Source organism: Nomia melanderi, chromosome 2, assembly GCF_051020985.1.
Source record: "Nomia melanderi isolate GNS246 chromosome 2, iyNomMela1, whole genome shotgun sequence".
Taxonomy (NCBI): domain Eukaryota; kingdom Metazoa; phylum Arthropoda; class Insecta; order Hymenoptera; family Halictidae; genus Nomia; species Nomia melanderi.
Genome location: NC_135000.1, coordinates 14773431 through 14876456, shown reverse-complemented (window position 1 = coordinate 14876456; position 103026 = coordinate 14773431). Strand labels below are relative to the sequence as shown.

Below are 103026 nucleotides of genomic sequence, written 5' to 3'. Positions count from 1 at the left end.
ACCTACTCATGTGATAAATTCTTATAAATCATTCATATTAACCTTTGTGTTTAGTTGTTGTTGTTAATATTAGTTAGTTATTGTAAATATAAACTGATTAATCACTTGAACCGTAACACATATATCACTGCATGTTTCAGCGTGTAATGGGGAGTTTACAATTAGTAGATCTAACGTTTTCAGGATCAAAGTTATCCCAACGATTCGCTGGTACGGCAGCTGGTTTCATCAGGAGTCAAAAACACGCTGATATTGGTGTAAATCTAAAAAAACGCTCTATATGTATATTGACCCCTGATGAACTCAGCTGCAATGACAGCGAAACGTTGAAGCGACTTTCCTATTAGATACGGCTTACTCTCAAAAGCCTCGTATAACTATTCTCTTCGGAAAACATTTCCTTTGTGATACGTGAAAAATAGACCAAGCTACCACTTTTTATGAATAAAATTGGAATAAAATAGGAAGTTTATGCAATTTCAAATAAATAAATTGCAAATTATTGCGGATCAGATTCCAAAATCGACATAAATTAGAAAACTGTTTTCTTTGTAAAGAACTTCAGTATTACATTCAAAATGATATAAAAATTCTATGAATTATTAATAGTGTAGCACATAAATTTTATATTTTATTCCATACACTATCGGAAGTTGTAATTTATATTTTGTTATACATGTTTTGCATTAACAAAAAGTAAATAATTTGTTACTACAAATTTCTGTTTATCAATAGTCTACAATACAAGTCAGTTAAATTATTAATTGTGTGAAAGTAGCAGGAAAATATGTAGATCAAATAATATAAGTAAACTGGCTTTTATCTTTTGATGATTGAGTGTTAACAATACAATGTATGAACATACAATTCCTACTGAAAATAATCTTAATTAAAATAAACTTAATAAACTTAATTAAATACTTTATTTATAGCGACATCTCCTCCAGCCAAAAGGATGAATGGTTTGTGTAGGTGAGTGAATATAAATATTCATAATGACAGTTTTCCAATGAACAATCTATTCCATTCCAGTAAATAATTAATGATTACTATTATTTTAAGTTTCTTATCTCATTCAACCCAGATATTAAATTCATACATCATATTGCATAAAAACAGTTTATAATCTCACTGAGAAATTTCTTTCTTATTTCATACATTCGTACGCATAATAATACGAAGATTCGTATCATTATCTGCGTTTAAACAAGCTCTCTTACAGTTCACTATAAATTGCAAAATTTTAAATGTCTAAAATTAAATTTAAAAAAAACATGCTATATTCTGTTTTTACAAATGAAATATAAGAATTAAAAAATGTTCTTATATTTATATTGTATTTTATTCATATTTCATAGACCATTTTTTACAAAAATATTTCCGCAATCCAATAAAACAGACAATTCTAACATTAACTTATAATTTCGACACACTTAGATCATCATCCAAATTCAACCACCTTCGCTTGCATGCCTAAAACATCATATCCCCTTTCCATCAATATTCTAATCCTCATCAAAATATCTACTCCTTTCTTACTCAACAAATCTAAAAAAAAAATCCTTCTCCCTTCAACCTTCACAATATCCGTAAAAGAATCCTTCGATTTCAAAACCTATTATTCCGGCGCAGTCACAAGCACATTGATTGTCAGCCCGCGACCGCTGGGCATTAGCTTTCCGAAGTAAAACCTCGCAAAGGCAGCACTCGAGAATGAAAGAGCAGGAGAGAGTAAAAGAATGAGAGAATGGAAAAGCGAAGGAGAGTAAGAGGTTAAAAAATGAGGAGAATGAGAGAGTGAGAAAGTGTAGAGTGAGAGACAGAAAATGAAGGGAATGAGAGAGTGAGAAAGTGTAGAGTGAAAGACAGAAAGTGGAGGGAATGAGAGAGTGAGAAAGTATAGAGTGAGAGAGAAACAGCGTGCATGAGAGGGTGGACAAGCCGCAATTGACCGTGTTCGTTATTGCGTTTGACAGAGGCAGGCCTGGACCAGAGCCCGCAGGGTGAATTGGAGCGGTGGTGCCCTCACCGCCTCCCCTTCCCTACCCCGGACGGACGTGACGACGCCATGCGTCGCTTCGTTCCTATTGACATTGGTCGCGTGTTACCAACGAACAACTTTGTGCCGCGGTTTAAAGCGTGCAACGCGATTCCCCAGCCGCCGTTTTACCTCCGCGAGAAACCAGCGGATCCAGCAAACGGTCCAAGAAAACGGACTGCACCGAGGACTGTTCGAATCTCCTCCAGACAGGAGCAAGAAGAAGGTCCTCCGACTCTCCGCTCGCCGGGTAACGCCGTTTATCACGTAGGTCAGCCGCAAACATCGGTCGAGGATCACCGGGAAAGTTGAGCTCGTCGATCGAGTCTGCAAAACCCCAGGGTTCTCCCGATGCTCAAAATTCTCCCCGTAACACTGTCCCCGAAACCCCCGTGAATTCTCGCTTGCGTAAACTTCGATTCGCGTTATCCAATCGCATGCGACACGGTTCCGTTTGCACGAAACATTCTTATAGAGAATATGACACGAATGTTTATATGCGGCGTGAATGTTTACATCCGCTCAGTTTCAGAACATGCGTTACCTATTGTCGGTATTCCGTGTCTGAACAGATAACGTGAACGCCAAACGTTTTCGTTTGAACGGAACCAGGCAGTGACCGTTTCGCATTTGATCGAATCATACAAATCGATCTTAAGTCCAGTCGGATGATGACGTGATGCTAACGGGGATCGGACAGTGGAACGGAAAACCGGGCAGCGCTGACGTGAACGCCGCGCGTGGACACGTGATCCGACGGGTAATTGAACGAAATTTCGTTTTCAACGTGGATATACATATATACATATATTCGTGTGTGTACGCGGCTTGTCTAGGAAACGCGTGTTTATCGCGTGTTGGCCTCGCGTTAAGGCAGAGAGAACAGGAACCGCGCGCAGAAAAGAGTCATCGATGCACACACGCCGCGCACGCCGCGGCGCGGCGGATCGACCGGAATTTCGGTCTCCTGTAACACGCGCAGATAATGATTCTTTTTTTTCGGTGGTGTGTGATCTGACCGGGTGAATCGAGCGTCTCGTCGGGAGGATTTCTGTGAAACGATTTTGCCGGGATTGGCTATACTTTTTCGAGGAAAAATTTTCAGCGTATTGTTATTTGAATTTTTATGTATAAAATTGGAGACCGTTACTCAAGGTTAAAAGATAAGAAATTAATGTTTAATTGAAATACTTTTAGTTGTGATACTTAATCTTGTAACAGCAACGTAATGATATTGTATTTTTCTTGTTACAATAACGGGCTTTAGAAATTTTTAATACAATTCGTAATGTATGAGTTACTAAAAATAACAATCATTTATTTAATTTTTAATCAACATTATTACTATGATAAAAGAATTATTAAATAATATAGTTACATGTTTCAATCTCTTTTAAAAGATACGTTTAAAACTTGATAATACCTGACACTATCAGAGAAATTATTTATAACCGTGTCTAAAACCTGACAATTTTATATCAAATTGTCTGTATAATTATTACGAATTATATTAGGCTAACCTGAGTCAATTCACCACATAGACTTTAAAATATTCTTATAGCAATAACTTTCTATTAAAGTTTCATCGAAATTAAGAAACGTCATTTTAATATATTCCCTTGTTACATAAATTGATTTTCTCGTTAGAGAAACTTGGACAAACTTGGACTACGGTATGGTTAACTAGAGCACAGATAATGGTCCCATTATTAATACAATGCCAAAACTATTAGCGACTGTCCTATTTAAAAACCTTTCTCTCTTCAAACGATTTGTCAAAGGTTTAACCTCGATTCTAATCAATTTTATACTGTTTCTTACTAACTTCATACTCAATCATCATTTGCACTAGATCATTCAGTATAGACATATTGAAAATGAAAAGTCTATTTCTAATTTCATTTCACTCCAAATTTCTTCATCATATTCTGTATTTTATCGTTCACAAATACAAAATAGAATAAAAAAATTAAAAAAACTTAATTTATAAGTAACAAATAAGTTACAAAATTTATAACGTTGCTTGAGAATTCTACATTTTCAATTACCTTTTTAAAACCCGTTAATCGCAAAATAAATTGAAAATAATATCGACATTTTAAAGAAACTATAATTCAAATTGCATATATTGACTCCAAAAACGAATATTAATGGTAATAGAATACTTCGATTTGCACGATATAAACCAATATTCATCTTGATCAAATCTAAAGCGAGATTACCTTTATAAAATTCAATATTTTCTATGTCCAAAGATGAAACATCTACTATAAAAGAAAATAAAGATTCTCATCGACAAGCGGCACACAAAAACGCTTGCCATATACAGTGCAGTATACCGTAACAGAATCTATAGTCAATTTCCGTTGAACAAGATAGCCGAAGGTCCAGTCAAGGTATAACATATGCGAAAACCGTAAGAGTCCGTATCGAAGGTTCCCTGCTCGCGCGACGCAGAGTGTAAAAAAGAAAAGTGAATTACATCGACGCTATTGATCGAGGAAATGCTGAAACGTTTCACAGAAAATCATTACCGTGGGACACATGTATGCATGTGGGTGCAGTTACGTGTATGCGCGATGTGTCGTAGGGTATGAATAAGTAACCTGCGTTGATGCCTGATTGTCGCAGGACAAAAAGGGAAGGAAAATCGGGAAAAGATCGCAAGCAGAGACCGTCGCTCGAATTATTATAGAGGGCTATGGATACGAGGTAAAGAGAAATTAATAAAAATCCTGTGTGCTGGCGTTTCACTCTACGAAGCGGCGAAACTGAACGAAAAATAATAAGAGCGGAAATCACGCTAAAAGGACTGATAGGTGATTACCGCTTAAGATTTATTGTTCCCTCGCGAAGCCTGAACAGGTTTTGCAATGATTATTCCAGTCATTTAGCATTTTCGCTGCGACGCTCCATTACTTTCGCGATGTCGATTAATCTCGAAGATGATTGCCTAGTTCCTACGGTATTTCTAGCTTCCCCCATAGATAAACATAATAACGACTACGTAAGGATCGGGACATCGCGCGAAACATGTTTACAAGACTGTTAGCACTTCTTTCTGGTTGTAATATTTTTTATATGAACGGAACCAATTTCACGGGTAGCAGATATTTAAATACAGTGAACATTGGATAATTTAGGCTACATCGTCATCCTCATCATATCCTCATCAGGTTCCTTTTAACACACCATAGCGATGGACGACCGACCGTGGTTGAAGGGTGTAATATGATCACTATTGTCGAACTCGACCATTTTAACATCCTTCTGTTTTTTATTCGCAGTCCTTTACAATATCCGAAACTTCAATCGCTTATTATATTAGCAATTATGATCATAATTCTAACATGTGTGGTATTACTTTAATCAGAGGAACAATGAACATAATGGTGAAAGTTTCTTTCATCAAAAGTGAGAAATAAAGAAGTTCGATTTTTGAGTTAAAGGTCTCAAGCTCATCAGGAGCATTTGATGTTACCGAATGTTTCGACTTTCAGTTTTTCCACGTTAAAATCTTCGTTTCTTGGCGTAAATCTACAATTGCAAACTTCTGGTCCCATTGAGTGGTTGCAATTATCCAATATTCACTGTACAGTAGACACCTGCATAACGCGTCGAAGATTTGACGTTCTTTGTGGAACGTACATGTAAAAATATGCAGAAATTTCTCGAATTTCAAAATGGGGTAAGGTTTAGTTGAACATTACACATCGTTTTCTTCGCTATTACCGAATTCTCCTGTTCTCTAATTCTTTTATTTTTCACGAAACAGAAAATAGGAGTTAATTATAATCAATCGGAACATGTTACTTTTATTATTCGTGTTACACAAGAAAAATCTCGTACAGTACGATTTCCTACAACGCGAATTCATACCACACGTAACGTATTAACCGCGATATATGGAGGTTTACTGTACTCATTGAATTCAGAAAGTGTATTATTTTCATGTGAAACGTGTTGCAAAGATGAATTCGAGATTCAAACAAATGGAAAGTCACTTCAAATTTTCGTAACATCTATTTCCAAACTTCAATAAATGTGCTTTTCGAAACAAAATAACTAATATCGAAATATTAGACCACATTAAAAACTACAAAATGAAAACTTTATCCTGCACTGATATATTATAATCTTCTCATTTTGTAGTTTTCAATGTGGTCTAATTTTTCGAATTTGGTGGAAGTGTTCGAAATTCTGAAAATAATATAAAATTCCAAATCGCGTGAACAGTGTGCAAAGTAAAATATCGAGTCAGTGGAATATGGATGGCACAGATCAGACTTTTATTACGAACATCTTAAATGCACTTACTAAAGCATTCATTCTTATAACATAATATAATCATGTATTAAGTTGACAGGAAATTGATACCAATTACGCGAAAGATTCATCGCGATCGGTGTAATATTAATAATTAAGTAGAAATCTAATTCGACATACTCCTACCATGAAAATTGAGAAACATTAATTTAGAATCGAATAGAATCTTCCCCGTGCGAATATTTCGAAACGACAATCGCTGTAGCGTATATTTAGCAAAACTACTGCCGTGTATACCTGGACGAGAATAACAACGATATCATGTAATTTCTCAATATAGTCATCCGTAATACGGAAAATGTAAGACTACCATCAAACGGAATCGCATAAAATTGAAACGTAAAATTAATTACAAAATAAGAATAAAAGATACAATATCGACTGTATCCTATTTTATAGTTGAATAGTAACGACGAATCATTTAATCGAATTAAATGAAATAAAGTGACATTTACATTCACTACGATCGAATATCATTCATTTCCATTCAAATTAAAGTCTTTATGTTGTTGCACAAGTGTAAATGAATCGCACAATTTTTTTATAGGAATACTGACGATTGGAAACAGAAATAGTAGCGACGATCCTTTGAAAAGAAATTGACGAACGATGATCGGCCAGGACTAATCTGTGAACGATAATTAACAAAACCAAACGTAACTTCGTTTATCATATTTTTTGAACTGTTTTTTATACTGTAAAAGTAACAATAATATCTTTGCACTGCCTTTTACGGGGACAATAAAGTAAACTCTCCGCGTAGTCGTGTCAGAACTGAAAATTCAAAAGATACGAACCATTGTTTCGTTGTTGGTTCTTCATTTAATTATACATTAAACTTTCAACGGAACGCAAAGGAGTGAAATGCAAGCGACAGTGAACGTACTCGAGTACATGTAACATATTTGTATCTACTACTAGCCATTCAGCTTTGTGCCGTCTCCATAGATTACAATTGCGATAAAAAGCTATATATGTATATATATATACGTATATATGTATATAGCTATAGAGATTATAGCTGCGAGAAGAACATGATAAAAAAAAAAGAAGCATGAAAGGTAAAAACGATGAGAAAAAATCTATGTGTATGTGTGCGTATGTGTCTGAGACATGAATAATTGACAAAAAGTTTTTAACTATCGACTTTAGCACGTACTCCATATCACAACCAAATATATAAGTCACCGAACAATGTGATTGTCAGTTTGTGTTTGATACAATCAATGTTGATCGACAGGAAATCGATAAAATATGAAAAAGCGAGACATTCGACATACACGTCCGCGTGAGAATATGTGTAAATTTAAAAAAAAAAAAAGATGGGATTGTTCCGGTGCATATAAATTGTACTACGAATGCTGTTTCCAGTCTATTTGTTTCATCCGTCTGATTGTATTTGATAAAAACCATAAACGAAAATATTTTTTAAAAGATCAAATTTTTAATTATTAAGAAATTCAATTCGTTACGATATTTTAAGCCTGAGTGGATTTATTTTTTTCCAATTAAAATAGCCTAACTAGGAGTAACAGGAGTTTATTAATTATTTGTTTATTGTGTTCTCTTATAATTCTCCATTCAATTAATTTTCAAATTATAAATTGTATAGAAAGTTTGCAAGACTTCAACATAACACCTGGCACAATCCTATCAAATCATATTGATGTACAGAAACTACAAAATGATAACTGCTTCTCTTTGTCAGAGTGATCCTTTTGGCCTCAATCTGTAAAGGAGATTTTGCAATTCAAGATTGTGACATGGTTCATATCTTGCACATAGGTATTTTGCACCTTATACGATTACTGTACAAATATATTGATCAGGTCATGCAAATTTTTGTAAAATAATTGAGTTGAAAACTTGACCAGGTATCAAATATGATTTAGTGTCGAGTATTTTAAACCAGGAGGGACAGATATTTATAAAATTTGATAATATAATAATATCATATCAGTAGAATAATACTGATATAATATAATTATAATATTTATAATACAGAGCACTGTAAAGATTTCATAGTTATAAACCTGATTATTTTATGAAACTTTTGACACTGAATTCTAATACATTTAGTACTATATTATAATATGTCGCTTAATGGACCATTTTGATACTGGACTAAATGATCATGTGTCAATTTATGCAATTGACATCAATGGTGCTTAATTATACTTTATTTTAATATATTTACAGATCGGGGAAAGATTGTATTACCAGGATTATAAATTAATTCATGTTTGATCAATTCTCATTTGATCATCGATGCTAGTAGAAATGCAACTCATTGCATCATACTGTAAATGTTCTGCACTACCTATGTGTAGTATGTGAGCCAAATGTGGTATCCTTGTTAGCTCTTTTATCATTATGTGCCCAATAAGACATTCATGATTAAAAACCACAAGATAATGCAAATAGATGACAATGACAGACTGATGACAGTATAAAGAGGGAAAGCTAAGAAAACGAGTGAGTATTTGAGATAGAAAAGGGAACAAGAAAATTGAAAATGATGAAGGATGGAATGGATGAATAATAATGACACATATCATTCTACTTGTGTCCATGCAACATCAAATACCTGCGTATGAGTTCTACACTTGAAGACAATTCTCTTGTCTATGTCCACTTAAAAGTTGACTTCTGTAATTTTTAATCTTGAAAGTAGTTCTTAAATATTTACTTGAGAGCGGGCACTTGAAACGTTGTGTATTCTTGAAAATGGCTCGCGCGCAACGTAGCGACATCTATTCAAAAGTAATGATTCGGAAAATTACTGTGGCATTTGTATCCATGAAGTGCTACAGTGAAAAATATCTTTGAAGTAAACTTCTCAAGTTGATGTGTAGAATGATCTGAAACAAGGGAATGCATAGTGGACAGGCAAAATATGTGAGTAAATAAATTCGCTGACGTTTAAAGCCTGCAACCGAAATTAGGCTGTGGGAATAGGTAGGAAGTTCCGTTGATGTGGATTCGGACACACGGAAGCTAGCTAAAACTGCCATGAAGGAAAATGGGCTTAAGTGATATTAGTCGGAAAGTAATCACTTCCCTAACAAATTTCTTAGGTCGACAAATTGTCGATGTTCTTTTATTTGATCTTTAAATTGATTTTTACTGCTCAAGCTATACAGTGCTTAATTATGAGCAGAAGTAGTCATTGAAACTGTATAGTTTGTTTGACTGATGTGGGCACTATCATACCCTCACCTTACATGTCAAAGTAGGTGCAAGAAACCATTTAATTTCGTGGAGAGACTCATTTGTGCATGTTTTGTTCAGCTGCACAGTTAGGTAATTACAGTCTACTTCTCACATTAGCTTCATCGGCCTTAAGTTTAAAAGTGCACAGTGGCAAGGGGAAATCCGAGAGTCATGAATGAAAGACTCCCCTTGCCCCTGTGCACTTTTAAACCTATGGCTGATGGAGTTAACGTGAGAGGCGTATAGTACATTCTGTTTTGGGTGGGATTTCATTTGTTCACCTTCTTTTTTGTTTGTTGACTCTTTAATATCTCTTATTGGCCTCAAACTAGGTCATCTAAACTATACATATCAAATGAAAACATAAAACAGTTAGTTTTGAAAAATATAACTTAGTAGATAAATTATTTGATCATGTAGTATCGTACTGTTACTCATAGAAAATTAAGAGGAAGATGCTTAAAATTCCCTCTAAAATCGGACATATTAACTTTGAAGATATATAAAATTAAGAAAAACGGTGTGTATGATTTATTTGTATTATATATGTTTTTTATCTGTTCACAATTTCACTTCAGTCTTTTATTTTTATGAAGAATTTTAATTCATTAGAAGAGAATTTATATATCATAACTAATTATGTGAAAATATATTAGGGAAGTGGTTTAGCAGCATGTTATGAAAGAATGATTTTCTGTCTGCAAGGTAAATGAAATGACATGCAGAATTTATGCTCGAGTTGTCTTCTGGACAATTTAAGCAATGTTAATTATATGCCTTCTTGATTTAATGAACTCATGAGCAGAGAAATCTAGACGTAAAGCCAAAAAATAGAACGACATTGGCTTTAATAAAAAATTTCACAGAACCATTCAGACTGTTAGCTCTTATTTTCTAAAGAGTCCTAGAAATATGAATTCATAGTAATAAAATTTTCAGTTTAGTGATATATTAACTTTAATATTATATTTAAACAAAATAAAAAGCCGAGTGTAATACGTTCTATTTTCGCGACTTTCTACTTCTCTGTGATTTAATTATACCGATGAAAATATTTAATTTATCGTCTTTAACTAACAAATTACATTTGTTATTATATCTCATAAAAATTATTTTTACTAATTACCGCGCGACGAATATCATTATGCGTTATTCTATTAAGATTTAGTAAAAGGTTCAATTTTATTATCAATTATTTGAATAAGAAAAATCAATTTATTAATCTACAAATCTAACAATAAATTTTAATTCATAGTACTTTTAAAAGAAATATAGGAACATATATAAATTTTATTTAAATATCAGGCTGATTATCAATTTGTGTAAAATTTGTAATGTTAGAAATTGCTTTGAATTCTCTTTTCTAGAATCTGCAAAATGTTTGTTTTATTATTATTCAATGACAAATCAAATTGATCTCCCTATATATTTTATACTTTTATTTACCTCGTAAAATGATTCACTCAAACATTTATATTGTATTTATCTAGAGCCAAATTGTAGGAATGGAAACAAATTCTTCCTAAATTTCGTTTATGTAATTACATAATACTCTAATATGCATCATAGATTCAGAAATCGTTAAACTATAACACTTTTGTTCGTATTAAAAATGGTACTGTATGAAGATAATGTATGTCGAATTGTTAAATAATTTTCTTGAGCTTCTTTCAAACGTTAGAAAATTATCTACTTCCAAATTAAAGAGAATAATACAATAAGCTTAATTTGAATTACATAACAGTAGACCACATGATGTAAAATGTTTTTCAAATGTATGTTTCTAAATGACAGAAGTTCTGGGTGGTGAATCTGCTATCATTTCACGGAACACCTCAGCTAAAAGCATTGAAAAGACTATGCAGCACATCTATATAAAATATATATTTAATATTAGTGAAACTTTTAAAGTACCAATATGAGAAATGTGTAAAAATCTTTAGAATAAATTAGTTGCTAGGTATCTAGATATCTTGTTATAATAATTCAACGTGTCCTTGTGGCAACTATATAAGCCGAGCGACGTCGATTCGTGAAATTCATCGATGGCTCTTTCTAAATCATTTATCAATTCCTTTCTAAATTAAAATACAAACAAGTATAATTTTTATAACTTAGAGATATTTGACATTCAGTTAGTATATGTGTTTTTTATTTAAAAATTAAGAACTACACATATACTATAATTGAGAAAGGACTTTTAGTTGTATTTCACTTCAAATTGTGACAATGCTAAAAGAATGTTCACAAATGTCTAAAGTTAGTAATTCAAGGGATTTACAATTTCACATTTTAACAATTAATTTCGGATTGAAGCAAACATTTTAACATCTTTTAAATACGCGCCACCATCTTGTGCCCCGTGTATAAACTCCGAACAACAAAATAAGGGAAACATTTATTACCTGGCCCATATGTCAAATTCGTTCACATTTTTACTAATTTTTATGCTTAAGAAATACAATAAATGTTCGTACAACTTATTTTTTTCAATCAGTGGAATAAAAAACACAATTTACATTCTTCCAAGTCGACGGAGAAATGTCTGAGTTAGTTGATAAAGATGGTTTCTGTAGCTTTGCTCTCTGCTCTAGATCAATCGGAGATCCACATAACGATCATCGGTTAGACAGGAATCTGTGCAGAGTACAGGCCGACACACACGATATGTTTTGTTACGTTTGTGTTGAGGACGTTGCACGCTATTGAATATTAATCATCGCTTGTCTGTAAAGAAGCAAAAACGCTTGATATGAAGATTATCGAGGTGCTGCACTCGACTATCATTAAATAGCGTTGGAATTAATTAACATTTAGGATAACGATAAATATTTCGAGATCATTCTTAATGTTTATCGTTAGCCTAGGAATACGACACGCGAAACTATAGGACGGAAGAAATATTTTCGGAGTGTTTAGTCCCCGAACCGTTTATACGCGCGTATTTACAAAAGAAAAAGTTTAAATAAATGTGATTATATCGGGATTGTTAAGTTAAACCAAAAGCATTAATTTAATATTACGAGTAAGAAATGGCTCTCGCACGTTTTGTGAATCGATACACTGGTTCGTGCAGTTAGTTACCTTTCTAGAAGGATATTTCCAATCTCGATCCGATTTCTCTTGACAGGCAAATTGACCAAAACTAAGTAATTCGTCGTTTTTCTTCGTAACAATAGTTCGTCGTATCGTTAGACGGACCAGTCTGTTGTTAGAATTATGTATGCATGATGAAACGAATGATGCTAGTCAAACTGAATTGAAGGAAATAATTACAAGGTGGGATAACGTTTAACACTTGTTTAATTAAAATAAAAATAAGCGGACAATAATTATCTACGTTTTGGAATGATCATTTTTGTGCCGAGGAAAATACTTATGGATAACCGAAGTCGAGAAGAACTTAACGGGTATTAAGCGTCAGGTTATTCTAACCATTGCTGTGTCATGTAAATGAAAAAAATACTATTTAAAAATTCTTAAAAATTATCAGACCGTGTTTACATTTAATTTCAAATTGTTTTTTTAAAAAGTCTAAGTATAAGTTTTGTTTAATTCACAGGAAAAATATGCATATTAATTCAGTGATCGAACTGAGTGAGTTAAACAATTTGCACGGAAAAATGAAAAAAGATCCATTTTATACATATCTGTTAAATTCTTCGCAACTTCCGATACCATGAATCGTCACCAAGCATCGTTATTTCTAATAGAAACAAGACAACAGAATCGTTCATATCACAAACCAAATCATTCCCATTAGTTGTCTCACTCTCATCCGAACAACATTGATCTTCCCGCGAGGGAAGGAAGTTGTGTCAGATATTCGCAAACTTTCGTGCAACATTCGAACACAATGGCGGATCTGAATAGCGTATACGTAAATACATAAACGTCTTACTTGAAAAAAAAATTGATTGGGCACTTCAACCGTTCGAACGTAATCATTTACCCTTCCATCACAAAATCATTTTTCCGACTTGTCTCGGAGATCGCGTCCAATTCATCACTTCTGAATGAAATTTTGAAATTCCGAACCCCGAGACAAAGGCAATTCCTTCGCCATTCTATTTCCCTATCATCGTCATTGCAAGACAGCATCGATCATCGCGAGCATCATTATATGCATAACGTGGTAACCAGTTGTTCCACGCTCGAGACCAACCGAACACGAGATTTCAGATCATTCGCGTGAAAACTGTGAGCAGACAACATTCTCGGTGTTCATTAACTAATTGTAATTGAAAAAAGACAAATAATATACACTGTTTAAAAAAGAAAAAAAAAGGATGTAACGGGGAATATATTTCTCGCGTGTACCTTAGGTATTTACTCGCGAAGTGAACGTTGTCTGACGGTAGCTTGTGTTCGCCAGATCGACGGCGTGGGTCGCGACCTAATAATAAGTAACGGGAAACAATACAATAATTTTTCATACTGTTTTTACTTTTTACTACTATGATTACGCGCGACTGTATGATGTTACTCTTATCACATATTGTATGATATATTGAACCGTGCCGCGCGTGTACGCCAATTACGCGCGCTGTCGAGCATCAGGAAAGCATAAAACGCGTACCGACGCGCATGTCACACCTTAAAGTACCATATAGTTTATACCTCTAGTCGTTGCAGAGGATTCGCTCCGTTACAGTATAATTACGATGCGTGGTAGCAAATTTTTTCTATGCACACGTGATGCGCTGTCCGTTTCACAAGAGTTGGCAGTCGAGTTTGGCATAGGGGTAACAGAGTTCGCTCGCTATGTGCTTTGTTTATAGTTTTGATTGGTTATGTGTAACCGTATCGACGAATAGCAAATTAGTATTGAAAATAAGATGAGAAAAGAAGCTTTAATGCTTTCACGGCCTGGAATATTACATTCATTCTTGGCTTTTGGGTGAGAGCCGTGTCCAGTAGGAATTTATTCCCAACGTTTCGCCAACATTGTAGTTGGCTTCATCAGGGGCCTAAGGGCACACTGATACAGTATGTGCCTTTAGCCCTCTAATGAAGCCAGCTGCAGTGTTGGCGAAACGTTGGGAACAAATTCTTACTGGACACGGCTCTCACCCGAAAGCCAAAAATGAATGCGAGATGAGAAAAGATTGAAAACTGACCAATGGTGCACATTTCAGATAACTGCCAACTCTCGTGCAACGGGCGGTACTTACGTATATGTGACGGTATGCATATGTGCGTCGGTGTGACACTTGTTACGAGTAGAACAATATTAATGCACGGAAGAAACAAGACTCGTAGTTTGTTTGCTTGTAAATGTTAGACTGTTGATTTTATGCGTTCACGCCGTGTGCGAAAATGCGAGAGGTAATCGAATGAAACGTTTTTACGTTTTTAGAAATCAATTTAATTTTGTATTCCGTGGAAACGTTTGTTTTACCTTATCACTGCAGAGACACGTACTTCGTGGATAAGTTGCGATGTTAAAATTCACGGATTTGTCGTTTGTAGCAAAGTATTTAATAGGAAAAATTCGATTTCCGATTTTTCCGAATATCAGTGAAAACATGAACTCGCATGAAAATCTACAGTTTAGTCAAAACGAATCGTGACGAATATAACGCGAACGACAAGACGAAGCACGTTATTCTTCAACACTAGAACTACCGTATCCGTCAAAACGACGGGTTTTAGTTCTCTTATTTTGCAGTTGCTGATATTTTAAAAATGTTTTCAAAGTTTCAATGTCCGACATTGTTTTGAAAATAGATATTTACACCTGAATACTATAGTGAATATCCGAAGATATGGTAAAAAAACGTATTGTCACAATCTTTATACGGATTACGTATCAGTCATAATAACTATTCGGTAGTCCTAGTGTTAAGATAGAGAAAACTGATGAGCAGATTCCAGGGAAATGTCTTCTGGCACATACTCGAGGTATCTTGGAATCGAAAACCGAATTTGAACGACAAGTTTGCACTCTGTAAGTGGAAATGTCGATGTTCTTTGTAATTTCCCACGTGGAATGCTCGTATTCGTGCGACGATTTCATGAAATTTCCGTTTGAAAGATCTGTTATCGTGTCGTTAGATCGAGCCGAACATCACGAACCTGTAACGCGTAACCTGCTTTCAATGTAAATCGTTTTATAGTTTAGAAATACCGAGCAAAGTTTTTCTCCTTGCGACAAAGATGAATAACAGCGATTCTCGTTCGTTCGGAAACACGACGAGACGTTTCGAGCAAGTTATGGGATACCAAAGACTCTATTGTCTTAAAAATTTTCGACCGTTCACTCAAATCGATTTACATATCCTTCCGAACTCCGCTTACATATCAAAATAAATATCACGTTGAATGTATCGTGTTCGTACAAACTAGAAGTAACGTCGTGCCGCCGCGTGATCGGCGAACTGGAAGTGAGAACAATCTGAATTCAACGCGTCACGCGAAGAACGCAGAGATTTTGGCACGCGACAGTTTGTTGACCATCGAACCTTCTATTTGTTATGTACCCGAGTGATGTCACCGCCGAACTGGAGCGCCTACGCGTCACTGTAAATCCAGGAAAAACCGAGAAACAAGAAAAACACGAACCGAACCGTAAAAAACTTTCTGCGTTTATTTGTATTGAATACACCAATGAGTAATTTACTATTTTCGTAGTGAAATGATAGTTTCTTTCACGAAAATCTTTCGAAGTGTTGGAACATGAATATTCTTGGAAGAAAGGTATGAAATTTGATTAAGAAAATAGTGGATTATTCGTTGGTACGACTAACGTGTAATATTTAAACGCCATATCGATAACTGTCTGCGCATATCACGTATAACAATAGTCAATGGTTGGCCACGGAACTGCGACGAGAGTGGCGTGACACTCTTGTCCACGATAAATATTTCGTCGATCGATAAAATTAACAAATCCAACGTGGACCGAGAGGAGAACCTCTTCAGCGACTCTTTCTTGGATTCTCGAAGGGAGGGGCTTGGCGAGAGTTCGTTGGTCGCTTTCTCAAACTGTGAATTTAGTGTAAACGACGTTGTAATAAAGAAGATATTACGGAGATTTCCGGGTGGCCGCATCATATGTTTATCTTTGAAATGCGAAGCAATAGTTGGCTCCTTGATACGCGTGATTGACGGTCGGAATTTTGTCGGGGCGAGTCGATAGTAATAGTAATTATTGTATAACGATAGTAGTACTACGTGTGTCGAGATCGATCACGCGATCGAGCAGCCGTGACGACTACGAGCGAACTTGAAGTTTTTGAGCCGCTTGGTAATTTCAGTGCTAAAGAGAGATGAAAAAAACGAGGTAAAGAAAACTAAGAAAGAACACTAATTATACCCATAAGTATCCTATATACCTAAAACCAAAAAAAAGGTAACCAAAGCATTGTAACCTTCTAGATGCAAAGAAGAAATAGAGAAGTACCTAATCTTGTATCGTTTAGTTCGACCACTGATTTGTCCGTGTGTGTTCGTTATTGAAATATGTTTCTTTAGTAAAAAAATGCTTAAAAATCTATGCCTGAATGTTTATTATATTTCTGTGCCCCTTAAACGATTATGTAGTGCGAGATTTGTTGCATTTGAGGAGCAGCAAATTCAAATGGAGACTGGACCGATCGTGTACTAAATTGAGACGATGTTACTGTTTCAAGGTGTTAAGATTATTAATGTCTTTGCTACTGTTAAAGAATATGTCGAGTTTCTTTAGTTATATTTATAGCGTGATAAAGACTTTTTTAATTAACTTTCAGATTATTTTTATTGTTATTAAAAAGTTTTGAGGTGCTATTGGTATATTTGTAGATAACGAAAGGTAAATGTAAATATTTATTTACGATTTTCATACGACATGTTGTTCTTACAAATTTCTCACGTTATCAAGAATTCTTTATACTTAATAATATTGTATGATAATATATTTTTGAACGATGGTATTAATTATTAATGGCTAAATTGTCCACGTAAAAGCAAGCGTTATAGCACAAGATTATGAGATTGCGGTGAATCTTTCGTTTCGTCGATGCAACTTTGGTTGCATCTACTTCTGAACTCTGTTGATAATGTTGCGTGTGACTCAAAAATGAAAATCGAGCTCACCACAAAATCGAATCATAAAAATACGTTGATTGTCCAATCGATTCCTATATTTAGTTCACAATTCGATCTAAAAACTGTTGTCAACTCACTGGATAACTGTCCGACCGTAGAACCTCTCGAAACACTTTGGACGTAGGTTCATGACTCCATGGAGCCACTTTTTATTTCTACACTCCTTACATATTTTTGCAATTTCTAACTAAATGACAATGCTAATTGTTTAGTTACAATTGTTTTAATAATATTTTAACATCATTGCAATTTGAAATATACTAAAATAATTTTTCTGTACTTAATGGAGTCAGTGATTTACTAGCCGTGTATCTTATATGGTCTTTTTCAAATACATGCATGTTGGTTTGAGAATTTATTTTTAACACATTCAAGACGTAGTCCTATATCACTTAAATTCTTTAGCTGAATATCTGGAACATGATCCTACATTATTTTTAATTTTTTTGGAGGAATACCGGTAATATAGTCCTACATTATTTTACAATGTTTTAGGAAAGTGTCATACGCTTAATCCTATTATTTCAAAATTCGTAGGTAAGTATTGAAAACATAGTCTTATCATATATTTCTTATCTTTATACACATTTCAATAGTAGATTAGTTAAGGTGAAGGGTTAAAAGTTCCTGCAAAATGTTTCCTCGTAATATTCTATCGAATGATCTACCTTAAGTTCAACTTGGTTTAAAAGTATAATACTTCACTTCTTATTTGTCTAGACTCATTTATTTCAACTATATTTCGTGACAGTTATACCGATTAATATATATAAACAATTTATTCGCACGTGAAAAATGAATTTTTCTAATTATTGATATCTTGAACATACTTTTTCAAATTATTAACTACATCAAATTTCACATATAAATAGAAGATGAAAATATATTTTTTCTCTGTTGAGTAAATATATTTATTCTGATACAAATTATTTCATAACATTCTTTCATTAACTAATAATTATTCTTCTAAAACAATTTAGAAATAAGGTTTAAAAAATGTTGAAATCATCAATCTAAGGTAGCACAAGCCATTCAACGATGATAGAATAGGAAAAATTTCTTAAGAAAGGTAGGAAAACTAAAAAAGAGTAAATAAATACGTATGGTCAATAAGAGTGAATAATACAGACAAAAACGAAAAGGACTGCGATTAGTAACGACAAATACTATCTTTGTTGAACAAACATGAGTTATTCCTTATGGTATAAGAACCTATTATTAATATTATTAATTTTGGATATAGGATTTCATACTGTAATATGTGATCTAGATAAAAATAAATACCTAGAATAAAAATACCAAAGTTAAGATACTTTCTAAATGATACACAATTCCATCTGTACATCCTAAAACAATTATTCTACATCGATAAACAAAATTTGTTTTCAATTAAAATTGTCGAGTACATATATCAATTACCTATTAATAACATAGGAGCCATAATCATGAAAATGAAAATATATTCTAGATATTGAAATACAGAAGGAATGCAGTAAAATAACAATGTTCTTGATTAATTTAAAAACTATCTGTGTAACGATCGAAAATACATATACATTACACAAATATACATTAACTTTATCTAACATAAATATTATATGATTCACATTAACTAAATACTTTTCATACACGAACAACAAACATACTGTATCTTCATCCATCAGAAAATTATTAACAAAACAGACAACCCTTCCAAGCTCTACCAAGGAAAGAAATCATAAATTAAAGTGGTTAACCTACTAACAACATATTTTCCAAACGTAAGCATTCGTGACACCATAATTCGAGAATAATTAAATTGATATAACAAACACTATACAATGATACACGTCAACATTTCATGGCTCGTATTACTACAAACATTATGGCTTAATAAAACAAAAATGATTCAATAAATGAACACGAAACCGATGAACTATTGAAAAACGAAACCATAGATGACGTGTTAATTCATCATTTCCCGTTAAAAGGTTAATATCTATTATCATTTCCCCCCAAAAATCTGAAACAAGCAAGCATTAGTCACTAGACTGTTTCATTATCTCGAAATTCCTTCCCCCGAATGGGTACGAAATGGTCAAGCTTCCCGAGCTTGCCTACTGAAATTTATACCTGCCTCGACCCTTTAAAAAGATAATACAAAAATCCGTAACCTTACATCAACAGGCATTAACAGTTTCATCGGTGCACATGGCCGGCCGCGTACATCAGGTAGTCCTTCTACCTGTCAAAGCGCAAGGGTGGCGCAAGAGAGAGAAGTCGCGCGAGGGTTACCGGGTGGGGTGGACAAAGAGTCCGTAGCTCGGTGGTGGCTCGACACTTCAGTTCAGTTCGCTCGCGGCGCTCATACCGTTCGTGTTTCCCGTTGTGTGTCCCGGTTCCCTTTCGGAACGGTTCGGTCGCCACGAGACATCGTGTCTCTCGCGAGGACCTGTTTCCCGGTCGTGTATTTACGAGTGTTCGTGCGGAACGTACCTCTCGCGGAAAAAGAAAGAAAAACGAAGCAAAGGAACGAACCTACGGGCCAGGCAAAAACGGTCCACTCAACGATAGACGTCTTTGTTTACCAAAGAAGAAACCACTCGAAAATCCGCGGGATACTAAAATCACTTAACAGGGTGCAACAAGTGAACGCCGGACACGTGGAAAAATCGCACGTGGCTGAAGCGCGTTCGGGATCACTCGCGGCAATGGAACATCTAGTTGTCTCCAGCGGATAAGGGATGGAGACGTCCAACGTCGCTCGGTTTTGATGAACAATAATGAATTAAATTTTATTGAAACCTTCGTTCAGCTAGATTCGACTGTTAAGTGAGTTTCTTGTAAGATCGTTCGAACCTTTCGATCGATGATACGCGTGTGCGCATGTGCGGTACTGATCTAGCGTCCCGGTGTACTTTCGGTCGTTCGACCGGGAAAATGGAATCGGTTCGAACGACACGATCGCAGGTGACGGACACACGCGTAAAATGATCGCGCCGCCACGGGATAGAGAAGATAACAGGCGGGTAAAAGCTCGAACGGACGGTCCGTAGCATCGAAGGAAGAACGAGCCAGCGGGATCGGAGCGGAACGTCAGTGACGATAGTCGCGGCCCGAAGACTAGTTAAGAATTTCGCTTTCCCGCTTTCGATATATGACTCGCGTGTGCGTGAATGGTTCCCTTTGTTTCCCACCAACGATATCAAGAATCGCGGATATTGCTGTGAATCATGGCCGTTCGAACGCGACCACGTCTCCTCGCGTTTCAACGCCTCCTCGTTCTTCTGCTGGCCCTGTGGAATCTCAACGGCGCGCACGCCGCGCGGGGATTTAGACAGAGCATCAAGCATGGTGAGTCCTTTTGTTTGTGTACTGCGGATGTGTTTTCGCGCGGTCTAGCTGCGCGAGAACACCGGAATTTTCAATTTGTTTACTGTGCGCTGGGATGTTTGTGATTGTTTGGTGGCTGGATTTTAGCAATGCGCTACGGACTGGGGTTTTAACCCCTGTTCCTGTTGTATCGTGTTAGACTTGCGATGAATATATATTGATTATTAACATGAATTTAACGCTAGATTTAGCGAACCAGTCAGTTTGACTTATATTGAATTTTATATACGTTATTTGGTAAATGTTTTGGGTCGACTTTGATGCAATTACGCAAATGTGTATCCTAATTGTCTAATTAAATATGTATCCTTTTGAACCTTTAATTTCGAAAATTTAAATGAACGAATATTAACTTTTCTAAAGACGATAGAATAAACTGTGCAGTAAATGTCCGTAAATCTAATGTTAATATTATTGTCTGTTATCAATGTTTAACTTTTTGAGGAAATGTAGACATAGAATAAGTATCGCATTTCTTTATTTTGCTGCTAAATTATTAACGATGAAATGGTTGTATTAAGTACAATTGTGAAAGAAATTATAGGACAAGGAGTTAACTGTCTCGTGTCATTGAGATTGGAATATATATTACCGATTACAGATAGTTAATTTATTGAATTATTTATAAGTTATTTTGTTTGACATATTTAGTATTCTCCTTTATTACTAATTGATTATAGAATTTCTAAAGTAGTAAGATTTATTATATATTAATAACATTCGAAATAATACAAATTGTAACCCACGGGTTGTTCTGCATTTGAAGATTCGAAGCAGACTTTCATGAGTCCAGTTTCTTTTAGTCTATTATCTTTTAATGAGTACAGTTGACTGTGGATATTTATGTACTTATATTTTGTATATAATTCTAAGACGTAGTATAATCTCAAGTTATATAGAATTTGATGGAATTTTAGGTAATATTTCATTTGCTGAAGCTGTTGCTGCAAAAAATACAATATTACACAATTCTTGTCTCCTGAAGTTTGTTTATAAAAGTCTTGGACTTATAAACAAACAATAATAGACTTATAAAGGAAAAGTAATTGAACTTTGCACTTAGGAGTTTCATTTATGAATATCGTAGCGATTATAATTGTTTGGGGAATACTAACCCTTGTTGTATAATTAATTTACTATTAATTTTTTAGCAAAAAAATAGGTTGTATGATTATTTTAATTGTTCGCTATAGTAGTTAACTATTCACAAGTGGAAAATAGTATTTTTCTGTAATTGATGTGAACTAAAGGTATTATACTTCAGAGCACCACTTTTAAACTGGTTTTATACACTTAGAATTATATCTCGACCAATTACATTTAAAACACACGGAATTACGAAAGTTATAGAAAAGAAGTTTATTGTATTGTAGGATTATTTACGCTAGCAATGATGCCTGTACTTATCTTGTATCTTGATAGTATGAAATGAAAAATCTCGGTTGTTCAATTAATTATGTTTGGTGTAGTATAGAATCTGCTCCATAAATATGGAACGCCCTTTGTTTACAGAAATAAAGTAAATACTTTTTATTTACTAAAAATGTATGTGAAAAAATATCATATTATTTAAAACTATATCATTTAAATTATCTTATAATATTAAATTATATAATTATACACATGATCTTTTATTATAAAATTATATAAATCATTAATATGATATAAATAATATTTAAATGGACTTCGTTTAAAACTTAATAATGCTTACCAAGTAATCAGTTCTCTTTCGTTGCGCGATTATTATATTGAATCTATAGAAAAAATGCATTACACCTTCGTATCTTGTATTGAATACTCTCGCTGCGATAATTGCCGACATTGTTCTCGTTCTCGAACAATAACTCTTTTATTCGTCTTCAGCGCGAACTAGTTTTTAATGAATATCATTTCTCCCCAACGATAAGTAAGTAATTCGTTTAAATTCTTATTGATCATGTGCATATATTTTAGTGACACTTTAAATTATTTCTAATTAGAAGCTAGGATTTGGGGTCACAATATTTTGAGTATTCAATATTGTATTTATGTGAATTCATTTTTTAATTGTGTTGAATTTTATTCAAACATTCTAACGATAAGAGCAATTTAGATAACTGCACTTTATGCTTGTCTTATTACCTCGACAGAAACTTGTTTTCTCGTATACTTATTATTACATATCTTATTTTTGTGTAACACTTGATTACTTACCGTGATAGAAAATTGCCTTCTTTTTTAATTCTTTTTAATTTGATTATAATAAATAGAATAGAGAAATTCTAATAATAATTTTTAGTTGTGTGGTTTATTATGAACTATATTCATACACACCTGAACAAAAATTTAATATTTCTGTTTTAAGTATTACTAACAAACTTTCGTTTGAAACATTTTTTATGCGATAAATGGTTTACAAGTAAATTCAGACAGCACGATTGAATGACTTACCCTGTATACAGTAGGACACCGATTACCTGAACTAATTGGAAGACAAATCCGTCCGGATAAACGATCTTTCGGATAATCACTTTGGAAATACCGAAGTGAACATGTCACAAATCAATCGGAGATTGAAAAAACAGCTTTTACAATAGATGTACCGTAGAATGCCGATTATTTGAACCAATTGGGAGATAGATCCGTTCTGATTAACGTTTTTTTCAGATAATTGGATTGGAAGGGCCAAAATGAACATATTATAAATTAAACTAAAATTAAACAGTTTTTACATGTACTTTCACCCTTTTTATAGATGTTCAGTAATATTGTTTTATATAAATTAAATTTAATCGTGTACACTAAACTTACATTTAGACAAGACACTAAAATAGGACACGTGAAATAGAAAGGATACATGTTATAAAATGTAAACATTGGTAGATACCTTGTTTAATTTATAATCGTTCATTCGCATAATTGAAAGTCGTATAATCGGTGTTCGGATAAGTGATGTTAGATACTAATCAAAAGTCAGTAAGATTTGAATAAATGCAGATGAGCTAATCTTCTAGTAACGATAAAATGTTCTTTAGTAATTCAACAAGAAAATGATAATTATACTCGAAACTGAGTTCCCGAACAATCCGTCGTCTCTTGATTGATCAAATAAAATTAATTATTTGTTTCTCCCTTTTCGACTACGTATTTATTATTTTTCAAGAAACTTATCAAGTTTATTATTAGTGGATATTTCGTTTTTAATTAAAGAAATCACTTCATTTCTTTAAAAACTTCGCAAAATTAATTTTTTGCCACAGAAAGATCGACACTTTTCCATTATGTGGCGGCTATAGAACAGAATATAAACAAATCCAGACTCGATTCTTACCTTATGCCACGGTTTATTATCTTCTATACGTGTCCAGGAAAGTCATTTCGCTTACTAATAATTAGATAATAAAGATTAGTATGAATAAGGCTGTATGGTGTGAGATAGTGGTGCATTTTAATCTTATTATACCTACCTATTTCTAAATTTATTAATTCGTTTATTTACTAACGTGTACACATCGTTAAACTCAACTATAATACCAAAAGTTGAAAGGATGCATGAAACTGTAAAGAGAGTCTTTCGTGAAATTCACGCCTAATAAAGTTCTATTCTCAGTCAAAAATGACTTTTGAATTACTCAACTACGTCTGTTCCAATCATCCGCGTTCCCAAGGTGAACGGGGATGAAGTAGCAAAGATTTCAAACAGAATTTAACCAGCATAAATATTACCCCATCCTTTTGAATTCAAATTAAATATTATTCTTCTATCATCAGTTATTACCGTTTGGAGATATAGACATAAAGTATGCCTAGAATTTTCTCTAATTTTCGAAAGAATTACTAATAACCAAAGTAATCGCATCGATCATAGTTGAGAAAGAAATAATAGAGCAACCGATTAATTAGAAGACCTATGCCTCATACTTTTGGCAGACAGCGTATCTATAGGTTTAACATCATCACTAAAACTTCCGTACCTTTCAGCTTCTCCTTTCATTTAATTGAAGCCCCAAACGTCTCGCGTCCGCTCTATCAGCATCTACCTCTTTCGATCAAAACTCCCTCATCGCGCTTCGAACCCTCCGGTTCCCTTCCTAATGGTCAGACTTTAAGGTAGGCCTGGTCTGGCTCGAGTCAGACGCACACATTCCCACATGTACAAACGCACACACGTGGCGGTCGTCCTGCAAGTCTTGCTCCATTTTCGTCTACGGATGCTCAGAGTGTGGTCTTTTAAAATATTGTTGAAAATTCCGACGAATCCCGCTGGTCTCGTAAAATGCTCGTCTGCTCCAAGAATATTAAGTGTCAGGACATTCCGCACCTCCCAGCTCTTTGCTTTATATTTAGCGGCGACCGCAACGAATCAGCATAGAGTGCACCGTGAACGAACCCTTCGTACGACTCCAGCACTGTCAAAGGCATTCCCCGGGTTTATCGATTCTTTTCCGTGGTGGCGATAGGGTGCTCGTATCGGCTCTGACCGTTGTATCGATTTTGGTCATTTTCATGATTATCCCGTTGTTTTATATTTTACGTTACATGCAGTCCTTGATCAAGAAATTAGAACCACCATTGATGTCATCTTTGAGAGAATCAGCAATGCGTTAGCAGTCTGATTCTTGTCTCGTCGTGTTTTCTGATATTTATTTTGTAAACTTGATCCTTAATTTGCTTAACTTTTGATTTTAACCCTTTGTATTCTAGGATTTGATTTTCAACGTTAAACTTTGTGTAATGGATTAATATGTGAAATATTGAAATAGAATCGTTTTCCACCCCAATTTCTGTGCGATTTCTCGACGAGTTAGTCACATTATATCAAGGTGAATGCTTAAATTGAAATATAATGATTGTTAAAGATATGTATGCAAAATACATTTTTTATTTTATGTGTGCAACTATATCTACTATATTATGTGTATAATGTACACAGTAAACGCTTCTTATTCTTGTTTATTTACATTTGTTTTAACTCTGTTTTTTAAGATACAATAGTGATACAATAATAAAACAGAAATATGGAGCGATTATGGTTCGTCAAAGACTTTCAAAGGGCTTACTAATTCATTGGTACCCTACGGTAAAAACATGAAAATACATAACATTGTGATAGAAACAACTTAAATGATGCTTCATATATATTCAGAAAGTATTTGGTTATGTGACTAAGGTCACTTTCATGAAAAAATATCTTAGCCGAAAATACAGGAATCTTTTTTTACGTTTCTCATTTTTGGCAACCATAACTGAAATATATGTTCAGAAGTAATTGATATAGTACTACTTTCTTTAAATTGTAATCAAAATTACACTTATTTTAGGGCAAATTGTATTCGCAGTATAAGAGAATGAAACAAAAAAAAATGAAAGGCCAAGAAACTCAAGGAAACATAAGAAGAAAGACAAAACGGAGAACATTGAAAAAATCAATTCTTAAAATTACGTATGTTAAAATCTTTTAATTGAAATGAACTTGTACGAAATATATTAAAGTATAATGCAATTCAATGTAATAATAAAATTCTTCTTTCCATGCAATGAATCATTCGATTTTTCGTATTCCAAATGACCCATAACAAAAACAAATCTAGCAACCCAACATCCTAGAGGAAGGATAGAGCCAAAGAATATTATATAACACTTATCTAACATAAACACAATCGTGAATGCTTTTATTTTAAAGAAAAACGAAACCATATAGTCTTATGACACGACCCAGTATTTCTTAAGCGGATCGACGATCAATTTTATTATCGAAACGAATCTCGATCGCGAGAAACTTGTTACTGATACGAGCAGACTATTTTTTTTTGTCATTTCGTTTCACAAAAAAACGTGTTCGAAAGTGGCACATTTAATAGCTTAGATGTAGACGGTTAACTATCAGTGTACAAGAAACGATAAATAAGAATAACGTGCGATAATTAACATTCACCGAGGGTTGCTGGAACGCGATCCATCGATCGTACACGCCACGTTCGCAAGCCGCGCACCGATCGGATCCTCGAGATATCGAGATCCAAGCGGCACTCGTCGGCCCGCCCATGTATTGCTTCCTGCTTCTCTAATCGGGCTGATCGTTTTTCTTTACGCCCGATATTAATGCCCGGGCAACGAGAAAAATAAAACTACAACTGTAAGCCACGCGAAAAATGATCATTGTTGTTGTTGGTGTTGTTACAATTATTCACAGGCTGAGTTTCTCGAACCGTGGCACATTCGTAGCCTCTTACTGCATGAATAATGTGATTATGAGCAGACTTGAAGATGTTCATGCAAATTGCTCACTAATTTCTGTATAATATTCTATAGAAATTTATGACTGCATTTGTGGGTTTATGATGATGCTATGTTTTATGAAAAATAGAAGTAAAACATTTTTTTTGAATTTTGAACTTTGAATTTAACCTTGCTTAGAATTGTGAACATTTCGTTAATTTTTCTTCGTTATATTACTGTATTCAGATTTAACGAATTGAGAATTTTATATATTCATACAATTTTCTGCTTCAGTATAAATGAAGTTAATATGTGAAGTATGTTTAAAAAATAGATGAATTTTAGTAGTCTTCTGAGAAACTTTTAATGAGATAATGACGTAAATTATTTTTAACTGGCTTTCTTGTTTAACAGAGAATATCATGAAGTAATTAAGGATGATAATAAATTTTGTTAATAGAATACCTGATGTATATTTTATTGCAAATAAATTAAATGTGGAAAATATAGAAAAGTATTCATTGAGTATAACGTATATCCACAGTTAATAGCGTATACTATATTTAAATTTTACGTGTACGTACTTAAAAAGTTTGAAGCTGACGTTTGTAGCTCATTAGTTGCTAAACAAATATCTAGACATTAAAAGTCTAAACTTAATTTTGTAAATATCATTTTTTATTATAGTAATGCATGTATACTTATAAAACATGAAATTTATACGTTTTTAAACTTTATATTTTTTAATTACTCTTTCTTACCGTTGCTGCAATTTAGAGGTAATAATTTTTCATCTATTATAACACCTTTACTTTCGTATTTCAATATATGAAGTTTTTTCTTTCACTTACGATACATTCTTTGTATTTATCGCAAAAAGTGTGCAAGATTCTCAATTTTCAATTTTTTAAATTTTCAGTCTTTCACTTTAAATAAAATATCAAAATTATGTTATTCCGAAAGTAGACAATAAAAAACAAAAAAATACATTAACGAAACAAATTGATTATGAAAGTCAATAACTGTTTACAGTTGAAAGCATTTAGTTGGGAAATAACTGTCGAAAGTTTCAGCGCGAGTGAAAGAGAACCGCTTGAAGCGAGGACGAATCGGAACGAATCTGAAATACGAGTGAAATCACTGGTCTCCCTATAAACGCTTCTTGCGATAACAGTTTTACAACGGGATACGATTCTCTCCTCGGCTGAAAAACTGCTTTCGCAAACAGCAAGCATTCACATCGATTCGTCCGAGCGAACGATTAAATTCGCCCCTTTCGCCGAAACTTCCGACCGACGTGGAAGAGACGCGTGATTTTATTATCTCAGCCATGCTCATGGAAACGCCACCGTTATCTTGGCTCGTGCCATAAAATACGAATGTCATCTGGCATTGCTTTTCTCACGAATGTCGTTGTCGTTTACGTTTACTGTGTTCGTTGCTTGATAGGGTTTTTGACACTTCGACTGCCCACAAACTCTTCCACAAGCTACAGTACAGTTTGTAGCGAAATGTTTATCGTACACGTACTGTGTTGAAGATTATTAGAATAAAATTGTATTTAAATAACGATAAAGAACTAATCGTTATTAGGTTATTTGTTGAAATGAAGTAACTCTGTTTCTTAATACCAAAACTACGTTATCAAAATAACGGGTATTAATTTTCTTATTTTGCAATGATTGATATTTCAAAAGTACTCAATATCCGAAAATGATTTTTAAAATAAATAGTTTTACTTAAATACTATAACGAATATCAGAAGAAATCGAAAAAAATGTATTATTATAATCATTATAAGGATTACACATCAACCCCCACAAATGTTCAGTAGTTCTAGTATTAAATTACGTATGATTTTTCTTCATGTTAGTTCTAAAAAGTATCATTCATATTTCATTAACCTTTAAATACATAAGTCTAAAAATTACTGATTAATGTTAAATATTCTCTTTTGCAGCAATTAAGAAACAAATTTATTACATTTATTTGTTTCTACTTATTTAAATATCTCTATATAGCAATAGTCTTAAAGCTTGAAATGATACTTAATTCTTTCAACGATAAATTCTTTATTTCTTCAGATAAACATGCATTTTTCTTTGTTTTGCTCTGGTTATTCATTAAAATGTCCCCTAACTGCATTCATCCTGCGTTTGACAAGTACACACTTCATTTTTTGATTTTGATGACTTTGAAACTAAATTCCACAGTTAATAGGTTAAAAGTTAAAAAGTGATGAATATTTATAATGAGACAATTTGTCGAGTATAAAGACTTAATAGAGCACAGAAATTATTCTTTGGATTCCAAGTTTTTCAAAGGGTAAGAAAATTACGAGGCGGTTCGCTCACCGATATTACCAGCCGCCATTACCTTTTCACTGGAAGAGGAAGGGGCTGTGGGGAGGAAAGGGAGAAAGAGTTGCGAATTACGAGCAATGTATCTAGCAACGATTAAAATATTCCGCATAAAGCACCGACTCTCGTGTACCTTGTATTTTTCCTAGAGGCCGAGCAAGCAAATCACCACTAGCCGCTTGAAATAATTTCATTCTCGTTTTGCGTGCCTTTCATTTTCTTCTTGTTTAAATGCCGTTGCGCGGGCTATGCAAAGTAACACTGCCGGCGCGTATGTACGTGCCCAGAGTACTCGGGGTTCGCGGAGACCCGATCGGACCCTTTCTGGGTTACTTAAGAGAATGCGAGTCCTGACCGTGACAAGGGTGATCGCCTTGAACCCTAACCTTGCAGCCTTCGAATATCCCGATCAAATCGGATACACCATCGGATGGAAAAATAAATTTATCAAAATGTTGGGTTCGATCGTAAATAATTTCTGCCACGAACGCTGAAACCAAGCAGAATTGTAATTAAATAAGGAGAATATTGCGATATTTAACAATAAACGTACTGGTAATTTCTATATACCTATTCCTACCATAACCAGTTAAATAATTGATTATAAGATAAAGGTAAACAAATTAGACGATAAATTTTTGTTGTCGGAAATAGTAACAGAACGATAGAGAAAAATTGAAAACCTGATTAATCGGACAAAAGGAATTGGTATCAAGTTAAACGAATGAAGGGAAACGCAGAATTTTAAATCAGATTTAAAAACCGATATGTTTAGCGTTAAATTGAGTCGCAATTGCTGTATGAATTGATGAAACACAACAAGTATTAATAATATTGAAATATTTAAATTTAGTAACAATTACTGCATGAATAGCGAATATAATTATTAAATTATACTGATTTATTTAGTTTCAATAAAGATAAACTCATCTTTCCCTTAATTTTCTTTAATTACAAAATAATGTATATACATATTAAATATTGAATTAATAGGTATTGCATTTATTGAACGTTTGCGCTGAAAATAGTTTATTCGCAGAAGAACCATTATTTACTTGTAAACTTTTGTTTATGATAGAGAGTGTTCTATTCTTTATTATTCCAATACGCAACTGTAGAAATTCAGAGTTTCGTTTAGACAAGTGTTGGAATTATTGTCTCTCCAAACAGATGTCAGATTTTAAGTGGTTGCAACGTGTGCAACGATTTTGTAAGCATAAATGCATTAAAAAATAAGCATGTGTTTCGTAGGGTAAACTCACAGAACAGCCTGTGACATATGTATTTACGTATCTGTACAAATAACTAGGGAAAATCTGAAATAAACAACTGTGAATGCATCTAGAAACTATAATAATTATAATATACTATAATTGTATATATATACTAAATACCAAATATATAATAAATACCAAAAAAGAAACATAAAATCTTGAAACTAAGATTGCAGTTGATAAATATAAAATAGGAAATATCAAAATACCACAGACATATACTACACCTGATTAACTTCAAATTTATAAAATGATAAATCAATTACAAGAAGTTGTGGCTTCATCAGAAAAAAATATGAATATTTTTACGTATGTATATTAATCTGTTACACCTTCCGAATTCTCTATTATGTTGTTACTATTTGATTTGTATATTTTTCCATGCTAAAATTTATATACAATGTTTTGTTAGTTTTATGTTAAACAGTTAGATTCATTTAATGCACAAAGGAAGAATAATATTTTAGAAAATCTACTTGCTAATGAGAATTATTTCTGATAAAATTTATGAGAACTATTTCTACTAAAAATTATTGAAATTGTATTTAGTATACAGCTGAAGATATATAAATTTCAAAAAGGTAATGAAAAAGTGTTGAGAATTGTTCATTTTACAAAAAATAGTGTTTCTTATTTCTGACGAAAGTAGAATCTGATTTATGCAGTTTGTAACAGCATTAATTCTAATTTAACTCTAACGTGAACGGACAGGACGAAGACAAAGGGAATCTGTCTATGAAAAGTACAAGTTTCAGGGACACGACGAAACTGCTTTTCGATGCCTTCGGAACCTCGTTCATTATGAAGAACGCAAAGGCGCACCCACGCTTATGATAGGATGAATGGCCGCTCGAGAACATATAGTTTCCGTTCAGCCTTATTTTGTGGCCAGGCCTTTTTCTTCGGTTAATCTAAATATTCATCACCCATCAATTCAACACTTAATGCTTGAGTTTTGATTTTTATTGTACAAAATTACTTGATATATAAATTCTTCAATATATTTGTTCACAATTTACAGACGGATCTATTATTTCTTAATAAATTAACCAAACAAACTTTAAAGAGTACAGAATTTTTTATATATTTAAAATAATATTTGAGATATTTATGATTAGAGAATTGAAAAAATGTGAACTAATATAGTTTTTCTAATACTTATAACTCAACTACCGTTTGCAAAATAAAAATGAATACAGTAAAACTTCAATTATACGATTTAATTGGGTGCTTGACCCATTTGCATTATTAGTGTGTATTCAATTTTCCTGCTCACTATCAGCTTTTTTATACTTCTTTATGATGCAAATGGGTTTACAGTTTAGAGAAATGAAAACTTGAAAAGAAATTGTGCAAAGCGTGTTTGTAATTTTATAAGAACCAGACAGCTCCACTTTCGGTTTATTTTAGTAAATTAACAAAAATCAATTAAATATCGGATACTGCTTCAAAGGTGATGTAAGTTTATGGTCAACTAATATTTGTGATTGATTGACGAAATTTAAAATGATGGTATATTTTATTACAATGTTCAAAACTGTAATGTTTTAATGAAATATAACTTATGGAGTAAAATCAATTTCAAATGATAAAAAAAATAAAAGTCACAAATAATAATAACAAATAATAAATGTAAAACGTATATTTATATAACATAAACGTAATATTAATGTATATAATTTATTACTAATAATAATAAATTAATTTCTTTTCGTACCACACGAAAGATCACATTTTTAAAAGTGAAATTACATATTTAATAGAAAATGTATTAAAAATGTGTTTCGTTGCAGTAAACTCTTTAATTATTAAATTTATATATAATCAAAACCTTGAATGATCCAGATCGCAGAAAATAGTGACTCAATTAATCAAATTCCTACTGTATCAAAACTACGATCATTAATCAGATAGACTTCCAACGGACTCGCATCTTAAGTTTCGAATCGTTCGTTGGTCGTTAACACCATTTTATGTATCACTCATTCTTTCGTAACAAAAATAAAAGGAAACAATTACCAATTACTCAATACCACAATTTTTAAATCACATTATTACCTAGTAATTTACTACTGAACATTTTTATTTGACATCAGTTGTCTCACAAGCTATAATTATTTTCTTGTAACTTGGTAGCTCCGGTCATCGGTAACCGCCGTAGCAGTCAACATGTTAACTGGCAATGAGAGAAAAAGATTCTAGAGTCTGGCATCCGGGACAAATTCGTTTCGATTCTTTTTTAAAATCCTTGTCCGTCACACTTCCAGCTTTTGTATACCGAACTCTGTGATATAGGGTATTTTTGTCTCGTCTCTCACGCTAAATCGTAATATCTACGCGTGTGTCCCGTGACGGAACTCTAACTGCTCGTTTCACGTATGCGCGGAACCCTTGTCGTGTCGAGTTTCACGTGGTCATTAATCGTCCAACCTTTCGAACAATATGGATATTTTCGTTACGTCGGGTGTAATTACTCTGCTTCGACGTAATTACTGTTTTAAATTGATCGCGTGGCGCACATAGCGCACATTGTTCCAACACGGGAGATTTATTTGCCGAACGACGTCCGTTCCACACCTTTTGACTCACTGATCGTGGCCAAAGATATTATTAAAGCGTCATTTGTACTCGTCAGATTTCTGGTAGATCGAGTTAACGCAGCCAAATCTGCTCCCTCGGATTGAGATTAATTTCTCTTCGGGCTACGTTGCTGCCTCTGGGATTGATGATTGTGTTCACTGGATTACGCGCGTGAAATCGAAGGTAGATTTTAACTCCTCCTATAATATCGTATCAGTTTCGCGAAGAAAATTTTCCAAATTTGACAAATCTAAATGTTGTTTCCTTCTTTTTAACACTAAAACTACCGTATTAATAAAAATTTCTGGTTTCGATTTTTTTGTTACGCAATTATTGATGTCTTAACACCAAAACTACCGAGTAATTAATTAATAATTTTATAATAGACATGGAAATATACATTAAATTTCTAAATAAATATTTAATTAGAGAGATTTTTGGAGTACTTATATATCTGTTATGAATATACATTTATTATAAGATTTAATTCTTAATATTTTCCTTCAATGGGTGTGAAGAATATTCTTGTCTATTTAATTTAATCTAGAATCTTTTACATGTGTTTGAATTGTAATTGCAAGGAAAACGGGTAATTATCAACAGATACCTAATCGTACTACTAAAATTACGGCTGATACTAATAAAACAGACGCTTTCAGTTAAGGCAGATAAATAAAATACAGTCAGGGGAATGTTTCGGCTGCTACTTGGTCGAACTGCGCCTGTTCAATGGGGTACTTATTCAGCGCAATGTACACTTATTTAGCTATTGCGGCAAAAAGACGAATGGATTAACACGCTGTGTTGTTGGTTCTGATGTCAATGAAAAGAGAAAACTATACTTAGACTGCAATCGATGAATTTCTTCTCCTACGTCTCACATGTGCATACATATTCTAATAGCTATGCTCGATAATTCTTCAGAAGCATTACTATTTTTCTTAAATATATTTATGTAATTTTACAGATGTAGAAGATTTTTAATATTTTCAATTGAATATGTAACTGGAGTAACTTAAAATAATAGTCTACCTGTTACCTTTGAATTCTCGATAAAAAAATCTTTTGTGGAATATTCTTGGATTAGATATATGTTAATATTACAATTACTAATATCCATAATTAATAATAATTAATATAACAAATATCATTGTTATAATACAAAACTCAAATAGTTGGACTACTATTACTTTGAGCTATCCATTTGTTAACATCTAATTTAATAATAATTAATATTTTTCACTTCTTAATTTCATATTTTTAAATCACAACTATGTTCATGATATCCATTTAAATTCTAATTTTTCAATTTCACAATCACAATCGAACAACACTATTTTGTTAATCAAGAAAATTATCGTATTAACACATTATTTAAAACTTTTCACCTCGAAACATGTTGGTTCTTGCAATCAAGTTTATTTACGCTACAACACAATGACACTTTTTACTGCTCTGAAATTATAATTCTCGGGTTCAAAAGTTTGCATGCACTTCCTCGAACAAATTAAAGATCAAGTAGTCTCCGCCGTGCTCCGGCGTTGGTCCACTAAATCAGGAACACTACCGTCATAGCACGAGTTCGTGGAAAATTGGAGGCAGTTAGTTTCACAGCAGGGAGCCTCTCTAATCGAGACATCTCAAAACGATGAATCTGCTATCTTGTTATTATTTATGGTTTAAAGGTGAAATAGTAATAGGCGTGATTCATTACGCTTGAAGTCAGTCGGCGACATTGCCCGGTGTGTGTCACCAATCTTGATGTCGTGTACCGCGCAATTATTTTCTATCCACATTTTTCTTTACGTAGGTAGCAGCAAAAGTTTCGGGCATCATTCAACACGGGAATTCCTGTTACTTTCGTAAAGCTTTATATTGTTAACACGTTAAATGCCGTGTCGAACGCTAATGACCGACATTTCTTAATAGCTTGAAAAAATTACAATATACAAGATGACTGCTGTTGACTAAAAATATTTAATAACATAAATAAGTTAACAACATTCTAATGTAAGGATTCGAATGCCAAATAATTAAGAATTGTCCTTATTTACCTTTGCTGGGGAAAAATAAATGTTATGTAAAACGTTCAAGATTCTTGTCGCACTTGACGTGTTAAGATTAGGAAGTGCTGACACAACACAATTGAAAATCTATTAATGTTGAAGGAGAATATTTGGAGAAAGAATAAAACTATTAGTTCAAACTTATTTGTGACTTTTCTCGTACCACCTTGAAAGTTTTGCAGCAAATATGCGGTTGAGCATAAATAATGCGGTTTTTATCTTTCTTTTATTTAAAAAAGTAAAGATGAGCAAAACTATTTTCAATCTAAAACATATTTTCCTTCATTATCTATAAATTGTCTATTTATACATTCTAATTATTTTAAAAACAATTTTGTTTATCTCTATTTTTAAGAATAAAAGATATATAAAACCGGCATTATCTTTAATATAATAATATTAAATAAAAAAATGAAGTAGGTTGTTTTCGTTATTTTTATTTGATGTTTGCTTGGTTAGGATAGTAAATCTTATTTCACCATGAAGACGAAACAATAGAAATTTACTGTACTTTATTGTATCAGTAATGATACGTCTGTTAACGAGATTGAAAATTTCTCTACATAAATTTTGTGTATTAGAAATATTCTTTACTCGAAGTAAAAATTTTATAGGAAAAACATAAATAATGAATTTTAGATTAAAATACGTAAATACTAAGCAAAATAAAATCAAACTGTTATCATTTATTTCTTAAAAATACAATACAAATTTTATAAAATTCTTAGATATGTAGAAATGCATAAAATATTTAGGTTATTAATAATACAATAGAAAAAGGAATATCGTGACATTACTTTAATATAATTGTTCATTGCCACGTAAATATGTAAATTTAAATGTTGAAATTGTAGTACTTTAAAAAGAAGGAGTGGTAATAATGCTGTAGTATTAAAACTTGCTGTTGGACAGTTCCATTTACTGCAGTATATTGCATTTCCTCGACAATCAGTTTTCATTGAAGCAATGTACATCTGCTTCCGTTTCAAATTCAATGAAAAACGTCTCGACGATTCGGATATCGAGTTAGCACGAGACAATCCTCTCATGCTTGTTATTCTCAACTAGAACGGTATGTCTCGTGGAAGAAGATACAAACGAAAGCTTAGTAAATTTTGATCAAGAAACATTTTACTTAAAGAATCTAACAAAAATATTTTGTAGTAAATGTGTAATACGATTATATGAAAATAGATTAATGATATGTATTTTTATTTTTTTAATATTTATTAATTATTTGAAATTATTAAAGATTATTCTACTGTTTTTATTACCTTTGTGATTGATACTTCCAGGTTACGAATTAAATTTTATTATTTAATTTTAAGGTGTTGTATACAATTAATAATATCAGAAATTTACAAATTCATAATGGAGCTTCAAAATAAATAGAAATTAAATACATTATTAAACTGTTTAACAATGTATTTAATTTCTATTTATTATGAAGTTCTATTATGAATTTGTAAATTTTTAAATTCACTAGTTAGTTTCTAATTTCGTTAGTTACACAAACATTTTTCACCCATTTTAGAAAATTGCTTTTAAATTCTGTTACATAATTGTTCTATTCCTTTTAAATTCTCCTTCCCAGAAAATATGTGAATGCAATATTCTATACGAAATATCCATGACTTTTTCTAATGTTATCTATCATATCCACTATGGTGTTTATAATCTCTTTTATATTTAGACTACGGTTCTTAATAATACATTATGGATTTCTTTCGTTCAACTTCCTCTGCTTATAATACTTATTGCAATTGGGGGCGATATTGCCTGAAAAGCAGCACAAGAAAAAAGGAGGCTAGAACCCGGAAGCAGAACACGTTTCTGACAACTACCTGCGAGTGTCATCAAGGTGTACCAAGAGACTACAGTGCAATTAACGCGAGATATGCCTTGAACATGTGTCCCAGCCTCGAGTAGTTATTATATTAGAATCTTGCCTCATCCTTATTCAAAGTGTTGAGCCTGCTTCCTTGTTTAACGTTCCACTTTTTAGTCGCCTACAATCAAGTGGAGCGATTGCAATAAAATTTATCTACGAAAAACTTGTAGATTGAAGTAAATTATAGCTTTACAATAATTGCTGCGTTCAGGGGGATATAGCTATATACATAACTTCATCGTGTAAATGATATTAAATATCTCCGTTATTTTAATGAATATTCAATAATATTACAAATTTTAAATAGAGGAAGATTAATAGTCAACATTAAAGGGAAAAGTGCCATTTCTATAGTTTCAAGAAACGTCATGTATCCAGTTAACAGTGTTTGACGAGTATACCCGTCACTTTGAAACCGAAAAAATAATATTAAATTTCTAGACAATTAATTATTTATTTTCTTAAATAAACATATAATTCTTGCTCATTTTCATTTAGTCTTTTATTTTATAATAATATACGTATATTAGGTGCAATTGTCCTGTATTAGGAGTGAATGCTTGTCATTGATTGATCTTATTACACACACCATGAGAGATTTTTAAAACTAAATTCCACAGTTAACTGGTTAAGTAACAACTGGTTTTCACAGTATATATAAATTGAAAATTTGATAACCAATCAAAGTAATCGCACAAAAATCATTATTAAGAACTGATCTGTCTTAGTCACTTTCACTTTGCGGTTTTTTACTATAATAATCTAACTTTGGTACATACACTTAGTGCATTCTTAAAGTATAATTTAAATAATATATAATAATAACCACAAACTATAAATTATAATACTTGGTAGGTCTAAAGTATAAGCTCTTTATTCAATAGTTACTTGTAATTAACAATCGCTATCTCAATTAATTACAATTACATTATTCATTTTAAATAGAAATTGAATAGCAAATTTTTCGTGTATCAGCGTGTATAGAAGTAGAGCAATAAAAGATATCGTCGTAAGGTTCTAAAATAGTTTTTTCTAGCAGTTAGACCAGCTCGTAAGGCGGTAAGGCCACGGTTTTGTTTGACATGAAATCACGCGTAGCTTTTTATTCGAATCTACCGGAAGTGGAAGGTGGGCGAGCAATGAAGGGGAATCCTTGCGCGTGAACCTCGTAGTGGCGCGTTTCGTAAATAGGCATCGTCGTGCGACAGGAAGTCTTGCCAGATGCTGAACGTCTCTCTCTCTCTCTTTCACGCACGATTCTATTATAATCACGCTCATTCGATTAACAGGAGTCCTATGGGCTGCGTAAAAAATATTCTGTCAAATTTTATTAGCATGCACAGATTTATACAGGGTATCCCATTTTAACCCTTCAGCCTGTGATTTATTTCTTACCACTAGAACTACCGATCATTTAATGTGATTGATATCCTATAATCCCTATATTTTATAATTCCAATAAAAATTCTAATAAAAGATTATTTTCAGTTTCTTTCGATATTTGTTATAAAATTCAAGTGAAACTATTTATTTTCAAAATCATTTCGAATCTTCAATGCTTTTAAGATGTCAATCATTGCGAAACGAGGAAACCGAAATCAGTGATTTTGACTGTTATGGTAGCTCTAGTGTTAACTATGATCGATGAAACTACTTTACCATTAATAATTTATTAAGGAAAAAACACATTTTGAATACGATAATTTAGGTCAAGGGGTTAACCTGTTCACCGTGGAATTTGGTTTCAAATATTTCTTATTGTGCGCGCAATAAAATTAAATAGTTAATCAGTAAATGCTTTTATGTTTCAAGAGGGAATAATTCATTGCAATTAGTTTCACAATATTGAAGTTAAGAGAATCTCAAAAATTAATGATTTTTCGACGTAAGTGAATTAATACTTCTTTTATAGAGAATGTCGAAGTGTATAGAAAAAATGTACGGAATTATGTAATTTTATTTAAAAAATAAAGTTGACATCTATGATTTATTCCCGCGTAAACTTGCTAACAAACGAATTGTTTTTTTATTATTTCTCTGTTGAAACAATAAATTTCGTATGAAACATTTTTCCAAATAAATAGTTTCAGAGATAAGAGCATTTATTGATTAAAATGAGATACCATGTATATCTATGGTCTAATTATTAGGAGGGGCAAAAGTAGTTAAACAATTTCGATATTGCACACAAGATTATGGACCATTTATTTGAAATGAAAATAACAAATAGGTGGAAAACTAATAATTACATTAACCAAATTAATAATAAACATCCCTAGTAGTAGTGTTACTTTTTGTGTAACTTCTTACGCGTGTAAAATAATTTCGTAACTTATTTTAAGAAATAAATCATTTCCAAGTGATTCATTCGACAAAATATATTGAAATAAATATTTCAAGAAATAATAAAAGATTACAAATAACAAGTTTCTAATGGAATAAATACATTCATTCAGACTTTATAATATAAACGATAAATGGTAATAAACGTTTCGAAATGTTCGTGGTGTTGCCATGGAAGTTTTTTGGAACAACTTTACTTTCGTGACGAAATGAAATAATAAACTATATTTAATAAATGTCAATGATTTATTCATTATAAACTGAAGTGGTCTTGTAACCATAATTTATTTGAAATTCATAAAAAGAACATACTATCTTTTCCAATTCATATTAAATTAAAATTGCCTAAAGAAATTCATGTGAAATCCGAATTTAGTGTATATATTTATATATCGTATATAACATTCACATTTATACCTCACTCACCGCGAATATCAATAGGCACTCTGTATAAAGACATCATTTAATTTTTCATTCATTCGCATAACTTGTTTAAAACGTAGCGTTGCCAGTAGAAATCAACTGGTAATTCACATTCCACGATGCTTCGTCGTTGATTCGTCGGGAATAATAAGGGACGGTTGACACGGTAGATGAAGTGCCGTCGTTTTCCGATTTTATCGTTTACAGAACGGCGACCAGCTTTGTCGGAACGTACAAATTGTGCCACGGACGCATTCCGATGAAGTTCGATAACGATTGGTAACACGCAGGTAACAGGGCTGGTTAATCTGTTCAAAGGATCGACGCAAACGATATCCCTAAAAAGGATACGCGGCAGTGACGCAAGCTCGGCATGGACCGCACGCATGTCGCATAAATTTAGATGGAAATTATCGGCAATTGAGGTATTCGTCACTCCGTATCAGATGACACGTCGTGTATGTGTCGGGTGTATTTATGCGGGTAAAATATGTGAAAATATGCAAATGAAATGTCAGCGTACGAAAACACTATTCCAGCCATGCAAATAGTGTGTTACGCGAGTGTGAGTGTGTTACAGTAATGGAATACTAAATGAACATTATTTGATTGTGATAATTAACATTTTGTAAACTCATTTTTTAACTAGTTATGCATATAGTATTCCAACTAAGCAATAAAGTGAATTAGATGTGAAAAGATATAAGACAAATTCTTAAGTGGTTTGCAATTAGATCAGAAGTATGTAACTTAGAAAGTAGCGCATATTATTAAATGTAATGAGATTAAAATATTTATGACTTTTTTAATATTCAGTTCGTCAATCTTTTTTGAATTTATATCATTAATATAGTTCTATTAAATATGTATGATTAGAGAAGAAGGTAAATGAGATTAGTTTAAATCAATTGGAGAAAGTAGCAATTGTAATTCATTAATAATAGATAAATTCAGGTATTAAACGATTAAAGATTTTTCATTGGTAGTTTATTTATTTACCATATCATAGAACGAATATATTATTATTATATTAATCGTTTGCTTGTAACTGCAGTATTTTAATAACAATTAATACATAATCGCCACGTAAGTTTTTCATCATGTATGATTCATTTATTCCATTATTCATACAATTGTATTCAAATTCTATTAAACATTCAATTTTTACGCTGCAGAAGAAAAATTGAATGTTTAAAAAACTGAATAGAATGTTGATAAAAAATTGCTCTTCTTCATACTCGGAATGTGAAAAATCTACGGTAGCCTGGTTCTGTACGTGAAAGACGAGTACACAGTTCAGTATATACATCGGTCGATTGATGATACCGTAGCATCCGCGCGTCTGTGTTCCGTTTGTTCGCAATCAAGATGTCAGAGGAAGTGCTTGTACCGAGTGCAGTTATTTCTGTGATTTATAATTTGTTAAGCGGGTTGAAGGAAAAAGAAAGCTCGCGATGAATGATACTGTTCCAATAAAATAAAGCATACAAATGTGGCAACAATACATTTTTGTTGCTGAATAAATGCACGTTGCATTTTACAGTTTCCTCTGTAATTCAATTGCGTAATGTACATATTAAAAAGGGAGCGATCATCATTTTTCTTTGCGCCTATCTATTAAATTGCCTGCGAAAAAATGATAAAACCTGTTTAATTACTCACTCGTAATGCAAGTAACCAAATGACAGTTTTATTTTGCATAAAAATCCGCAGTCTAATAATAATTCACTTATCAAATAAAATATAATAAACCAATTTTCAAATTTCATTATCTATCAAAAACAACAATATCTTTAGGAACCGAATGTTGTGTATATTTTGTGGCTACGAAATATAATTGATAATTCAAGTTAAACAAGTCAATTAAATCAGATTCTCTTTTCAATACTTTCTTCAATTTCTTTAGAAATAGACGTTAAAAATATGCTCTCAGTTCATTCAATTCCAAATTAAGAATTAATGATTTAAAATACTAAAATCTTCGTTAGCAGTACTAAAATTCAAGAACTAAATAAATCATTAAATACATGCGAAGTTACCAAATTCCGCGATAAATTGAAAATAACCCTTTAAAAAAAGACAATACGTACTAATGAAGCGTCACGGGAGGAGAATTTGAAACTGAAGAGTGTCAGTCTGGAATGCAGCACCTTCTCACCTGAGTTGAACACATCGCGAAGATCGTACGCGACACGCAGAATAAAAATGTCCGTTCGGACGTTCGATTGCTCGGTCGGGTCGTTCAACCACTTTCGTTTCTATTCTTTTTCCTCGCCCTCATAGCCGCCTACTCGTCCGAAATTGCACCTCCAAGATCGCGGCGCCTACTCGCTCTGCTTTCTTCTCCATTTTTCCTTTTTTTTTGTTCGCTCCCTCAAGGCGCCACTCGAGCGGGGAACCGGAAACGTAGGCAAAAGATAACTGCTCCTAATTTTACGGCGCGCGTAGAAAGTGTACAATCCGAAACCTTCCTTTCGACAGCCGTTACTGTACGGTTTTCTTCGCTTTTTTCAGCTTATAAATAATATCTGGTTATACGCAACGCAACTACAGACAGTCCTCTTCTCACCAATTTCCTTTTTAACCCTTTGCACTCGTATGTCATGCTGAAGATGACGATATAAATTTGTTACAGTACGTTGGAGATTACTTGAAAAAGTACCGCACTTTAAAAGATTATAAAAATGAAATTTTCTTATAATAATACTATGTAAAATAAATATGAACCATTGAATTCTATCACTGTAAATTACTTTAATTTATTTACCTTAAAATAAATACAAGATTAAACTTAACAACATTAAAAATAAATCGAGTGCGAAGGGTTAACACATTATTGACTGGTCATGAGTTAACACTATCAACATGTCACTGTCTAACATGTTTACACTTGCATCAACTATTTCTATTTTTGAAATACAGGACAATATAGAATACTGCGAAAGTAAAATATTCAAAGTTATATAGAAGATGTGTCCAAAGTTTCATTTCAATTCATTATGTAGAAATAAAATGTATTCAAGTTTATTTATATTATTTCACTTTCATATTTAACCCTTTGCGCTCCTATGTCGAGCGTAACTCGACATTAATTTTATTCACGGACGTGATTCTTTGTCAAAATATTTTTAAAATAGATTATATTATTATGTTATTTTTAATATTATTAGTAAGAAAAATCGTTTACATTGCTCCCAACAAACTAACTATTTTTTAAAATGCATTTCAAATAAATATTTTATATTGAAATTAAATATTTTAATTTCAACTTAATTTCAAAACTTAATTACACTTGAAATGAATATGACATTCACAGGTTCTAAACTATGTTCAAAATACGTGTCACGAGTCTGACACATTATAAATCAAGAGGTTAACACTAAAACCAGGAGCCCAGTCAAACTGACCCATTCCTGATTTCTCCTTTCTACAATTATGTAAAAGATCTCCCTAAAAAGATTTTCTGTAAAAAATTACTAAAGAAATTAATTTAGCAATACGCAAACTAAATTGTAAATCAGTTAAAGCTTCAATAGATGCACTCTTGGAGTTTTTATAGAATTTCAAAGAGTCCATTTCACAACGATAGTTGTACTGTTGAAAAATGAGCAGAAAAAATATGAACATCTCTCTCATTCCACGGAGAATCCGAACGCAAGAATGCAGTCCACTCTTCCTTGTTCCCGACCCTTGCCGCACGCTCGTAGGAATTTCCTCCAAAGACGGACCGCAATTGCTTCCCCCGCGATGTTTTGTATTCCCGCGTCAATCAACAAAATAATTGCCGCGGCCGCCGCGATATTGTAACGCAACATCCCCCGGCGTGGTAGCGGAGCCATCGTTGCCTCGCCCATTGCAATTTCGTTGTCGCTTGTTTCTTCACGGCGGCGCAATTAAATAGCTGCTGCTTATTAACGCCAGCACTCGCGTAGTTGCCCATACAGTTCGCCACTGGCGGTTTTTGCTTGAACCCAGAACAAGGATTGCGTTCAACCGATACCTAAACTCGACGCCGAAAATTATGGAAAAAGAATTTGAAAAATTTAATTCGAGAAATAATTATTTTCAAGTCGATTCATAAAAATGATTATCTAGAATATACAATAGGAAATAATAAATATAAATTTGTTTAATGTAGTAAACATATTTAATACCGAAACAAAGATCAAAGAATAAATAATTTCTTTAATCATTTGATAATATTATTAAACATATTTTTACTGTCCAGTGAACAGAAGAAGTCATCTAACAATATCTTTTCCTTTCGTAGTTCACAATTCATAGTCAATTAATTTGCTTTAAAATACTTTTTCAGTGCAATTAAACGGTCGCCATTTATTAACGCCAGCATGCGTAGTTGCCCATCCCGTCTGCCACTCGCGGGGCTGCGGACGAATAAAACGCGGACTGTTTTTGCTCGGCCGAGTTGGGGTTGCGTCAAACCGATAGCTGAACTTGAGGCTAAGGCCAAGGCTGTTTAAGGCAGCCGCGGGACCGAGGCGCGTTCCTCTCTTCTCCGCATGCCAACTACGGTCAGGAAACCGACGATACGTCGGTTCTTGCGACGGTGGATCGTCCGCGGGACACAAAAACCGGCCGATCTTCCTTTTGCTGATCCCAGGGAACGACGGGCAATTATTAATTAACACGGTCCCATGGGATACGCTTCCACCGACGTTGAAGCAAGTGGATACTAATTTATAGCTGCTTAATTTTATGGCGTTTTACACCGCGGTTTAATGAAATTATATCACGATCGTTCGCTGAACGCGGAGCGATCGTCTGTCTTGTGAACTGCGGCGTTTAATTTAGACGTGTGGCGACTGGAGAACTTATTCGGATTGATTTGTTGGGATTGGGAACTACGAGATGTCACTTTTTGGGTTTTTTTGCTAATAATGTAGTTTTGTTAACCTTTAATACTAAAATTACCGAGTAGTTAAATTGATTTTCTAAAATTTCTCTGTAGAAACTCCAAGAGTGCATCTATTGAAATTTTAATTGATATACAATTCAGTTTGCATATTGCTAAACCAATGCCTTTAATAATTTCCCAGAGAAACATATGTTATCTGTTTAATAATTGCAAGAAGACATCAGGAATGGATCATTTTGACACATATGGTAGTTTTAGTGTTAAGTGGGGATGTGCGGTCTCACAAGTTTCTATACAAAATATTGAGAACTTTGAAACTAGTAAAATTTTCGTCATATAGTTGATACTTTTAACATGTAGAGGTATTTAAATAAATAAAAACAAATTAATACAATACATTTTTCTATTAGTTACTACAAACGAGAATATTTATCATTGATTGATAATTTTTAGACTTCCTACTTAAAAGTTAAATTCACGTCCATACGTAGAGGTTAACCTTTTCTCCTACAATATCGAGTCAATCTATAGTGATGACAATTTTCAAATAAGTTCAATAAATTGAAATGTTATTTACTCATTTTTCATATAAATGTAATATCGCGTGTCCATTATTGGTTTTTAACCTTTAGAGTAAATGTAGACACAGAATGAACATCAGAGTCTTTTTTTTTTGTTAAATTATCAACGAAAGAGTAAGTTTATCAAGCATAGTTGTGAAATAAATGATAGAAAAAGGGGTTAACCTTTGAGCTGTGAATGAGGAGTATACTCGGCATGAAGAAATTTCTATTTGTGAGTAACGACAAGTATCTTAGTTGTTTAAAAAAAATTCCTGTTATTTTCTTATAATGGAATTCAATTTTACAACACTTATACGTTCTCGGTTTGATGAGTACAATCGTCATTGAGTCATTCTAGTGACATAATATAGGTACACACTTTAGGAGTCGGAGTAGCAAGCCATTCATACTTTCAGTACCTTTCAGTAGTTTTGAAATAAATGTTTCTGGTGAGATTTTTGAAGAATAAAGTAATTGACGTAGATATACCTGTAGATAAAAACGAAGTTGTACTTGAAGTTTCATTTAACACTAAAATCCTATTATTTAATAAAACGAAGAAATTCGTAGATAATACGTAGGTGTACATAATATTAAAATATTTCACTTTCAAACTTCTTCTTTTGTGTTAAAAAGAAAATATATGATTACATTATACTAGTCTGTTACTGCACAAGGCGAGTAGCTTAATTAAGATATAGCTATATTTTGTGTTTCGTTAAAAATAGAAAAGTAGACATAAAGTAGAAAAAGGAAAGTTCTTTAAATTTTGAATCTTTTTCGTATAAAATGTTAGAGTAATATATATGAAAATTAAATACGTTTCAAGATATTATAACATAAAATAAACGACTCATTCTTTTCATAGAAGAAATACATTCTCTTTTCTAAAATGAATTTATTTACAAAGTAAATTTCTGCAGTAATATAGAAATCGAGTAAAAAATATTATTTTTAAATTAACAGGTTTCAAAGTAAGATATAATTTTTATATAGCTATAGATAGCGAACCTAAACATCTTTATAAAGTAATCTCATAAATCTTTGCCAGTCTAAAATAAACGTATTAGTCGTTTTCAAATGTGAAAGGTTTAAAGCAACAACGTCTACAAAATTGTTGGCGTGTTGTGTAATGTTCCGTTACAGGTGAAATTACGCTTGATTTCTTCGTGCCAGTGTTAATTGATAGAGTTTGCAGTATCAGCATGTGTAAATAAGATCGTTGCGATAGTTCAGATACAATCACCACGCATCGGGCAACTATGCTCAACTTCCTCGCGCTGTAAGCAATTTAAGATCTACGTGCACGTTGAATGTGGGTGTTACGCATTGTTAGTGCTTGTAATTCATGTACGATTTGCTCGAGCCATAATAAATAAACAAAATCTAAATCACAATTTGCAATGCTGTAATTTTTCTTTTCATTGGAAAAAATAATTTATAATTATTATGAAAAGGAAAATGAAAGAGTAGTTTGTAACGTTTTAATTTGTTCAAAGAATAATATTAATTTTAATATAAAATGTTAGTACAGAGCTAGTAGATATTCTAGTTTAATTTTAAAACATTGTTTATCGACAAAGTATCGACAAAGATTGTTCATAAATTATACACTACTATGAAAGAAAGAAAAATATGTATGCCTCTCTTTTTCAAATAATTAGATTATTCTGTAGCTGTTTCAAATTACAAAAACAAATAAAATATACATTTGTAACACTACAAACGATAATTACTTGTTAATCTATAAGAAAATATGAGTATACTGTCAACATAGTGTTCTTAAAACCATTGCCCTATAATTTATTTCCCAATGATCGATAAACTACTTTGTCATTGATACTTTATTGAAAAAAGAGAAAAATATAACAGTTGATAACAGAAGAATAATATTTAATTTGAACTCAAAAAAATTAAATAATATTTATGCTTATTAAATTCTGTTTAACACGTTATTATAAGGCAAGGGGTTAATTCAGATGTTCACGAAAAATCAGAAAAAAAATAATCATCAGTAGAGATTTTAATCTTCAGTAAAACTGATAACGCACGAGTTCCATCTGCAGTATCCTAAAAATATTGCTAACATGTGTTCTCTGTGTCAACCCTAAACGCATCTCCACACACAGGAAATCTAAAACACGCCAGGAAACTTCAACAGAAACCATCCCCAAACCGCGATAAGGTATTTCACGGTAAATTATGTTACCGAGATAAGCATTCCAACAAAGTGTTCGATATTTCAACGTCGCCAGTTGAAACTTATCACACCAAACTGTTGCATTCTTTCCAAACTCAAACAAAGTAGAGGCAACCCTTGTATAACACGGTCGTTATGTCCCTAAAAATGCCGTGTTATGCGATTCCGTGTTATACAAAATAAAGAACTAGTGCAAAAGAGACAGTTAGGTTCCAAAAATTAGAAAAACATAATTACCGTTTCTAAAAAAGGTTTAATAATGCGCACCCGAAAACTTCTAATCTATATATAATGCAGTAAAAAGAGAACACAAATTTTTAAAATGTACTTAACACTTCACAAATAAAATAGGATTTCAAATTCTAATGAATTTCAAAACTCTGCAGACAAATCTGACACGACATACACGTTCAAATGAAAAATTTCCAATGAGACATTTTGCGCACTTAAAAGCTCTTACTTCGTTGCGTGCTATACGGAGATTTCTCTAATTTCGAATTTTGCTCTTAAAAATTCTAAGCGTTGCATGGGGTTTTCCCCAATTCTCAAACCATGTTAGAGTGACACCATGTTATAGAAGTGCCGTGTTACGCGGGAGTTACCTGTACACGTAATTTCAATTTTACGCAATGATATTCAATTGATTAAATCTAATTTACCATTGAATTCAGCGCATACGTAAAGGGTAACTTTCTTTCCGAATTCATCTGGTGGTTTAATTACACATCAACTACAACGTAATTTATCACATTATCGTCGTACTATTAATTTCTCGGTTACTTCGCGATACTTGTGCGCTCGGCGAGGGTTTGCGTGCAAATGGCGCGCGAGTATAGGCAGCCGACACCGTTGATATATTAATGCACCTGGCGCATATTTAATTGCTCGTTGCGATGGTAGGTCGCAATTCGTTCGGTAAAAATAATGATAACCGATAAAAACGGTCAAGCTTGTTCCACATGAATATTATACGCGCAACGGATTCTGTGATTCGTCGAGAGCAACCTGTACGAGGTCTAGCATCGACTTGGTAATTAAGACCGAACAGAGTCCTCGTAAGCATGCAATTAAGAGCATTAATTGACGCTGGAGAGCCGGCAGAGAGCTAAATGGTCCACCCTTCTGCGTTAGATCGAAGAATGTCTTGGAATACGGGTACACGTGAAGTGATCGTGAGCGCCGACCCCAGTCGGCTAAAGCCACGTTCACACTTTTGTCTCGGTATACTCTTAATGAATGGAGGTACTTGAATGAATCCTAAACACGCCCTTGCACAGCAATGAAACTCTGTTCCTTTTTATGTTACTCCCTTTTATATCTTAATTAAAAGGGGGAAGTTGATAATGGATTGCAGACGTTCATGCAGATTTCCGTTTTCTCGGATTGGTTCGGGGAAGTCGACGTTCTGCATTCGCTGATATTAAGTCAAACGTCCAAACTAGATTTAGTAATATGAGAATATTCAGTTTACTATTGAAAGGAAATTAAAGGGGAACGCTGACATAAGCTGCAGATTTATGAAAATTTTCATTTTCTTGAATTGATTCAAAGAAATCAGAATTAACTGCTGTCCTCGTAAAGTTGAGTCGTGTGAATATATCAATTAAATTTTTACAAAGATAACATTCTATTCTTTTTTAAATTTAATAATATAATTAAATTAATCAGTTAACCGTGGAATTTAGTTTGAAAAATGTCTCATTGTGCTCGCACTGAAGTCAGGCAATGAAGTACATACTCGTTAAACGCAGTGCAAATGTAACTATAATATATTTTAACGAAACACTAAAGCAAAAGGAAAAAGAATTATATGTATATCTGAAAAGATAACTAATCAATCGTTGAAAAGATTAGTATCATTTTGAGTTTTAAGATGACGTGTAAAATAAATCATCTTTTCAAAATAACACTTTAATTTTAAGAATGCTTCCAAAAAATAGCTTGTTCAAAAACAAATTATATAGAAAACTATTTTGTCAAATTTCAAATGTCCGGTTTCTTGTCGTCCACCGTATACATCATGTAACACAATCGAATTAGAAACTGTTTGCAACTTCAATCTAACTTAGTTCACAAAAGATTATTACAACATTCATTTCGTATCTTTAATTTACATACTTACGTAATACAATTGGAACAGGCGTCTTGAAACTCGCGCCATAAATAACTCGATTCCATTATTCCTTATTGACTTACCCGCGCACGGATTGCAACAGAAACAATCTGACGCTCGCTTGTTCACGCGCATCCTCGTGAAGGCATGCTCCGATTGGAAAAATATTTATCCACGTTGACGGCCAATTACGTTGCATTGTGCGCACGTGGCTGCAGTCAACCCGGAAACCGCGTTGCAAAGCTGCATCCTCGATTCAGGAACAGCTCAAGCGAGATTTAAACTGTCGATGCGCAGCGTGTCTCCTCAGCGTGAAATACACTTTGTAGTAAAGGCGTCAGCGGCTTGATAGGTTTCTGACGCTTGAAAAGAATCCGCGACTCACGGCGAAGGATCAGGTCCTTTGTTGGATTCGCAATTAATGTCCTGGCCCGATGAACAGGATGTTCCACCACGCTCGATCTTGTCACATCGGGACGCGCCGCGTTACCGACACGTGACTTCGATATGAAAAGAGGGATTATTGGAAACTGCTCCCTTTCGTCGAACGAGCGAACAATGCATTCTTGTGCGGTAAAAAGTCAAGTGTCTGGTTTCGAGTTAAGTGCATTAAATGTCGTTGCTCTTTTATGTTTTTCGGTGGTGTTTTTATCTTTCCCTGGTTACATTGATTTTACTGACCAATTTAACCATTTGCGGATAAACGTCGCCATGTTGATGATGTAATACTTTCATATTTGGAATAGAAAGTTGTGGACGAATGATTTAGTTATTTAAACAAAGTAAGAGGAATACATAGTTTTTTTTCTAGTGTTAACCATGAAACCTGTTAACTGTGGAATTTAGTTTCAAAAATCTCTTGTTTCGTGTGCAATAAAATCAAAAAGTGAAGCGTGTGCTTGTCAAACAAAAGACGAATGCACCTATGGTATATTTTAATGAAAAATCAAGGCAAAACAAATAATTACATATTTATCTGAAAAAATAAAGGATTCATCGTTGAAAGAATTAGTATCATTCCAAGCTTTAAGATGACGTGTATACTTGTCGAACACAGTTAACTGGTTAAAAGTATGGCATGTAGTTTAGCTTCTTTTGGTAAAAATTTGAGATACTTTGAGAAATCTTTATCTGCAAAAGATTTAGCTTTTTTGTTCTGAAGGTACTTTAAATTACCAGTTTAATGAAAATGGCAGTTTTTTACTATCTTCAAGTTTTTCAAAGTTGATTTTATTTCATTTGAAGTAGGTACATGTCACTTCTTGAGACTACATGTTAATAAATAAAAAGAAATGTATTATATGCGTAACACTAGGTTTACTGATGTTTATTGTACGGTTTATTTTATTATTCCGAGAAAAGTTAATGTTCATTCGTTTAGATATTGGACATTAGGGATTTAAAAATAGAGTAGTAGGATAAATATTCGCGTAATTGCATAGATCAAAACCGACATAAACGTTTACTAAGTATTGTTTATAAAATTCAATATGCGTCAAATTGACGAGTTCCGTAAACCTACATAGTGTTAATATACACTGTGTTTTGTATAATATAATACTGTAAACAAAAGTGAGTAAAAAATTAAAAATTAGAAATTTGCAAGTTACTTGTGCAGGGATCTTACAAGCAATTAATTAATTTCAGAGGTTAAAATAAAATGTTGGTCATATTGGTTCATATATTTTTATTACATTGCATTAATAGGTCTATGAACGGATATTCCATATTTGGTTGTAACTGTAGAAAAACATACGTTTCTGTAACAATTAAAATTTAAGAATTATATAAATCTATATGTCTAAAAATTGTACCTAATTCCCATTTCTTTAAAGCATTTTTATCTTACGCTTACGCTACCAAACACTGTATTAAAAATTTTAATAGAATAATTCATTCTCAGTTCAGAACCGTTATAAAATATTGTTAAATATTAGTAACATAATCTTTCAAAATGTTAAGTGTATTATATTTTTTCTATATACAATAGCTTGACAACAACGAACATAGGGTAGAATAAGTTCTTATTTCCCCATTAGAAAATAAAGTATAATATTTCTAAAATATAAATATTTGTATAATATTGTATAAATTATATAATATTATGATAAACTAAAATTATAATATTATTACACATCATATAAATTGTACAAAAATAGGTATTTTCATCTTAAAAAATGAATATCAGACACAAGAAATAAATTTGCTCACTGGGTGGTCAAATATTTTGTATACTTTGAGTCATGCTGTAGAAACGGTTTTGCATAGAACCTCTTTTTCACATGGTGAATTTATTATGGCCGGAATAAATTTGATATCGAAACACGATACGCCGTTGTTTCTGCACCGTTCAGCCATTCACGTTGCACGCGGAAGTATCGATTGCAGTTGATTCTTCCTGGAAGTCATCATTAACTCCCGATGAATTAACATCAAGGGAAATGGAACGAGCCGCGGCCGTGCCCCGCGAAAAATGCATTACCCGGTCACGGTTGACGCAAGACACGTTAAACGTACCGATTCGCGCGTTAATGCTCGACGAGATCCAGTCGCGCCGATGTGTGTTATGTAATTGAAATGAAATGATATACCGAATCGAGATTCGTATCTGCCGATCAATCTGTCGGCCGTAGGGACTTCCATTAACGTGTCACCGGTGTAAATACGTACCGGTTGAATTCAAACAGTTGTCGAACAAAGTGATGAAATGATTAATAATCGGTCGCTGTACGAATAATTCTGTTGCATCGAATAAATATTTAGTACGCGATGGTTGATCTAATGAAGAAAGACATGATGGTTTTATTTGTTCAATTAAAATGCTATGCGATGCTAACCGCTGACAGACTTAAGAAATGATTCGATTAATATTTACTCTTACTTTATCTCCGTGTGTGTGCAATATTAGCAATGGATTTTTGTGCAAATAGACATTGGTAATTGTTTACAATACTGATTCCTTACCGATTTGGATAACCTTAAAGTATGTTGTGAAGGATTTGATTCTGGACAACTTTTCCTTATACATGTTACAGCCGCTCGGCCGTAGTTTTACAGATATTCGAAAAAATAGGTCCGGAAATGGGGAGTTTTCATACTCAGTTACAAGAAGAGTAACTTTCATATGACCTTGATTTTGGCATATATTGTTAAGATAATTTTTCTGTCTACCCAGAACTTTAAATTTTTGATAGTGAGCATGGGTTCAAAAGTTATGAGGCATTAAATTTTCGCATTGCGCTAAAACCTTTCATCTTTATTTTCATTTATTGAAGTTGTTCCTTATAATAAGTGTACTCGAACTTCGTTTAAATGACAGAGATTGGTTTTAATGAGGATGGTTTCTCTGGAGGGATAGGGGCGGAACCTGCACCCCAAAGTCGTCATTCATGTCGGCGAGGAATTAATGTTATAAATAATTATTCAGACATTTTTCTATATTATTTTATGGAAACTTGAAGTAAAAGGTTTTATATGTTTGAATTAAGTAGTTAAAAATGCATTGAGGATAAAGATAATTGTCTCATTTATGTATAAAGTTTGCAATGAAATAATTATATTTTATCTTTTTGTAGTTTCCACGTCATTCTTATTTTTTAATAGTATTTTTTGACGAAATATTTGCTTTAAAATAGAACAGGCACTATTATGGGAGACGAAAATATTTGTACAATGAAAACGTGGAATTATATCTGTTACTTATTACGAAGATATTATATAGCAAAATTATAATATGAATAATAATATTCATGTTTTGATTTCAAAGATATTTATTGGTATTCCTTGATAACCTGTACATCCTTGAACTTCATAATTAATTAATAAAGAAATAAATAGCAAATTCTATGAGAAGATATTTGTAGTGAAATATATATTATGAAGTATATATTAACTTTAAATAGAAATATAAATATCTAAGTAATACATGCTCCAATTTGGTGATTTCAACGCATGGAGATATCGTTGAACGTGGGTAGAATTCTAAAGATTTTATTACAGAATATTCCCACTTATTATTGTAACAATATATCAATTAAATTTCATTAAGAAACCAATTTTCCGCATCACAAAATTCGGTATATTTATTTTACACGTTTTAAAACATTAAAAAATTCTTTTATAGAGAACTATCCTTCACTTTTATTCTTATAATAAACAATATTTGATTTTCTCTTATCAATATTTTAAGAATGACTTTTCCATAATATTTTGAGATTATCACAAGAGATGCCACACTTAAAGGCCATGAATTATATTTGAGATGCTATGTCAAAGTGTCAAGTACTAATTTAGAAATTTGAGTATGATGTTCGTGTTAAAATGTTAATGATCTCTTGAGACATTATCGTGTTTATCGTTTCTGGGTAAGGTCCTTAAAGAAAAATCCTAAGGGTGCTTAGTTTATCAGTCTGAGAAACACTTGCACGAGAAAGCAGAACCCTAGTTCTGATACTATGTCCGATAAGTATAATCAACCTTGAAATATAAGGGAAAGGGGTAATCCGATATAGTTATCATAAAATATCGTTATATCATAATACAACATTTTCACAAAAATCACTTCATTACTCTTATTTTTATTCGTAGAATACACTAGCACCCTTTGGCAAGAAATAATAAAATGTTTATAAATGGAAAATAATAAATACACTAAGAAAGAATAAAATTTACAATACGAAAATAAAGAGTAAAATTTTGTTCATTTAAGGCTTCATTTTACAAAATAAAAGTACAGTGACATTTTGTTGTAAAGATTTTATACCTTAATAAATGAATATTAAAAACTTGTATCTATAGATTTTGAACTCAATTTTTTTCAAAAACGATGTTTTAAATAAAACCATTTTATTGTCGCACGTCGGCTTATATTTTCAGCTGGTTTTACCTTCTTCTTGCTTGTACCAAGACCTGAAACACCCTGTATATTGAATCTCTCTTGTTCCTCTATTATAACACTTTCTAATAGCCTTTATATTTCTATTGCTGTTAGTGACTTAGAATACCTGCTTGTTTAAAATTTTATGTTACTATTAATGCATTGAAAGTTTTTAGATTTTATGTTTATATGCATATTTAATCACTGGTGAAAGTATCGCCTTTCAAATACATATGTGTTTCTGATATCCTGGAATTCTAATTTTATAGTTTCTCTGAAGAGCTAATTTTAAGGATTATTATGAATGTTGTAGGAAATTCACGTTCATAGTACTTTTATGTACAACTGTAAAGTTATTATTTACGTTCAATAAAGTTTCGTCTGTTTTATCACTTATTGATGCAAATAATAGATTATTCGTTTATTTTATCATAACATCGACTTTCACAATTTTTAACACTATATAACCTTTTTGTGTCTTTCTCTGGAATGTCATAGAACTTTTTAATTGTTTTAAATTGTTTTAAAAGTTATAGTAGTGAATAAAGTGAATGAGAAAGAAAATGAGAGAAACACAATAACAATACTATTAGTATAGAACCTTATTTATTTCGAATTTTCATTAACTTATTAAAAACCTTAATGTCTTTTTTATGTCAACCTAAATCAATGTAATATCAAAGCTTTACTATTTCTATGCGCAATATTCACTTGCAAGGGAACTGGCATAAAATATCCAATAAAAAATAGGATATTGTTTAATTCTAGATTTACTGATCATTTTGAAATAGCCAGTCTGTCATTCCGTATCATTTCCGATTAATTTATGTATATGAAATGTACCGAATAAGTCTACGTCAATAAAAATTCCCTGGATTAACATTGACTGAATTAATGTTACAGCGAAAGGAGAACGCGTTTTAATGTACCAGTAAATATGACAAGTTTCAGTAAAAGTAGACATAAAATCGGTATCCATAAATTAACATTAATAAACGCATAGTATAGGTAAATACTTACTTATTACTAATTTTTAGAAAGTCTGCGAACATAAATTTTACTTATATTGGATTGCAATATAAATCATCTGTAAAAAAGTAAATAAAAATAAAGAACTTATTGGATTCATTGCAAATACGAATAATTAATAGAAATAAACCATTTACACTGAATTTAAAACCATCACTGTTTCATGAAACTAGTAAATAATAAATAAAATAACAAAGAAAAAATAGAATATTGAATAGAATTGAACCGATTGTTAGACACATTCAAAACATGTCAAAGCTCAAAACATTTAGTTTTTGCTCTTAATCGATAACATTTTTTCTTCTATCTATTTCATTCCCTATGAATCTTTTAAAACATACAATTTATTCTCTAATATATTTCCTTCTTTGAGTACAATTTATTAAATAAATATCATACAGTTATAAGAATGAATTGTTTAATTGAAGTTTCTTTAAAATATACTTAGTTTTACTAGGTATACAAGGTATACATACTTGGAGATATTATTCGTGACACGAGCAATTCAGGGCGAGATGCATTTTCCATGCAGCCAGTGATCGTCGTAGAATTTTATGATCGCCTCTGTTGTTACTGTCGAATCATTGTAAGGATAGTTTACTCTTTGTACGAAACTACCATAAGCTTTGTTGTTTATCACCGCAGCAGTGGTAACACGCGGGCACACTTGATTTTGTGGTATTTTAATGACACACACATCAAAGCTTTCGCGTAATTCCTCGCGTATAGCGCGGAGAAGGAAGTGAATTGTTGTAACCATTTTAATTTATTACAGTGTAAGTCACGCGAGCCAAATAAACATTCGCGGATAACTGTTCCTGCCACTCCCAGCTTGAACTTGTCACGTTTAATTAATCGCATCAGAAATTTCATTGTATGACAAGGTAATATGTAATATTACAGGTTCTTCAACATTTAGTTGCTTGAATTATTATGTATTATCAGGTGAGCGTAGAACGCATAAATTATTCGTTACGGAATGGTTTACTGAACCAGTTTATTTAATGCAGAATGATTTAAGAATTGTGTCAAGTACGTAAGATTCATTTGTTAACACCTTGCCCTACTATTTCTTTTTTATCTATGATAGATCCAACTATTTCATTATTAGTGATTTATTGCAAAATTCCAAGCATATTCTATGCCCATGGTTGGCAAACAAAAGAGTAATATATTTAAATTTTATTTAAACCCTTCATTACGAGTTAGACACGATATTATAAGGCAAGAGGTTAAAACAATTTGTTAGCTATAGTGTTTTTTGCAAAATGTGTATATCCAATTCAATTCCTTTTAATACAATTTATTTGCTATGTAACATTTTTTTATAATATTGAATGTTCCGACAAATTCCAGAAATATATTTTCTTTGTCAAGCCCATTCTATGCAACTTTTCAATTATAATGAAGTAAATAAAAGTTATAAATAAAATGCAAAGAAGACAATGAAAATTATGATTTCTAGTTTATCATCACCTTTTGAGATCAAAGTGAGCTTAAAAATTGAATTAATTTTTGAGATGAACTAGAATTTTATTTCTTAAATTTGTGTGGGTATAAGAATTATAAGAATTTTTAATATTATGAAACTCAATTACCTTTTCTCTTTCAGTTAAATATAATAAATTATATTTTTTTCTCTGTATTATTATTACTTTGTAACTTTATTAAAGATCCTTGATTTAAATTCAATTAAATTTTCTAACTACTTTTGATTAGATTTATAATAAATTAACAACATGTAAACCACAATTACATCTTTATTTTCTCTTCAGTCTAATAAAATCATCCATTGTTCTAAAATATCCATATTAAATTCCTAATTCATCAAACTATTAATTATGTATATACTAAAAATTATTTTATAAATAACCATTTAGTTTATACAAATCTTCAATTAACTCGAAGACGCTCATTCTGACAACATTTTTCAGTGTTGTTATAAACACTTTCCAATTATCATTAACTAAACACAAATAACACTGATCATCCCTTTTCCAACGTAACAAATCCTACCAACTAACAAATTGTTAATCCTCGCTTCGCAATATCTCAAAGAACGCAACCCGATAAATCATTCATTTATCTTGGCTTCTAAACCACCCCAACGTCGACACGATTAATCTTAGAATTCCTATTTGGCAGCGCATTATTTAATTAAATACCCTTTGGCAACATCGTGACTGCCTAAACAATGGGCCACCTCATAATTGAAAAAGGGATTCGAGCTCTCATCGGTTTATTTGCAAGAAATTATTTCTCTATTGATTCTTTCCTTCCCGCGTTGCTGTTGAATTCTCCGGAGATCGCTGCGAAGCCGTGTGACCATTAATATCGCTCCTCGTTAATCTTGCAGAGACCGAGACTGATTAATCGAACGAACAGTTTGGCGACTGGGCCGCATTAATTATCCCACACGGACAGGTTTTCATTTTCGGCCCGATATTCGCCGCGGGACGCCACTTACACGACTTCCCGAGACGATAATCGATTTCTCGCGGCAGAAAACGCAGCTGTATCTTGACCGGCCGCGTAAATCAGACATCGCACGGCATCCTCCGTGCCTCCACATAAATAATCGAAACACTGTCTGAAATGTTCAGTTCGCTGTTTGATGATACTATTGATAGCGATGGCTATTCCACTACTGAGAAAGGGTTGTCTTTTATTAACCCCCTTGTCCTATGATTTACTTTTCAACTGTGAACAATACTACTACTTTGTCATTAATAATTTATAAAAACAAGACGAAAATTCTAGGCATATTATATGTTTATGTTTGCTCTATAGTATAATTATTAATAACAGATTAATGTTTAATTTGAATTTTAAAAAATTGAGTAATACTTATGCTTATTAAATTCTTTTTAAAATCTTCACCACGAATCTGACATGTTTTTATAAGACAAGGGGTTAACACTAGAACTAACGATAAGTCAAAATGACACATTTTAGAGTTAGAGGTTCGAAAGTAAATAATTAGGATACATATTTGCGTAACTACAACAATCAAAATCGATTCAACCATTTATCAAATAATGTTTATAAAATTCAATATTAGTCAAGTTGACGCGTTCCGTAAACCTAGTGTTACAAATATTAAGTATTCGAAATGTTTTTAAAAATAAATAGTTTCACTTGAATACTATAATGAATATAGTATTGCGTTCACTAAAAGTATAATTTATTAAAAATCCAACAGCTATCGCATGCAGGAGTTTCCAAAAAATTTCAACACTGGTTAATAGCGTTACAACAAAAAGTGTGAGGTTGGAGAGTTAAATTATCTCGAAGCACAGTAACTTCTTCATCAACCCGAAAGTCATAAGCGATATATGTAACGTTACATACGCATTTATGTCGACAAATTACCTTTAATAAGCTTCAGGCGAGAGTAACGCGACACCATGTACAAAAGCGGTTCAAGCTGCCCGATGACAGTCTACAGCTCCCGGCACTTTGAATGAAGGAAATTGACTTTGTCAGTCTCGAGTGGTCGCGTCCACTTCTTTTCACTGTCAATAGGATGTCTGTAAAAACGAGACACTTGTGATCTGGGATCTCACAGTCCCGATACCTAGGAATGAGAAAGAACTGCTTTAACCATCGTGATGCATATGAAGGTGACATTTATCGAAGTCGTAATCTTTAACTTCAACAGACGTTGTTTTTGCTTGTTAAAATTTCATACATAAGTATCTACTACCTTTTTGACAAATTAATATTCGTTTGTTTAAAAAACATATATTAACTGTATGTAAGTATTTTTCTCTATCTGTTTGTAGCGTTTCTAAATACATTTTTTAGTTTATTTCTCGTGTTTTGAGTTTATTTTCTGAAACCAACAAAAACGTAAAATATAGTAGGTACCTACCTATTTAGATCATTTATTAAACTAAAAAAAGTACTGTTTTTGAAATATATTTTACAAATGATTGTACCTATATACTTCCTATTTGATATACACCTGTGTATTTGTTTATTGTTTTAAAGTATTTAACAGTACCCAAGTGAGTTCGAAATGAATCCTTCTAATTCAGATTCTATATTAATCTATCGCATAATTTGAACAATAAAAAAGTAATATGAATAAAATAATATTCTTATATATGCACACATAAAATTTTATAAAATAATTCATCAAAATGATACTTTTCTTATGAATATTTCCCACGATTTCAAAGATAATGCTCTCTAATTATATATTATTTGGTTTAAATGAGATTATATAGATGCTTGGCATTATAAGAAAGACATTAATAATAATAGTGGTAATTACAGGAAAGTAATCTTCCCAGATTCTGTATACGACAAAGTTCCCTAAGAAGATGTTTTACATTATACAGTATCATTAATATGCCGTGAAACATTTTTGAAATGGTAGGCTGGAGCAACTTCCCCTTCAATTTTCTTGTAATTATTAAAATCAAGTTGATAGGAATCTAATGACTTATTCTTAATTTACTGCGCCCACACATTAATTACAGAAACTGCGAATACATTTGAACTCCTACTGCCTATATATTAAGCTATGAATACAAAAATGCCATTAGAAGAATACAACATAAAAAAGAATCATTTTCGTGTTGTTTACTCCAATGACACGTATTTATCGCCTACTCTTTGACGCCCATTTACTAGCAGACGACAATCAAATACCGATGTTTAAACTAGAATTCAGTGACCGTTAACATTTGATTTACGAACAGTGGTTGCATAGTTTATACTATCGTTTCCGGGAAAGAAATTATACTATTGGGTTGATGCAACAGTTTTGAAGTTCTTTTTATAAGAACTAAAACGAAGAGTTTTTCAAATATTTTTATTGATTTGACCTATTATATAATTTCCATTGGTTGTTATTACCCTCTCCCATCTTTATATAAGTTTATGTATACGGTTATTGTAGAAATGTGATTTTAAACAGAAAACGAATCCAGTAATATTTTTATTTGCTTCAAAAAACGTCAAAATTTTTGCATCGACCCAGTATATGCATAGAAAATAAAATAAAATATGTACAGATGAAACTATAATAGAAAACGAGGGTGGAAATGAATTAGAATATAATTCACGAATGTTTATTCTACAGTGTTAAATTCCAAACCTTTGAAAAAGAAACAAGAACTATTGATATTTTGTAAATATTCTTAATGGATCTGTTAAAAATAGTGAGATTTTTAAAAGAATGCTGATATGTTTTACATTTTGGTATTTATTATAGAAATACTGTTTTACGAATTGTTTATAACAATTTGGTAAAAACTATTAACGTAAGGTATATGTCGTAATATTTACGAAAAGCACTGTTTACTCGAGCTCGGCTCGTCCTCATATTACCTGAAGTTATGAACCTGAACCAGTTAGCTGTTTTCATGAGTATTATCATAAAGAAATGACAACGTTTTGTGTTACACGAGTGTACTCGTCCAAAAACAGCTATCTCAGTTTTTTCTTAGGGTGTGCCGCGAAATTTAAAAAAACTAAGGTTGTGTTTATTTTACCATCATTATCCGAATATACGTACAATATCATCAGTAATTATTAATGTTACTTTTCATTCCATTTATTTAATTTAAAAATTTCTTCTTCTATAACTACGTAGGTGTGCCGCGAAATTTTTCTTTGAAAAATGTATCACGAGAGTAAAACGATAGAAACTCTGAGTTAACTCGTTGAGGAAATTTTCATTTTCGAAACGACCAATTTTATAGGTACACATTACTTCAGTAAAAATTTTTGAAAAATTAAATATGAACACGTACACATAAAAGAATAAGGTATACACTTTTCAAAGATGTCGCAACAGCTCACTGGTTAACAGTAAAACCATCAGACGAGACGAAATGACCCATTCCTGATTTCTTGCTTTTGCAATGATTAAAAAAATAACAGATGTTTCTCTGAGAAATTATTAAAGAAATTAATTTAGCAATACGCAATCTGAATCGTAAATCAATTAAAGTCTCAGTAGATGCACTCTTGGAGAAATTTCAAAATATCAATTTAACTGCTCAGTAGTTTTAGTGTTAATCGCATTGGTTTCTAAAATCAATTGAAAATTGTCGTACGGCTGCATTAGAAACGTGTCCTGGTTGAAACGTCCTCGATAGCAGTTCTTCTTGATGGCGCCATTGTCTGGCAATTAACATAGCAGACAGCAGTGGGCAGCCGTACGGGATTTCACATCGGCGAATCTCCTCGTGGCGCGTCCATCAGCGCGGCGAAGCCAGGGAACACACTTCGACGAGATTTTACGATCAGAGCCGGTCGCGTGACACCTGCGCCAACGAAATCGGCCCGCATTTACGAGATTGAATTTTCATTGATGATTCGCCCGTCTAGAAACCGCGCGAATCGACCGCTTTACTGCTCAATGGAATGTCCCCTAACGGGCGTCGTATGCAGTTTGACAACCGGGTACATAAAAACGATTGTTTATGCGCTTTTTTGTTTTTGCCTCGTGCGTGTCGGTGGTGGTATGCGGTCTCGACGCGCCAGAGGTGTCGGACAATAGATTGTCTGCGATTTTATTTCGTAAGCTTTGGATCTAAATTGCCTCGAACCCCGGCTTTTACGGGGATAAATAAAGAGCAGATTTGCTTCTAAATTGTTCTTCTAAATGGAACGCTTGAATTATTGTACTGTGCTGTCGGATGGCGAATGCTTGTGCACACGCGCGATCTTTAGAAATTAATTTATGCCCGGTTACGTGGAAATTGTGCGAAGCGATATGGGGAATTGAATCGATAGAACAATGGAAATTGTATGAGAGAACGCTTTTTAGGTATAGATATGAATAATTAGTTATTTGGAATATATAGATACCTAAATGCGTGTTATTATTCCGGAATTAAGTATGAAAGTGAAACAATCTAAATAAACTTCAATACATTTTATTTGTGGATAATGAATTGAAATGAAACTTTGGATATATCTTTTTTTATAACTTTTAATTGAAATAGCTGATGCAAGTGTAAACATGACTTAACTCGTGACTGGTCAACAATGTGTTAATATTGAAGTAAGAAGTCTAAATCTGAGGTACGGTTTTATATGGTAACTATTTCTATGGTAAAATTCGCAGGATATAAAAAGCATTCCAATTTGCATTAACGATTAAAGATAGTAATAACCTGTTCCTCTTTTTATAGAAAAATTGCATTTTCTGTTTAGAGATTAAAAATTGTTTTATATTGCAGATTATTGAAATTAGCTTATGTACCATTGAACTACAAACGATTAAAATTATGCATATTGTATATGTATTAAAATAGTTGTACACTACATATGATTTCACAGTTTAAGGACTTATTGCAGAAAGAAATATAAAAATTACAACATTAATTGCAACGTGGTTTTATAACATTAATAACTACTGGTAGTTTAACTTCTTTTGTACTATGTAACCTTCAAAATTATCTTTACATTATAAGAGACTATATTTGATTCTATGACGTTTTCAAAATGCAATTTATGAAATAGAGATACAAAGTTGTATTACTAAACTTTTTATTATACTTTGTATTAAATTTATATTACAATTCGTTAGAATGAAATGGAACCAACATAGTTTAATTAGAATACTCGTATCTCTTCTTATGTATAAAAACTTTATTTTCATTTAAAAACGTTTTCGTACATTCAACATTAAAAAAAAAAGAAGTTAAAGAGAAACACGTATAAAAGCACTTCAGTTGTCATCGTACAGTATATAAAACGAAAGCCATTTCCAATAAACAATATCGGCGGGGAATATCTTACGAACAAGAATTGAGTGCCATCGAAATAGGTGAATCACTATTGACAATCTTTGTATACCTAATCTTCTTCTAAACGTCTTCATTTCTGAGTAAGCATTCGCAATGCCAAAACAAATGGTGACAGTATAGTAAGCATCAAAAATAGGTTTATCGTTTTATTCTTTACCTCTTCCTTCGTTGTTCCTTTACGATTGCCTCGGTTAATGATACATATAAGAGTTATTGCAGACCGACAATACGGGTTCACGTGTTGACTTACGCACATCCCTCGTAGAACTTTCATGACTTTCATTCATATGAATGCATGGGAGCGCCGATAGTTAAAAGCGAGTGGGTTTTATGGTAGCTAGAGATGACGTGTAGTATAACGAAACAATAAAGTATCGTTGCTGCCTCAGCTTGCGGCATATCCGCACGCAGCGTACGTATTATTCTGCGAACGGACAATGCTGTTTACCCGTGATTTATCACATTATTTATGGGTAATTATGATTGCAACAGTGTGCGACGATAGCAGTTTTTCATGTCCACGGAGTTTATCATTAGATGACGAAATTTCACTCTCCCATGATAGAGCATAATCAGATTAATATCGCGAAAATCTCTCGAATTTTTGTGACGTTTCCTCATAAATCTTTCGTGTCGTTTTTTAAATGCTCGTCGGGAGTAATAAATTTGTTGAGAGAATAAAATTGTTAACGCATATGATTACATGACGTTTATGAGATGATTTTCCGATATCGTAGTGAGCTATGTAGTTACTACTTTAATTCTATGACTGTATTTACATTCATTTTTATCATAGCATCTTATTAAAACCTTCCTTTTTATATTTTTATATTTCTTATTAAATCTATTTATCATCAAATTTCCATATAAAAATCATACAAATAGAAGAACCAAAGAGAGAGTTAGAAACTTTACATGCATAATGGCAACGAGTAGAATCCAATGGAATGTCGCAAAACTTAACCTTACGGTAAATCCAGCACGTCTTCACTCGTACCTGCTTTCATGTCTATTCTAGCTGTTGAATATGAACAACCTCATATAAGTCGACAAAAAACAATAGGAATAATGGTGCACAAGACGAGTCTCACGATGAGTCAGTACATACTGTGCTAGTATTCTCCTATCAGCGTGTTCCCCATTTCTAGTAGCTCTCCGACACGACATAACCTCACAAGAGCTAAAGAAACGTGATAACAGCGTGTTTCTAGGTTCAGGTGCGATAACTTAATGGACAAACACTGAGTCCGTCCAGCATCCTATTCTGTCTTTCACCGTTTTAGGTGTAAGATGCCAGTGAAGGATCCACGAACGCACGGCGCCGGTTAGTGTCAGGAGATCTTGTTCCCTTTCGGTCCCCTTTTCTTTCCCCCTATTTTTCGAGATCGTGAACGGTTGGGAGCACGAATGGAACAACCCATGGGTAGCAGTGAGGTTATTAGTCATAAGGACCACCATGAGAGTCTACTCGTGGCCATCGGCATGTGGGCCAACCCTCCGCAGGCTATTTTGTAAACAAGTGATCCTGAACACGAAAAAGTGGCTTCGCCAGGTCTTCTCGGACGAAAATATTGTCAAATATTTTTCTTTCTTCGTGAGCGAAGTGCACCAAGGAAAGTGTCGGCTAGTTTTTCTTTTGGAGGTTCCTTGGTTCGTGTTCTGATTGATTCGAGCTGTGTTGGACAATATCTGGTGGGACAATAAGCTCGTAAGGAGCTAAACGAACCGTAACCGTGAGTCATGGTTTGCTCGATATATTGTCCTATGCTACTGAACTGATACGGTTATGAACTATTAGAGGTTTTTATGGTTCAACAGTGAGTATGGAAGAATTTTTGTGTCATGAAAGACATTTTTTATTGAATGTTGTTAATTGGGAACTGGAGATGATTGATTAAATATTTTTTAGATTTAAAAAAAATATCAGTTTATTTATAAGGTTTTAGTTGTATCAAAGTTTAAGGTTATCAGTGATAATAATTTGTCCTCTAATTATTGAGAAATAAAAATTTTTACTTTGTTAGTAAAGTAAAAGGGTTCATTCGTTGAAACCCTCGTGGCAATTTGAAATAGAATAACATGATATGAATTATTCTTGGTAGAAAGATGAAATAGAGATTAATATAAAATAATACTTCACTTTCATATTATTCTTAAATAAACACTTTTAATATAAGACATATGATACACACAAAGTTGCAAAAAATTAAATGAAAATTGAGTTTTATATTTACATGAATAGAAATTTCATATTACTTTTCCCTATAACTTTATAGTCATATCATTGAATACACGGTAACAATTAAGTGAAACATAACATACTATACAACGCAACAGACTTTTCACTGATTAAGTACTCTATATTCAATGTACTTACACATGTACATACATATGAGTGAATCATTGTTGGTTGTTGTACAGGCTTAATAACTCGTCGAACAAGTTTATTGATGCATTAATTTGTTCATCGTGTTTGCCCTCCATGAGAAAGTTGCAAAGGTTATTTTCAAGGTAATTACAAGGGGCCAATAAATTATTTTACGGAATCTCATTTACTCAGTGTATTACATTGATGAAAGATTGTTTTTTTTTAATATGTATACGGTATGATACATCGATAAAACATGATTTATTAATCGATATTCTGATATCTTTTCACAATTTGCTGACGATCGTTATACTCTTTTTTATCAATGCTAGAAAGATTAAAAAGGAAGTTCCTCGAGCCTGCCAATTATAATTATTAAATACATGTTGTTCATTTCACCTGAAATATTTCGATAAGTGTATTTATTATTTATGCTTCACAGATTGATGTTGAAAGATCATTTCTATTTAAGTGAAAATATTATTTTACACAAAATAAACAAGAAATGTTAAAAACATACGGATTCATTGGAATTTAAGTTATTTACGTACGAGATTTGAGTATTCTTGGATTAATCGTAGGTTACGTTATTTATGTATTGCAGTGCAACTGTATCTCGAAATTACTTTCTAATTCAAATTGATGAACCACTGTGATTCAATTGTCACTCGAAGCCCCGATTATTCAAGGGATAAAGGCTGATTTTAATATACCGTCCACGGATCGGTCTATTCAAATGTCACGATTGGAATGTTAACCCTATAGGGAGAAGTAGCATTTTGTATGCCTGTTGACGCATTAAAAATAGCTCAAACCATATATAAGACGACTATATAATGTTTTCTTATTTTCTTATTTAAGCTGGTAAGATAAAATGCTGTGTGTTGGTTTCATCAAAAGATTTAATAACTCGTTTTACAAGTTCTATCGCGTTTTGATCTATATAGCTATTCATCATTGCTACCGTTGAGAAAGCACTCACCTATCTAGTGAAACCGATCTTGGATTAAAAGAAATATTTCCAATCTTTACTTGTCTACGCTATCAAACGATAAGATTAAGTTTGCGGACTAACAGGTTGCTGTACATAATGTATTACACTATAGAATGCAGATGGCATAAGCGGAAACTGAAATTAGTTTACAAGTTAGATAAATATAAGATCTGACTCTTTATATTCTATTTTTACATTAAATTAATTTTAAATGTTTTTATGAAATGTTATTAAAATAAACATAATTCATAATTAATAATATCAATGACTTATATAAGTTGATTATAAATATACTGCATAATTCAAACGTATAGGTAATACGTTTGTAAAATTATAACACCGTTGTACTACAATTTGAATGTTATCGTAGATTATTAAAGTTTATGTTTTCAAATCAATCCTTAAAGTCTGTATTAACTATGAGACAGTACCATTCTATACAGTACCTATTGAATGTTATTAGTTTAAAAAATATTAGATACTATATAAATTACTATTTTGTATTTTAATAATTTAGTAGGCAAGAAAGAAAGAGAACCTAAGTAATTTTTTTAAACTAATTTTTTGTTAGATCTTTCGTTAACCTCAAAAAGTCAGACTTATATTAATTCTTAATTGCCTAGATGAAGTCTTAGAGAATGTACGGATCTTGTTTTTCCTCTGACAATATTCTATTTGATGTAAATTAAATTTCAATGCTACCATTTTTATTATAATGTACGTATATGCTAACATGCCAGAAAGAAGTGTGAGATTTATTCATTAAAATTTACTGTGGCGGTTAAGAGTTAAATAAAGTTAGAAATCTTCGTTATGGATTTTATTCTTGCCTTATTACAAGCTAAAGGGTTGAAATCCTGCAAATTGATCTTCGATCTCAAAGGTGAGTTAAAATATGCTTTCTTATAACTTATTATACAGAATAGGTATTTTCACAAACATTCAACACTTTGTATCCGGAGATTTCAATATTGTCCCATCAGAGGGAACATCCGAGTGCAAAGGGTTAAATTACTCACTGCAACCTTCTCACTACCAAGAAAAATACTTTATATCCATTACATCTTATTTCCCATTATGCTTTATTTTTGTTATTGTTTCAATAGATAATTCCAAAGCTGCCTTCTTTTTGCCTCACTACTTTATTATAACATCACAAATTTGAATGCAATATAGTTTATGGCGTATACTCATTCTCAAATGATCAGAAACGAAAAATAAACATAATAAATAAACAATAATAATAACTGTAATAACAATAAAACATACAATTATAAAATATAAGTATAATATCAACGTACACAATTTATTAATAAATAATACATTGCCTAAAGCCAGTTTCCTTCACACAAAACAGAAATTACGCATTCAACAAAAAGTCGCGTCAGAAACGAAGCTGCCACCTTCTCGCAGCAAGCCCTTCATTTTCGTGGATCGGATCTTTCCCGGGTGCATCGCGCCGTTTCATGCAAATCACGCGGTCTGCGGTACGCTCTGCGTGCGTCTCTCCTCACCGCGGTGTTGCGTAGGTTCCTCTCACGGACGTGGACACGTGCGCCGGGCCGACCGGCCGGTCGCCGGAAAGATGGAACAGGGTTATTTCTGTCGTCATCAGTCACTCGTGGTGGGCTTAAGTCTCCGCGCGCACCGCGCCCGGAGAAAAAAGGACAGAGTGCGAGCGAAGCAGGCCAGTTCGCCGGCGAGACACAACACAATGCTGCTCGCTCCCTTCCCCGGCGGCTCTGCTCCTTTTCCGGAGCTTTTATGCACGTATACACACCGCACAATCCGTTTCCACACGGCAGAGTTTCGCTCCGGGCAATGCGATTCCTAGGGACGCACGCTAACTCTCGTTATTTTCGAAACCAGGAGCAGTCCGGAGCCCGAGGGGGGATGGGATTAGTCACTGGCTACGGAGAGGGTGACTTTAAAGGCTTTCGCGCGCGGTCAGGAGGTTGTTCCGCTCGGGGATTTTCGGGACGCGTAGTAGTAGCTCTCCCTGGTCCAGGAAACTCGGCTGCTGATAATGCCCTCGGATGAGTCATGGCGTGTTGGTTACCCGGGAAAGTTGTTTTCATCTAGAGCTGACGGCGATAAGAGAGAGTGTTGTATAAGCTTTTCCTTTGGTTTGGAGTAACATGTTTTATTCTTGGTCTTGGTAGTGTTTTATTTTATTTTTTATTTTATTTAACCCCAAATACTTGAGAAGGAAGGATATACATTAGAAGTTCTCGCTTAAAATTATTGTCATACAATATCACATTAATTAGTTTGTTTGTTTCCCTTTATTGGGCGAGAGAAAAAGTTAAACAATTCATTATTTAACCCGTTGCCCTATGATTTATTTGTTGACTGTGATCATTACAACTACTTTATCATTAATAATTTATTAGGAAAATAAACAATTGTAATACTTATTCTATGTCAACGTTTACTTAAAATGTTAACGACCGATAATAGAAAGGTAATATTTAATTTATATTAAAGAAAATATAAATAACATTCAGATTTGTCAAATTTAGTTTAAAATTTCCGTCACGAGGCCTGACGCGATATTGTAGGCCAAGGGGTTAAGGAATTTTAATGTTTATTGAGATTAGAATGTAGGGTTACTATGTATTAACATAATTACATTGCTGCGGATGAATTTTAATATGATGTATCCTGAAGTCTCGTAAAAGTTTAGTTATGTAACTATTGCTGGATTATAAAAGTGGATTACGAGTTTTGGAAAATTAATGTTGGGTGGTATAAATGGCTGGTGTAGGATTATAAAGTAACTGATCGTAGTATTTTATGTGTATCAAAGATTGTTTTAATGTATTTATTAGGTTGATGAGGGAATTCAAATTTTTCAGAATTTAATTAGAACGAAATTACGATAAAGAATGGATTATTCTAGGAAATATAATAACAGTCATTATGCTTTGAATATTTTTCACATTTCTTTCTTGTCTGCATTCTGTGCAGTTTTGAAGTTTTAAATTTCTCAAAAATGTGTACAGATTTGCCATTTAGTGACAACATTTTTAAAGACCTAGTTACTTAAGATTTTATAATTTTTAATATGTTGTCGAGATTATCTATCTCAATAGTATCTTGAAGATTTTACTGGAATGTCGTTTAAAAGTTATTATCATAAAAGTTTAGTTGACAATAAACAATTTTTCTTCATAATTTATACTAAAAACTGAAATTTTACGAATTTTTCGCTTGAACCTAACCCAAATTTAATTTCAATTTTATCAAAATTGAATAAGAAAAGAGTTTGTATTAGTTTAGATAAAAAATCATATCAATCAATTTAAAATACTTATATTATTACTTATTAAATGAACACGTACTTAATTTACAGCTCACAAAATTTTTGTCTATTCGAGGAACAGTATTCACAAATTAATTATTGATTGAAAACCTACAAAAGTTTGATTCACGCCAATTTAAAAAAAAAAACTTATCTTCCGATTTTTTTATCTTAACGTACACTACGCTTAAATTACCTCTAGACCTACCGAGCATTTAATACGATTAATCCCTACGATTGTAGTCCCTATAAAAATTGTAACAATAGATTACTTTCAGTTTCTTCAGAGATTCATTATAGTGTTCAAGTGAAACTATTCATTTCCAAGATCATTTAGAATATTCAATACTTTGAAACTATGAATAATTGTGAAATAAAAAAACAGAAACCAGTCATTTCGCAATAAAAGATTTCGGCTAATAATGAAAATACTTGGAAAGCAAGGAATTCGGTTGCAAATCATGAATCCAAATAACTGTTATCGATGTGGAATGCCCGACAAATGAACCATAGGAAGCGAAAACGAGATTCCGATAACGGGTCGAAGTAAGCGATGCTTAACTGACGATCAAGATGGTAGCCCGAGCGATCAAGGATGGTAGCGGATATGACCGCCGTTGTCTCGGAGGCATTCATCGATTATCGTGGATCGCGGTTGCGTTCTCCTTCAACAATTTTAGCTTCTTTTGCGGTAACAGCAGTATTAAGGATTCCAGGGGAAGCGCCCGGCGCGCTCGAACTTCTCGATAAGATCGAGACGCAAGTGGGAAGCGTTGAACGTGAACGTAGGCGTGACTCTCGTTGACACGGGCAAAGAAGCACTGAGACCAAGAAAATTAAGTGGCTTCGACCGAGATCTACCAAGCGTAGCTGTTTCTGGTGAATCAGAGTAACTGTTCTTTCATTGGAAAAACATCGTGTCAAACGAAAGAAATTGCTGTCTCCGTGGCAAGAAGCAAACACTTTCGACAAACAGTCGGATTGTAACACTTTGACACTTATGTACACTGTTAGAATTGATGTTGTAAGAAATTCTGAGGTAATGAGTCTCTGTTAACTTTGTGAATGTTAATTTTAAAGTCATATATTGAGAAATTAAATAAATTGTTTTGTTGATTGGGTGTTTTTATAATATATAGGAAACTTGGTTTATTTATATAGTATCTTTTTTTTACAATGATAGTAATGAGTATTAAATATTATGTGAATTATCCTCGAACTCAGTTTAATTTAAATATACTTTTAGGTAAATTTTTATAAAGTATCTTTCTGTCACTTTATTGTACATTGTTCCAAATGTATAAATTTTCAGTTTTTAACTATATGATGATAATATTCTATTTTGCTGTGTTCATATGTGTCTCCTTAAACTTTTCTCAAATATTTTTTATTATTTTAAGATTACAGAATCTTACTGGGTAGTTTAAAATATTTGTACTTTCCATTTATAAAAATAAAAATAGTTTACATTATTCCAACAATTTACAGTGAAACATTTATTTTATTTTCAAAGTGTTATGAGCACAAATTTCTATATGTCAGCATTATTCATAAATCGTGCACTGATTTTATTTTAATGTTTCCTTTATACTCGATAGATGTGTTTATTTTATCATTATAAAACCGGTAACTCCACCGAATTGTCGAGAATTGAGAACTCTTTATTTCGTAAGTTATAAAAATAGTATTTATATACATCACAACCATCCAAATATATTCTCTTTCCATCGGTAAACATGACTCATTTCTATTTCTTCCTCGACTGAAAGTGGTTTATAGTAAAATTTGATCGCGCAGCCTTATATTTTATCATTGTGCCTACCAGTGTATATATACAATAGACAGTATAAGTGCATTGAAAACTTTCCCAATAATTTTTAATGTACAAAGTTTTAATAAATAATAGTATTAACTATAAAGAAAATAAAAATGAAAAATATATTTATTATTTCATTAAGTTTTAAATATAATAAGTAACCGAGAGATTAAATATTTATAAACGACATACCAGAAAAATTGTTCGTCTCAGTCAACACAACCATTTATATTTAACAGATTTATATCACACGACAAAATGAAAAATGTATCCATATCACAAGATTCCAAAATCATCGCTGTCACGCATAATATAAATGCATTCATATACGCACTCTAGTGTGATAATGGCGAAAAATATTTCACGGATATATACACTAATAATCCAAATGTGTTAGAGACCTTTAATTTTGCATTTCACAAGTCCAATATAACACGATTAACCAGTTAACTGAGTTCGATGAATATACGTAATTTTAAAATCAAATTGAAACAAATTCTTTCAAAGATAAATTATTTATTTTTCCAGATAAATATGTAATTCTTCTTCGTTTTGTTTTAACTTTTCGTTAGAATATATTATAGGTGAATTTATTCTGCGTTAGACGAGTATACACTTCATTATTTGATTTCATTACAAGTATTATCAGGGATTTCTGAAATTAAATTTCACAATTAATAGGTTGATCCCAAAACCATGTTAAATTCGACTTCAAGATTCATGCAGTTTTTACCAGGTAATTTCAGAAACCCGTGTATTTGCATGGCAAAGATACTCGGTCCGGTCTTGAATACGCTGCACCATCCGATTGTGTCGATATATAGGTAGCATGCATTACGCTGCACGCTGTACGTACTGCATAATTCACACCAGGCAGTATCATTAACCGGGAATGGCGGCTGTAAAAATCTTGGGGCCTCGAGTACCCGATATTATAGAACACACGGATGGCGAGCTATAAAAGCAACAACGTGGCCCGTAGGTGTAGGTATTAAACGAAATCGATGTCATTGATGAAAGCTCAATTGCATTTAGACTCTGTCTTTTTTCCATTACAATAGTCAGTGGCTGGGAAAATTATTTTAAACGCCCCTTTTGTTTCGTAATAACTTCGTGTTCAAGAAACAGCACTTTAATATAATTTTTTCCTAGTGTTGGCACTTGATTAGAAAATTGGAAATTAGTGAAATAAAATTTTGATCAAATAATAGTCGAGTAGAATTTTTATTTTACTTTTTTATATGTTTGGTGTAGTGTCTTATAATTAGAGTATAATGTTTGTATGGTAATGTATTTATGAAATAACTATTTTAATATTTGCGTGATTGTATAAAAGAAGTGAAGGGTTTCTTTTCTATGGTGAGTGATTCACTTTTCTTTTGCAGTATTTGTTTCTTCAAAAAAAATCTTTTTTTTCCTGAAGATTTTTATGTGTTATTAAAAATGATACAAATATTTTGGGTTCTAGTTTCACCTGATTCTGCGTATCAGGTGCTTCTCACAATTAGTGATTAAATAGATATTCGTTTGTTAAAAATTGTATAGTGTATTTATTTTGAATCATTTTATGGCATAAATATGACGCTATCATTTAATAAATTATTTCTTACCTCTATTTGCCATATTTTTAATCTAATGACACAATAGTGAAAGAAAAGTAAATTTCAAAAAATGCGTGTATGAGTTTAAAGATAGCATATAAACTACTGTAAACTATTGGAAATATACATATAATATGATTATTGTATATGTAGTGCAACACTAGTTTCACCAACTTCGTAACGGCAATGAGAGTTTCGAAAAAAGAGTCTAAAGCAATTTTCAAAAGAATTTATTATCTTTGGAACTCCGGATTATTATGGTAATGAAATAAAGAAACCTGTATCACCTTGAGAACAGTATATAAATTATACTGATCTTCAGCCCGAGTAAATAAATTAATCTTAACTTAGGTTTTGAATACAAATCCTTATATAAGTATCGACAGTGGCTATTAAAGAAGTCATTAATTCTAGAGTTCCAGATTTTTATGCCAATAGAATAAAACAGCTTCATAATGGCAGGAACAGAATATAAATTGTAATGGTCTGTATTTTAAATTATGTCGAGAGCTGCCCCTTTGAAGTATTTATTACTTCAAGAATTTCAAATAATTATGCTAATAGAACAAAGATACCTGTATCGCGTTGAGGAAAGTATATAGATTATAATGATCTTCTTATTTACTAAATAAATTTATTTTAATAATGTTTACAGATCTGCATACTTAATTTGTATAGTAAGAATGATAATTAAATTATAATTATATTTATTATCAATTATACCTCTACAAATCACCAGTGTTCCACATTATTATTGTCTACTAGAATATTCTTGGTAAATATCCAAATATCCAAATGTCCAAATGTCCTAATATTCAAATATCCAAATGTCCAAATATCCAAACATCCAAACATCCAAACATCCAAACATCCAAATATCCAAACATCCAAATATCCAAACATCCAAACATCCAAATATCCAAATATCCAAATATCCAAATGTCCAAATATCTAAATGTCTAAATGTCTAAATGTCTAAATATCCAAATATCCAAATATCCAAATATCCAAATATCCAAATATCCAAATATCACGATTAAAAATTCCAATTTATTTCGATACATTCTAATAATAAAACCTTCAAATTTCCATCGTCTTGTTTACGCGATCACATCGTAACTATAACGATTTCTGTGTTCATTTTGGAAAACGGTCCGATGAAAGCGTTCAGTCGCTTCTCAATACAGCTGTGAGTCCGAGGTGTCCGAAGCAGCCAGTGCTCGATAGCTCGTCACGTTTCTTTGATGCTGTGTAAACTCGCGTGTCGATTACGCGCGTTTAACCTGTTCGAGTGTTGAGGGTGGCCGGGTTACCGATGAACCTGTTCGTGCATACCACTATACTCACAATAGCCGCGTTGCAGCGCAGCATCTCTGCGGCAACCTGTTTCTCCCTGGACGATTGGTTTCATGCTGAGCTCTGTCAAAACCTGTCGATGTATGTATCTCAAGGAAATTATAAGATAAATCTCCGACCGTTTGCCGCGTGATTTTCCATTTCGATCACGGCTACGAATATTCTCGCAAGTATTTCCGTTTCTCGATGGTGGGTGCAACGCTCGACGAGCAGAGCTGATGCAACGCTTGCTGCCGTTTTAAACACTTTTTGCTGCTTCGATGCGTTTATTTTATAAATCATACGTAGCGTACAAGAAGTATATAAGTGAATATCTTCGGTTCTAAAGTACAACTTGCTTTTAGATAAGCAACTTTTACATGCTTCAAAACCGAGGCCTATATAAATTTAGTAAATGAAAGAATGCAGATTTCAATTATTTTCTCTTATTTCTGGGATATATTTGTATTGACTTGGTGGAATGTTGGAATGTTGGGCAAAATGGAAATTAAGAGTCAAACATTTTTTTAGATATAACTATTTCTTTTTTAAGAAAACTTAGTTAATATTCTTTTAACAGTGCTCTATGATATTAATATTGTAAATAATAATGTGTCTATAATAATACATTTACCGTTTTAAATTTAACACTAAGTTTATGGAACGCGTCAATTTTACTCATATTGAATTTTATAAACATAAATTGCTAAATGTTTACATTTGTTTTAATTTATGCAGTTACACCCTAAGAGGTTACAATGAGAGATTCTTCTCATGAAACTTATAACAGTAACAACTACAATTATCATTTATTTCAATTAAATTTTATTAAGATTCATAATACGTCGTTTTATTACAATTATAAACTACATTAATTATTTATTTTAATTTCAGGTCCATCCGGATTATACGGCTTAAACAAAAGTTTGAAAAACAGTGGCCTTTTCCCGTCGACGTTCAACGTCGCCGCGAAAGCGGACGTTTTTGTGAACGCAACTTGCGGCGAGGAGGGACCAGAGACATTTTGCAAACCCTCCGAGTCATCAAGATGTGCGGTTTGTGATGCCAGAAGCCCTGATCCTGGCAAGAGGCATAACATTAGCAATATCTTGGACTCGAATCCGACGAAATGGTGGCAAAGTCCGACCTTGGCCAACGGAGATCTTTACGAATACGTTACCATCGTTTTGGACCTTAAGCAGGTTAGATATTTTATTTCTCAATGAGATAATGATTTTAAAACTACTTGCACATTTAGTATTACTATTTACAAATTATATTTCTTATCTAAAATGTAAGAAATATATACTAGCGACAAATACGATATTTGTGTACAACAATTTAATTATTCATAATACACAATCACAAAACATTTAAATTTAAGATAGGATTTACTAATGAATAATCCTATAGTTTATTTTACTGAACTAATAGTACGATATAAATTAAAAATACTTTCTACTAATTCATCCGCAAAAATGGGTAGAAGCGTCTGAGAATAGCGATCAATATTCATCTATTATTAACCTAATATAAAATCTTATGAGAAATAAGTAAAATTCGTTAAAAATTATACCCATCGTCAAATTGTGTCAATTTATTATACCCAATGAAAACGTTCAACCCAACTAATGAACCAAAATTCTACACACGAATAATATAAAAATCCAAATAAATATTTACAAGATTTAAAAAACCATTCTCTTGATAAAAGCAATTTCTATCATCACCGAAGAACCACGCAGGAATGAAAAACTCCGTTATTCGAAGAATTCGGTGCTCCAAATTGATTTATCCTTTGATTGCGTCGAGTGGTAACCTTCGCCCAAGCGCCGCCGACAGCGTTGCCTTACATTACGTCGCCATTAAGAGGGTCGCATAATGCGTAGGGCGGGTGATCGGCGGTGGCTGTTGTGCTGTGCCCTTTCCGAAAAATCGTAAAGTCGCCTTTTCCCCGCTCGTTAGTCTCGTTTCACGCATTGTGCCCACTTTGCCTTCAATTTATGTCCCCTGGGCCGGGTCGGCGGAGCGAAAAGGAACCAAGAAAGGGGGTCAGGGAAGAACGGAAACGAAAGCTGGGGAAAAAGAGAGGGCCGAGCCAGTAGCATTCATTACGCGAAACACGAGGAACGAAGACGAACAACTGGGCAGGGGCACAGGGACGGGTAACGGGCGCTGCTTTCTGGCTCCTTTCTCAGAATTTCAGGTGCCACGAACAGGTATAGCTGTGGTGGATACCAGGCAGATTGCAAACGCGGCCCGCGAAAAACGTTTTAACGATCTCCGCGGCCCTTTTTCTAGAGGGATCGGTAATAAGGACGCGGTTCAACAGACCCTGCCCACGTTCCCAAGCAACTTTTCCGTTAATTGCACCCTCCTACTCCTTTAATCAGCTTGGTTAGCGGTTGTCGAACTCTACTTGCTTCTCCTTTCCCTCGTTCAACACGTTAAATGCCATGTCAATCACCAATGACCGACACTTCCGAATTGTTGAAAAATTATTGTAATATGTAACATAACTGATGTGGGAAAAAAGGTACTACCAGACGGGACAAAATGACCCATAACTGATGTCTTCTTTTTGTAATTATTAAAAAGATAACGGATGTTCTTTTTGAGAAATTATTAAAGAAATTGATTAAACAACAAGAAAACTGAATTGTAAATCAATTAAAGTCTCAATAGATGCATTCTGGAGTTTCTATAGAGGAACTTGAAGAAGTCAATTTAACTGTTCGGTAGTTTTAATGTTAACGTAAATAAGTTGACAACAGTGTAATGTAAGAATTATGATGACAAAGAATGAATAATTGTTCCTGTTTATCTTTGCTACGAAAGGATCAGTGTTATGCAAAATGGCCGAGATTTCCGTGGCGCTTAACGCAAAGGTCAATTTTGAAAATTTCGCCTAAACTGTACAATTTTTGCTGACCAAAAAAGTTGAATGTGTGAGAAATAAGGTACCGATTGCTTTTTTCGTTCGTGCATTAATAAACTTGTGTGCTTTGTTGAAAATTCGGATTTTTCGTGGAGTATTGAGATTTGCTCGGCTAATTCTTCGAAACATTTTTGTGTTTCAAAGAAATTGTGTACACTTTGTTCCAAAATAAAAGTTTCTCGGGTAAGTATGTGCTATACTTTTGATAGTCCGTGATTCTTCTATTATGTAGCTTTGTGTTATTATTTATATTTAAGCGTGATTTATAATCAATGATATTTCGTACAATTTTAATACTTCACAAATGATATTGTTTTACTGCCCTGTGAGATTCAATCTCCTTTCAAGCGCTATTATATTCGGCAAAGGTTTGTGTTTATTATGCACAAACAATTTTTACCGCATATTTCTGTCTTTTTTTTAGAGTATTTCTTTTAAAGTGCGACACGAAGCGCTCAAACACGCGGACGCGACCGTATGCTGGTGTATAATTAATATTTATTAACCTATTATATATTATATAGGTATAAGTATACTACTTAATTAAAAATTCTGTAAGTGAGAGTTGAACATTGACTAATCCTGGGAAGGATTCGATTAAAAATGCTAATTTTTCATTGTATACAATAACTGTTTATTTATTGGATGTAGAAGATATATTCATTAATAACAAAGGGGAATGTTGCAGTAAACGTTAACGGTTATCACATATACATAAATTAATGAATTTAAATGTGTTCTGTTGTAAATAAAATACATAACGTAAACATTGAACATCAATTGGAGAATGTTCTCAGTTATCTCTGAATAACAAAACTTTGTAGCGTTTTGCCATTTTTCAATGCTAGTATTGTTATATTTCTCATTTGGTAATTATTATGATTTGCAATACAAAATTTTTTTATGTAGCAAAATAAAGAATATTTAAGACATAAATAGTGATTTCTTTTGTTATAGATTATAGTATTAATATATTTTGTAACAATAAGTTTAGTAATTTTAAGGCTGTGAAAACAATTATGTACGAGAAATTAATTCGATAATGTTGATTATAGTCTTCGTAACGTCTCATCTGGGCTATGCGTACAATAATTACAGCGAGTATACGTAAGAGTACAAGAGTTGAATTCAGGTTTGGTTGGGTGTAATGAATACGTTAAGATAAACGAAATCTTCGTGTGTAATTAGGGAAGAGGAGAGTGGGCCGAAGATTCAATCCCTAACCGAACACTGATTGCTAATCCCTCCTTTACAGAGATACCTTCGGTGAATAATCGCGGTTCGCGGGATTGCTTGCAGACGATGATCTCCTCGTAATAATTAATTAAAAAGCCTTATTAAAGAAAATTTTTATTACTGCGATTAAGAATACATTGTTGTTGATAACTACAGAGAATATGTAGCAGAAAATATTGCAATAATTTACGAGCATTTATAAAGCAATAATTATTTTATTATTTAATTATTACCAGGGTAATTAGTAAATTACTCTTCTTTAGAGAATCACTATGATGCTAAACTGATAAATAATTTGAATGTAGATACATAGAAAGACGGGATAAATACGAGGATTAATAAGGGAATGAATAACAAGATGAGTTAATCAAACAATTAGAAAGAGAAATTTGTTGCTTATATTACATTTTGAATCAATGTATATAAACGAATTACAAATAGTTTTCATAGTTTCTAAGTATTTGAGAAATATATAAAGGAAGATACTTAAATATTATTACTTTTTTATGTAATATTTAACACAGAAGTGAGTCAAACTACTGTGCTAAATTATTAATTGTTAGGTATAAGAATATTAAATTGCATTACTCTATAATATTTGATTTCTAATAATAACATTCTATTAGAGCAAATATACAATACTCAATCTTCTTTAAATGTTCTTTTACGTATAGTATCAAAAGACGAATTTAAAATTAAGATAATAACTTTTCCCAAAAAGGATTCTCAATATATTTACGGGTCGAAACTTCCAAATAAATCAATTCTGGCCATAATTTAAATATTAATTTTATACTGCTAAGAAAAATCATGTTGTACCATTGTATCGATTCATTGAATACGTGTAGCAAGATTTTGTGTAACATCGGCATACAGCACAATTCATCGAGACATTCTTAAATAAAGGTCTACATGTATCGGGGGTGATTATGCTAATCGACGGATAAGCAAACCGCGGCGACCATATTTATGATCCTCGTTAACGTTCATTGCGTTTATTAATTTTACGAGCAGCCAACGTTGTTCGTAATTGTTTCTCTCGTCCCGCAGGCTACCATAAAATTATTATCGTATTATTGTTGTGTTATTTTGACGTTGCAATTATTGGCTACCGTATTAATTGGAAAATATTGATAAGTTCAATATTTTCGATTCTACAGTCGAAATAACAGAAAACCGTAAACATGAATAATTCATAAGCAAACAGTTAACATAAAAAATAATGATGGCAACTCAACAGGTAGCGTTAAGATAATGAAAGCAGTCCTATAAATAAACAAATTTCAATATGTGAGATAAATATTTATTATGTGGTTTATTCTTAATATTCTTTTATTCTGCATATTATTTGATTTTGAGGACTTCGCCTCTTTATTTAAAACTTTAATATAATAGTAATAATATAAATATACAATTCGTACTTCAAAACACTAGTTTTCAATGCATCTTTGACATACATTATCTATTTAAACAACAAGAGATTGGGTAATAAAATATTTATATCACAAAAAATATTCATTTCAAGATTATTCATCGAAATATCCAATAAAAAACGTCGTTTTATTACTAATAAATAAATACAGTTGATTCTTCAACTAAATTAAAAAATCTACTTTAATCCTAGATCATTAATATTTCGTCAAAATAAAAATTATGCAGTTCAATTCAGTACTAAAATTTATGTTTCATTCGTAATTTTAACATGTTATTGAAAGATATTACTGAAAAAAATATAATTTACTGCTCTAAAGTTAATTAAAATTTATTTGAGGAAGGAATCGCCAGTGTGAAGGAAGGGCGTACAAATGGATCGCTCGAAAAGAAAGGAGTCGGATGTTTTAGCTTTAAAGAGTGAAACGTGGCATTCAATTATTAAATGCGTCACGCGTTTCTCCTTCGCCGGTATAAACGACAGTTCCCATCTCGAGCTTTTGGTAATCATTTGTATCCGTCTAGTAATTGTGTAACACGTTCTACTCCCTGGCGGCGTATGGCAAGGAACGAAGGTAGTCAGTCCATCACCCATGACCATTTTAGGTAGGAACAAATTAATTTATTTCGCTGTCCATGATCGCGTGGGCGGTCGACGCCGATCTCCGGTGTCTCGTCATGCCAATCAGTAGCGCAAACAGAAGTTAAATTTAAAATGAGCCAACGACTCACACGAAATGTACGGAATGTCGGTCTCCTCGTGACACTGCAAATATATTAAGAGCCGGTCGCCGCTACTTTTACAAATGAAAACGGTGTCATGATGGTCAACGCCGATCTTTTCCGTTGACCAGGAGCGACAATGACGAATGTGTCAGAAATGACCGTTTTGAGGGTAAATTGATTTGGAATATACCGTGAAGTGCAATGATGCAAAGATAGTGAACGACTTTTTAGATATTTTTGCAGAAGAGGTGAATAAAAAATTGTTTTTGGATTGGAGATCTGATAAAATGTTTTGTCACAGTAAAAAATATTGTCACGTTATTTAGTCAATCCTTGAATGATATGGTTAATTGGGTCTTTGTTATTCAAAACTGTGGTGTATAATGGTAAATGTAAGCAATAATTATATTATAAATGTAAATATAAATATAAATATAAATATAAATATAAATATGTTTGTGTATACATATAAATATCTACATTATAATATTCATATTCTGTATAATATATATATATATTACAATGAATGATAGTAAATTCAGAAAGAATCGTGTAATCTTTTATTTTTTATTTTATACATATTTTATACAATTATATTCCTAATAATATGCTATTAGACTATTAAAAGATATCATAATAGTATTATTATAAAATATAACAATATTAGTAATATTCTTTTGAACCTTTATCCAATCCAGATGAAGTATAGTAAACACTCCTAACTTTTCTTACTTCATTATATCATCGACAAACATACTTTTCATTTTTGTACCGAATGGTCTTAAATATTTTGTCAATAGCACTCACGAATATTCCAAACTAAAAATAATTTTTCAAATCAAATAATTTAATTACAAAAGTATACATAACCATATGTATAAATTTGTTATTATATATTTTCAAAAGCAAATGAGATACAGTAAACTGCAGAATTATTATTGTATCTACAACTTTATTACATTAATCTGGAGAGCTTTGAGAACTGAGCTTCCAGACTGAAGTAATAAAACTTCAGAGTTTCAAATTAATGTTGGTCTTAAAAACTGAATTTTTAAAATTGACTTTTAATGCTTAAAAAATTCAAGCTCTATGCATCTATAAATGAAAGGATCCATTTTTTATACAAATTCTTTTTTAACAATTATTTCTTGTCCCAGGCAATCTGAACCCTTTGCACTCGAGAGGTAATTTTCAGTGACCAATTTATTTACTGCAAGAAAATTCTATAATTTAATATCCAATAGTAAATTTAGTATGATATAATAATACACGATATGTTGAAATAAAACAGTTCTTCCGATATTCCTTCATTTCGCATATAACCTACGTATGATCTCTTTTTATTTTAAATGTAAAAAATGTCTTCAATATATCTGCAGAAAATTATGAACATTTATAATCAAAAAAACCTTCGAGTGCGAAGGATTAACAACTAATAGTATACTAAATTAAAAACGTTCGTTTCACATCTTTCCATTGAATACTCGACGAAGATACTTTCTCACGCTCTCCAATATCAGAGAAGTCTAGAAAATCCTGCCATCTTTCTTGAAAATCAAATTTCCAGGAATTCTTTTTCCTGAATCACGTAACGTCAAGTAGTTCGAATCCCGACAAACGCGACACGAGTCACCGTGAAAAAATATCGTAGATGCCAGGCAGCAACCGTAGAATCGATTTCACGGTTTCCAAAGATCACCGGTCGCAACTAAGAACTTATAACCCTTCGGTACGGTCGTAGTTAACCCTGCGGCGAAATCGAAAGTGAAAGGAGGCACCGAGTGGTACTCTCGGATTGGGTCCGCAGGACGCCAACGAAATCTTTCATTGTTCACGGATTAACGAGTCGAGTTCCGGACCCTTCAACGGTTGCTCGGGGTCCTCAAACCTGCTCCATCGTCTTCCGAGCCACTGAATGAATCATCTCCTTCGCCCGTGGAAGAAGAATGGAGGAAGACGATGCGATGTCGCGTAAATAATACCCCGTGGGGTGAAAGGTCGGTTCTCTTGCGGGTTAGATTTTGCTCGCTCCTCGAGTCAACGCAGAAAGATTACGGGTCACAGGATGATGTTACTGGTATTTACCACGTGCGAGCCTTCCTTTAGGCGAGGCGCCAGAACAGTGGAATTTATCTGCAGGAATATTTAACACCAGTTAAATTTAGTTTTCTTATTTTACAATTATTGATATTTTCATACAATGTTGGCCGGGAATTTCACGTAAAAGCTATCTCATGTTACCGGCTATTATTCCGTAATTAAATATGAAGGTAAAACAATCTAAATAAACTTCAATGTACTTTATTTTATATAATGGATTGAAATGAAACTTTGAACATATCTTTTATATAACTTTGAATATTTTGCTTTCACAATGTTCTATATTGCTGCGTGTTTCAAAAATTGAAATATCTGATACAACTGCAAACTCGTGATCGGTTAACAACGTCTGGGAATGAAAATATGAGTTAACTCATGACAACAATGTGTTAAAAGTATTCAATATCCGAAATCCTTTTAATTCTTTCGTAGTCCTTTTTAATATTTGTCGGAAAGATACACTATAATTCTGTTTTCGTAATTACATTCCTATAAATTTGTGTCTGTACAAAGATCCACGGTATACCTATATCTCCTATATGCAACTGATGCAGCAGTCAACGCATTAACACTAAAACTACCGTACCCGTCAGAATGACGGGTTTTAGTTTTCTTATTTTGTAATTATTAATATTTTAAAAGTATTCAATATCCGAAATGATTCAAAGTTTCTTTTATAATGTCAACTAAATACTATAAAACATTTAATTTAATTATCCACTATAAAATTTGTTTATATTATTATTGTAAAAAACAATAGGTTATTATTTTGTTTAAGCAATTTTAATTTGCATTGAAATTATAATGCACGCAATGTAAATTTATTTTTTTATAAAAAAATGTTGCTTTACTAATTATTCGATGAATTTGACAAATAAAGATTTGCTAATGGAAACAAAATTAATTAAATTTAATTATGAGAAATAAAATTTTTAATTTAGACGTAAGCAACTAAGAATATTTGAAACTATCTGGACTAAGCTAAAAACTTTCGATTCGTTATAAGTATCAATAAATTACCTATAATTATTACCTATAATTCTCATATTGTCAATATAGCAAAAGCAGTATGTTAATTATTTTGCCTAAAATGTGTGTCATAAGTAATAAGTAAATATATATCATATTAACCATATTATTACAAGAACAATGTATACTAAATTCAAAAATTTCAATAAGTTTTGGAAATACATTTTTATTTCACATATCTTAACAAAAGAAATAGTAATAATGACATTTCAGAAAATAAAAGTACATTTTATTCGATGTAACTAAATTAAAATCGCGCATAAAAACTGTCAGCAAAGTATATACGGCTCGATATATATATATTAACGTGTCTAACATATTGTGTTTTCTTTATTCTTCAGATAACTAGTTTGTTATTGTGATGTATTGGTATTTTACATGTTTACGATGTCTTGTAATTTGTGTTATTTGCACTTTGTGTATTTAACCGCTTGCCCTACGGTTTACTTTTCAATTGTGATCGATACATCTACTTTGTTATTAATAATTTATTGAAACAGATGAATAACATTTCATTTGAATTCACAAGAATTGAGTAATATTTATGTTTGTTAAATTCCGTTCAACATCTTCACCATAAGTCCGACACGTTGTTATAAGGGAAGGGATTAATAAAGGCATCATTATCTATTAAAAACCTAACAAAAAAAAACTACCGCATAAATAATATTATAATTCATCGTACAAAAAAGAGATTCTCGTAAAAAGGAAACCGCGTAAATCAATGGTCAGGTGTAAATATTCCATAAAAAGTACATTGACCGGAATAAAAAATTCAAGTAATCGAAATATGTGGGCCGTGTGATCGATCGAAACGGATTTCTTCTCTGCACGAAACTCTTCAACCGACCGCAGGCGGTTCTTTGATTTTCGTCGGTACGCAGAGATCTTGGCACGTTACGAATTTACCTCGTAATTCAATTCCCACGGCCACTGGCGATAATTACAGACCGCGGTACAGGACCCTCGCGTACCGCCACGCTGCCGCCATCTTTTCGTTTTTTCAGCACACCGCACAGGTGATTCTCTGGGCGCACCGTAAGCGAACGATTCTTTCCTTCCTGCTTTCTTTCCGTTAGCCTTTTTTCCACCTTTCCTCCGCCCCCCTTCGCCGTTTGTTTTTTACACTCACTTCGTTCCCCCTCTTTCCACCTTGCTCTTTTTCATTTGTTCTGTTTCATTCTTGCCCCGGCCTATCCTCTCGTTCTTCCTCTTTTTTCTGCTTCTATTTCATGACGGCTTATTTATTCACGCTTCCAATTAGTTGCCCTTTTGTTCCCTTTTGTGTTTTAAGTCTTCTTTGTAGAACCTGCTCTATATCTTTGTTCTTATCCCTTTTGCTTCGCTGTCTACGCTGTTCGTTATGAACGTTCTACTATGGATAATTAGAAGTAACGAGCAGCCGAATTGACTAGTTTGTGCCTTCCTGTAGAAATTACGAGAGTGCTACTGTCGAGGTTTCAAGGGATTTCTATTTTGGTATCCGGGTGATTAAATTAATTATTCTAGTAGTTTTTCAGGGAAGCGGTCTTATCTTCTAGGTAATTATAGAAGAAGAAATTTAAAATTATCAAGTAGTTACAAATTTATTTTTTATTTTAAAAAATTTTGTTTTAGTAAATAATTAAATATTTCATTAGATATTGAAATGTTAATTACATGTTGAGTTGTATAAATGAGTATCGTTGAATTGCGTTTACGGATTAAGTAACCACTCTTTTTGTTGGAAATTTTTGTGTAAACGACGAATCATCCTGAACTACTACAGCACGCTTTGAATTCAAATAAAAGAATTCTTTCCGACCACTATAAAGCTGTGAGTTCGAAACATACCACGTAATATATTTCAAGCTGTTGTAAAAGAATTTGTGAGTCAATTACGGCGTAATATCTCAAACAGACCTAAGCACTTCGAAATTTTGTTGATATTATCATTCATGGGTTACCGAATAAGTATATTTATTACGCAAATAATAATCATTTTTTAAAAATTTACTTATCTTTGAATACAGTCATGTTCATTATATTTATATTATTAAGATGTAAATGACTTTTATTAATTTTCGGAGTTTAATGTTTTTATTGCAACACAATATGCGTACTTATGTTTTCTGATTTTTACATATTGTAGTTTAAAGATTTGTATAGATCGAAATTAATTAATTCATTTTGTAGGTATATTTATTCTTGCTTCTTTCTTGCATTTAATTTCCTATTACGTTATTTCTCATATTTTTTATTTAAATACAATTTAAGCCCTTTATCTTCTTCCTTTCACTGTATTTTTTCTAAATGTAAATGGTTCCATTTTTTTTATTATTTTGTATTATCTCCATTTTACTTCTCATTCCATTCCATTTTCTCCATAAAGAATTACTTATCAATGATAAATATCTCGTGTGACATTAAGAAAACAAACGTAATTAAAAGAGCAAAAATTCATTTATTTTAAAGTAATCTTAGAAAACAAAACTTATTACAATGAATATTCAATTAACCCTGTGGCATCCATTATGTCTTAATGAAATTTGGTTCACCAAACATATCAATGTAAGAATCAATTATTAAAATTGAATATATCATTATAGTGGAGTATCCTATAACGAAGTAAATTATAGAAAATTTAAAAATCTGAAAATTTGAAAATTTGAAGTCGTACAAGCTGTACATGACATGAAAAAAACATATGAAAGGATTTGTTATTATTTTTTCCAATTGAATACATTTTTAATTAATATTTTTCTTTAAAAATATCCAAAATATAGTCCTCTTAAATATTTAAAAACATGAGTTTCCATAAAGTTCCACGGTATATGTAACATGATGGGTTTCAGTCTTCTTATTTCGCATCCATTGATATCTTACAAGCGTTAAATATCCGAAACAACTTGAAAAATAAACAGTTTTACTTCAATACCATAATCAACATACGAAGAAACCGAAAAAAAATCTACTGTTACAATTTTCACAAGGATTATCCGTTAATCTTATTAAACGCTCGATTGTTAGTGTTAAAGAGAAGTAAGTTGTACGATCTTCCACCGAGGCAAAGACACCTGCGCCCGATCACACCCTCAGAAATGTTCCCCGAGATTTGTCCAGATCTTTAGCAATTATGAAGGTTCAAAGCGGTCGGGGGAACTTACTAGCCGTTGCAGCAACCGTCCAATTAGCGTCTTTGAAAGCGCTATAAATTTCTGTTTGACAACCGCCGTCCCTTCTTGTAATAACTCGGGGGAGAAATGTTGCAAGCCTCGCAGGAAGTGGTGCACCACCCACTTTGGGCTTCGTCGATTGCAACTTTTTAAATCTCGGTAGAGTCGCGGGCCCGGCGGAAACTCTCCGTAGCAGCAACCAGGACATCGTGCCGCGTCGTGACCGGTCGCTCTACCTCAAAATGTGAGAAAATCGAGGGCGAGAACGGGCTCACGATAAATCAATGGAGGAACTCTCCTGGTTCGGCCTGCAACCACGGTTCGGGGAGACATGGTGGTCGCAATAGAGGGAACTTTTGGAGTGAGATACACAACATTTCAGAATATGTAGGCGTAACTTCGCTGGTATATTGGGTGCATTAACCTCTTAGCTGTGACAGCGCTTTTGGACATATATGTTTGCGTTGTGTCGTTAGAACGACGCTATGGCGATTATAGTATTCAAAAACATAGTGTACAGCTGCTGTAACATGGAATTAAATTATAAGGAAATGACACTATATTTCAATTTTTTTAATTTATTTATTTCCATATAGTTTGATTACTTTCTTTTTAATAACTTTATTATTTTTAATTTCAATCTTATCCATGAAAATTATATTATTAAATAGAGCAAATAAATTATTTTTTTTAATCAACGATATACCCGTCGTTACACGAAAAATTGTTGTTTATTTATAAGTATTATTGTTTAAATTGTTTATTTATGAGTATAATCGTTCACAGCTAAGAGGGTAGAGTAGAAAAAATAGTTTACATAAATATAGGATATATTTTAATCTTAATTCTACGGTTTACAAGAAAAATATAATCGAAAATCAAATCACGTTTCTTATTTATTTATATTCGGCTACAATTTTATAATATATTTTATACAAAAAATATAATTAATAATTTAAACATTGTTATTTAAAGTTATAAGACATGGCATTACATTTAGGGACGCAATAATTCTTTTTAGTTTCATTTCTTCAATACTTTATTTAGAAGATTCTTTGTATTTCTTGGAAAAAAACAGAAAAGGTTCTAAGCATATTTCATACCTATATTTGCTGTAAAATATTATTATTAATAACAGAAGAATAATATTTTATTTGAATTAAAAAAAAACAACAAGTGGTTAATACAATATTGCAACTAGGAAGATCGCCACCAAAATAAATACTCGTAGCGAATATGTCAATCGGTACAACTAAAAAAAGGGTTATGATTCGGAAGCAAAGTCATATCGGAAGTACGTTTATATGAACTTTTTACTTATTTTAGTACATCAGTGTACCCGTAAAGTTATGTCCACATATTCTAAAACACTCTGTATAAACCAACCAATAGGCTCGACCCGTTGTACGTCTAAATATAATTCGGAGCTTCGCGGATGATTTATAATAGATATTAGGATTGTTTATGGATAAATGATTTCATGAAAATGCACGCCGTTGCCAGCAGTCTATGAGAAGATCGTGACTTTACATTCACGACTTAAATACGCGGTGTAAAATACAAGGCGGGAAAGTTCATTGGAGATACTAGTGGGTTGTAACATAAATTAGTTCGGTTATATTCAATATTCCTTTCTTTTTTATTGTTAGCTTCACAAAGCAGTGAAACTGCGGTGCTGGATTTAAACTGGCTAAGTACAAGTGACTGTTCGTTAATCATTGTTACGGGTATTTGCGATGAGTCATAATTAAATTCTTGGAATTATATGTTTATGGTTGCAATAGAGTTTATTTATGTTACAAGCTGATCTACAGTCTCTAAGGGTGCTCCTATTACACGTCAATTAAATTACTCAATGTTTTTTTTTAAATGTCAGTTTTATTTGAACGCAAAAATTCTTTTAGTGTAATATAGTTTAGGGTATATCTTTCAATATAAATGATATGGTGTTTATCATTGAGCACGTCTTAAGTTATGGGTTAGATTCAGTTACTATATGGCTAATAAAAAATATGACAGATTAATGTGTCTCCTTCACAATGGACGGTTTGTTGTCAGATTTAATCACGTTTAGTCATTTACAATTCAGTATTGTTTTCGATGGCTTTAATTATGCTCGTTAACAAACGTAGGTGCATCGAATATTATGTTTCAATATACCTTTCCTTATTACATTCATATATTTATTTGTTAAACTTTTTTCTACTACAGCTTGCAAATATAAGTACTCGACAAAACGTTGTTGAAAATGTGAAAAACGGCAATAAACGAAAATATAATAATATAATACAATTTGCAGCAATCGTGTGATAATTTATTTTTAACAATTTGTTCGAAGTCTAAAAAACAGTATCGATAATAAATTAAAGTATAATGGTAAATTACATCTAATCTACAAAAATCAAATTTTAATTTGTATGCCGGTCAAATTACATTTTGAAACGTTGTATTTTCTTCAATTTAAATCCTGATTATCCGAACCACCTAGGGTTAAGACGATTTGAATAATCAGCTGTAATAGTTCTGATAACTGAACAATAAAATAATAGAAATAAAATAATTAATTGTTGAAAATGCTTATAAACTGGCCAAAGCGTTTCAGAGTAACGATATACATTTATTATACACATCCATGCATATAAAAATGAAAAAATAACAAATTTACTTACAACTAAAATTAAAAAACTTTATCTTTTAAGAAAATAATCTTTTTCTTTCGAAGGATTTAAGACTGTCTTTCCTTCACAACGAGATTTCTCATCCGTGTAACACTAAAACTACCGTGCCAGTCGAAATGACTGGTTTCGGATTTCTTATTTCGCAATTATTGGTATCCTGAAAATATTAAATATCCTAAATGATTCGGAAAATAAATAATTTCACTCGAATACTATAATGAATATCCGAAGAAACCAAGGAAAATATATTGTTACCATTTTCATAAGGCTTACATGTCCATCGTATTAAATTCTCGGTAGTTCTAGTATTAAATTACACTTACAGCAGTGAAAAAATGAATAAAAAAAGATGCATCACTAATTCAATTAACTAAGGTTCAGCTAATCGAATTTCTACTGTATCTGGAATGCACTGTCATTGCACCTCGTAATATCAATGAAAAGTCGCACACGTCAGTTTTCAGAGTTCCTATCTGCCTTGGACAAGTGTTAAACGCAAGAAGGCAGTGCACGGTGGAATTGACCAGCAATTTCCAGTCTCTCCCCATATTTAACGTGATTTCTTCCTGCTACTCGCGTATGCACACACAGCCAGGCGTGCACTTCACGGTAATTAAGCCCATGCCGTACTGCACAGCTCCTGGTTATTTTTAAACTAGGCCCAGCTCCGACTTTCATGCCTAGGACTGATGAACGGTGCGCGTGTATATACCTAACACGGATGGACGAGGAGGAAGCAAGCGAACGTTCCGTTGCGTTAAATGATCGCCATTCGAAAGGTGGAGAACGCGCGCGACGTCACGAGGCGATTATTTCACCTGACGTTCGGCCTGTTCTACCCCGAGCTTTCGTCCTTTAATCGCTCAGAGGTGAGCCGAGTCAAGACACTTTCACGCTCCGCGAGGCGTGTTATGCACGTTTTTCACCATCGTTCCTCGTAATTTACACCCGCGCGTATCCGACTTCCCTTCGTTCGGCTCGCTTAGCATTGCGGAAATATTAGGTTGTATTGCAGGTGTGCTGCATTTTTTTTCCATTCCAATATTCTTTCTTTTCTTTTTGGAGTTTTATTTATTTATTTCGTTTGAGTTTATTTTAATGTGGTCACATTAACAGTGAAATCATTAGCGACCACCAATGTTTGGATATATAACTTGTTATTTAATAATACTTATTGCGTAATGAATTATTGTATAATATAGTAGTTGTGTGGATAATAATACAAGGTTTACGGAATGTCTTAATTATAATGACTTTAGTAGGTTAATGACATTTTTAAAAATTAATTTAACAAGAAATTATACGTAAGTTAAGGAAATAAACTATTTTGTTTTGAACGAAAATGTAATAAAGTATATTACCTATATAAATGATTTTTATGCAATTCAATTTCTCCCGCCGTATGATCTTTTTAGAATTCGTTGGAATTAATTTATCGTTGCTCATTTATTAGAATAATTTACTCATATTCACATTATTATTGATATTCGCATTAATTATAAAATTTCGTTTGAATTTTTTCTTACAAAACTATCGCGATATTATGAAGCAAGAGGTTATCTATATCAATATTTTTTCGTGATTACAAATGAATTTACAGTACTATCTAAATTAAAATAAACATTAGACTAAATATTTTAACACATTAAGTAGCAAAGTTAATTTTATTTGATAGGTCAATTAACATGCAACTAGCATAGGTCTGTATTTTATATTAAAAATTAATTTTGTTATTCATTATACATAAAAATATATAAGAAAAAATTACCAGGCCGAAATACCGAGAATTAATTAAAATAATCTGAAAAGTAATCTGTTATAAAAGATGAAACATTTTGTAAGGAGAAAATTGAACTTGTGTGATAGTTGCTACTCGAGTTTAATCAAGGTTAATCAATCGAGAAACTGTTATGGGTGATTCGATGTGTCGGCAGGATTCAAAGAGAATAATTTTGACTTCGATGATACTAAATTTTCATTGGATATTGAAAACCTGATAAAATAGCCTTATAAAGGGAAGAACGAATTATCGAATATCAGACAAGGTGATCAAAAAGACTCTCTGTATCTGAGATGGTTACAATTTTGCACTCGTGAAGTAAACAGGAATTTTTTGATTATCCTTTAATAAGGTTCTTAATCGGAATTTTTTAAATATTATTTTAATAGGATCTTAAATCACCCATTAACGCGAACACAATTATATCATGAGGAAGGATTTATTTTAAGAATAACATTTCAGACACATAATACAACTCATTACAATTATCGGAGCGTTTGTTAATATTTCTCTTTTCTATTTTATAAAAGTCAAATCCTAAACTTTGTTTAAAAACAAGAAGACATTAGAAAGTGCACAAGTTTTAATACTAAATGTATTATTGCAAAAAATCCTGCAAATACTTTTTAAAATGTCAGCAATAGTAAACTTAGAAAATTGATTTATTTGTCATGGTTTCACATAAAATAAAAACCTTGTGATACTACACAGTAAACACAAATTCTAACGTCCCAGCTATAACAAATTATTTTTTTCATTTCGCTTTAAAAAGTACTTAAGAGTAGATGGAAAAATTAACAAGAAAAAATTTCTTTGGAAATAAAAATATTCTTTCTGCCATATGTTTATAATAAGAATTATGTAATGTATTTAACTAATATTATTAATCTTTCTTTTGTAATATATTTATGATAGTCAGGAGATTATGCAATTGAGACTGAAGTTTATACTTTAACAATTTTATAAATTTCACCTTACCTATAATTTTATATTTGAACAATTGTACAAAATTCTCAGTGTAGCAATTATATCCATTTTTTACAGAACAAAATTTAAAAAAACACTTCAATCCACGATAAACGGGAAACGATAAATGATTGGGCAAGGCATCGCGTGGTCCATTGAATTTTTCAATATTTACGATCCGTGGTATTCCCTCCCTTCATAATCTCACGCGCAAGAATTTAAGTGTAACGGGTATACGCGAGCAAGGGACAGTGAAGGGCTGAGAAAGAATAAATGCGGTACCTACGTACCCGGTCGTTTATGGAGGCAGCCTTATGTCGCGCCGCAGGTATACTGGAGCAGGTATTTACTCGTGCAGGTTGTACACGGTACCTGCATACTTTCGGCTCCTCCGGCACTGAGCCGATCGTACGTACAAGTATTCGCGGCGTGGTTCCTTAAGCAAAGAAACAGTATGAAAAAAAAGGTGAACGCTGAGCGGTTCACGGGGGAGCGTTCATGGATCCGGAGGGCGATCCGTTCCTTCCGAGTTGACGGTTCGAATGCAAAGATTGATTGAAGTTTCTGGTGAATTTCGACCGAGGTTTATTGTGTTTTGAAGTAGACATAAGTCGAAATTAGGGTTATCGTTTTCTTTGATTTTTATTTTAAAATTATTAGGTTGTTATTCATTATTATGAGGAATTGAAAACAGTTGTGATATCGGTTTCGGTTCTTGAAACAGTTATAAAGAATCGAAATAAGTTATAACTGATATTCAGTATATTGGTTTTGAGTTATATCAGTTTCGGTTCCCATTCCAATTCTTTCGGAATTATATCTTAATATCTTCGATGTTATATCGATTCTGAAACGGTTTTATAACTGTTATTTTTTGGTTCTTGAATCAATTATGAAGAACCGAAATGAAGAACAGAAAAATAACAGTTATGGAACTGTTTCAGAATCGATATAGTATCAATTCTGAAGCACCGGAACCTGAATCGATACAGTTCAGAACTAATATACCGAATGACAGTTATTACTTATTTCGGTTCTTCATAACTGTTTTAGTTGGATCCGATATATAATAGTTTCAAATAGTTATTTTTAGAACCTTTTCAATCTTTGATCATTATTAATTATTATGTAATGTTTTGTGATCGAATGCTAGTGTAATTGCACCTTTACGAACATACAGACAAATAAAAAAAAGTCAATTTAACTATTCGGTAGTTCTAGTGTTATTTCACTGCTATTTCATTGCTTCATGAAAATAATAATAAAATAAAATATTGAGCATAGCCTATCCCAATCAAATTAGAAATAATAGTAAAAGTCTATTAAAATGGAAGGAATTACTTCGCTGAAAATTAATTTTCAATTATTTTTCAGATCAAGTTTTAAAACTACATGCGTTTAGATCATTCTTGAACTCAAATTTCATGCTCACATATTATTCATTATCAACAGACATTTAAATCAGATAAACAAAACATCTTAATAATAAAGTGTTCAAATTATTCAAATACACCCATACCATCTATATGTATTTTGTATTATCAGTACAACTAAGCAAAGAGTAATTCTATCTAGAAACAAACTAATGCAAAAATGTAAAATAAAAATCTAGTTCGAACACATTCAGATAACACATCCGCATTTGAAAAATACATTAGCAATGTGTCATTATCTTTCCTGATAAAGTAATTTCCCGTCAATTATATGATCTCATTCCTATGTAACATAATTTCCTGCCAATTGCATAATCTGATTTTTTCGTGTACAACACTTTCCTGCAGCTTGTACTACCTTAATGTCAGTAAATAATAATCAGATGTTACCCAATTGCGCACGTGCTTGTCAAATATTCATTCTTAGCTCCCTCCGTAACGAGGTCACGAGCGAAAAAGATTTTATACACCCTTTCTGATTGAACGCTCAGTTACAGGATACCACGTGTATTTTCGAAGAAAAAGGAATCAGAAACGGAGGGTAACAACGGCAATAATAATTCGATATTTTCATCGATACGAAGACCTTAATGACTGGCGGGGCTGACCGCTCGCGGGAGAATTCCCGAGGAAGCAAATCGAGTCGTAAAATCGACGGTCCTGGACCACCCAAAGCCCCACGATAATACGTTTCTTCAGACTTTCGTGGATGATGAAGGCGATTCCCCTTGTAACGAGCATCCGTGTCCCGGAACGGCTTAAAACGTAGCCGAAAAGCCCCGTGAGGTATACTATATACGGCCATGGGCGGTTGCCTATAACGCATCCCCCTTATATTGTGGACAATACATATAATAAATCAGGCAACGTCACGTTTGATAATTGCTCGGAAGCGTAAACGGCTTCTTAAAGTTTTTCGTACGCCATTAATAGCTCATACATTCTGCAACAAGGTTCGACGATAGTTATTTGTAGAAGCGGAATCCGCCTGTTACGTTACTGGAAACAATTACGGTTTCATCGTTTACCAACATGTATACATATGTTTAACAGAGATTTTACGACGCATATAATTTTATCGTTTGCCGCGTCGACCGGCATACATAAAATTCGTACAAGGTAAAGGGGGATGTTTGTAACCCTCAGTGGGTAGCTGTTGTATTGATATTTTGAGAGTTGATTTGAATTGAATTATATTTTATGTTGGAGTTGGGGAAATGTGTGATTATATCGTGATGCTGGTGTTAGAGAACAGTTTATTATTTATGGTTACCATAGTTTAGAGAAAGAAAGAAATAATAAAAAGTTATTATGAATTATTTTATGAATTTAATTATTTCAATATATAAGTGTTTGTACATTTCTTCATTGTGAAAACAGAGATGATAATTCGTTAAACAAATATTAGAATACATTTAAATCGGACTATTAAAAAAAATGAATTTGTATGTTTTTGTAAAAACGAAGGTGATAAATATCGAAGAGTTACTATTGTCTAAAATTATGAGCAGATTAAGAAAGCAGATTGAAAATTCTTTATTGTGCGTTGTAGAAATAAAATACATATTATCAACACTAGAACTACTGCACTCGTCAAAATGAGGGGATTCAGTTTTTTTATATTGCAATTATTAATATTTCAAAACTGTTAAGTATCCAAAATCACTTCGAAAATAAACAATTTCACTTAAATACTATAATGAATATATGAAGAAAGAATAAAAGACAAATCTATTACAATTTTCATAAGGATTACATACTAATCCTATTAAACACTTGATAATTCTAGTATTAAACTCGAAGTAAATACAATAGTTCAAGTTACAGAGTCTTCGTATTTCGCACTCTAAACCATTGTACAGTAAATCGAAAGAGAATGAAGGAAACTTAATGAATTGTATCCTTAATTTTGAGAATGGTCTAAACGTCATTTCGAGCGTCAAATAATGTTTATAAAATTCAATATACGTCAAATTGACGCGTCCCGTAAACTTAGTTTATTACGTGTAGATATAAATCAATCAACTTTGCGACATTCGGCAACAATATTAATAAACTTTATTTTATTTGACACGCGAAAGTACTCTGCGCAGCTTGTTTACCATTTTAAAGTCCACCAGTATACATGGTCAGCGCTGTAAATGCGTGTTCAAAGGAACCGATATAATATGCGGGATGCGCACCGTGGAAGATAAATGATCCTAAGTGGTAGGCACAATTTGGTCTCTTCTTCGACGGAAGTTTATATCGGATCGTGCACTTCCTCGTGTTCTCCCTTCCAGACTAATTTCACCTCCACAAGCACTAGGAGCCCTGGTTAACATCCACGCGCGCGCACTTCCTCGACGCGCACGGTTGACGCACAGACGCGAATCACTTTTAGCAATCGTGTCGGGTACGAAACCAGGTCCAAGCCAAGATCAGGTTGGCAGAAGACCAGGACGCGGAATCTCCCCGTGGCAGACCGCGCGGTGTCCGCTCGTTGATTTTGTACAGACGAGTTTCAGGCACAGCCCACCGACGCGACGTGTCGTGATGAGTCTAAGATATCTCGAAGAAGTATTCCCCGTCCGCGTTGCCTCGTTTACTTGGAAATATACGGACGAATTTCGAATTTTGAGACAGTGGGTTTATGTATTGCTTTATTAATGTTGTAATGGTAAGATAAATCCTTTACTCCATGGTTTATGTCTTAACTGTGATCGATACAACTATTTTATTGTTAATCACTTATTAGGAAAAGAAACAATTTTGATCCTTATTCTGTATCTATGTTTACTCTAAATGTTAACGATTGATAATAGGAAAGTATGTACTATATATTCCACTTATTTAATATATAAACAATGAAGGAGAATGTATTTTATACTGAAAACAGTTTTCTAAAAACAAGAAGGATAGAAGAAACTGTATTATTTATGGGATGACCTGATATATTATAATGGTAATAGTAATTAGTATGACAACAGTATAATTAATACTGTAATCTTATAAAAATGTACTTCATTCTCATTTTAAAATCGGCACTAATGTTTCTTATTAATATTTCGAAGTAAGAGATAATAAGAAGTTTTCGAATCAAATATGCAACGCCATAAGCTAATAAAATTTAATTTAACATAGTGAAATTTTTCTAAACCTCATTTGAAAATCCGACAAAACTTTTTATCCAACCTAATATAATATTGATTTCGAAGTTTTATTTGTTAAAATAGTCATTTAGCAATCTATTAACTTTTTTCAATAAAATACAAAATATATTCCGTTTTTGTAAAAGTTTCTGCCTTTTTTTAAATGTATCGTAAACTGTGCGAACGGTTACTTGATACAATATGCTATTATTCTATAATAATTGATATTTCCAAAATGTACTATTTAAACATGGGTCCGTGAGCTTTCACATGTTATTTTTAGAATTTTAAAAAGTTTGCTGCTATTTCTGGAATGTATACAATATTTCTTTAATTTCAGAATTTGTTAGTTAACCTACATAAGTATAAATGTAATCTAAATGCGATATCACTAAAACTTTATAAACGAAGTTTTTACTAATCCTAACTATTAAATTTTAGTAATTACTTTTACTTGTGTTAATGTCAACAAGTAGGATTGGCATTCTTGACATCTATTGTTCCACTGAGGTGAATGAAAAACAAAGAACAACGTTTTATGATCCATTGTTGATTATGCATGGACAATGGTTAATAGTAGACAGACATGATTTTTGTTTATTTCATTTTTATTCATGACAACTTAATTATACACAAATTTACAAAATCAATTTTTTCAAAAATTGAACGATTACTTATATTTTAATTTCTCATTTTTCTTCCTTTTTACAAAAATTATTATTTCTGAATTGGTTATAATATCTATTATAATATACTTTGTATATTTTTAGATTTGTAAATAGTTTAAAAGGGATATTATACCATGCATGTCTGCGAATTTCTTGGGAAGCTGAATTAAGAAAAGCAGCAGCTGTCGAGAGTACTTTAGTCAAATGACTTGAGTGGAAAGGATTAAATTTGGATATTCTCAGAATTTAGAAATGGTTATAAGGAAATTAAATAGAGTTGTTGTCTAATATTAACGATTTTATATAGAACTGAGCACTTAATATAGAGTGAATTCATATTGACTACGTTATTTCATTCTTAAATAATTGTTTTCATGACCTTCTCATCTTTTGTATATTTTACGAAATATATTATTATAAATATTCTATGAAATGTAGATAAATATCAACGTATCTATTTACATAAAATAAGAAGTTTAATAAAGGTTCAACCAAAATTAATATTTAGTTGCTGTTCACTGACAATAACTTGTAAATATTCAGAGATATGTAAAAGTTCATAAATCAATTATAATTTTCGTTAATACAAAAAAATGTTCCATCTTTTTAGTACAGAACTGTACTTAGTTTCTGAATATTTATTACAGATATGAAGCTTATTTTGATGCTACCATCCAATCAATATTTGACTGTCTTAGGAAGACATTTCTGGAAGTAAAATTAGATTTTCTCTCCCTAGTAACAGATGTCCAAAATCGCGTAATGAAATTGCGTTCCCATTCGAGAAATCATTCCAGCATCTGACGCTAATTGAAATTAAATTCCATTGCATTTCCATTTCGTTATCCTCACTTGTATTAATAAAGAAGTAAAAAGGTGTAAAAATAATTAAAATTAAATACATTAACGTAACATACATAAAGTAATCCAATTTGGTAAGCTTTGTTTATGTCTTATTTGAGAATTGTAAATTACTTAAAACAATATGGAACCTTTAATAAATTTGATTGAAACAATTGAATTGAAATTATGTCATTTAAATAGAATTTAATTTATTTGGAGAGGATTAACTGCTAATTGGTTCAATGGATCTTATTAACTTAAATAAGGTTGTATAGTATTTTAGAAAAATTACTATTTATGAATGAACAATTACATAATTTATTTGAAATAGTATTTAAGGAGGATTTATACTGAGTAAAATAAATTTTGTTTAAAATTATACGATTATGATAATATTTTAGGGTAGCAGTACTAGGGAATACATTCATTAATAAAAGAAATAGAATTTTGTCTAGTAATTTAATTGAACCAATAAATTTATAACAGTAAATTGAATTTGAGAAGGTTCAGTTTAAATTATTAAAGGATAATATTTCCCTATAAATGTTGAGTAATTATTGCTTAAAATTTACCATTTACTAATAACTTATTTATGATTTTCCCTGCTTTAACATAGTCCTTTAATAGTATTTTAATATTTTAACACTATTTTTACCAAAAGTATTAAAATACACCTTTTAAAAGTATAATTTAAAATTATTCTCGAACTTCAATCATTTCTGTTTCACTGACTTTTCGACTTTTTCTATAATAATTATAAAATTAATGTAACGATATATACTTTTGATAGATTTTTATTTGATTATATTAAATTATTTGTTTATATTAAGTAATTTAATAGATTTTAATTAAAAGAAGTATATTTAGATTGATGTATTTTGTACATAGTTAACAATACAATTGTTTTCTTTGACAGAAATAACAGCTGTGTTGATATTATTATAACGTGCAAAAAGGACACTTCTTCGTTTTTACCGAGATTTGGTTTAGCCCAGCAAACAGTTGAGCTACTAAACTAAATCTAAAAACTAAAAAGGTCAAAACTATTGTATCAACCCTATACAGAAGAGTAGTAAGTTGTTTTAATTGCGACTATCATTATTGAATCAATCATTATACACGGTTTGCATGTTACACGCTTTATTTTGATGGGACGGCATATCACAGACTACCATGTTTCAATCCAGTGAACCCACGTATCCGTGTACACCCGTGAAACAACCGGACTTAGAACGGTATCGTGTTACCAAATAGAAGGTGGACGTATTAATTGCAAGATGGATTTAAGGTAACACGAGACGACATAATCCGATTATGAGGCTCATGTCGGCTGGACGTCAGATTCGACGACGTCGGCCGGGATTTCTGGTTGAATATGTATAAGGTTACGAGATCTTGCGGTGTGCTAAATCGTTGGCAGTTGTCTCCTTTTTATTCGTCATCGTAATTTATAATCTTCATTAATTAGTTGCCGCTGTATCAGTTTTTTTACATATAATATATTGCCTCACTCTTTAAGGGTGTAAGATTTCATGTTTATTGATTAATTAACCGCCGCGGGCAATTAATACATTGTTGACCGGTCACTAATTAACTCGTGTTTGCACTTGTATTAGGCATTTCAATTTTTGAACCTACATATGTGTTAGAAAAGTATAGCACATATATATAATATATACATACATATCGACGTACGGTTTGTTGTTCTGGGTAACGAGTTTGTTATTTGTGGTTTGTTTGTTTTGTCCTTCATGTTAATAGTCCTGTTGTAATAAGATTTGTATTCTATTTAATAAATAAAGAAATGTTATTATTTAATAAACCCAACAATATGCAAGGTAATACAGAATATTTCAAAAGAAAAATATTAAAGTATATTAATAGTTATATAAAAAATATGACCGAAGTTCCATTTCAATTCATGCTGTAAAAATAAAGTATATTGAAGTTTATTTAGATTGCTTTACTTTGTTTCATTGTTTAATTACGGAATACTAACCGGTGACATGAATAATTTCTGCATAAAATACCCAGTCAACAATGTGTTAAATCTCTTTTGATCTTTGCAGCTCATTAAGAATCTTCAACAATACGTATTGATAATTTTAGGTTTCGTTAATTATTTATTGAAAGATTCTTATAATCATTGTACTATAACATTTATTATAATATGCACTATATCGCGTTTATATTTTTATTTTCATTTGAAGTTGTTAGCAGGTAGCAACAGATTAGTGAATTCCTTACTTTATTTTTGCTCATACAAAATTTGTTGAAAAAATAGCAATGCATGATTTTTAGATTATTATCGAAAAATACTATCTGACAAATAATCTTACTCTGTACTGAATTATTAATTGTTGACTAGGAGAGATTTATCGAATACTACGAAAGATTCAAAAGGTATTAAGGACCATATAGTATCAATTAAATACTACTCTCTTTGTTATGAAATTAACAGATGCGAAAATATTAGTGAAAAAATGTACAATACTTTGATGATATCCCTAGAATAACAAAAGTTATTGCTTACAGTCATTACCACAGAACATCACATTTTAAATTAGTTTCTTTATTGTTTCCCGTTATTGGGCGAGAGGATAAAATAAACAATCCATCATATAACCCTTTGTCCTATGATTTATTTCTTAACTATGATACAACTACTTTGTTATTAACAATTTATTACTAAAAGAAACAATTTTTGTGCTTATTCTATATCTGTATTTATTCAAAAAGTTAACAACTGATAATAGAAAAATAATATTTAATTTATATTTTACACAAATAAATAACAGTTAGGTTTGTGAAATGCAGTTTAAAATTTTCGTCGAGAGTCTGACACGATATTGTAAGTCAAGGGTTTAAAAACGTGTATACTACTTAGTTATGTTTCCCAATAAATATAACCAACATATATAGTTGACATTGTACTGCAACGTTGTTTCCAACGATGTACGCAGCATTAAATACAACATCCCTTAGACGCTGTTGACCGCAGCGGCGCAATGAAGAAGCGAGGAAGCGAAGGGCGGCAGAAGAACTAGAAAGGCTTGTATCGTAAACAGATCTCACGTCGCGTTGTTATCCGCGACAGGATCTCAAGGAGCAACACCTTCGCTCGTAAAGCATGTACCTGCACGGCGCGGAACGCGTGTCCACTCGGTTTCACGTGAACGTTCCGCTACTTCACGCGTGTTGCCAACAATAAGTGCCGTACAATCGTTTACCACTGCTACTATTTGTACCGTCCCGTAACGAGCCGGTCGACCAAAGGGTTGCTTGAGAGCGCAATCCTTTTCGCTTGAAAATGCTGACTAAGGTTTTGGAGTGACAGTTAAGGTAAATGTACTAATAATTAACTACATAAATCGGATTATATATTTAATATTTAATATTTAATACTTAATGTATATGCCCTATATGCCCTCATAGGCTTAATTCGTTAGTTATTAGTACGTTACCTTAAATAGAATAAATATTATTTTCTTCTTACAAGATGCATTTTCCTCGAATCTCAAATGATGTTTGCTATTTTTTCCGGTCTTGAATGAATTAAGTACATTCAAAATAATTGTACACGTTGAAACAAAGAAGTGCTGAAATAATATAATAAAAGATAAGTTTACGAAATTTAAAAGAGGCAAGAAATTCTATTTTTCTGTGATATATATTTTTTTTTGTAAAATACGTATATTAGAAAAGATCTCGAAGATATCTTCTATCACTCAAACATTTTACAAATAATATTTCCTAGATTTATAATATTTCATTTAACCCTTTGCCTTCTGTTTTTGTTTCATAACTGCGCCTGATACAATTACTTTAATATTAATGATTTATTTGAAACAAAATAGAATAGCACGTTCACCTTTATCCATATTTACTTT

General features: G+C 32.4%; 1 protein-coding gene across 1 annotated transcript; it reads left to right on the top strand.

Moving 5' to 3' along the window:
- Positions 1-1984: 1984 nt before the first annotated feature.
- Positions 1985-91064, top strand: LOC116431147 (laminin subunit alpha-2-like). The gene is made up of 5 exons (XM_076364566.1): positions 1985-9262; positions 19835-21001; positions 75917-76224; positions 90773-90924; positions 91000-91064. Exons 2-4 carry the CDS (start codon positions 20881-20883, stop codon positions 90806-90808), a joined length of 465 nt encoding a protein of 154 aa, XP_076220681.1. The 5' UTR covers positions 1985-9262; positions 19835-20880; the 3' UTR covers positions 90809-90924; positions 91000-91064.
- The last annotated feature ends 11962 nt before the right edge of the window (positions 91065-103026 follow it).

Bases quoted from the DNA above. Each gene is read 5' to 3' on its own strand.
- LOC116431147 (XM_076364566.1), top strand. From the start codon at position 20,881: ATGGCCGTTCGAACGCGACCACGTCTCCTCGCGTTTCAACGCCTCCTC. The intron at 21,002-75,916 runs GTGAGTCCTTTT...TTTTAATTTCAG, and splicing joins TAGACAGAGCATCAAGCATG to GTCCATCCGGATTATACGGC. The intron at 76,225-90,772 runs GTTAGATATTTT...CGCACACGTCAG, and splicing joins TCGTTTTGGACCTTAAGCAG to TTTTCAGAGTTCCTATCTGC.